This window comes from Natator depressus, chromosome 26 (genome assembly GCF_965152275.1).
Source record: "Natator depressus isolate rNatDep1 chromosome 26, rNatDep2.hap1, whole genome shotgun sequence".
Lineage (NCBI taxonomy): Eukaryota > Metazoa > Chordata > Testudines > Cheloniidae > Natator > Natator depressus.
Window position 1 is genome coordinate 13,457,239 of NC_134259.1, and position 137,090 is coordinate 13,594,328.

A 137,090-nucleotide genomic window follows, 5' to 3' on the forward strand; every position below is an offset into this window, starting at 1 on the left:
TTCAGGTCAATTTCCCCATGCAAACATTCCCTAAATTGGGAACGCTGAACACCTGGGGCAGAGTGGCCACTGGAGTCGGAGCATGATCTTTAATTGCATTAAGCTCATAGTGGATGAGGGGAGGCGACTGTGAGGTAGGAGGTTGGAGCAAACAGAGGATCAGCTGAGGACACAGATAGACCAGTCAAACCGTAGAAGATATTATTAGTGTCCATGCTCCTGCAATTGCCCTGCAGCTTCAATTTTTGGTTGGCTGGCTCCTCTGTGCTGAGGTCGGAAGAAATGCTGCAGGGGTTCCAGCACCTCCAGAGGAGGGGTCTCCCCCACACAGTTCTTCTGGGTAGGACGGGTGGCCCTGACTGGGCCCCATTTTACCCTCCAATGCAGTAGTACTTGCTTAAGCTGCTCTGACAGCTTCAGTTTCTGGCTGGCTCCTCCCTGCGGTTTATTTCTCCTAGCCCACGTGGCTGGGGAGAATGGAAGCCCTGCAGGGCTCCCGATACCCCCAGGAAGAGGGTCAATGAGATTCCTATGTCTACACCAAATCCTACACCAGACTGTGAATCTGACTCAGGTTTGAGCCCAAGTTCCCCTTCTGTCCGCACACAAATCAGTCTGACTCAGGTCAGCAAGCACTCAGGACCTGGGTCCTAGGATGCTGCTACGGGGCTGAGTCAGAGCCTGATTCCTGCTATGAGTTGGGTCCAAGCCCTGCCATTTTGCAGTCTGGACGCAGCTCAAGCTGCAGACTTGAGTCAGAGGGTCTGTGTAGTGCACTACGGTTGAGTTAACACGGCCGTGAGACATGGGTCCAGCAATTGTAAGCCCAGGTTTACAATGCAGCATGGACGCTCAAGCGTGAGCTTGGAAACACAGAGTCCCCAGACCCGGCTTTACAATGCAGTGTAGACATGCCCCAAGAAGCCAGGCCCAGGCAACAGTGACCCCACACCGTTTCCAAATAGCGATTTCAGAACCCAACACACAAAACCCTAAATAACAAAAGTGATTAAAACCAGACTTGCCAGCAGTTCTGATTTGGCCAGGACTTCCCCTTATGTCCGTCCAGGATTGTTTCATCCTGAGTGAACACCCCGGTGCTTCTACGGGAGTACACCGGGGTCTGAGAGGGCAGCTGGGGCAGTGTGGTAGGGTGGTAGGGGAGCTGGGGCTGACTGGTGTTAGCCAGGTGGGTGCGGGAGCCTGAAAGGAAGCTAACTGGGTGCGTGGTGGGTTACGGAAGGTGTTTGCTGGGAGGACACTGGTGCTACGGCTGCATCCCTTACCTGGGAAAGGTAGTGGTGTTCCTACTGCGGCTGCTCCTCCCAGCCTGGGATTCAGAGAAGTTGCCGGGCTTTCTTTTCAGCAGCCCCATGCAGACTGAAGGTGTGACTGTAGTCCTGTGCCCGCTGCCTTCCTGTGGCCCAGCTGATGCTAAAAGAAACCAGGCAAACGCAGGTAATAAATAACCACAGCTTCCAGCAGTCACAGGTGAGCTAGGGCAATGCAACCTAGTTTGGATCCCTTGGCTGGGGTCAATGCCCTGCTTTGGCGGCTCCGAGGTTCCTTGCTCTCCGCTCTCATTTCCCATCCAGAAAAGCAACTAATGGCTAAGGAAAGTCCAGCAGGGCTAGTCTGCAGGCATGTAGGCGCCAGGAGACAGCAAGCTGCTTATGAGCTAATTCTGCTTCCCTCTTCCCACCAGTCAAACAACGAGGAGTCCTGCCTAGATGGCCACATGCTAGTTCCCCAGCTGGAGCAGCAGGAGAGTCAGGGTGCCTCTGATCTCAGGGACTATGTGTCTGCCCGAGTCTGGGGCAAAGACGTGACTCCATGTAGCAGAATTGCCAGCCCGAGGAGTCAGCCCCCGAAAAACATAAGGGGTTTTTTTAAAGTTATATATTTTTTGGTTTGTTTTTTGATTTTTTTTTTAACTCTCCCCCCTGGCTCCCCACCTCACCCTGGTGTGTGGGACGAGCAATTTTGCCAACTCTCCCAAACATATTCAGTGTGGGGATACTGCCCCCCGGGGTGGGAGCTCTCCCAGCTGCCTGATAGCCTGGAGCTTCCAGCGGCTCACCAACCTCAACATGCTAATTCATCCCCCAGTACCCACATCAATTATGACCATCTCTCAGCCTCACCTCAGGTAGGGGTGTTGGGGGTGTCTGGGGGATGTTGTGGGGGTGTAGGAGTGAGGTGTCTGGAGATGCTGTAGAGGTATAGGGAGTGTGGTGTTGGGGAGTGTCTGCCGGGGGATGTTGCAGGGGTGTAGGAATGAGGTGTCTGGGGATGGTGTAGGCGGTGTGGTGTTTGGGGTGTCTGTGGGGTGTAGGGGGTGCCTGTGGGGATGTTGCAGGGGTGTCTGGGGACGTAGGAATGAGGTGTCTGGGGACATAGGGGCTGTGGTGTTGGGGGATGTTGTGGGGGTGTAGGGGGTGTCTGGGGAGATGTTACGGGGTGTCTGGGGGTGTAGGAATGAGGTGTCTGGGGACAGTTGGGGGTGTCTGTGGGGGGGCAGGGGGTGTTGGGGGGTGTCTGTGGGGAGCTGGGGGGGCCCAGGGGGAGGTTGCGGGGGGGGTCTCTGGGCGCTCGGGGCGGCCCCCCGGCTCTGCCCGCCCCCCGCAGCCCCGCCCCAGCGCGGCGCGGCCGGGAGGAGCCGGAAGGCGGCGGGGCGGAGGCGGCTCCATGGCGCTGAACCTGAGCAGGAACGGGCCGGCGCTGCAGGAGGCCTACGGCCGGGTGGTGGCCGCGGGCAGCCCGACCGACTGGTGAGGGGCCGGGCCCCACCGGGATCGGGTCCCCCCGCCCTGCCCCCCGCTGGGATCGGTCCCCCCTCCTCCCGCCGGCTCCCCCCTGCCGGGCCCCCCCTTCCTCCCGCCCCCTGCCGGGCCCCCCCTCCTCCCGCCGGCTCCCCCCTGCCGGGCCCCCCCTTCCCCCCGCCCCCCGCCGCCGGGCCCCTCCCGCCCCCTGCCGGGCCCCCCCTCCTCCCGCCGGCTCCCCCCTGCCGGGCCCCCCCTTCCCCCCGCCGTCGGGCCCCTCCCGCCCCCCGCCGGGCCCCCCTCCTCCCGCCGGCTCCCCCCTGCCGGGCCCCCCCTTCCTCCCGCCCCCTGCCGGGCCCCCCCTTCCTCCCGCCGGCTCCCCCCTGCCGGGCCCCCCCTTCCCCCCGCCCCCCGCCGCCGGGCCCCTCCCGCCCCCTGCCGGGCCCCCCCTCCTCCCGCCGGCTCCCCCCTGCCGGGCCCCCCCTTCCCCCCGCCGTCGGGCCCCTCCCGCCCCCCGCCGGGCCCCCCTCCTCCCGCCGGGTCCCCCTCCCCCTTCTCCTCCTCCCGCCCTCGCCGGGCCCCCCCTTTCCGGGACCGGCCCTGCCCCCCCCCCAGCCTGCCGGGTCCCCCCTCCCCCACCCACCCCCGCCGGGGACCGGCCCTGCCCCCCCATCCAGCCCGCCGCCCCCCCCCCCCCCCGGACTGGCTCTGTGCTGCCCTCTACCAGGCTCCCCCTCCCCAGGACCGGCCCTGCCCCCACCAGGCCCCCCACTCTCGGGGCTCGGGCCCACCCCCTTGTACCATCCCCCCACCCCGTGAGGACTGGGACCACTCCAGACCCCCGCCCCCAATGGTTCCCTTCCTCTTCCCTCGCAGTAGGGTAGGGCTGGAGGTGATGCAGATGTGGGGTGGACCTTCTGGGGGGCAGGGCATTGGCTGGGGGGCCTCAGGGCGGGGGGGGGCACGTGTGTTTCACATTAGCTTAGATGGCGCTGGGGCCATGCTGGTTGGGGCGGCGTGGCCCCGGCTGTGGAACCGGACACGGGGGTGGTTCGTGGTCGGAGAGGGTTGTGCGTGTGAGCGAGCAAGTGGGTGGGTGTGGGAGATGAGTGGTGGGGAAGTGGATGGCAGCCAGGATGACATAAGAAGGCGTGGGGTGGGGGCTGTGTGGAACCAGGGATGGCGTGTGAAGAAGGGAGGGAAACAGTCAGGATGGTGACGGGTTTCAGGGTGGCGGCCGTGTTTGTCTGTATCAGCAAAAACAACGTGGAGTCCTTGTGGCACCTTAGAGACGAACCAGTTTATTTGGGCGTAAGCTTTCGTGGGCTAGAACCCACTTCATCAGATGCATGGAGTGGAAAATACAGTGGCAGGTGTGTGTGTGTGTGTATATATATATATATATACACAAAGTACATGAAAAGATGGGAGTTGCCTTACCAAGTGGGGGGGTTAGTGCTAATGAGACAATTCAATTAACAGTAGGATACGAAGGGAAGAAGGATGGTGGTGAGGAGGAGGCTAGCATCCGTTCCGGGGAGATGGGGTGCAGCAGGAGGCTGGGCTGGTGAGGAATAATGGTGCATTGGTTGCTAAAATGTCACCCCTATGCTTTATTTCAGGGCTTTGTTTACCTACGAAGGCAACAGTAATGACCTGCGGGTGGCTGGCACTGGAGGTGAGTGCATCTGGGGAAGGCCACCTCCTATGTGGGGCAGCCGTCCCTGTCTGGGGTCAGGATGGGTCCTTGGTTGCTGAGTGTGTGCACAGAAGGTGGCATGGTTTAGCTTGACAGGGTCGTGATGTCTGTTCAGCTTCGTTACCCAGTGCTGGCTGTTGGTGTCCGTGTTTGTATGGAATAGCTCTGGAGATGGAGATTCTGCCTCCTCTTTCACCCCAGTTGCTTAACAAAGGACATTCCTTTCTGGGGCTGTGGTCTCAGCACCTTGCTGCTTGCTCAGACTCACGGAAGCCATTGTGAAGAGTCCTGGATTAGACCCGGGACACATACTGTGGGACGTAAGGCTTTTCCAGTGATCCAGTAACAGTGCCTGGCGGTGATGCTTTTCCAGTGAAGAGGTGCAGCGTAAAAGCAGAAAGAGGGCAGTTAGTAGGGGACTGTGAAGCCACATGTAATATGAAGGCAAGTTTCTCAATACAGCCTTGGCTCGTTTTCTTTTCCTTCCCCTTTTGTGGGGGTTTTTCTGTTGTTTTTGTTTTTTTTAAAGAAACTTGAAAAAAAATGCCGGTACCTCTTTTTAACTCTTCACAGTTCAGTTCATTCCTGTTGTATTTTAACACAAGTAGGGTTAATACAACAGAAAGCTAGCACAGCCATGCACTCTGAAGTCAAGGTGACTTGTGAACAATAATTCTGACTTACTCCTTTTCTTTTTGCGGATACAGACTAACACGGCTGCTACTCTGAAACCTGTCCCTATAGAGTATTTTCCGATTCGGGTTTCCCTGTTACATGTAACACTTAATATCTTGCTGATTTCCACATGAAAACCTACTAATTTACAGCTAAGAGTGCTAAACTGTAGGTCCCACCAACACCCAGCTTAAAAGCAAGGAAATAAGTATTTGTATCATTTTGTCTGTGTTCCATTCATCCGTTTCCTTTCCTGACCTCATATTTTCCTTTCACCTCCCCCGCGTCGCCACACGCATCAGCTAACAGGCACCTTGAATGCCAACCATGTTCGCAGGTTATACGTGTATGTGACTGACACTGGGTTAGTGTGACCTTGAGAAATTGTCTTGTATGTAGCTCTGTATGTGGTTTTGAATTTGGCGGAAAATGAAGGGCAGTGTCACTCTGAAAATGGTAGCTGAAGGATGGTTTTTTGGTCGTGTTCAGGAAACCCGTGAAGGGGTGATGTATGGCTGTTCGTGATGGTTCTCACACCGGCACGCCCCATGCAGCCCTGCTCCCTCTCATGCCACCTTACTTATCTACCATGGTCAGATTTTAAACATTGATATATTAGATGCATTCATGTCCCTGAGGCCCTAGGAAATCCGTGGCAGTCCAGTCAAGCAAGCCTCCTCCAGTCTGCCAAACTAGGACTCCCCTCTGGAGAAATGTCTGGGGGAGAAACTGCTCAGCTGGTAACTCTTGTCCCTGCCCTGTCGGTGATAGAAATAGGGGCAGGAAGAGAGGGATAATTGTAGCTGGAGTTCCCTCAGTAGAGGAGCTAAGAGCTTTTCCGTCCCACAGCTGAGCTCCTGAGTGAGAGAAATCTGTCAGACTGGGAATCTCCTCCCGAGGTTTAACTGCTAGGGAGGGGCATTGGTAAAGGAGGGAGCCAAGGAATTTGGCAGCAGGGCTGAGCTGCCAGCACGTTCCTAGACCCCACTTTTCCAAGCCCGATTTTCGGATGCCCTAATTTTAGGAGTCTCCCCATCCCATTAAATTGCCTTCCAGACAGAAGGATAATTACCTTCATTTCAGTGAGTGAAAATATTCGTAAGGCAAAGGACATAATGTTCTGTTTGGAATGGTGCTAAGGGAGTAGGGCCTCCGGAACAGAGAATCTGGAAGGTCACTTCTTAGCCCGGCTCTGCTCTACAGGCCCACTGCCAGCCTTTTTGCTTGGCTCCCCTCATGTCTCTGCCCCAACCCAACAGCTGAATTTTGGGCCTAGGCTGCACCCACATCTTCACTGATTCAGTTAGGCTCACAATTGATGAACCACAGGGTGCTTTCTGTAGCGCCGTCTTACTAACAGGGTTAAGATATGGTGGGAGAAGAGGAAAGCTGAAATCCAGACTCAAGATTGGAGCTCTCCTACAGAGGCAGCTTGACCCCTGTTGCTTTGAAAATGGAAGTTGCTGACAAAGCTGAGTGGCTCTTTTGGCTTTCCTTGCCTGATGACAAGGTGGTTACAACTTGTTACATTTTATTTTAAAAGTTCAGCGGTGTTCTGGATCTGAGATCTTATCAGAGCGTGTGCAGTTTGGTGGTTGTGGGGACGAGGGTTGTGTGTTGAGAGGAAACCCCCCAGAAGTGAGATTGTCAAGACAGCTGCAAAAGGGAAAATTTCTAAACTTTTCTTCTGCAAACGCTAGTGAGTATTTTTCTGAGAACATCACGTGGAAAATTTATTTGCCATCTGAAATGACTGGGCTAAATTTGGAGACTGAGTAGAACTATTTAATTGTGGGGAAAATAGGGATTTCAGTCCTGCTTCAAGTGCAAATCTAAATGCAGCCTTCGTTCTGGAATTGCTACCAATGCCTGATGATTAATATGCAACTCGTACATTTTGTGGTGGTTAAATGTAGTTGAGCCAACACTGCAGAAGGAACCTTCGATGGTGAAATTTTACTGATGTGTGAGCACTTGATTACTACTCCAGTGTTAATGTTGTACTCATGGTCGTTTTTAGCATTTAATTATAATGGGAGAGGTATCCTGGGTAATGTAGCGCTTTCTAGTCTAGTCCCTCTTTTCACACTCTCATCCCTTTCAACTTCCAGGTTGAGATATTCAAGGCTTGGCCACTGCCTAAGGGTGAATTTTCTTTTTCCTTTTAAAGTTTGAATATCAGCTGTTGGTGGGAGAGGGAATGCGCTTTCCCAATGATGTAACTTCTTGACAAGAATTTTTTTTGAGGAGCCATACCCACGCAACAGCTAGGGGCGGGGAAACTGAAGTTGAAATTTGGCAGGGAAGGCCTTTGCAAGTCCTGTGAAAATGAGCTTTGAAAACCTCGTGCTGCACAAACTCAGTTGAATTTCGCCCACTTTCCTGCTAACCTCATAAAATGAGAAGTTGAAGAAGACCAGCCTGACCCCACATGTGCGTCTAAGTCAGCCCTGCATGTGGTCCTTGTAAGGTGAATGGGGAACAAGGGAGAGTTCCAACGCATAGGAGGGTGCCCTGCTTTGATGCATCTTAGGAGCTTTGCTGCTGAGGGGCTTCTTCCTGGTGGCCTCCAGTAAGCGTGCTGCGGTCTAGGCCAGTAGTGCAGCTGCTCAAAATTCTCTTGAGGCTGGTGCCTGGTATTAAGGAGCCAGATATTAACTTGCACCGTTAATGAAGCACGAAGGCTGCACGCAAAAGCCAGAAAAGGACAAAGTTAATGTTGCCTACGTAGTTTTAACTCCACCTCTTCGTGCATAACCTGCATTCTGACACTCTTCAATTAGTCCAGACCATCTCTCAAATTATACCACAACATAGGCTTATCCCATCTTTTTCCTGCAGCCGTGGGTCCATGTGTAACATCCACAGCGCGGCTTTGTGTATGGCAGACTGGAGACATGGCAGTTTTTTATAGGAAAAGTACCTAACAAACTCTTCTTATGCAACAGAGTAACCACAGTAGTGGTGAAAATCTGAAGGTGTAGAGAAACCACCTACATTTGCAGCTAATTCAGCTGCATAGCTGAGTGTCTCGTGCCCTTTTACACCTACAAGTCACACTGCTGTGGGTAAAAAGAAAAGGAGGACTTGTGGCACCTTAGAGACTAACCAATTTATTTGAGCATAAGCTTTCGTGAGCCACAGCTCACTTCATCGGATGCATTCAGTGGAAAATACAGAGGGGAGATTTATATGCACAGAGAACATGAAACAATGGGTGTTACCATACACACTGTAACCAGAGTGATCACTTAAGGTGAGATATTACCAGCAGGAGAGCAGGGGTAGGGGGACGGGGGACCTTTTGTAGTGATAATCAAGGTGGGCCATTTCCAGCAGTTGACAAGACCGTCTGAGGAACAGTGGGGGGTGGAATAAATGTGGGGAAATAGTTTTACTTTGTGTAATGACCTATCCACTCCCGGTCTCTATTCAAGCCTAAGTTAATTGTATCCAGTTTGCAAATTAATTCCAATTCAGCAGTCTCTCGTTGAAGTCTGTTTTTGAAGTTTTTTTGTTGAAGAATTGCCACTTTTAGGTCTGTGATCGTGGGACTAAAGAGATTGAAGTGTTCTCCGACTGGTTTTTGAATGTTATAATTCTTGACATTTGATTTGTGTCCATTTATTCTTTTACGTAGAGACTGTCCAGTCTGGCCAATGTACATGGCAGAGGGGCATTGCTGGCACATGATGGCATATATCACATTGGTAGATGTGCAGGTGAACGAGCCTCTGATAGTGTGGCTGATGTGATTAGGCCCTATGATGGTGTCCCCTGAATAGAGATGTGGACACAGTTGGCAACGGGCTTTGTTGCAAGGATAGGTTCCTGGGTTAGTGGTTCTGTTGTGTGGTGTGTGGTTGCTGGTGAGTATTTGCTTCAGGTTGGGGGGCTGTCTGTAAGCAAGGACTGGCCTGTCTCCCAAGTTCTGTGAGAGTGATGGGTTGTCCTTCAGGATAGGTTGTAGATCCTTGATGATGCGCTGGAGAGGTTTTAGTTGCGGGCTGAAGGTGATGGCCAGTGGCGTTCTGTTGTTTTCTTTGTTGGGCCTGTCCTGTAGTAGGTGACTTGTGGGTGCTGCTGGCTGACAAGAAACCGGTTGTGCTGTCCAGACGCCTGTGCAGGGAGCTCGGGGGAAGCTGGCTTTCCTGTTTGTGTGTGTGCATGGTCTCTTATTTTGAGCTTGCTGCTAAAATGAAATGGGAGGAAGGAACACACAGCTGGAGACTTTGTCAAGCTGGTCTCGTTTTGGATTAAACAGGAGCCCCTTCGGTAAGCCACATCCAAAGAGGTGACCGGTATTCGTTCCTGAGCCTCTGTTCCTGCCACGTTCGCTTATGCGTATTACTTTAAGGAATCTGGATTCCACTGAAATCAGTGATAACTCCTATGGACTTTAATGGGACCAGGCTGTTTAGGGGGGAGGGATAGCTCAGTGGTTTGAGCTTTGGCTTGCTAAACCCAGGGTTGTGAGTTCAATCCTTGAGGGGGCCATTTAGGGATCTGGGGCAAAAATTGGGGATTGGTCCTGCTTTGAGCAGGGGGTTGGACTAGATGACCTCCTGAGGTCCCTTCCAACCCTAATATTCTATGATTATTGTTTCAATACAACTTCTTGTACAAACTTGTGCGTAGAGTTTAGAGCCATCTGCTACAGCTTTGAAAACAGACACTGTACTGAAATATTTAATTACAATGAAGTGCCTTGGAATATATGTCCATTTATGGTAAGAGTGGTTTTCATTTGATATACTTTTTATTTTAGATCCTGTAGGAATCTGGCCTCTTTCCAGATGAAATGTGAGGGTACATTTGTAAGGATGCCAGGGCTCTGAAGAGGTCCTACCTCTTCCATATGATCCATAAAATTGCAAACCATAGCAGAGCTGTGTGAATTTGTTGGTTTAGGTGGAGGCCTCTCACCGGGAGCTGAGTTTGTTCTCATGGCCAAGCAGTGGGAGAAAGCCACCAAGGGCTGAATCTCAGGAGTGGGGACTGTAACATCCACAGATAGGACTCTCATCGGGGGCTGTGCTTGTTCTGTGTGTCCATGTGCACTGATGGAGGACTCACGCCGGCTGGTGATCTGTTCTCTTCGAGAGACAGGAAGTCTTGCCATAGTGTCTAGTGGAGATTGGGGCATGAACAAGAGTGAGCTGGCTGAAGCTGGGCCTGGACAAGACTGAGGTGAGGATGGTGGGTTGGGGGAAGCAGCTGGAGAAGATGGTGGAAGTAATATTGGCCTCTTTGATTGGAGGAGTACTTCTGCCTTTCATTAATGGTGTTTGCAGCTTAGGGGTGACTCTCGACCCCTAGTTGCTGTTTGATGATTTCAGCAGTAATCCAGTCAGCTTTTTACCATTTTATGTTTGGCTAGGAGGTTGGACCTTTTCTTTCGGATGTTGTTCAGGCCTTTGTCATCTTGGTGAGACTATTGCCATGCACACTACACGGGGCTGCACCTTAGAGCCATTCAGAGACCGAAGCTGGTGCAGAGTGTAGTGACTTGGTTATCGAGTTGGGCATTCTGCTGGGAACAAGTGACAACAGTGCTGTAGGGTCAGCACTGGCTGCCCATTGGTCTTAGGGTGGAGTTCAAGGTGTTGGTGATGACCGCTAAAGCCCTAAGTGGCCTGGGACTGGCCTCCCTGAGGAATCTCCCCTCTCCTAGGCCATACTACCACAGCTGTGGTCAGCGGGGGTGCTCAAACTGGATCCCTCTCATTATAGAAGAGAGGGGTGGCTGGCAAGGTGTTCTCTGTGAGGGCTCCAGGACACTGGAACTTGCTTTCCTGCCTTGGTCTGAAAAAGCTCAACTCTGACTTTCAGGGCACACTGCAAGAGACACCTGCTTGGCAAGGCTCTTGAGAAGATGCTCAGGGTCTTCCTAGATGATGAAAGCTGGCTGCCCTCCCGAGTTCCTGTGGAACTGGTTTCAGCCTTGCTGAGGTTTAATTGTATTTCTTGCGTGGTTATGTTAGGGTGCCTGACGCCTTGGATAAATGTCTTTATTATTTTTTATAACATCATTATGACAGTAGGTAGGAATAAGCATCAGAAGCAGACAAACTCTCAGGTCCTGTTTTCATGGACACATCGCTGTTGATGAAGGCTGCTGACAGTTCAGTTTTATTTTCTCAACAGTTTGTTTCTTAGTTGGATGCTTTTCTGAGGGACGCTGACGGTAATTTTTCCTCTTCTCAAGACTGAGCTGATTGGATCAATCTCACTCGGCTCATCTCTCTCCCTTTCTCCCTCTGTGAAAATAACCGTATAGATGGTGGCCTGGAGGAGCTGGTGGAGGAGCTCAACAGTGGTAAGGTGATGTACGCTTTCTGTCGGGTAAAGGATCCCAACTCTGGCCTTCCCAAGTACGTCATCATCAATTGGGTAAGCAGAGATGGACTGTTTCTGTTAGCATGTGGAACCTTAGCTATATGTTTGATTCTCTCTCCAGGTGGAAAACCATACTCCCTTGAACCAGAGCTGCCAGCATCTAGAAAGCTAAGGCTGCAATTATGTCATGGAATCCGTGACTTCCATTGACCTCTGTGACATCTTCTGCCCTGGGGCTGGAGCTCCCAGCCAGCCCTCCTTTGCAGCCCCTGCCCTGCTGGGGGGACGCTGCAGCTGCCCAGCCACAGTGGGTGGCTGGGGAGACCCCACAGCAGCCAAGCCCCGCAGGCAGGGGGACCCCGGAGCTCCCACTCACCGCAGCGGTGGGGGACCCGGGAGCCCCAGCAGCAGTGGATGCTGAATCCAGCTCTGCATTTTGTCACAGATCTTTTTAGTAATAAGTTAGGGACAGGTCCTGGGCTTCTGTGAATTTTTGTTTATTGCCCGAGACCTGTCCTTGACTTATTACTAAAAATATCTGTGACAAAAACTTAGCCTTATAGATAGCTAATGCTTGGAGTGACTTTGGGGCCAGAGTGAGACTCCCCAAAAAACACATGCAAATCTCTAGTGCATTGCAAAATGCTAAGAATTCAGATGAACAAAATGGGGAGATGTTCCTAGGCCTTCTGAGGTGCTCTGTTCTTGTTAAGAGGATAAGAATTGACATACTAGGTCAGACCAAAGGTCCTTCTAGTCCATTATCATGTCTCCAACAGTGACCAGTACCAGAGCTTCAGTGGGAGTGTACAGAACAGGGCAGCTGGCATGATCCGCCCATCTTCCCCTCCCCGTTTCTGGCAGTCAGAGGTTTAGGGACATGGGCTGCATCTCTGACCATCTTGGCTAATAGTCATCGATGGACCTGTCCTCCATGAACTTATCCAGTTCTTTTTGGAACAGTTATACTTTGGCTGTCACGGCACAATTCCACAGGTTAATTGTATGTCGTGTGAAATAATATTTCCTCTTTATTGTATTAAACCTGCTGCCTGTTAATTTCATGGGGTGACCTTTGGTTTTTGTATTGTTAAATAACACTTCCCTATTCATTTTCTCACACACACCATTCAAGATTTGATAGACCTCCTGTCATCCTCGCCCCCACCCCCGTTTAATTATCTCTCTTTAAGCTAAACAGTCCTAATATTTTTAGTGTCTCCTCGTATGGAAGCCGTTTCATACCCTTGATCATCTTTCATCTTCTCTGAACCTTGTCCATTTCTACTACATCCTTTTGAGACGGGCTGACCAGAACTGGACACAGTATTCAAGGTGTGGGCGCACCATGGATTAGTATGGTAGTTAAACTAGCAGTAAATATTATCAGGTTATTTAGGTTAAGGTTATTGAGGCGATAAATATCTTGAAAATAACCCCTCTAAAGCGTTGTAGCTAGAATAAAATGTTTGAAAGTGAGGAAGACTTGGAGTTGAGATTCCACGAACAGAGCATGCACTGCGCTGTTCTTTATTCTGTATAGGTGGTTGTACTGTGCTCGTCACTGTAGTGTCTGAGTGCCTTCCAGCACTACAGTGGAAGCCATGTGACTACACATCTGCCGGGTGTTGTTTGTTCTCTCAATCCTCTCTCCGGGGGAGAAGCCTGTACAGTGGACTGTCTTGTTTTGGGAGGGTTTTAGGTTTTTTCAAATGTACATGTTGCTTCGTATTGATGTTAGAAGGCCGGTCAAAGACAGTGCCGGCGCTTGGAGCAGAAGGTGGTGAGTTTTGTGATGGTCCTTAGTGCAGATATACCCACCGATCCGTGTGTGTTACAGGTCCCACTCTGGGCCTGATCCGGGGGAAGATGCGCGTCTGTTGCAGCCCCACCTTTGGCACCTTGGCTGTTCAGCTCAAGCTGTAGCAACTCCTGCTTTCAGCCGTTGAGATTCTCAGTTCAATCCCTGGTGTGTCAGCTAAGATGGCAGCCAGGTTTACAGGCCCAGTGTCTGGGAGTAGGATCCTGTTCTCAAGGAACCAGGCACTGGTAGTGCTAGAGAGGGTTAGCAGAGAGGAAGGGGGAGGGATAGCTCAGTGGTTTGAGCATTGGCTTGCTAAACCCAGGGTTGTGAGTTCAATCCTTGAGGGGGCCATTTAGGGATCTGGGGCAAAAATTGGGGATTGGTCCTGCTTTGAGCAGGGGGTTGGACTAGATGACCTCCTGAGGTCCCTTCCAACCCTGATATTCTATGATTCTATGAGAGGGCGTCTGCCACTTGGATGCTTATTTTACATTCATCTTACATTCCTCTCCTTCGCGTTAAGTAATGCTGCCAGAGCTTTGCCTTGGGCACGCAGCATCTCTTCCCCCTCAATCTGGCCTCCACCTCACCTCATGGGTGAGAACTGTGATGTCCTGTTTCAAGGAGCCATGCCGGGGGGGGCCCGTGTCTCAGTTGAGTGCTACACCGTCCTTGAGATGAGGTTCTAGGTACTGATGATTTCTCTTTGCAGACTGGCGAAGGTGTGAACGATGTGAGAAAGGGAGCGTGTGCCAACCATGTCAGCACTGTAGGAAACTTCTTAAAGGTACAGGCATGTTTTTATGATGATCTCCCTGGACGCCCCCCCTTTGCTGCTATTTGCCCTCCCTATTATTCCAGATCTGCAGCCCTGGCTTTTTGTCCTTCCTGCTGGGAAAGGCCCGAGGGAGGTACAGCAAGTATTGCAAGGCTCTGGCCACTCCATATTTACAGCCTGGGATCTTCCCGGGTGAGCATGGAACAGAATCACAGCAGAAAGCCACAGCAGGGTGTGCGTTAAAATGCCGTTGGCACTCAGCTGAGTCCCCTTAACCACCTGTGAAGTGAACCCGTTGAGCATCCTGTGGGGGCTTGTTGCTGGTAGACATGTTCTTCTAAGTTTCTTTGAGAGCCAATATGTTTTAGGGGGTTTCCCTGATGAAAAATAGTTCCTGATAGAAAAAGAGACCACACGGAAGGGAAGAGCTACAAACACCCATTCTCTCTTACATTGTGGATATTTACCTCATTAGATTAACAGTTCTCCCTCATACCTGGCAGCCCTTTGAGCTGCAATTTGTGGGCAAATGGCTTCTTTAAACTCTGCTTTCAGTTGCAATAATTCAGGGGGGAGCTATGTAAAGTATCACTTTAAAAGGGGACTTGGAGTTGCCAGAGGCTACAGACTGCTGCAGAGGGGTGGGCATGTCATGTCTCCTTCTGCCCTCTCTCTTTCAGTCCCTTGACCTTGGGGTTCCTTCATCCTTGCTGTTTTAGATTCGGTATTGAGTCCAGAAACTTCAAGGAGCTTGTGGCTCAGGTCTGTAAAGTGGAAAGTTCAGGTCAGCCCAGTATCCTCTTCAGGAGCTGGAGGAGAATGGGTGACAGCAGCAGCCTTACCATGTCACTTCACATGCCATGAAGTGTGGGACCAAATTCCAATGGCTCTCTTTGCCTCTCCCTTCCTTCCCCTCTGTGGGGGTCGTACAAAAGGCAGACAGAGGGATTGGAGGCCTCTGTTCCCATAGGAAGTGTCTGCCCCACACGTGCAGTGGTGAAATCAGGCCAGTCTGCTCTCAGGTCACTCCGCAGCAGTGTGTGTCTTTGGGCAGAAGGGTGTCATCCTTTAGCCCTCGGAGTCAAGTTTCTCCTAACTGTGCTGCTCTTTTTCTCTGCCCAGGGCGCCCATGTGACGATAAATGCTCGGGCAGAGGAGGACGTGGAACCTGACTCCATCATGGAGAAAGTTGCCAAGGCTTCCGGCGCAAACTACAACTTCCATAAAGAAAGTAGCAGGTTCCAGGATTCAGGCCCTCAAGCACCAGTGGTGAGTTCCTGGGACCTTTCTAAGTAACCTTTGCACCCCTGGGCTGCAGGTTCAGCAGGAATCTAGCTGCCAGTGACTCAGCTGCGCAGCAAATAGGGCTGCTCAACTCTGATCCTGGTGTGACGACGCACTTGTTCTGAAGCTAGCCGTGGTATTCTTCATGGCCTCACCCTCTGTATCTCAGAACCTCTTTCTCTGGAGCTGATGGCTAGTGCTAGTGCGAAATGAGAGACCAGCCTCCGTGTATTCTCAAGTGTTGTCTTGTCTACAGTGACTCCGAAGCAACAACATTTGAATTTCTAAAGCACCCCTCTCAAGATGTTAGAGTTCACGTGTGTTAGCCCACAAGAATTAACGTCAGAGCACATTCTTTTCAGTTTCAGACATCAATTTTTGTGCTTTCGCTTTTCAAACACTGCACAAGCATCAGTTCATCTAAACACTAGAAAAGATCCACACATGCAATACGTCAGGGTCAGGTTGCTGACTGTCTCAGCTTGGTCGCTGAATGGTACTTAATCATCCGTGTCTTGGTGCTGTTTCTGTCTTCCTTTCTCTTGTTGTTGAAGATCCTTTGCTGATCCTGTGATGAGCTCTCAGCTCCTTAGCTTCTGCCACATAGCAGGGTGGGGCGGGGGACTTATTCTTCAAATATCTATATATTTACCACTGTCTTTTGGGTAATTTCCCCCCCTTCATCCTGCCAGTTTTGTCTGTCTCTAAAATGCAGCTCTCCAATTACAACTTCCTATCTCTCTCTGGGCCAGACTTCAGGGTCTGGCCCATGCGGAGTCATAAACAGGTTTTCAGCATTCCACTGGACTTTCCCTTTCCCGGGCCCTCTCCAAGGTTGGGGGAATGTGGAGACTGCTTGGCCTGTTGCACAGAATCAGGCACTTAATGGTCCTGTTGAACAGTTCTGGGCGCGCTATCCTGGGAGGGGAACCTGAAAGATGCTGGGGTGTGTTGCCAGGCTGCTGCAATTTTCTGACCACTAGATCCTGATTATATACAGACTGCCTCAGCTGTGTGTTTCTCTTGTCCACCTCTAGAGTTCTGTCTATCAGAAGACAAACGCCATGTCTGAAATCAAGAGGGTCGGTAAAGATAACTTCTGGGCCAAAGCAGAGGTGAGTCCCCAAGCATTGGATTGCTGAGGGAGGCTTGATTTGGGTAAGGTGCTCGGATTTAACCTGAGCTTTTTGGGTCACTAACTGCCTCTTCCTCCCCTTCCTAAGGCTGGGTTTTGCTGACTCCTGGGTATGGGAAGGGTTTGTTCTGCTTTCGTGGGGGTGACTGTTTCCAGCTGCTATAGAAGTGACTGGAGAAAGTATTGGGAGCAGTCCTGACTCCCGCGTGTCCTGCCGGGTTTGTAAGCAGAAGTCCTGATATTTCTACATGAACCCAAAATGCAGGAGCGAGGGCTGGAAGGAAATTTTGCTTCAGCTGAAAATTAAGTGGAGACGTGTAAGTTTTCTAGGCAGCTCATCTCCGTGGCACTGTCCCTCAGTGCCCATCGAGATTCTTATTTGGTCCTCATCTCATAGCACCTGAGAGCTTCCAGAATAACAATAAGCTCTGTTCTTCTTCCCCAGCCTTTTGAATCATTAGGTTGATGAGTTTGTGTGTGTGTGTGTGTGTGTGTGTAAAGATTCTGCATATACTGAGTTCTGAATGTACTGAGGTTTGTGGTCTCTTCTCTCTTGTAGCAGTGAGTTCCGTAGTCTGGTCTAGCTCTAGTGAGCGTCTTGGCTCCTGCCCTCTCGAGGCTCCCACTGACGGTCGGCAGGTTCATGGTTGAAGTGGGCTGTAGCTGTCGTGGGAGGTCATGGCTCTGGAGGGGAAGGGGTCTCTCGGGGAAAGAGGTCGGATCCCAAGAGGGCTGTGACTAGGGAACCAGTGTGCTGAGTGGAATGCTGCGGCAGGTTTGGTTAAGCAGTCAGGCCGCTGCAGTCCTTAACAGGTGTTTGACTCAGCCCTGGATCTAAATCCCTGTGACAGTGAAGCCTGCAGGTCCCGGATGTGAGCATTTGTGTGGCCAGGGCTGTGTCCGCTGGGACAGCGCAATCTCCCCGCCAGGCCCAGCTGGAAGTGGACATGTTTTGCCCAACTGCCTGTTGGGGCATGCGGTAGCAGAGAGAAGTCTGAAAAGGAGCCCTAGGTCGCAGACCAAGCTAACCCTCTGAGGGCGGGTGCCTTTGACGGTGGGCGATGTTACAAAGGAAGCAAGTTCGCCAAAGCGCGCCCTGCCGCCCAGTCTGGCCTGGGCTCAGCTTGGCCAGCTGCACTTTCGATTTTGACGAGGCACTGAGAGAGCAAGGCAGCGGTGCTGCTCTGTTTGACACGGCGGATGTCTGGAGCCGGGGGTCGTACTTGTCCTGCTGGCACTCAGGCCCATGCTGTCTCAGCAGCCCTCCAATGGCTTCCTGTACGTGGGGGAGAGGACGGAGCCTTGTGGGGCTCCACTGATGAGGGTGTTGGAGGAAGGGCTCCCCATAAGGACCCTCTGGGTTCAGTCTGAGGGGAAGGACCGTAACCACTTCAGGTCATTTCTGTTCCTTCCTGCAGCCTCTTGGATACGTGACAGGCGCATTTGGTGATGGATGCTCTGAGATGCTGTGGAGAGGGGCAGCAGGATGTGAGGCTGGCTATGGATAGGGGTCTATCTCTGGGTAGACAGCCGGTGCTGTCTCTGCGTCCTGGCCTGGAGGCATCCAGAGTACTGGCATGTAGGGTGGTGTTGCAAGTCTCTTGTGTATTAGCTGCTCAGGGCAGATTTAGAAACCAGGCTAGTCATTTCTGCATGCATACCATGTGTAAACCAGCCATGAGCCTGCCTAGGAGCCGGAGGTTAAACACTGGAGACAAGTGGTGGTTTCCTCAGTTCTGGCCAGACAGAGAAAGGATGGTCCAATGGTTAGGCAATTGCACTAGGTCTTGGAAGACCGCGCTTCCATTTCCTGCTCTGCTACAGACTTCCTTTGAGTGTCCCAAGGGAAATCACTTAGCCACTCTGTGCCTCTGTAGGATAGGGGACCGTAGCCCTGCCTTACCTCATGGGAGTGTGTGCGTGACCTTAAATGTATTGGAGGTTATCAGGTGTGCAGATACTGTGGTGATGGCGGCCGGATAAGTACCTGAGTGAGTTAACAGGGCTGCCAGAGCTGCGGCTGGCCCTGGGGCTTCCCCAGCTGCTGGGATCAGCCACACCAGTGCTGCAAAATTCACGGAGATCACGGGAAGTCATGGAAGCCATGATTTCCCTGACCTCCGTGAACGATTCGCAGCCTTACCGATAGGTTAACATATTAATTCTCATTATCATACCTGTGTTTTCATTCTCAAGCTGTTTTGTGGCTATCACTTCCATGTTACTGTGGTTACCAGTTACCATTAGGTTCCAACTCCTGCTATTCAGCCAGGTATTCCTAGTTCCCCAACAGCTAATGGTCGTTGTCAGGCCATTTATCTATGACCAGGGTAACAGGCCTACTTTACATGACTATACTTATGCTAACTTGCTTATGCTAATGTCTTACAGGGCACAGGCCTGTAGGTTCCTTGTGTTACAGTGACTACAATAAAAGCTAAGCTAGCCCTATGGGCTACAGGTCCCAGGTGTTCCGTTCTCTGTTCCCATCAGGAATGGGAGGGCTCGGTCTCAGGGCATGGCCCTGATCGCTGTCAGGGCTTCTGTGACTTGTGCTTACATGAACAAGCAAGGTCTTTGAGGGAAGATTCTGTGTTTCTGGGTCCGCCCTCCATGTGGAGGTTGAAGGAGCCCTCCCAGGAGTGTGTGGGGTGACGTTAGAGCAATCAGGGCTGCACACAGTCCAGCTGTAGTGGACAACACTGTAACCAGCTGTAAATCTCCCATGATGGTTGGTGATTAAACTACAAAGACATGGTGAGGAGAGAGCTGTGGGGATTTTTCTCCTGTGCTGGCAGCTTTAACCAGCCTTGGCACGCTCCTGTCCTTAGAAAGACGAGGAGAACCGCCGGCTGGAGGAGAAGAGGAGAGCGGACGAGGAGCGACAGCGGCTGGACAAAGAGCACCGGGAGCGGGAGCTGCAGGAAGCAGCCGGGCGTGAGCGAAGATTTAAAGAGAGATCCAGCGAGATTGATGCTCAGAAGTGAGACTCTTCTTTGCACTGAGACGCTCTAATGGCTTCCTTGCCTTATCCCAGGGGTCTGTCTGGTCTCCTTCTCTCTGACCCAGGGGCTGCTTTATTCTCCCCATCAGGCTAGCAATCCCACGCTGCAGAGTGTAGGACTCAGGGGCGAGGACCTATGTAGTGAATGCTCCACCCTCGCCTCAGAAGACAGTCCCAGTGCCCTTCCAGCCAGATCTCTGGCATCTCTCCTCAATGTCCCCTTCACTGTGCCAGTCTCCCCATTCCTGTCAGCAGAGGGGGGAAGTGTGTGGCCCGGTGGGTTTCAGGGAGTGGCCGACTCGCTCTGTCTGTCCGCACACAACAACGTGAGCGCTCAGTTAAAGTTCCTCCAGTGCATTTCCTATCCGTGCAATTGCTGAAAATCCAGGAAGTCACCATTCAGGCAACAGCCACTTTCAGAAGCACCCGGGCTGCTCGCCTCCGTAACACCCTCGCCTCCTGTACAAACAGCCAACCACCCACAGTACACACCCTCCCAATTGTGAGGAGAGACACACAGCTCCAGCCTCCGACTGGCTTGCCTGTTGCTAGGCAGTATGACAACGAGTCACTCGCTGATGTTTCACAGTCTTTGAGGTCAGAGTTAAGGCTATGCCCTGGAGTCCCGGTCCGAAGGGCCTAGTAAATCCTGTTGGATGGGCTCCTGTCTGGTAAATCACCCAGGCGGAGGAGATGCCTTCTCCCTCAAGCAGCCCCCTCGGACTCGAGAGAGGAGCCCCAGCTAACAGACCTTGCTCGGTCCATCGGACCAGGGCTCCGATTGGCGCAACCATAAGCCCAGCCTTAGAGGTGACACTCTCTCATCTTGATATCTAACCCTGTGGCCATCCATAGTATTGTACAGTACAACCACAGTGGCGTCCGTGCCCAGGCTGTTACTGTGTTGGTCGCTGGCAATACGCCTACTGCCCTGGCACGCACGCAGATCTCGGTTTTGTCGCTGCTACCTGAGAACAAATGCTGGGCGTTCAAACCATGGCTGGAAGCACAGCTCGCCCATTCACGGACGGTTCCCTGAATGCTACAGGACCACCTCTTGCATCCACTGTTTGCACTCTGACCCTGTCCCGCATTTAGGGACGTTCCCCTCCCCCCCCCCCCGGTACACACACCTACAGCTCTAGGACATTGCAATCTCTCAAGGCCACACAATATAAGCAGCCAATGTGGCCGGAGCTGAAGGGTGCCTGTTGGTTGCAGTGCAGGGCTGTTGAGGAATGTAACTGCTTATTTCCACGTTCTTTGGGAGTCTGTGTTGGTGGATTCTGCAGTCTGGCAACCTTGACTCTGTTAATCCTTTTGGTGTGAGACTGTAGTATGTTTTGGGGGTGTTTTATAGCTCCTCCTAACAAGAGTGAGCCTTGCCCCCGGCTTGGAGCCTGATAGGGCATCTCATTGGTCCTGTGTCCCCAGCGGCGGTATGAGTAGCCACCCCAGAGCCAGCAAGGAGCATGATAGACAGGCAGGGAGCAAGCCCATCCCCAAAGCCATGCACTGATAGGCGCAGGGGGTAGGATGGGTACCAGCACTGCCCCCTGCCAAAGGAACAGGCAGCAATGCCCCCCCCTTGCCCTCCTGAGCGGGGGCTGGATATAGCAACCCCTTTCCTCCCCCCAAAACATCTCTGCCACTAAGGACACGGGGCGGGGAGAGCGATGGCTGGTTTTACTGCCACTAGAAACTGTCCACGTGGGCTCTGACCTCCCTTCGTCCTTCCAGTGGGGCCAGGGATATCCTGGCTCCAGCATTCCTTTCACAGAGCCCGGGGTTGGGGGGAGGAACAGCCCCCCAGTCTCTGTCTGCCCAGGCCCCTCTGGGGAGGGAGTTCTTTCCCCCACCCCTGAAGGTGTTTTGGGGGGGGAAAGGGCCCTGTGGTGTTGCCTGAAAAGCGATCAGAGAAGCTGGAGTGGCCACGTCTCCTTGCTACTGCCCAGGGGCCCCACCTACATGACTCTGATAGTGGGGTGGGGGGTGGTCTCCTCTCGGGGCTGACACACCTATCCTCATCCCCCCGACCCTTCCATATTAAGCCCGAACCTTGGGGAATGCTTCACCCTCCCTCCCGCTCCTGGAGCTGGCCTGTTTGCCCCACAGGCTCGGCTGCCAGGTACTTGCTGCGGCGATGAGGAAGTCTGGGAATGGGGGGGTGGGGGTCCTTCCTTGTGAATGCTATGGCAAGGATGGGGATTGCTCATATGACAGAGGGGAGCCCCTAAATCGACAATTTTAGTGGAAGGAGTGAGGGCAGCACCCCGCTGTAAGGTTGTCTGTGCAGAGAGCCGGGGAGCTCCGCCCAGCTGGGCTGCTTGGCTCTAGGGGCAGAGCGGCCTGGTTATTATTTAACTCCAGTTTATTTACAACGGCAGGAAATTCCAGCAGCAGCAGGATACCCAGAGCAGGGACAAGGAGAAGAGGCAATGGGTGAGTTTTGACAGTCGCGTCCCTTTGACCTCTTATTCGGGACTCTTGCAGAAATCTGGGGAGGGGGCAGGATCCCCTAGAATAGCGCAGCGTGGACTGCGTCTGGGGGAGCTCCAGACAGGCTGAGCCAGTGTCAGGGCTTCCCATGCGGAACGTGTGTAGGGGGCAGGAATGACTCATCCATCACCTGCAGAACTGTCCATCTGGCCAGGTGCGTTGGACAGAGAGTGGCTTTGTCAGAGCATCAGCTGTCGGCCACTCTCATAGGCAGGTTCCAAAGCCTGGCACACTGGATGTGTCCAGCATTTGGCTGTCTGGCTCTGTAATGACCATCCTTCCGATGCTGCTCCTCGTTCCCGTCCCCCTGGAGCCAGGGGAAGCCACGTTTCAGGGCGGGATTTGACATGGGGGCTGGGTGAGAGATCCTTGTCTCTGTGGCTGTGAGAGCAAAGGGTTGTCTTGTGCTGCAGAAGGAGCAGGAAGAGGAGCATCAGGCCGCCCAGCGGAGGGGCCTCCGGAGGAGCGAGTCTGTGGAGAAAGCCCAGGTACGTGAGAGGAGGCGCTCCCATGATCTGCTGCCAGCACCGACAGCTACGGCTGCGCCAGCCGGGTCCACGGGCAGTCCATGGCAGGGCAGTGCCCTCCTTTTCCTGCCACTTCTAAGTGCACACGGAGTGAACCGACCCTCGCTGTAACCCTTCCTTTGCTCCCTTCCCCTCAGAGTGCTGGGGACACGGCGTGGACTGTTCAGTCACACCACACTGCCTGGTTCTTCAGTTGGGGGCTTGTCTCCTGGGGGCTCTGAGTTACTTTCTAAGGCCCGCACAGCCGGCTGTGGGTCTCCTGAGCGCTGGGTAGCCTGTTCCCCAACTTGTTGTGGGCTGTGGGTCTTCTGAGGGGCATGGACTCCTAACTGCCTCCTCATGCCCATGTTCTCTTGGTGGCACAGGTGCTTGTCCCTGACGCTCCTGGGAGCTGGGGAGCTTTCGCTGCCCTCCCCCAGCCAATCCTATGGGTGCAGGGGCTTGCTCCAGGCCTCCACTGATGGCTGCTGGTCTCCTGCCCTAGTGGCTGGGTCTTGTTCTTCCTACAACTTTCCTGTATTTCTGGGCGGGGGGGAGGTGAAATTTAGGCTTCCCAGTTGAGTTCCCAGTCAGAAGTGAGGCCTGTCTGCTGCTCCTGAGGAGCTCCCCAATAGAGGACTTTAACAGAACAAGCGAGAGCCTCCATGTGCCATACTGGTGACACCTTGTTTTCCAGCTGCCTGTTTCATGCAGGCCGAGGGCCAGTGCTGAGAAGGAATCACAGGGCAAGGTGGTAGCATAGGCCTTGGTGTCATCTGCGGGTTGTGACTACGTCCTGTGATACCACCATATCCATTCTACCAGAGGCCTTGTCGAGTCCAAGGCCAGAAAAGGACCATTGTGATCAAGTCTCATCTGTATCACACCGGCCAGAGAAAGTCCCCACAATAATTCCTAGAGGATTTAGAAAAACATCCCGTCTTGATTTAAAAACGTGCAGTGATGGAGACTCCACCACGACCCTGGGTAAATTGTTCCAGTGGTTAATTACTCAGTTGAAAACGTGCACAGCACAGTAACAGTGATGAAACCACGACCCCTCTAGGACTTGGAGCTGATGAATACAAGTGACCTCTCAGCACTGACTTGTACCTAGCTGGAGGAAGTGAACAGAACTGTTCTAAAGCTGTTCTAGGCAGGTGGGTAAACAATACCCAGGGAGCTAGGAAATGAGATTCGTTCTTACCTTGAAAACCAAACCATCTGCAGCATCGTGTATTGCAGAGCCAGGTGACAGAATCGATTATCCAGCCATGGGAATAATGCGCGTGTGCTCTTTTTTCCTCCCAGGAAGCAGCATCGCTGATAGCACAAAGATCAGTGAACCCACGGGATATCTTCAAACAGAAGGAGAGGTCTATGCCCTCAGAAACAGCAGCCTTCGGTTCCCAACCAGGTATAAAGCAAGAGTGGGACATCAGCAGAGAGAACTGATAGCCTGTTCAGGGGTTATAAAGCTCCTCAGGAAAGACACAGTCAATGCCATGGTAAGGTACAGCTTACAGGTAAATACATAGGGAGCGTGTGATATGAAGGTGTTATCAGCATGTGTTTGGGACAGGCATGCGACTCCTGAGTGCCAGAGGCAGCATGTGAGTTACAGTGGTCATTCCAGTTCCGATAAAACTCCTATCGCACCCCTGTGTGACCTGCAGTATAGATGGAGCAATGCCGAGAGACTTCCCATTATAAGCTTCTCTTTTTCAGCAGCTAATAACTTCACCTGGCTGTTGAGGCTGAGATTTTCCATGCTTGTCTCTGCTGTCTCCTGAATGTTTTTAATGCTTCAGCAAAAATAGGTTTGTGACTGTTAAGTCTAGAAGAGACCCTGACTTCCATGATTTTCACTAGCTTCACCACCCCAGTTTGAACCAGGGACCTTCAGCGCCACAAGTGAAGACCAGTTCAAAGGAGGGTTGGTGATGTAGCTGGGGTACTAGGATGGAAGAACTGGGTTCAATCCCTGCTTTGCCCCAGACTCCCTGTACTGCCATTGGTAAATAAGCAAGCAGTAGCTTAGTGGAGCAGTGGAAAATGTCTTACTTTGTGTTCCAAGGGGCTGTTGCTGCTGGTGTTTAGACGTTTTCCACCTGCTTCTTCGAACAACTCTGGCATCTCCAGGGTTTGCAGTAGGTACCTGAAATTTGACAGCAGATAGTCCTGATGTAAAAGAGGTGGCCTCCGCTGTCCTAAAAGTCAAGTTGGCCAAACCTGGTGATTAGTCCCAGGAAATTGTCATTTGCATATGCATCATAGTATTGGCTCAAGATTTAATTTACTGAACGTTCTGTCTGCCCCGGGCATGCTCCAAAGCCTCGCTCAGTTAAATAGCTACCCGCTTGCACCCTCCCAGCAAAACACTCTTTAGCCTGAGAGCACGCTGTGTTGGAAGCCAGGCGAGTGGTAATTCAAATCTCGCCTCTCCCGCTGACTGCTTTTAGTGTTACTTTGTGCTTCACAACCCTTATTGTGGCTCACATAGTCATATCTGGCAGAGAAGGGAACAGAACGCAGGTCTCTTAACATGAGCCCCGGGTCTTATTCACTTAGCCACCTTATTCACTTAGCCACCGCCTCCCTCAAGTAATACGGCTATATACTTGGCTAGGTTGTAACCTCCACCACTGCTGTAACAGACCCTTCCCAGAGCCAGGATTAGAGCCTAAGACCCTTGATACTCCACGCTCCACTGTTGTCTAGCAGAATTGTGCACCGTGCAGGGTAGGCAGAGCCTTACTGGGAAAGTGTGTGTAACATCCCCCTCTCATGGTGGACATAGACGATAACTGTTGCCTGGTGGCTAGCTGCTATTCCTTTAGCTCGGGGGGTAGAGGACTTTCCTACAGACCTGAGGGTCAAAGCCTGCTGGTGACCTATGGCTGCAGTCCGTGGCTCCCCATGAGGGCACTTTTGTTTTTGCAGTTTTCTCTTAAAACCTAGGAAATGTCATACGGAAAAGTAAGCTAAAAGAACGTTACTACCTTTTGCAAAGTCAAGCACGCAGACGTTAGGCAATGCCAGAATGGAGGTTCCCCTGCATCCTTAATTTGGCCTCCTTGTGCATATGCTTCCAAAGGGACACCTGCCTTGTTTAGTGCACAGGATGGAGAGCAACTGAAGTGGGTTTGGGTAGTGAATGAGGCTGTTGTCCATAGGTCCCCCTGCCTGGCATTCTGCCTTTTGTTGTAACAGTGTAGCAGGGGATATAGAAAGTGATAGGATGTTCTCGTGGTAGTCCCTGGGACTGGGACTCAGGAATACTAGGCAATAAGACTGTGTCTCGGACAGTAAATCCCACAGATCTCGGGGGCAGATCAGCTGAGTGAGAAGGTGCCGTTTCTCCCGAGTCACTTTTCAGAGCAGTGCTGCACCGGAACAGTTGGTTCCGACTGCGATAGCTGCTTCGAAAGGGGTAAGCGCAGAGATGGTGGAGCGAAGAGTAGGTATTTCCCAGGTGTACTTGTCTCTGAAAAGCTCGCTTGCTTGAAGTGCCTAGTGTGTTTCTTGCTTTCGTCCTTCCCAGGCAAGCTACGGAGCCCCTTCCTGCAGAAGGAGAGCAGCCCTGCCCACGCTCCGGCCTCCCCAGTCCACTCAGCTACCCAGGCCTTTCATCCACCCTCCCTTGTCTATCCCTCTGCTCAGGAGACACCTCCAGCCTCTCCAGTTCCTGGCTCAGGTGAGTTGCTTTACCTTCCCCACCAGGTCACTAGGCAGCGGTGCTGGAACAGTGTTTATCGTAGGGGTGCCGAGAGCCATTGATCCAAACTGTGAACCCTGTATATAATGAAAACCACTTCAAGCCAGGGGGTGCTGCAGCCCCCCTAGTTCCAGCACCTATGTCACCAGGGGAGAGCTTTCACTTTGGCTCTCGGAGCAGGTCTGCCAGCTATTGTGGCTTCTGCAGAAGTACAGGATATTTCTAGGGTTGTCATGGCTTAGTTTCATTCTGTCTTCACATGCCCATAACTTTCTGAAAAAATCTCCTTTGGGCCAGAAACTTTGCTTGCTGTATCTCAGACCAGGAATGACTTTGTTTGCTAAGTCTGAAGACGGTCCTTTCAGCTGCTGGCATTGTTGGAGAGTGGGGAATGATCCAGCTTCTCAGCATTGTGTCTTTTTTGCTCACCAACTCCAATGGCTGGACTCCAAACTGTGCATGTGAATGGTCTTTATGAGCCAGCAGGCTTTTGCTGTGGGGAAGAGATGCCTAAAAATCTAAAAGCAGGCAAACTTGAGAGCGCTTGTCTGAACGTGCTCAGTTAGCAGGGCCCAGTTTATGTATTTAAGTGTGTTAGGTGCTTTTCAAATGCATTAGAACTAAGTAAAAACACACAGATGGCTCCTATTCTCTCCTTTTCCTTTATTTTCTTTTAAAAACAAAACAAGGATACAATGTATTTTAAATTGACAGTAACACAACATTTGCGCTGCATGTTCAGATGCAAAATCCAGAGTGTGCAAAAGGGAAGGATCTCTCATAGTAACGCAAACTCCCCTGCATTGCAGATACGTAACATTATTATTTTTATTTCTAGTTAGGCTATTTATTATGACCTAAATGTCACAGTACATACAACATGGAGGAGTTCTGTGTTTGTACAGCACCTTGCACACCGGGGTCATGGGCTATGATTCTGCTTTGCCTAATCTTCCTGGGCTGTAGAGGTGCTGGTTGCAACTCCATACTTAAAGTGACACCCAGGCTTATTATGACTCCCCCTTTCCCCCACAAATTATTTTTACGGTGGAGTACAACATTCCTTTTATTTCCTTTGTGTACTGTTACAAGGTTATGCTTCCAGGAGGACAGAGTGCTAAAAGGTTGAAGTACTGAAATTCACCCATATTTAATTTACTCGTGGAGAACATCTTCTGTTTTTTTTAAAGCTGAAAAAGGATACTTCTGGGTTTTCTTTCGGATTGTCCCCAGAATGCTCTCTCTGGGACCCAACATAGAAAGGTTCCATCCCAAGAGGTTCAAGGGGACCTGGGGAACTTGGTACATCAATATAACCACCTTGTAAAATTCATAGGAACGTATTGGAAATGGAAAAGGTTCAGAAAAGAGCAACAAAAATGATTAGGGGTATGGAACAGCTTCCATTTGAGGAGAGATTAATAAGACTGGGGCTTTTCAGCTTGGAACAGAGACAACTAAGGGGGGATATGATAGAGGTCTATAAAATCATGACTGGTGCGGAGAAAATAAATAGGGAAGTGTTATTTACTCCTTCTCATAACACACGAACTAGGGTCACCAAATGAAATTAATAGGCAGCAGGTTTAAAACAAACAAAAGGAAGTATTTTTTCACACAACGCACAGTCAATCTGTGGAACTCCCTGCCAGAGGATGTTGTGAAGGCCAAGACTATAACAGGGTTCAAAAAAGAACTAGGTAAATTCATGGAGGATAGGTCCAACAATGGCTATTAGCTAGGATGCACAGGGATGGTGTCCCTAGCCTCTGTTTGCCAGAAGCTGGGAATGGGTGGCAAGGAATGGATCACTTGATGGTTACCTGTTCTGTTCATTCCCTCTGGGGCACCTGGCATTGGCCATTGTCGGAAGACAGGATAATGGGCTAGATGGACCTTTTTTCTGACCCATTGTGGCTGTTCTTATGTCCACTACTCCAAATGCTGTAATAAAATACAAGTCTCAGTGTGCTTGGCTCGTGTGGCCTGTTGAATAGTGCACTGGGCTGGGACTTGAAAGACCTGGGTTCTATTCCTATCTCACCCACGTTCACGCAGTAGACAAGTAGTAAAGTCACTGCCCTGTTATGTGCCTCAGTTTTCCCGTCTGTAAAATGGGGATAATGAGGTCTTTGAGCTGGAAGAGTTCAGGATTACTGTTGTTTTGGCTTTGGTGATAAGGAAGCTGACAGTGGGCCTGATTCCTGGGTTACAGCAAAGCTGCCAGAGGCTTAATTCTCTGATGTACATTCTGAGACATCACGTCTCTTTTATAACAGTGTCCTCAGGAGCCAAATGTTTTGACTGTTCAGAGTGGGAGGGAAGCCTGGCAGTGTCCCTGCTGCAGAGAGCTTCCTACCAGGGGCAGCGTGGACATATAGGACAAAGTTATCCATGGATCTAGCCTTCTCTGACCAGTCCTGCTTTGTTTCTGTGCATGCCTCGAGTTGCAGATGGCCTTTCCTCCAGCTAGCTGATGCTTTGCAGCACTGAAGCAGCCCCTTCCCTGTATGAGGGTCTATCTCCAGCGTACTGCCCTGTAGCTGCTTGGCTCTGCTAAATATTCATCAGCCACACTGCGGTGAAGTTCTCTTTGCTGCATCTCTTCCTCTTCCCGTACCTGGTCCTGGCACCTGCTACCTTCACCCCCGGTTTTCTCCCTTAGTGCTGAGAGGGTTGGTTCCTTCTCGCAGGCAGCCCTGCAGGGATTCAGCATGGAGAGGTGGTTTGGATGGTGCTGCTGGTCTGTGATTAGGGCTGGTGACCGACTCTCCTCTCCGCCTGCTTCTTTCCTTCAGAAACAAAAGTCAATGGACCCAGACACAAACCACCAGAGCCCCCGAAAGCTGCATGCGGGGGAGGCACTGCACAAAGCAGGTCTAACGTGGGTGGTTGGGTTTAGTGTGAGCGTGCTGGGCGGTGCTGGTGGCCTGTGCTAAACAGGAGGCCAGACTAGATGATCTGGTGGTCCCTTCTGGGCTTAAACACTATGACTGTAAAGCAACCAGCTTCTGTATTTCAAGGAACATGAGACCATGCAAGGCAGTGGGGAGCTGGAGCCGGTTCGCACCAGTTCGCGCAAACCGGTGGTTAAATTTTGAAGCAGTTTTAGAACCGGTGGTTAACCCGCTTCCCTGCAGGGGGCGCTGAGGCTTTGATGGGCTCCGGCCGGGAAGTGATGTAATTCCTCCTCCAGCCACCGGGGGCGCTGCGCTGCGGGAGCCACGTGGGCTGCCCCCTGGGCACGAGCCCTGGTGCTGCTGCTGCTCCCCCGACCCCTGGCCCTGGGGCTGCCGCTGCTGCCGGGTGGGTCCCTGGCTGCTCTGCTGGGCCTGGGCTGCTCCAAGCCGCTCTGCTTGCGAGCCCCGCACCCCCTGCCTGCAGCCACCCCCTGCCCTGCCCGCAGCCAGCCCCTGTCTCCAGCCACCCCCTGCCCTGCCTCCAGCCAACCCCGCACCCTCTTGTCTCCAGCCAGCCCCTGCCGCACCCCCTGCCCTGTATCCAGCCAGCCCCTGCCTCCAGCCACCCCCTGCACCCCCTGCCTGCAGCCAGCCCCTGCCTCCAGCCACCCCCTGCCCTGCCCGCAGCCAGCCCTGCACCCCCTTGCCTCCAGCCAACCCCGCACCCTCCTGTCTCCAGCCAGCCCTTGCCGCAGCCGCACCCCCTGCCCTGCCTCCAGCCAGCCCTGCACCCCCTTGCCTCCAGCCAACCCCGCACCCTCCTGTCTCCAACCAGCTCCGCACCCCCTGCCCTGCCCGCAGCCAGCCCCACACCCCCTGCCCTGCCCACAGCCAGCCCTGCACCCTCCTGTCTCCAGCCAACCCTGCACCCTCCTGTCTCCAGCCAGCTCTGCACCCCTGCCCTGCCCGCAGCCAGCCTCGCACCACCTGCCTCCAGCTAGCCCTGTCCCACACCCCTGTCTGCAGCTGGCCCCACGTCCACTGGTGCCCTGCAGTTCCCAGGGCAGTAACCCTGCACACCTGCTTCAATGAGGGGGGCAGGGAGCAGCTGGGACCCACACATGTGCACACCCTAGGATGACCAGACAGCAAGTGTGAAAAATCAGGACAGGGGATGGGGGGTAATAGCCTATGTAAGAAAAAGACCCCAAAATCGGGACTGTCCCTGTAAAATCGGGACATCTGGTCCCCTTAGCACACCCCCAGGGCGTGGCGGGGCCCCACACTTGTGAAACGGAGCTCGTTTCTAGCTCAGGCCCATCTTTTTAACCAAGAACTTTAGGCAGGGTTAACACACATGGGTGTTTTCCTGGACAGGTCAGGCTTCTTGGTTCTTAAATCACTGTCCGGGAGGAATTTTTAAAATTTAAAATTTAAAAATTCCTCCCGGGAAAATATGGACGTACAGTAACCCTGTGGGTACAAAAAAATACATACTGGGGCACAGCCCTTACATCAGAACTTTTTATAGGGAGTCGGTTAAGATTTTGGCAGCTCCTCACTGATAGCAGGTTCCATACTACCACCCGTGTTGCAGCTGGTACGTATTCATGCATTCCCCACTAGGGGTCGCTGTTGTGCTGAGGAGGAAGAACCTTAAACTTGGTCAGGCTTAGGGCTAACCTGCAGCATCCCGCTAGCGATCCGTCTCCTGGATTGTGTCGTTCCCATCGCCCTATGGGATCCTAAGGGGAAGCAGGCAGCTGCCGACATTCAGTGATCTGAAATGGCTTGTTCGCACATTGCCGAGCAGCTCTCAGGAGCCCCGTTGCCCTGGGCTCTGCACAGGAAAGGACAGTCCCTAACAAGCAGAGGGCATGGGAAGAAGATGGACAAGGGGAATGGTGACGAGCGCATGTGGCTACCTAGACTGGTTGTGTGCACAGTCGTCAGGGTCGAGTGTGGGGGCTGGGTTGGTAATAAGATGTCTGGCCTTAGCCTGGCCATTGTGCATTGGTGATGTCCTGTAGGCCCCAGGGGAGAAGTGCGTCTCGGGAGGGTTTTGAAGGAGGATACAGCTCTGCTTACAGATTAGTTTGGGGAGGGAAACCCAGTTAATGTCTCTGTGACCTCATGCTGTCCTTCCGCCAGAGGAGCTGTAACATCCGTCCTGTCCTTTATTGCCTGCATGGTTTCTCCGTGGCTGCTGACCCCTCTATCAGGTGTGTCTTCCTATCTGAGTGCTCCCCAGCCTGTCAGCTCCCAATCAGCCTTTAGTTTAAATAAACCTCCTTCCCTCTTCCAGTGCCTGATTTGGTTAAGATGCAGCTTGTCCCCTTTGAATAGGTTCCCCCCCGCCAGTTCTGTGTCTAATAAACTTAACCTCTCCTCTCAACATCATCATCTACCCCTTGAGATTCTGGAGCCCCCCCGTCTAAGTGGCTCTGCATATGGAACCAGAAGCATTTCGAGAAGATCACAGCAGAGCACTTGAACTTTAAGCTTCCTCTGTAATCATCTAAACGTAGCTTCCAGGAGTTTTTCTTTTTTATCATTCCTTACATTGACACAGCCATGGACACAGGTTTCTCCCTAGCACCCTCTAGTGCCTTGAAATGTCCCCCTAATGACCCTGTCTGCATGCAGTTTGGCTGTAGGAGCAGACAAGAACAAACCATGTTCAACAAACGCGATTGCTGACAACCCCGGTACACCACACCTGCATTTCATCAGGTAGACTTGGCCTAAAGGTTTAGATGTCTCCCGAGACCCACCACCCTTGTCCTGGTGAGGAAGTCCCACAGTGGCTCTGACAGTTTCCACTCTCAGCTCTCTGAGCAGACTGGATACAATAGTAGAAAATGCTGTGTAAGGTCCCACGCTTGTATAGCCCCGGGAGAGCGGCTGGAGGATCTGATAAAGCTTGTCCATTTCCAGTTTCTGTGGTTCTCTGAACCTTTTCTTCTTCCCACACCCCATTCTTTTGCCCATTCCCCTTCCTCATCTCCAATCTACCAAAAAAGCATTGCTAAAATCATTACTCTCCAGCTCCATCACCCCATCCTCTAACTCCTCCTGGGCTCTAACGCACGCTCCTTGTGTTCATCTCTGTGGCCCAATGTGATCTTACCCGCCTGTTCTCAGGTCTCCTCTCTTCCTCCTTGCTCCCTGTCTTCCTGTTACTGGGGCTGCTTCGGAGGTGCTTTTCCCCCCAGCCCTTTACAATTTTTTTTGAGACAGTGGGGGATGAAAACTGGAAAATTTTGACAAATGGATTTTTTGGCAACATTTTCCATTGGACGGGGAGCTATTTTCCGTACGAAATAAGTGTTAACCAGCCCAATCCCTCTCTCCGAAACTCAGAGGGATGGAAGGAGCTGTAAGCTGTCAACCCTGATGCACTGATCATTTCCTTCAGGTCCCCCCTTCTGCATACCCGCGTCTGATCGTCTGTCTACGGGTCAGAGCTTGGTTCAGAAAGCTGACCGGCACGTGGCTCTGACGGGAGGGAGGGGCCAGTGTGTGAGGGGATTGACACCACAAGGTGTTCTGCGTTTCGTTCCAGGTGACGCTGCTCTGCAGGACACCAGGTACAGTCCAGTCTCCCCGGTGTCCCAGCCGCAAGTGGAAGAGGACGCTCTGTATGAGGAACCCCCTGATGAGTCTGCTGTCTACGAAGAGCCCCCCGCTCAGGTGGGTTTCATCACGGAAACAGGGGTGTTTGGCTCAATCTGTTATACACGAAGAAGATTGAGATGACTAGATCACGGCCTAGAAATACGTACGGGGGGCTAAGTTCCCTGTAAGGTGTGTGCCTGCGTGGCCGTGCAGGAGGCCACCAAGGGCCACGCACCGAACTCCCCCCAGCCCCGGAGCTGCTGTGGCGGGGGAAGAGAGCTGGGGAGAGTCCTCTCTCCCCACTGCTGCTTCGGGGCAGCCTGCACCCCAGGCCCCTCATCCCTAGCCCCACCCCAGAGCCCACATCCCCAGCTGGAGCCCTCACTCCCCCACACCCCAACCCCCTGCCCCAGCCCTGAGCCCCTTCCCGCACCCTGAACCCCTCATCCCTGGCCCCACCCCAGAGCCCGCACCCCCAGCCAGTGCCCTCACCTCCTGCACCCCAGCTCTGAGCCCCCTCCCACACTCCGAACCCCTTGGCCCCACCCCCACCACACGTCACCTCCATACTGGTGCACATAGCAAAATTCATTCTGCACATGGATGGGAAAAATTGGAGGGAACATTGACAGAGGGAAAAGATATCTGTCTGCAGAGAGCTCTATTACCTAGCAGACAAAGGTAAAATCTAGCAAGATCCCAGGGATGGGAGTTAAAACTTCAGACAAATAACTGGAAATATGGCACAAATATTGTAATAATGGGGGTAACTGACCAGTGGAACAACCCACCTAGGGATGTGGTGGGTTCTCCATCACTTCTGATCATTCAATCAAGATTAAATCCCTTTTTCTTAACACTCTTAAAGCTCAGCCAGGAATCTCTTGGTGGTGGTCTCTGGTCTGTGATTTGCAAATCAAACTCGAGGATCATAATGGTACCTTCTGGCCTGTAGAGTTACAAAGTCACTTCTTAAAGGTTTTGTTACTTGTTTCTAAGCTTTTCTGGGTGGAGTCAAGTATAAAGATTTTGTTTTCTCTTGATTGCGGTTAAATTCTTTCCAGGCTTGGGTTTAGCAGAAGATGATTCCTAATTTGTGGCAGTTTTTCCACTCCCATACTGTGAATGTTTCAGTTTAAAGCATCAACCTGTAGTTGCATACGGTAGGTTGGTAAATGTTGCATAGATTAGTATCGACAAGCTTAGTGTGAAGCTGGAGAGCTCTCCTCCCTTGGGCAGTATCAGCCCAGATCAAACTTCCTTTTTCTTGTGTTGCAATCCCTCTTTGTGCAGTTAGAATGTCAGTGCTTCTGATACTGCCTTTTAAACTGCAAGTTTCATCTCATTTGCTATTTGGCACTAATGCTCGTTTAGAAACATTGAGAGGATTTTTCCATAGCTGGCATTTTTATGATTCCTGCATTATTTTTGGTGTCTGGTCCATATTTTCTTGAGGTTTTTACAGATTTTGTAGTTCAGTGTAACCTAGTTTGATTTCTCCAGGGTACTTCTCTGCCCCCCTGTGGGGTAGTATCTCAGCACCTCACAATCGCTACTGGATTTATCTATCCTGACAGCACCCCATGAGGTAGGGCAGTGCTATGATCCACATTGTCCAGGCCCAGAGAGAGACTCATGGTCCCTTCCAGCCCCGCATTTCTATAATTCTGTGACAAGTGGCTTGTCCAGGGTCATGCAGGGAGTCTGTTGGACCCCAGTCTCCGACGTCCCAGGCTAGTGCCCTAACCCCTGGGTCATGCTGCCTCTCTGATTTGTGTCAGGACGGGATAAAGTAGCTGTGGTCCAACGAGCAGAGCCATCTGTGCCTTTATGTTGTTGTCAGGTTTGCCATTGGACAGTGAGTTCCACTCCTGCCCTTTGGGAAGGTGAAAGATAATCTGCCTGTGGAGAACCCTCTTGTTCTTCTGTTGGGGGCAGAGACCAATATTTGAATGGTTGCGTGTGCTACAGGGGTGTTTGTTCGCATGGGGTGGTCTGGTGTGTGTCCCCGTAGCACAGTCCTTATAACATGACTGCAGTTCGCGAAGAGACTGCTACCTCCATTCCTCTCAAAGCCGGGAGCGGATGGTGGAAAGTGCCAGGGTAGAGGATCTGTGTGTGGCACTGGGTTGTTTGCCTTGTTTGGAGCAGTGGGAAAGAGCTAGGTTGCTCCACGTTGACACTGGTCTTGACAGCTGGGCTTCCGAGTTAGTGCTGCCCATGGCACTCCAATAGTAAATGCAAAATCATTCACGTTTAACATGGTCTGTTTCCGTTTGCCTTCAAAGGAACAGCTTGAAGATGCCAAATACGAGTATGCTGTGGAGTACCAGCAAAGGCCAGACTTGGAGGGGAAAGGCTTATGTGCCCGAGCGCTGTACGACTATCAGGCTGGTACGTGGCTTCCTTTATCTCTCTGTAATCCTGACTGACAGCCCTGTGGTCTCCGTGTCACACACGTTCCCACCCCAGTGCCTCTCAGTGTGCACGTACTCACCTGCACTCGGGGAGCCTGGGAAAGTCCCACCCGGATCCTGTGCAGTGATGCAGATCCAGACGGGTGATGGAGCCTGGCGTACTTCAAAGCACAGCAGTTCTGTGTAGTAACTTCCTTTGGTAATCAATTGCCACACACAGCTGTGAGTGCAATGCAGCCTTGCTGTGCAACAGTGACTTTCCTACAGCCTGTATCCAAAAACGATGCAGTTTTTGTTGCCATCCCTTCCACTCCTGAACTCCCTACCCCTCTTACCTTCCCGGTCTCTCTCCTCTGGCTCCTTTCCCTCGGCCTCCAAGAACACTGGACCAGATTCTCAACTTGTGTAAATCGTAGTAGCTTAGTGGATGTCAGTGAGCTTATGACATTTTGATGATCTAATCCATCATTTTCTGCTACCCTTAAAATATGGCTCAGCTCTGAAAAGTGACGGTCAGGCTGGCACCATAACAAAGAGGAAAGCACCCAAAGTGACGTAGGTCACCCTAAGCGAGTCAGGTGCTTTTGAAAATTTTACCCCCTAAGCCCTGCTTTAAATACAAATCACCACGCAACCATGACAGCTCCACAGATACGGGGCCTCCAGATTCATTGACCACAGAAAGCAATCCTCGATAACCTAGCAAGAGGGGGGAAAATGAGTCCACAGTGAGTCTGTGTTTTGACAGCGGATTCCAAACAAAACCTCTGACACGTTTCTTAAAACTTTCAAGACCCCTCACGACCTATCCCCACCCGACCTAGTGTCTCTTATTCAGTATCGAAAGGTTGGCTCCCACCTTCAATCCGCCCGTGATCCCAGCCTCCATCGCCCACTGGTTAAATTTTCAAACAAGCACTGTTTGTGCCTTCTCCTATGCTGCCCCTCAGGTTGGGAGAAGTGCCCCATAAACACAGGCAAAACTCCCTCATCCACCTTCAAATCTCTCCTTAAAATTCTGCTTTGCTGTTATGCCTGCAGAATACTTGACAATGGTTAAAGCTGCTGCCTAGCACGATAGGGTCCTGCTCCAGGACTAGGGCTCCTAGGAGTTACAATAATACAAATAACAGTGTTTCTCACAGACGGATTTTGTGCAGGGCACCAAAAATGCCATTAAAGGGGAAGAGCAACCTTAGGCAGCCAAGGGGTTTAGGGATGGAGAGCTTTTAGGGATGGTTAGGATTTCCATTTTTAATATTAGATTAAAACAAAAATAGGGAGCTTTTCACACTAAAAGGAGAGGGAAAGGAGTTGTGACCAGATGTCCCTGTATTTTCCCCAATAGTTTGTGGGACATCAGTTAGCTTCTGACCTTCCCCTGCTCTGTCTCTTTCCAGCCGATGACACGGAGATCTCTTTTGACCCTGAGAACATCATCACCAATATCGAGATGATCGATGAGGGCTGGTGGCGTGGCTATGGCCCAGACGGCCACTTCGGCATGTTCCCTGCCAACTACGTGGAACTGATAGAATAAGTGGCCCGTGGGGGAAGGAGGATGGGGAGCAGTTACCCCTAAAAGTGGCTTGATGAAATCTGATTCTTCAGCGTTTAAATTGTGTGGCTTTTAAGGCGTGACGTGCCATACCCTGCTCCCCTGGCACCAGGGCAGAACCCAGCAGTGCTCTGTTGCCCTCTTTCCCTTCAGCTTAGCTGGCACTTCTTGGTGAAGGTCTGAAATGAGCCTTGGCCACTTGCATAACTTACCTACACGTTTCACTCAAAAGCTGAAACCTTTTAAGGGGGAGGGACGGATGACTGCTCCCTACCTGGCGTTCAGGAAACAAGTGCCCCCACTTCAGAACAGGGGTCTCTCGTGGAGGGAAAGGGCCCCCCAGCCAGATCCGCGAGGGAATGGTAATCAGACGGGCTCCGCTTTAACATTCCGTATGGCTCCGTAACCAGCCTGGATCTGTCACTGCAGGGTTAATGCTGCAAAGAGCGACACCAAGCAGTCGGGCAATGCGCGAGTCAGCGTTCTGTTAGCAACACCGTCTCCCCTGCGCACGCTCTGTTCAATCATGCGTCCTACAGTCCCGCCAGTGCGGCTGCACGGGTGGCGCGAGGTCACGTTACCCTTGCTCGTAGAATCCTGATTTCTGCATTTCCTGCTGTCTGTGGGGCTTCAGCTCGCAAACTGCCCATTGTACTACGGCACGGTTTGCATTTCGTTTCCACTGCCTGTGAGGTGGGAATGGAAAGGATGAATCCCTGGCGCAACTCAACACTATGGAGCTGTGCAGCTGCTTGTCAGGCTGTTGCAGCATCTTGTACCATTCCTTTAGGGCAGTGGTCAGTTGCAGAACTCGGCTATTTGCCATGCATGCATAGGAACAATATTTCATTTACCAGTAAGTCCTCTCGGCCTCTCCCAGAGGGGTTCCTCGCCAGGGACCAGCAATGGGCGCACAGTAACCCTTTCTGTTAGCCATGGGGACCCGGGGGTGGCGTAGATTTCTCAAAGTGCACAAAGTCGTCTTTTCCCCAAAGGAAACTCTTCTGGGAAATTGAGCAAGGCAAACCTCGAGATTTGTAATGAATCCTACCTCCTTAATCACGGTGTTCCCTGCCTTATGTATAATCCAGTAACTATCACTGTGCCCTAGAAACAATGGGGATCCTAACTCAGCTATTCCTACCCTCCCTCTTTCCTACTACAAGTTTTCCTCCCTTATGTTGCTATAACAAACAAACAAACATGGTTTGAAAGATGCTGGAGCCTGTATTCCCCAGCTCTGACTTGCCCCCTCCCGGCTGCTCCCTCTCCCTGAAGCTGCAGAGAGAATGTCCTGGCTGCTCCAGCCCGGACTCCTCCCACCCCAGGACTCTCCAGCTGCAGGGAGAACTACTCCAAGCCGTTTCTGTGCCGTGTGGGCTCCGAACGCCTTGTGTTGCTTCCTTCCCGTCTGCTCATCCTGCCGCACCAGCCTCGTGGGCTTGTGTCCGTGTGGACTTTCTCTCTCATCTTTTCCCTTTGGAGTGCTGATGGAAACAATAAAGGGCTTTTCTGTGGTGATGGCTGCAGTCAATCGCTGGGGTGTCACTGACCTTTAGAGTTGTTGGTTACGGGGCTCATCAGTGTGTTGGGGCTTCGATTGCACCCTTCCTTCTGGTCAGAACCTCCTGCTGACGGTGGAGGCTTCACATTTGGATACAGGCTTGGGGCAGGCAAAGCCTGTGGTGTTTAATCAACAGTTTGAATCTTAAACAAGAACTTGTGGCCATATGAAATGCCTTACTCTGGTCCTGTAGCCTCCTGGGCTTGGCCCGTCCTTGGAAACGTTTCCGCTGTCTGCCTCAGTCCGTCCTGTTTAGGCTGGACTCTGTATAGCGTTTCCAGCAGTGGTGGGCCTGCATTTGTACCTCCTTAGATTGCCAGCTGCTTGATTCTCGGGCTCTCTCAGAGATGCCTGACCACAACCGTAACAGTGTGACCACCTGGGCCTATTGCAACACCTCGCTCTTGTCCAGTATTTCTCTTACCTGCATAGAATAGCTCTAGGGGAAGGTGTCTCCCCCATCCTCCTCTACAGGGAAGACTGATGGAAAGAAGTCATTCGGCAGCAGCGTGGCCTAGGGGGATGGAGCACTGGACTGGGACTCAGCAGCCCTGTGTTCTATTCCTGGCTCTGCAGTTAGCCTGCTGGGTGAATTTAGGCAAGTCACATCCCTGCTCCATGCCTCGGTTTCCCCATGAACAAGTCATCAAGATTGGCATCTTTGCTCCAGAGGTTGGGGGACTAAGATGAAACAAAAGCTGTCCTGCAAGCTAGGGTGGAGATGGATAGTGCTTTAGTGGGACAGGTGGTGCAGTGAGAGAAATGGCAAAGGAAGCAAAAGTGGAGGGAGTGAATCCGAGGATGGGAGGGGGAGGCTGCTGTGGGTGGGGTCCTTAAAGGCTGGGGACAGGGTGAGCAGTGTAAAAGGGAATGGAATGGCTACCAAAAAGGAGTTGAGTTTAGGAGAGGTCTGTTGGCCTAAATTTTCATTTCTGTGGTTTTGTGGCTTCAAGTCAGGGTTGGTACATACATAACATGCCAAGTTGCTTCACAATATATGGGGTGTGCATATGTTTGCATGCCTACACCTCCCCCCCCCCCCCACCACACTGCTTTAAAAGGGCCAATTTCCCAAAGCGGAAAACAACTTCTGAGCAAAATCAATTGAGAGGAAAATGTTTGAACAACAAAGTTGAACAAGAACTGGGAGTTAAAAAATACTTAGCTAGTTGCTCAGACGACCACAATTGTGTAATCCCAAAAGACGGTTTGTTTTGTTAAAAAGGCATCCTGGGTAAGCAGAGAAGTGAAAGCACCAGTAATAAACTACATCTAGCTAAACAAGTGGGGAAAAGGGGAAATGGATTGCCGTGAACATAAATTAGCAGTTATTCAATGTATAACCCAATTCGTATGAGACGCTGAAGCCACCTGTGGCTGGCAGGGGTGGCACAAGAACATGGGACGGTCAAACGAAAAGGTGGGAAGTTGAAAACTAGTAAGAGGAAATACTTTTTCAAGTGGCATGATTAGGCTGTGGAACTCACTGCCACAGGATGTTATGGGGGCCAAGAATGTAGCTGTATTTGGTAAGAGATTGGACATTTATATGGCTGATGAGAACACGTAGAGTTAATGCTAACTCGAGGAGTTCTTTGAGTAGTGTTCCCATGGGTGCTCCAGGGGCACATGTGCCTCAAGACCTCGACTGAAGACTTTCTGCTAGCAGTGTCCATTGGGCCTTCACATGCGCTCTGTACAGCCTCATGTGATGCACTGAAGGCAGAGGACTGCGGGTGAACCACCATCCTCCGTTCCTTCTCTCCTGCTTCGCCCTGGGACGGAGCCCTAGGGTGTCCCCCTTGTGCATGCCTCAGCTTGTTCTGCAGTCGTTTTCACTAGGTTCATGTTAGTTTTCACTATAGAATTAGGTAGTCGTGAGAGGATGGCGGAGCATGCCCTTGCACCCGCTTTGGAACTGTCTCAAGAGATCCCCTCGTACCTCGATCTCTGGACAGATCCAGCACCCCTTCGACTTCAGCCCAGGTCTCCTGTAAGAAGGGGGAGGCTGCGGAGGAAAAGGAGTTTGGTCTCCCACCCACAAGGAGCTGGCTCTCAAAAAGCCCCAATCTCCTGCTACGGAGTCAGAGGCGTTGACCTCTTGGGTTGGGCCTGTGGAGGCACAAGACCCTTCTTCCTCGGGTACCACAGTGTGACAAGGATCCTCCACAACAGGGATGGTGAGAGCAGCTCTGAGTGCCACCCCTTCTCCTATATGGCACCCCCCCCCACCAAAGGCCAGACTGATCCTTGGGCTGCAAAGCGGCAGCCATTTGTCAGACCTCTGGCCCCATTGCAGAGAGACACGGGTTGGGCAGTCCCCTCTACCAACCCCCCAGCGCGAGGAGACCTTTGAAGACTAGGGCGGCTAAAGACCCACTCGAAGAAGAAGAGGTTTCTCATGCTGGGCAGTCGCTGTACTTCAAAATGTCCCCTTCTGGGTGCTCCGCTCCCCATGCTCCTTCCCCCCTGCTTTGGACTGTTCTTCCCTGGACGTCCGGCTGCAGGAGGACCTGAGCAGAGGGCTGGTGCAGCCCTAGCTACCCGGGCTGAGGTCGCACGGAGCGCACGTGCTGGCTGAATGGACACGGCCAGTGGAAAATCTCCCAGCCAGGGCTCGAGAGGCACCTGCGCCCCAAACTGGAGACCCCCAGGGGGACCCATGGCGGAGACCTAGTTACTGCCCAGGGTGAGGAACCTCGTCATGTGGGGGGGGATTCCATTTTCATACTTCAGGGCTTCAACTAATTTCTATTAGGGATCTGGATGAGACTGAGGTGGGGGACAGATTATCCCCCATCTGCTATTCCGGCATTTCCTGCACTTCCCTGGGAGGCATCTGATGGGCCGTGGTCAGGACACGGGGCGGGGTGGCCCCTGGGCCACTCCAGGCTGGTAACTCCTGGTCGGGGGGGAGGCAATGCAAATAATGTTTTTAGAAGATATTGGGAGCAAAATAAGGGCTGGCGGTAGGCTAGGGCCATTGCTAGAGGGAGAGGATGGAAATGCCAGTGAACTGCCGGGAGAGACTGGGCAGAGGGGCTGGGGGACAGAGAGAACGGTGAAGCCAATGAGCAGGGAGAGAAAATGTTGCTTGGAGACACGGGGAAGAGCAGCCTCTGGCCTATACCCAGCTCTGGGCTCTGCCAGGCTTCCACGCCCGGCTCTGGCCCGGCTCACCTGCTGACCCAAGGTGAGTCTCAACCCCACCTAGTGCCTCAGTTTCCCCTTCTTACTGGGGCTAACACTGGGTGGGCTCCTGCGTGGGGGAGAGCAGGGTCAGGCCCTGGCAGGGGATGTGTTTGCAGGAATGGGGCTGAAGGGGGCAGAGACGCTCGCTTGGCATGTCTGACTCAGACCCCCATGGGGCTCATGCTCTTCATCACCTCCCTACCCAGTCACTTCCCCAGAGACCCACCAAGAAATGCCATTATCCTGGCATGACAGGACCCCCTGCCCTCAGCCCAGAGCCTTGTTATGGCCCCAGAGTGCCAGACTGCTGGGGGGGGGGGGTTCAGATCCACCACCCGGGGATGGAGGGAAAGGGGGTTGGGCAATTGCTCATTTATTCATTTCTACCCCCCACCCATTGCAGTAACTCCGCTGCCCCTTGCCCTGTGCTAGGCCCCAGCATGGCCTTGCTCCCCCCATGCTCCAGCCTGTGGCCGTGGGGTCGGAGGCAGGTTTGGAAGTCATTGGCCCCCCCAGGCCTTTCAGCTAGACTCAGCCAAGGATGCCCAGGCTGGAGCGGGTCAGTCCCTGCGAGCTGGTACGCGGGGGTGGCAGCAGCTGGCGTGGGATCGAGTTAACGGGGTCAGGTGACGCAGCAGAGAGAGCAAGAGAGATAATCGGATTGCGGCCTGGCCCTCCATTTCATTTCCTCCGCCCCAGCCCGGGGAGCCCTTCCCCGGGGACCCCCAGCCAGCTGCAGAGAGGCCATTAGGCTAATAGCAGCCCGGGGGCTCGGCACAGCCCCTCCTCCCCCTTTCATTACAGGGAGTGCAGCGCTGCTAGATGAGCCCAGGCCTTAGCCCCCGAGGCCAATGCCCCCCGTTTATCCCCAGGGGCACATGACAGGGCGGGAGCCCGGCTCCCGGCCGCCCTGAGAACGGGGCAATCACCGCACTGGGGTTACACAGCTCCCCAAGGCTGGGGACTGGCACGGCCCCACACAGCCCGAGGGCTGGCTCTCCCTGCTAGCTGGGAGGGTGGGGAGGTGGGGTCTCGGGGACTCAGGGGTAGGATCTGTGCAAAGGTGAAGGGGTGGCAGTGTGCCCCCTCCCAGGCCGGGCCTGCAGGGCCCGATACTGACTCCAGGGCTGGGTAGGATGGTCTGGCTCTGCTTCAGTGGGCTCTGTGGGGCTTTGCAGGGGCACGGTCTGCCCTGGCCATGCCCCCTCTCGGCCCTTCCTCCTGTCCCCCTCTGCTCCATGCCCGCTCCACCCCCTGTGCCCAGGGCTGCTGGAGCAGCAGCGGGGAGCTGGTGGGCTGGGCTCTGCCCTCCCCGTGGAGGGTGTTTGCGCCTCCTGCTGCCCCCTGGCACAAAGGCGCCCCAGTGCAGATGGCTCAGGCCCTCGGCCTGCAGAGGCCTCTGGGCCTGCACCCCCTCTTAGCGCTTCTCGGGCCGCCGGTGACCCTGCAGCCTGCACCCTGTGGCCCTGATATGGGATTCCCCTGCTGTCTGCAGGGTCCGTGTGGGGGGTGCCCGGGCTGCCTGGCTTGGCCTCCCCACAGGGAGGGGCCCCCCTCAACCAGGCGGCCCCTAATGCGTTTCCAGCCAATGTGGTTGTCAGCTCGCGTTGCTGCAGGGCTGGCCGGCGCCCACGCGGCCCCAATCCTCTTAAAGGGATGAAGTGGCATAATCCGGCGGGGGCAGGGCATCCCCCTTCCCCCTGCAGGGGCTCAAACATCTGGAAAGCCACGGCCCTCCCATTGCAAAGCCTGGGGGGATTCTCCCAGGCCGGGAGGGAGCTGGCAGCCTGGCTCCATCTCTCTGCTTCCCCTCCTGGCAAGCCGCATGGGGTGGGAGCTGAGGCCGGACGCAGCTCGTTGCAGCCATGGCCACTGCATCCTTGCAGGCACCCCCCTGGCCCAGTGTCTTTCTGACCAACAGCTGCTGGCTCTGCTGCTGGAGACCACGGCCCCCACGCACAGCTCCCCGCAGCATCCCCCAACCACCTACCAGAGATTTCTGGCCCCAAATCTCCTGCCCTGGGATGAACTCGGGGCTTGGAGCAGCTTTCTTCAGTGGCATGATTGTGTGTCCCCCGCCCCCACGGTAACCCCAGCCAGGATTTTCAATCTGGCTTTCCAAGTCCCAAACTGTCATAACCTCGCCTAATCGCCGTTACTCTTCAGCTCCCTGTCTGCCCACACTGCCGTCCAGCCTGGCCCCGGCCCTGCCACCCCCTCCCGTAGCCCAGTGCCCCCTCCTCTCCCTGCCGCCCCCTCATGTAGCCCTGCCCCCCCACGTATCCCTACAGCCCCCTGCTCTCCCTGCCACCCCCTCCTCTTCCTGCCGCCCCCTCATGTTACCCTGCTGCCCCCTCATGTAGCCCTACCACCCCCTGCTCGCCCTGCCGCCCCCTCACATAGCCCAGTGCCCCCTCCTCTTCCTGCCGCCCCTCAGGTATCCTTGCTGCCCCCATACATGTCTCTCCTTGACCCCCTTCTGCCTCCCCCCCCCTTGTCTCTCTGCCATACCTGCTGCCTTTGCTCTACCTCCCCTCCACCCCCGGCCATCCCACCTGCACCCCGGCCCCTTTCTCTCCCCTCTCCCAGGAGGCCATGGGGCCTGCTCCATCCCTTAGGTGCCACCTGCAACCATGCTAGCTAAACCACTCGTGCCTGTGTGTGTGGACGGTTTGAAGCTGGCTCGGCTCCGTCCGGTTCGCGTTGTAACCTCCGGCAGGAGCAAAGCAGGGTAAACCGTGAGCGGCTGCATTGCTCCAGCACCTGTGGGGTGGGGGCACCGTAGCAGGAGGGGGTGGATAGTAACTCGGAAGGGGGGGGTTCTACCAAGGGGCAGTGGGACCCCACGGGGATACGCCCGAGAGAAGGGGAAAAGGAGGAGAAGGAGACGCATAGAGCAGGGAAAGAAAAAAAAAAAAAGCAAGGAAAAGAAATGCCCGCTGGGAGATGCAGCCCAACAGCTGCCCTGTCCCGGGTCCAGGCTGCCGCCCCCGCAAGTTCCCCCCACCCCATCCCCTTCTTTGTTCCTGGTGGCCTGGACGTTTCGGATCAGTGCCGGCGCCAGGAGCAGCCTCGGAGCCAGATCGCTGACCTGCTGCATGTGGGGATCTTCCATGGGGCCCCCATTAGCTTCCTCCTGAGCCCCCTGTCTCGGGGAAACTCCCCCCACTCCTCTCCCATGCACACCCTGCCCATTGGCCCTGTTTGAGCCCCCTGACCTGGAGGGACAAAAGACCCCCTAGCCCCCTGCTCCCCCCTGCCCTGGGGAAAGCCCCTCACTGCCCCCCATGAGCCCCTGGCCCTGGGGAAAACCCCTCACTGCTCCCCCATTTGCCCCCTGCCTGGAGGGACCCCCCATTGCTCCCTGGTGGTGTCCTCCTCCCCGAAGGAACCCCCTATCCAGGGAAGAGCCTTTCCCGGTTTCCATGACGCTCAGTTGAGGTTGATATTTTGTTGGGTTGTTTTTTACGGAAATCCCCAGCGAGACACAATGCCCCCATAGTCCGCGTCACCGGGGGAACGACCTCCGGCCCAGCCGGGCAGAAGGCGCCTGGGAGCAGAGCAATGGCTGCATTGTTGGCTCCCTTTGTTCCTGCGCGGAAACTGCTGGGACTCCACTCGACCCCCTGCGCCCAATATAGCAGCCCCCGGGCCTGGGCTTCCTGAGTCACGGGACCCCCGTGCAACCTCTCGCAGGGTCCCCAAACGTTACAATGCCTGGGGTCCGCTCAACAGGGCCGGGAGAGGTGCCCCCCCCGGCATGTGGGAGAAGCTATAGACACTGTGCCTCATTTCATCCGGGAGCTGGCTAGGGAAGGGGAGGAGGAGGGCAGGGGACCGGGCAGCCTGACGGTGCCAAGAGGAGAGCCAAGGAATTGATCAGGCCTCTCCCAAGGGGGGAATCCGTTCCCATTAATGTAAGTAGCTGGGGGCTAGGGAATTGCCATCACTCACAGCGGGAATGTGCCCCCGAGCGCAGAGCGGGGCAGAGTCGTCCCCAGCCATCTCCCCCTCAGATCAGGATCTCCTGGCTCAGATGGGTTCACACTTGGATCTGATCGCTCTGCGTCCCAGCCAGCCCCAAGTCATGAGTCAGGTGGCAAAACAATCCCGGGATTGGCTCAAAACACATGCAATTTTTTAAAAATAATCACCAAGTGTCAGGGTCTTTCTATTGGCCGTTGGGTTACGTGCCTGTCGGGGTCAAACTTTCCTCTGCAATCCGGAGAGCTAGGAGCTTCTTTTAAAAAAGGAAAGCTGAGATTCCCATGTGACCACCTGACTCCAGGAGCTGGGGCTTTAAGAGAGTGAAACTGGCCATCACATCAGGCAAGGCAGGAGCACTGCCTCCTAGAGGGACAAGGGGATATTGTAGAGTTTCCCCAGCCCTCACTGGGATTCTCCCACCGCAACGTGCCCGGGCAGAGGTGGGCGAATGCTTTCCAACCCTCACAGCCATGTTTCTCCCCATTTCACAGATTTCCAGGCCAGCAGGGACCACTGAGATCAAACAGTTTGAGCTCCTGCATAACTCAGGCTGGAGACCCTCCCCGGTGGCTGCTGCATCCGACTCACTAACTCTTGGATGAGGGAGAGCGGATCTTTTAGAAAGAGACCTCCAGTCTTGATACAAGCTCTGGGTCTGAATAATGAGGCCAGACCTTCCTGGGGCCATGCCTCTCCTCACGGCTCAGAATCCGAGCCAGAGAAACCGAGACTCCTGCGGATGGGAAGGCACCCCCAGTGGGACATGGTGCGCCCCCCCCCACACACACACACTAGCACAGCATTGACTTTGTCGTCTCGTAACCCACCCCTGATCGACAAGCTCCAGTCAGAGCCTTGTGTTTCCCCAGCAAGGCCGGTTCCAGCCCCTCGCTCGGGAACTTGTCCCCTCGCCCAGCACTGTTAAGCTTTCTTCGGGCTCCAGCCAGATTTCCTCCACTTTGGCAAAGGCTGGTGTCTCGGGTGAGACGCACTGCGTCTCGCCAGGACACGGCCCCCACTCCTCCCCAGCAGGGACCCCTCGCTGTCTGCCCTACAGCCTTCTCCAGGCCGAACTGGGGCCCCAGGGATGCTGGAGCAATTTGTATCATGGGGGTGCTGACAGCCACTGAACCGCACTGTAAACCCTGCATATGATGGAAACCACTTCAAGCTGGGGGGGGCTGCAGGACCCCCCCCCCCGCACCCCTAGTCCCAGCACCAAGGCCAGGACCCCACCCAGGCCTCCAACCCAACAGAGATCCACTGATCACTGCCCCGGGTTTCTGGGCTGTCTTCATGTCCTCGCCCTCCTGGCTACTCTCCACACAGACCCACCCACCCCTGCGCACTCACCATCCTGCACACACATCCACCCCTGCGCCGGCTCCTCGCCCCGTGTCTGCGGAAAGCAGGTGACCCTCCCCGGCCGGGGTGAAGCGGGTTTGGGTTGGGGGGCAGCCCCAGGGCCGGGAGGGGTGGCACATGGAGAGAAGACAAGGGGGAGTGTCGCTTTAAGCCGCTCCCGGACACTCCCTTCCTCCCAGCCGGCCCTCGCCCTCCCCCGGCCCTGGCGAGCGGCTGGTGCGGGACGGAGGGTCCCGGGATCAGCCTCAGCCCCGGGGAAGGAGACGCGGCGCTGGGGCTGGGCTCGGCCCGGGGCAATCCCAGCCGGCGCGGAGCTGAGAAGGGGAAGCCGAGCCCCCGCCAGCAGGGCGCGGACCGGTTCCCAGCGCCGCCCGCGGGCGCAGGGCGCTTTGGCGAGCCGGGCGCTGGGGGCGCGGAGCCGGGGACGGCGCATGGGGGGCTCCTGCTGGCCGGCCGGCCCCAGGCTCGGGGAAGGGTAGCGAGCGGAGCGGGACCCTGCCCACGGGAGCGCCCCGGGGGAGCCCGGCTGCAGCCTCGGGACCAGGTGAGTGAGAGAGGGGAGGGCAGCGGGGCGAGGCCGCATGCCCAGCCACCCTCCAACCCCCTCCCCGCCCCGCCAGAGCGATACCCCCTGCGCCCCGCCTACGACCCTCCCTCCATAGGCTGCTCCCTATCTCTCGCTGCATGTCTGTACAGCGCCTGGCACAGCCCTTCGCTCAGTCCGGCCTACAACAGGACAGTCTGTCTCGAGATGTAGTAACTAAGAGTAAAGCCATCCCCACTAGCCGCAAGCCCCCAGCCGGAGACCCGCATTGTTAGGTAATGACCACACACCCACACGTCCTTTGTTCCTTAAATGCAGCTGTGTCTGGGGTGGAGCCTCACCACCCTTTTCAGGGGGGTTCAGGACTTCAGTTTTGGAAGCTGGGTCTGCCTGCAGCACCAGGAACTGGGGGTGCTGGAACTGGGGGTGCAGCCACGCCCCCTGGCTTGAAGTGGTTTTCATCGTATACAGAGTTTACAATTTGGTTCAATGGCTCTCAGCGTCCCCACTCTACAAATTGTTCCAGCCCCCCCTGCCCCTACTACCAGGCTGAAGGGCCTTCCTCACCACCCACAGGGCAGCACCGCCCCCATCACGGTGTGGGGGCCCCGGGGCCAGCGCTGACTCAGAGGGGAGAGCCCCCCCGCTATGGATTGTTCCTAATGAGTCACCCGTGCCCCCTAGCCCAGCACTGTGGCAGTGTGGTCAGCGCCAACTCAGAGGGCAGAGTGCTCCCTGGGTGTGGGGGACCAGCTCCCATTCCTGGACCAACACAGCCCAGCCCCGCTGCGTCTGGGATGCCCGGCACATCCCTCGGCCCACACTGCAGCGTGGGGTGGTGAGGCATGGCAGGAGCCGGGTACGCAGGCCTGGGGGGCGGGATGCAGGAAATGGGGCTGTCCCGGGATGACAAGCCAGCTTCCTGCCCAATTCCAAGCTTGGGGGTTCTTTCCTGTCAAAAGGGGGCAGGAAGCAAGGCCAGTTGTGGAGGTCTCCCAGCCTTGGAGCGGGGAGCAGCCTTGGACAGGGGTGTCCCCAGCTCAGGGACAGTGTCCTGGGGTTTGCAGAGGCGGGTGGCAGCAGGGCGGGCCCCTCATGTAATGTGGCACCTCAGCTAGTTACACCCTGTTCTCCCCCCCCCCCCCCGCACCAAGCTGGGGACGCTGGACGCGGGGTGTCCTGTGTGCTGGGCTGGGGAGCCTCCAGCGCCCTGCTGCAGGGGCAGCTGCCCCGGTGGGCCGGTGTCACGTACCTGGCATCTCCCAGGCCTGGCTGTCGATGTACAGCCTGGCCCCGGACTGGCGATTCTACCTGTGCCAGCTCGCTAGCTCCCCGCCGGGCTGCTGCTGGCACCGCTCGCTGTCGCGGTGCCTGGCTGCCTGGGGGCGCTCTCGGTTTGGGGTCCCAGTGCCCGGCTGCTTCCACGGGCTAGTCAGGTCTGGGCAAATCCCAGGCGGAGCAGGTCCCGACCCCTGCGATCCCCGGGGCTGGCTTTGCTGCCCGCTCAGTGTCACGTCACTGGAGCTCAGGAGTGGTCCCTGGAAGCTCCCCGGCCGAGCAGGGCTCCCAGCTGGGTCTCTCTGTGCCATCTCCGACGCAGGAGGCCAGGCTGTAGCTGCAGAGATGTCGGTGTCCCGGATCCCGGTGCCCACGCGGAGGCTCCAGGCAGCAGGGATTCCAGCTCCCCGGCCCAGAGGCGGCGCTCGCTGCAGGCTTGGCAGATAAAGCTGCCGAGATTGGGAGCTTCGAGGGCCCCCCGTTGCGGATCAGGGCCGTCTGCCGTGCAAACCAGGCCCGGTGCGGGAGGCGCGTGGAGGCTGGAGAAGTGCCTCTGCCCGGCAAACACCCCATGGAGCCGCAGCGCCGCCCGGAGCTCAGGCGAGAGACGACGGCGCCCCCCGTCTTGGCACTGGTGGTACTGCTGCTCCTGGGGCTAGCACTGCCCGCCAGTGCCCGTCCTGTGCCCACCCCGGTGGATGAGAGCGGGGAGGTTGTGGTGAGTCCCACACAGCCATGCGTACGGGGCTGGGAGGGGGGCCCCTGATCTGTCCTCTTGACAACGTTCACTGGGCCTCTGCTTCCTTCCCCAACCTCCAGCTACCCGAGCGGCTGGGGGGGGAAGGGGTGTGGGGGCCAGGATCTCTCGCAGCACTCCCACCCTGCCCCCACAGCTCTGCTGGTGCCCCTCAGTCCCGACCCGCAGCCCCCTGTTGTCCCAGCCCTGGGCACGCCACTTTGGTGTGGACGCGATGTGCGGACAAATGGGCATTGCTGTCTCGAGTCAAGGTTCGAACCCGGGCCGGGAAAGGGGTGGGGCCTTTGCTCTCCCCGGGGAGTTAGTCACTGAGGGGAGAAGTTTCTGGGGTGCCCAGCTGGGCCGGTCTGCGTCTCAGGCGGGGCCCCAGGGCCAGTGGCGCCGAGAAGCCGAGCAGGCCGGGTGCTTGCGACGATGTCACTCTCCCGTCTGTGTGTGTGCCCCTTGCCAGGCCTGGCTGACGCAGTACGGCTACCTCCCCCCCGCCGATCCCGTCACCGGCCAGCTCCAGACTTGGGAAGCCGTGACCAGCGCCATCCGCGTGATGCAGCGTTTTGCCGGGGTCTCCGAGACTGGGATCCCAGGTATGCAGAGCCTGCACCTGCCTGCAGCCCCCAGAGCCCCTCCATCGTCCCCCCCTGCAGCCCCCATCCCTGTCCCCGCCTGCAGCCCCCAGAGCCCCTCCATCGTCCCCGCCTGCAGCCCCCATCCCTGTCCCCGCCTGCAGCTCCCAGCCCCTTCATTGTCCCCGCCTGCAGCCCCCAGCCCCTCCATCGTCCCCCACTGCAGCCCCCAGCCCCTCCATCGTCCCCGCCTGCAGCCCCCATCCCTGTCCCCGCCTGCAGCTCCCAGCCCCTTCATTGTCCCCACCTGCAGCCCCCATCCCTGTCCCCGCCTGCAGCCCCCAGGCCCTCCATCGTCCCCGCCTGTAGCCCCCATCCCTGTCCCCGCCTGCAGCCCCCAGCCCCCTCATCGTCCCCGCCTGCAGCCCCCAGCCCCTCCATCGTCCCCCACTGCAGCCCCCTCCATCGTCCCCCACTGCAGCCCCCAGCCCCTCCATCGTCCCCCCTGCAGCCCCCATCCCTGTCCCCGCCTGCAGCCCCCATCCCCTCCATCGTCCCCTGCCTGCAGCCCCCATCCCTGTCCCTGCCTGCAGCCCCTCCATCGTCCCTGCCCCCAGCCCCTCTATCGTCCCCGCCTGCAGCCCCCAGCCCCTCCATCGTCCCCGCCTGCAGCCCCCATCCCTGTCCCCGCCTGCAGCCCCGCAGACGCCCATCACCTGTGACAACCTGCAGTGCTCCAGGCCAGCCTGCAGCCCCAGCCCAACCATCACCCCCACTACACCCTGCCTTGGCCCCCGCCTGCAGCACCTGGACCCCCATTTTCCCTCTACAGGCTCCCCTCCTGGTTCTCTCATATCCATCTTCTGGTCTCCACCAGCCTCGCCTGCATCTGCCAACCTGCTCCCGTCTGCCTGGCAACCCCTCTGCATCAGCCCATCCTTGCCCCCAGCGGCTACCCGCCCTGCTCTGTTAAGGGAACCTCCAAATTCTGTCTGTCTGGTCTGGGATCCAGCTCTCAGCTGGGAGACTCTGGCTCCTTTAACCCTCCCCTGCCACGCTGCCCTGTTGGCCCAGACGCTGCCCATGGGCCCCCTGGATAGGATTCATTGCTGGGTCCCCTGCCTGGAGGTTGAGGGAAAGCAGCAGGCTCACCAGGACCCCTGTGATCTAGCTCGTGAGCCAGCCAGTGCCCCCCTTCACGCCAGCCCAGGGCTCTGCCATAGCTACAGGGCGATCCTTCAGGGGCACTGGGGGCCCAGGCGGGTGCAGAGTGGGCTCTCCTCTAAGGCTGTTCTCCAAGAGGCAGTCTGCCTGCAGGGCTCGCTTCGCCCCCAGCTGAGAACTGACAGGTCTGTGCACTGCTGCGTCCCGGCGGCGCTCTGACCTGCCGGCCGGTGACATGCCTGTGTTTCCCGCTGCCTTGCCCAGACGATGCCACGCTGGCCCTGATCCGGACGCCGCGCTGCTCGCTGCCCGACGTGCTCCCGGGAAAGCTTTTCGAGAGGAAGAACGGGAGGCAGTGGCGGAAGAGGAGGAAAAGTCGGGGCAGGCGGAGCGCAGGCCTGGCTTGGACCAAGAGGAACATCTCCTGGAAGTAGGTACCGACCTGCCCTGGTGGCCATCAGATCCCTGCTCCCCAGCTGGCCTGGGACGTGAGGCCAACACAGACCCGTCAGAGCACCTTGGAGCAAACCTCATGGCTAGGCACCCAGGGCTTTCCAGTGCCACTGTGTCTCGTGGGGTGTAACTCGGCCAGGCTGCTCAGAGACACGCTCAGCAAAGTGTGTTAATCAGGGATTGGCTAAATAAACCCCTCCGGCTCTCCTAGCCCTAATCCGGCGCTGTCCAAACTCTCGCACTCCGGTAATGAAATTAACAAGGGCTCCAAAAGGCTGAGCTACTGAACGGGGTTTTTAAACCTGCCCTTAACAAAAGACCCACCCTCAGACACCCCACAGCCAGAGGAAAAGTGGACAGGTAGGAAGTAACAGATCTCCAAATAGCAGTAGCTAGAGAATGGGGAAAGGGGCATGGACAAAATGTGTATAAATCAACCGGGCTGAGTGGTGTTCTTGGGAGTTAAAGGAAATTGGCTAATCAATCCGCTGCATTCGTTAGCAATTAGTGTGGGGGAAGTTGGGAACGGGAAGGTGGGGGGGGGTACACGCCGGCTGGAACAAAGCAAACCTGGGGGCCGAGTCCTCTGAAAGGGGCAGGAACATCATCTGGCAGGTACAGAGACCGTCAGCTCTTTGGTGCAGGGGCTGCCTTGGCTTTTAGTTCTGTGTTTGTGCAGCGCCTGGCACAGGGGGGTCAGGTGATGCTGAAGTGGGAGCTGGGGGTTGGCGTCAGCTGGGGGAGCCGGGAGCCGACGCAAAGGGTCTCGGAGAGGTTAGACACGCAGGCAGGAGATGACAACCAGCACAGTATCGCACGGAGACGTGCAGATAGGCCTGCCCAGCAGTGCCCGTGGACGCGCTGAGTGGAAAACCAAGGGCTTTGATCCGCAAGAATCCACGCTGGTTTCCCCACAAGGCCCTGGGCTTTCCCTGTTAAATGCCAGAGACCCGAATGGACCCAGGAAAATGGAGACAGTGACACCAGGGCCTTCGCCCATATTAGGGGGTGCAAAACTGCCGGTCTCAGAGCCGCTAGCTCACCCCCGGTGCACAGGCTGCTTCGGGTTCACCCTGGTGCAGCCCCCCCCGTGACAGCGCCCCCCTCGCTCTCGCCACCTCGCTCACGTGGATTGTTGCTGCAGGAAGCAGAGGCACCTGCTGGGCTGCACTTTCGCCCCACGCCTGAGCAATGGGACACCGGCGGAGATGCAGGGGGGTGGGAGCCGAGGACTGGGCTGGCAGGGGATGCGGGTCGGGAGTGAGGGCCACTGGCGGAGCTTGGGGGGGTGCCCATTTCCTGACCGTGGGGCTGGCCCCGGTCCCCGTGGGCCCCTCTCTTGGCGCTCCGCCTGGCAGGGTGAAGACGTACCCGCGGGAGGCGCGGCTCAGCCGGGAGACCATCCGCGCGCTCACGCACTACGCGCTGAAGGTGTGGAGCGAGGCCGCCCCGCTCACCTTCCACGAGGTGGGTGGATCCGGCGCCGACGTCTCGGTGGAGTTCCTGCACCTGGACCACCAGGACGGCTACCCCTTCGATGGGCCGGGGGGCATGGTGGCCCACGCCTTCTTCCCCGGGGACCCGCAGCGCGCCGGCCACGTGCACTTCGACAGCGACGAGGACTGGACCTTCCGCTCGCCAGGTGGGCCCCGGGACAGGGAGGGGGCGCCCCGTCTGGGCAGGGCCTGCCCACCTCTCCCCCGCATTAGTGCCAGGCTCCTCACTCTCCTCCCCCCCCCCCCCCGTCCCCCTTGCAGATGACTACGGGACGGATCTCTTTGCTGTGGCCGTGCACGAGTTCGGTCACAGCCTGGGCCTGGCGCACTCGCCCTCCACGCGCTCCATCATGCGCCCGTATTACCAGGGCCCGGTGGGGGACCCGCTGCAGTACCAGCTGCAGGCCGATGACCGTGCGGACATCCAGAGGCTCTACGGTATGGCCCGGCGGGGCAGGACTGGGGTGGGAGCCCTCTCTGCGCGGCCCTAATGCCAGGCTGCGTCTCCAGGATGGTCTCCAAGCCAGAAGCCTGGATTTTGTTCCCAGCTGTTCCAAACAGGCCTCTGAAAGGGGACTAGCACCGGTGGGGTGGCCGATCCGGCAGGTCTGTGTCCCATGCACCGAGCGAGCCAGTGCTCAGTGTCAGCCAGCCAGCGCTGGATGAGCTGAACTCAGAGCTCGTTTTTGGGGTGCACTGCCATCTCCCAGGAGAGCAAGCAGTGTGGATAAAGCAGCTGTCGGGGTGGGGCTCGGAGAGGCTGCTGCCCGGCGAGGCTGCACTGACCCACAGCTCGTTGTGTGGGGCTGAGAACTAGCTCGGTGCAGGATGCGGCGGCTGGGCTGTGGGGAGGCTGATGGCCACGTGCTCTCACCCCGCATCCAGGAAGCCCTGTCCTGCATTCCACAGAGAAGCCGGAGGCATCGTCGCTGCTCCCGGACCCGCCGTCCCTGCCCCACGACTTCCCTGCCTTGAGGTGAGCCGAGACCATCCCTTTTCCCTCCCCACCCTGCACTCAGACCCACGGAGCATCACTGCCCCCTCACGTGGGTGTGGGCCTGGCCCGGCTGGGATCCCAGGGGTCAGCTAGCAGCTCCCGCTGTCCCCGGCGGGTTCCATGGGGTATCCAGTTCATTCAGAACCGGGGAACCCCTGGTTCTAGGCCTGTGTGCTGAGCGGCCCCTGGGCGAATCTAGAGCCAGATGAATGAGTAGCATGCTGGCAAATGAAAGTCGGTGACAACACGTGCCGCAGACACCTAGCAGGGTCCTGTGTTAGCAGCATCCACTCGGGAAAGAGACCTGGGCACCCATCTCAGAGGGGTTCAGAGAGGGGTGAGGAAAACTCTTTCACACAGCATGACGAGCCCGTGGAACTCCTTGCCACAAGATGTCAGTGAGGCCAAGAACTCCGCCGGAATTCAGCAGGGACTGGGTATTTCTGTGGATAAACTGGACTCTCCAGAGTTATCACAGTTAAGGATTATAACATTTTTTGGAAGGCCTCATAAACCTGCCCATCTCTAACGACTGGAGACCTAAAGTAGGGGACAGATTGTCCCCACCTGCGACTGCGGGATTCCTACACCTCAGGACACAGGGCTAGATGGACCTTGGATCTGACCCCGTCTGGCAAACCTAGGCCCCCGTGGGGTTTGCAGTTGGGCTGTCAGGTGGGAGTGGGGCTAGCGAGGTGCAGAGCACATGCGGGGCCCCATGGGGCGACCGGACGCAGGTACAGCCTCAGCCCCAGCCTCTCTGCCAGGCTGGGGGTATTTCCGTGGCTCTGCCTGCGGGCAGAGGTTCGTGGGCCCCGTGGGAGGGCCGGAGGGGAGCCGACCGCCTGCCGCTGACGCTCTCCCCGCTGCCGTGGCAGGTCGGAGAAGGAGTTCCCGGATCGCTGCTCCTCCACCATCGACGCCGTCGCCCAGATCCGCGGGGAAACCTTCTTTTTCAAAGGTCTGTCCCTGCGCGTGGGGGGTCGGCCCACTGAACTCCGTGGGGAGACCAGCCAGCTCCCTCTGCCCCACACGCGGGGGGACGGGGTGTCACGGAGTGTGGGGGAGTCCAGGCCCTGCACCCCTCTTCCTGGGATTCACTGAGACTCTCAGCCAGCCAGTAAAACCGAAGGTTTATTGGACAACAGGAACACGGTCCAAAACAGAGCTTGTGGGGACACCCAGGACCCCTCAGTGAAGTCCTTCTGGGGGAGCAGGGAGCTTAGACCCCAGCCCTGGGGTTCCCTGTGTTCCTCCACCCAGCCCCAAACTGAAACTAAACCCACCGAGCAGGTTCCCTGCTGCAGCCTCCGTCCACATTCCTGGGCAGAGGTGTTACCTCCCCCTCCCCCTCCTGGCTCAGGTGACAGGCTCTCAGGTCTCCCGTCCCCAGGGCACATTCCCAGGTCAACACTCCCCCCTCCCTGCTGCGTCACATCGTCACACGGGGACGCTGGTATTATGGTGTAGTGGGGTGACCCCGGCGCCGGTGGGACCAGCTGCCTCTTCGCCCTGTGGCGGGGGGCAGCTCCCCAGGGGAAAGCCGTGGGTCAGGCCTGTAGGGGCACGACCTCCGGCAGGGAGCATGCTCCCATGCCAGGGGGGTGGCGCTGCCGGGGGTGGGATGTGGATGGGGTGCTGTGGGGAGGGCATCCCGGCTAGCGAGGGGAGAGACAGTGTGGGGGTTCCCTTGTGCCCCTGCCCTCCTCCCCTCACCCGCCCGTGCTGCCAGACCCGCCTCCTCCCTGCCCCAGCTGCCCCTTCCCTCCCTGTTCTCTCGGGGGCCCCCAGCCCTCGCCCCATGGGGCCCCCGGCCTGGCTGCTGTGCCAATAGCCCCATCCGCCTGGCAGCCCTGGGCCGCCTCCGTGCCCCGGGCCTTCCCCAGCTCCCAGCAGGCAGGAAAAGGTCCCTTGTCCCTCCGCTCCAGGGGGCAGCCCCTCCTCCTCGTGCCCCTGGCTTGGGAGAGGCTTTTCCCGAGGGGCAGGGGAGCTGAGTCTGCCCCTGGCCGAGGGGCTCTGCTCAGAGCCACCCCAGCAGCCCTGCAGCTGCCCCCATGCAACACCCGGGCGCGAGGGGCTGCACCAGCTTCACCTCTGGGTGCTGGCCATGCCAGGCCAAACCATGCCCAGCGCGGGGCCCATCTCTCCCCTGGGCCCCTCAGCGCTGCACTGCCAGGGGCTTTCCGTGAATGGGGGCTCCGGCTGTGGCATCCGCTCTCCCTGGCCTGATGCCGCTGGGCACAGGGGGCAGCCGCTAACCTCCTGTCTCCCCCCCACTCCGAGCCAGGTCAGTACTTCTGGCGTCTGACCCACGAGCGACACCTCACCTCCCTGCGCCCCGCCCTGAGCGCGGCTTTCTGGCGAGGCCTGCCCCGCAGCCTGGGCAAAGTGGACGCCGTTTACGAGAGGCACACGGACCATCGGATCCTCTTCTTCAGCGGTGAGAGCGGGGGGCACGGGGCAGCAAAGTGATGGGCACCGCAGGGCCAGCCGGGGCATGGCGAGGAGCCGTCCTGCGCCCTGGGGGTGGAACGCACCCTCGTTCTGCCCAGCCACCCCCCAGCAGCCCACACCAGGCACCCTTGGGTGGGGCTGCAGGACAATCACAAACTATCCCCCTGCATCTCATCATCTCCTGGGGGTCGGAGCTGAGCGGAGAGGCCTCGGCAAGGGAATGGGGCCGGTCCCAAAGCTGTCTCCTGTGCCCCATCTGCTCCCTTCAGCACCAGGCTGCCTGGCGTTCGCTCACCGCCCCCCCTCTCCCCCAGGGCCCCTCTACTGGGTGTTTAGGGACAACGGCGTGGAGGAGGGGTACCCGCGCCCCGTCACGGACTTCGGCCTGCCCCAGGGGGGAGTGGATGCCGCCTTCTCGCGGCCGCACAACCGGAAAACCTACTTCTTCAAGGGTGGGCTGCAGTGGTCCTACGACGAGGCCCTGGGGCGCATGGACGAGGGGTCACCCACCCACACCGTGCTCGGGGGGCAGCTCCCCACCCCTGTGGACAACATGCTGAGTGGGAGTGATGGTGAGTCGCCCCCCTTGCTCCTGCCCCCTGCCTCGTGGTGATTCAGCCCCTCAGTTCCTGCGTGTTAAAGGGGACCCCCCCTGTGTCCCATGGAGACTCCCCAACCTGTCACTCCCCCCCGCCCCCGGGTAAAGGATACACCCCTGGGCCCTATAGAGACTCCCTGCTCTGTGTCTCCAGCCCCCAGTCCCTGCGTGTTACAAGGGACCCCTTGTGCCCTGCCCTGTCCCTCAGCCCCTCGCCCCCACCCTTTAGCGGTTCGCAGAGCCCTGACGCGCTCGTGACGCCTGTCTCCCCGCAGGAGAGGTCTACGCCTTCAAGGGCAGGCAGTACTGGAAGCTGGAGTGGCACGGTCTCAAGCTGGAGAAGGGCTACCCTCGCTCCATTGCCAGGGACTGGCTGGGCTGCACCGGGGAGCTCTCCCCGCCGCTGAGCGCCCCCACCGGCCCCCCCACGGGAGCCAAGCTGCAGCCGGACTGGCGGGGCCCCCCGCTGGAGGTGGAGCGCTGCGTGTGCCCCAGCTCGGCCCCCCGGGCCGCGCTCGCCTGGCCGCTGGCCGCCCTGCTGCTGCTGCGGGGCCTCGGCTAGGCTGGCAGCCGGGGCCGCCCCCGGCCTGCGGACTAACCCTGGAGGCAGCAGGCCAAGCCAGGGCGCTGCTGGGGAACCCTGGGGGCGGGGGGCGCGCCCCCGAAGGTCGGCGCTGCAGGCCGGGTTCCGGTGCAGGGGATCTGCAGGGGTCCGAGGCCTGGGCAGCGCGAATACCCACGAGTCAGGGCGTGCCCAGGGGCGGCCCGCGGCGCTCTGTCTGCGGGCAGTGGCATGGGACGGGTCCCCGGGTGAGCGACCCGCTAACCGCCCGCAGGGGTAGAGCCGGGGTGGGAGCACAGGCCACCTCCATTCGCTCTGGGAAAGTGCTTGTCCCTCTCCCCCGACGGCCTTCAGCCCCCCATGGCTGGGCGGGCGGGCGCCCAGATGGCCCAGCTGGGCCCGCGCCAGCCAGGGCCTGGCCTCAGCACCTCGGCCAGGGCCTGTCAGCTGGACCCAGTGAAGCGGGGCCGAGTGATGGGCCCTCCGTGATCCACTGACGATGATGCCAGCTCCTGCCACGGGGCACCAGCTCTCCATCGCCCTGACTTCACCCTCCATTACCCCAGCTCTCTGTCCCCTCAACTTCCGTGTCTCCATCTCCCTGACCCCCCCCAAGCTCCCATTGCCCCAGCTCCCCCCCTCCACGCCCCATCTTGCCTTAGGTGCCCTTGGCACTGACACGGGGGGCGGGGGTGGATGCTCCACTCCAGCTTAGCTTGCAGAGCAGGAAGCTAAATTATACACCAGGTGCCTGGGGGCCTGGGCCTGCCCCAAGCCCTGCCAGCTCCCAGCCGGCCTCTGTGCTCTGGTGGTGGTGCCCGGCGCCCAGGGGCTGTGTGTCCCCGGCAGCAAGAGAAAGTCCCTGCCCCACGAGCACTGCTAGCCCCCTCCGCCCTCCCCTCCCACTTCCTCTGGTTCCTTCTCCGAGTCCCGTGAAGCCGCTGGCCCCCCTGTGGCGCTGTGCAAACAGCCCCAATGTGCCCAAATGACCCAGGAGCCCTGAGCAGCCGCTACCGCCTGCCCCGGGATGGGACCCGGCCCTTCACCCTCCTGCCCAGAGGGGACTTCCTCCCTCTGGCCCTCCCGTGGGGTGGCAGGGTCGAAGGGGCCCCGGGGACTGCACCCTACTAGGGCAGAGCCTGTATCTGCTCAGTGCTTCTCTTGCCCAGCCCGAGCCCTGCTGGGCCAGTGCGTTCGCACCCCCGCCCATGTCCCCGGGGCTGCCCTCCGGCCTGGGGGCAGAGGCGAGGCCGGGCACAGGAGCATGAGGCCCAGAGCGGGAGCAGCCGAGAGCCAGCACTCCTGTTAGAACCATGCCAATGGCTTGGGGGCCATCTCCGGCCGGGGTCCCTGGCCCCATAGCAAGCCCCCCGCCCCCTTTGAAGCATCAGAGAGAGTTCAGAGACAGGCCCCCAGGCTGCAAGGGGCAGGTCTAGAGCAGAGAGCCCTATGGCCTCCGGTTGCCGGCTCCAGCCCCGGGCAGCCTCCCACAGGCACCCACAGCAACCGAATGTCGCTGGACTCTGCTAAACCCTGCCCCGCCTTCCCCATGAGCTCCCCAGTGCCCGGCCCCTCTCTCCGGCCCCTCTGCCTTAGCCCGCATCTGCTGAGCGGCCGTGGCCTCCCGCAGTCCTCCCCTCGCAGGATCTCTCCGGCATGTGGCGGCCAAACCCCGCTCAGCCTCTTCCCAGCCGGGAGATGCTACATTCGCTCCGGAGCTCCTTCTGCATCAGTGCCTGGGAGACGCCCTCCGATCCCTCGCTTGGGGACCCCTTGTTCTCCATGTCCCTCCCCATGGGCGGCTGTCGTCTCTCAGGCCTGGACTGGTGCGCACGCTCCCTGCGGCCAGGAGCTGCCGGGGCTGAGGGGGGAAATGGCACCGTGCCCCGTTCTGGTCGTTGCCTTTCCAAATCTCTCGCCACCCCCCCACGGCCGCCCCGCTCAAGGGAAGGAGGCGAGAGGAGGCAGAAGGGGCCCGTGCGGGTCCTTTAATGAGATGCCTGGTGGCTACAGAGCGGAGGGCAGGCCCGTAGATGAAGCAGCGCCGGGCGGCCTTGGGGCAGGCTCCGGGTTCACTTCCAGCTTGCGAAGAACTGCTTGAAGAGGGGACTCTCACGGCCCTGGGGCAGGATCTCCACCTGCAGCAGACAGAGGGATGGATGCCGGTGAGGCAGGGCGAGCCCTGTGCTCCTAGCATGAGGTGGGGGGCACGGTGGAGTCCCAGAGACCCCCCCATGCATAGGAGGAGAGATCTGCCTTGGGGTGAAGGGTCCTGGGCACCACCTCTGTGCTCTCTGTGGGGGGAAGCCAGGCCGGGGTGGAGAGCCTGGCCCAAAGGTGCCCTGATTTTATAGGGACAGTCCCGATATTCAGGGCTTTTTCTGATATAGGCACCTATTCCCCCCCCCCCACACACACACACACACTCTGTCCTGATTTTTCACACTTGCTGTCTGGTCACCCTACTGGCAGGGAGCCCCCCATCACCTCCCCATTTCCCTCCCGCCCCCCAGGAGCCCGCCGGGGCCCAGCGCTCACTCACCTGAGTCTTCGGGGAGTACTTCATATGGGAGATAAAATCCTCAGCCACTTTCAGGGCTGCCTCCCGTTCCTGCTGGTTGGCTTTGCGACCTGGGAGGGAGGCAGGGAAGGGTCAGGGCAGCCGATCCCCCGCACAGAGGGGACAAGTCTGGGGGGACAGGGCTGCATGCTCCGCTGAGCACCCCTGGCACTGGGGGAGGTGCCCAGGGTCCGGTGCTAACCCTGGGCAGACTGACCGTGGGGCAGACGCAGACGGCAGGGAGCCGGAAGGGCTTGGGATGGAGAAGAACAGGCCAGCTGGGAAGGAGCTCCTGGGGGAGGGAGCAGGGCCGGCAGGGTCCCTGTGTGCAGATCACCCTGGCTCCCTTGCTGGGGACTCAGCCGAGGGGCTCAAACCGCAGCTGGGCTGCTCAGCCGAAGCAGGAAGCCCAAGTGGGCGGAGGGAAACGCCCATGCAGGCAGAGGGCAGAGGAAGGGGGCAGGGTGGCCGGGCAGTGAGAACGCAGCCGCGGTGCCTCCATCTGTGGCCCCCGCGCCGGGCTGTGAGCTCTGGCCAGCAGGGGGATCAGCCCCGCCAGCCACGGGGGCAGAGCTCGGGGCACAGAGAGAGCGGGAAATGCCCTTGTGTGGCCGTTCCCGCAGCGCTGACTGTCGGGCGCCGGGCTGCCCCATGGCCCTATGCCGGGAGCGCCCGCCGAGAGCCGAAAGCTACGCAGTGATGCCCGAGACAGTGACCCTCCCGATGGGCCGGTGCCATGGCTGAATCGCGAGAACGGCCGCCGTTTTCCAGAGCAGCTAGGCCCAGATCCTGAACGGCATCCCAGCGCCTAACTCCCATTGACTTCAGTGAGATAGGTGCCTAAATCCCTTGGGGATCTAGGCTAGTGGGGGGCGGGGGCAGCTACACGTGGCTCCATACCCGCTCCACATGTTTAGGCTGACTGGAAACCCAGACCCCTTGAAAGGCAGCTCCAGATGGGACCCCAAGGAGGCTTTTGAAAGCCTGGGCTGTTGGCGGTGGGCGCGGGCTACACCTCTGAGGGGAAGGTGGCAGAGGGGCTACGCTGGCTCTGGGCGAGGGCTCAGTGGGCAGCTAATGGGCAGGACAGGAAGGGCGAGTGGCAGGGAAATCCCGGCCCAAGTCTTCCTAGAGACAGGGGAACCCGCAAGAAACTGACTCGTGAGGGGTTCGGCCACCTGGCTCCCTGCGGGTGGGCCGGGACGGCTGGGTAAGTTGACGCAGTGGCACCCGTGCTCTGCCCTGCAGGCAGCTGGGAGCTCCCCTGCCTGGTGCCAGCTGCCACAGTGCATTAAAGCCAGCTGGGTGTGCCCTGAAAGCTGCTTGGTACAGGGGTGTCCTGCAACGGGGAAGGGGGGTGGGGTGAACGGGAGGGGAGGTGGGCCTGCGGGCTAGGGGGTGGGAGTGGGGCTGGGGTGAACGGGAGGGGAGGTGGGGCTGGGGGTTAGGGGGGTGGGAGTGGAGGGTGGCGCGAATCGGAGGAAAGATGGGGCTGGGGGCATGGCAGGTGGGAAGGGGGGTGGGGTGAATCAGAGGGGAGGTGGGGCTGGGGGCACCCCCCACAGGAGGCTTGCTGGTACCGCCCGGGCCCTGGGCCGTGTGTCTCTGCCCCCCTGCAGAGCCAGCTGGCCCCTGGCGGGCCGGCCATGCCCGGTACCTTTCCACACGTAGATCTTGCCGCACTGGCCGTTGTCCAGGACGAAGCAGTCGTCGGTGCAGAGCAGGCCCTGGCTGAAGGGGCTGCTCCCGGACATCTTGGTTAGATTCATCTTCCCCGTCGCGTCCGACACCTGCCGGGGACAAGGAGAGGCGGATCCCTTCAGCGCCTTTCCCCCTACGCTGCCGAACCCACCCCGGGGAGCCCAGCCCCTCACCCAGCACTCAGCCCTGTTCCCCAGCCTGCCCCACAACCCCGCCAGCCTGCAGCCCCAGCCCTGCTCCCCAGCCTGCAGCCCCAGCCCCCCCCCCAACTTCAGCCCCAGCCCTGCTCCCCAGCGCCCCGCTGCGCCCAGGCCGTGGTGGGGTGCTCTGCCCATGGTGGGGCAGGAGCTCCGGAGATGGGGTGGGGAGCCCTTGCCTTATAGAGAGCAGCCGCCCCTGCATTCTTCTGATCCGCCGTGACGTCCTCCTCGGGGCTGCCCTGCCTCAGAGCGGGCTTGGGACCCAGCACCTAGGGAAAGGAGAAATCTGTCAGAGCCAGCGCTGCCCCAGTGTTTTTCCCAGGAATTGAAATGGGGGGGGTGTACAAATGCACAGGGTGGGGGTCAGGGCCGATGAGACCGTGAGGGTGAAGGTGGGCTGTGTGGCACCACAGTAAAAACTGAAAAATGTTTCATGACCATTTAATTTGTGTGATGATTTAAAAATCAAATAAAAGCTGGCTACTCAAGCCTCTGATGAAGCACGACGTCTACATCCTTCTTGGTTTCTTGTTATAATTTTGCACAACTCTGTTAATGAACTTCTTGAATGCACTGCGTCCATCTCTGGTGGCTTCTCATGTGTCGGGTACTTCCAGTCCTTTCACTGATACGCTCGTTAGTTCATTCCCAGGATCAGGCAGAAGGCGACGTCTTTCAGAGCACAAAATTCTAGTCGATGATGAAACAGGACGCTCAACTGTCGCTGTTGTGACTGGCAGGAGCAAGAGATGAATTCCTGCTTCTCTCAGCCCAGGAAACGGAGCACAACGATCGGGTCGAGCCACTTGTGATGGTAGAAAAGAAGTTGAAGTCAAATCTTCGTGTGTGATATTCCACTGTGTGTTCGAATTCTCTGTTCTGCCCTGAGCACACGGCAGCCCCATGGCTGGTAGAGCCTCACTCCACTCAACTGTCCGTGTTTTATAAGACAGGGATCTGTAAAAGCTACGGAGAGGGTGAGTAGAATCTCGAAGTCGCTGTTGTCGATTTTTAAGAATCAAGTCTGTGTACTTTTTCAGTTGTCTTAACAAACACTTCTTGTCCTCTTCACTTAAGGATTCAGTATAAATGCCTTCATTACTCAACTTCCGGACTGAAGTCTTTGCTTCTTCCAGGACTTTTCCAATGGGTAGCTCTCTGGTTGATCCAAATGTAGCTTCTCTTGCTGGACAAAGATCTACGACTGCTGTAGCAGATGCCTGGATGGCATTGTTTAATGACCCAAGTGGTTTCAACAGTAGACTTACAAGAGAGAGAATGGCGATAGTCTTCTGTGAATTTAGTAGCAAAAGTAATCCGCCAGCCTCACTACTTAGATCCGTCCCATCTTGGTAGATACTTTCCAAAGCCAGTAATAATGGCTGGAGTAATTTTAAGACAACAGCCAAGGATCGCTCATGAGAAAGCCAGCGGGTTTTCCCAGGTTGGACTAATTTGAACTTCAGTCCCAGTGTATCTTCTATATTTTCCAAGATATTCAGTCTTTTTGGACTCTTGCTGAAAAAAGAACATAATGAAGACATTAAATGTATAGCTTTTTAAATGTCTTTTGTAGAGTCTGCAGCTCGTCCTAGCACTAGTTGGCGTAGATGGCCTCTGCAGTGTGTATAGGAGAGACTAGGGTTACGCTTTTCTCTGAGCAAAGCTTGTGCTCCACCATGTCTTCCAGAGACGTTTGCAGCTCCATCAAATGCACAGCCAGCCATCTGTTTGGGGTCCAGTTGACAAGCATTTAACTCTTCTAAGATGTGGGTTGTCACAGATGCAGCCAATCTGTCTTCTATCACTTGAACATCTAGAAATGCATCTACTGGCCTACCCCTGACCTCAAGATAACGTACACAATGACTTAATACTTGATGCCCATTTGCATCGGTGCATTCATCAGCCAGGTATGCAATTTTTTTGAATGTGGTGAGAGAGTTCTTCACTTTTTCAACTGCTGAGTCTTTCACTGTTGCACCGCATGCTTCCAGCCAGTCCGTTGAGTTTCTTGCAGAAAGACAGTGAGCATTTGCTGGTCTCGTTTGGACCTAGGGTTCAACTGCAGGATGAAAAAGTGACAATGCACTTAACATTGTCACTCCAGTTTGCAGTGTGTGGTATCTCTTGCTTAATAGACAGTAGGATGCTGCAGCCGTGTTTGTCTGCATGAACTGTGTTGTGTCTCCAGCTTTCTTAACAGCCTCATTAACACTCACCGGTGTTGTCCTTGGTGGAGACCCAGTGGAGAGTCAGAGTTCAGAGCTGCTTTCACACGAGTTCACCTCCCAGGTGCGGGGCAAGAAGGCACCTTGCTCGTTCCTCCAGCTGCTCACTGCTCGCTCTGGCCACCGTTGTTCGTTGTGCCACCGTTCACTCCATCGCTCTGTTGCCAATGGCCCTGCGCCGTCACCTTCGGCTGCCACCTGCCACTGTGACCTCTGCGAGTTGGTCTCTTGAGGTTCCACCGGCTCCCCGTGATTTCAGCCGAGCTCTCAGTGGGGGGACCTCGCTGCGAGTGCAGACTGGGCCGTCTCTGCCACAGAAACACTGTCCCACAGCCGGTCTGAGCACTTCGACCTGATTCTCAGTGATTTCAGCTGCAGTGGTCGCTTAACAGAACAAAAGACTCTCTATGGAGCCTACTCAGCTCTGTCTTTAAACAGTGGAGGGGGGCAGGTCAAATCGTACTTGTGACTCAGACAGACCATCCAGCAAAATACCTGCCCCCACCCTCTCTCTCTCGATGCCCTCAGTCAGCACAGGCCAAGTACGGTTCTACTTTACTCAGACAATAAGAACAACAACATTTCATCTCCCCCCCACGTTCAAGTGATTTGTAACCCAACCCCAGCCAAAATCTATCACTTGGGCAACACAGCTCTGTTTGCTGGATACCTAGGTAGATGAGGTGTGACTGTAAATACAATCCGGTCCTGAAGCCTTGACCCCCAGCCCATCACGAGCTGTCAGGGAGAGCTCATTTCGACTTTGCTCACAAATCATCATTTGAAATTATTAGGTGGGCCCTGCAATTATGTACAGTGCAATTATGAAGGCCCTGACATGGTCATAAAAACAACAGCAGTACAAGGAAGCTCGTCGATGTTCCTACTTTTCTAATCTATGATACTTTTTCAGATATACGTCTTTTATCATACACTGGATATGCTTTTAAAGTGTGTATTAATGTTTCAATTTCAATTCACATTTCCAGACAATCACTAAATTGGCAACACTGCATGTAACTAGTTCACAAAACTGGGGGGGGGGTGTTAGGGAAATTCCGGGGGGGTAAACACCCCATAGTGGGGGTGTAGGGAAATCCTTGGCTGCCACCACATGTCTCCAGCCCACTCCCTCTGCCCCCAAGCTGGGCTTCACCCGGTGACCTGCCCCCCAAACCCCAGCTTCATCCCCTGCCCTCTCCCCAATCCGAGCCCTCCCTGGATCTGCCCTGGCAGGACCAGAGCAACAACAGTCCCGCTTCCAGCCCTTCACGGCCAGACCTGGATCATCTCGGGCGGCTCCTCCCCGTCGGACACGATCTCCACCCGGGCCTTGCCCTGCCGCTCGCTGTCCCGGATGGCCAGCGCCAGGTCCCGGGCCTTGTTGCGCTCCAGGATGTTGGATGTCTCACCGCACCACGTGTAGATCGTCTGACAGGAGAGAGGGGCACGCCTGGAAATCCACCTGCCGCCAGCACCCCGGCCTACCTACCTCACCCCCCGCCTGCAAACCTCCCTGCCTACCCACCTCGCAGTGCCAATGCCGTCACCTGCCAGCGCCTCTGCCCGCCTGCCCCATGCGCACCCAGCCCCCCACACCAGCCAGTCCTGGGGCTAATGCACCCGCTACGCGCCCTGGCTGATTCCCTCCACCTCCAGGTGCTAATGCACCCTCCACTCACCCTGGCCGATCCCCCTCCACCCCTGGGTGCTAATGCACCCACCACCCACCCTGGCTGACCCCCACCACCACCCCCAGGTGCCAATGCACCCTCCACTCACCCTGGCTGATCCCCCTCCACCCCTGGGTGCTAATGCACCCACCACCCACCCTGGCTGACCCCCCTTCCACCTCCAGGTGCCAATGCACCCTCCACTCACCCTGGCTGATCCCCCTCCACCCCTGCGTGCTAATGCACCCACCACCCACCCTGGCTGACCCCCCTTCCACCTCCAGGTGCTAATGCACCCTCCACTCGCCCTGGCTGATCCCCTTCCACCCCTGGGTGCTAACGCACTTGCTACTCGCCCTGGCTGATCCCCCCCTCCACCCCTGGGTGCTAATGCACCTGCCACCCACCCTAACCAATTCCCCTCCACCCCCAGGTGCTAATGCACCCGCCACCCACCCTGGCCGATTCCTCTCCACCCCCGGGTGCTAATGCACCCACCACCCACGCTGGCTGACCCCCCCCCTCCACCTCCAGGTGCTAATGCACCCTCCACTCGCCCTGGCTGATCCCCTTCCACCCCTGGGTGCTAACGCACTTGCTACTCGCCCTGGCTGATCCCCCCCTCCACCCCTGGGTGCTAATGCACCTGCCACCCACCCTAACCAATTCCCCTCCACCCCCAGGTGCTAATGCACCCGCCACCCACCCTGGCCGATTCCTCTCCACCCCCGGGTGCTAATGCACCCACCACCCACGCTGGCTGACCCCCCCCCTCCACCCCCAGGTGCTAATGCACCCTCCACTCACCCTGGCCGATCCCCTTCCACCCCTGGGTGCTAACGCACTTGCTACTTGCCCTGGCTGATCCCCCCCCCACCCCTGGGTGCTAATGCACCCACCACCCACCCTGGCTGAACCCCCTCCACCCCCGGGTGCTAATGCACCCACCACCCGCCCTGGCCAATACACCCGGCTGTGAATACAGACATATGCCTCCATTCACAGCCAGGCCTGTGTCTGCCCAGGCCCCTGCCCCCGGCGTGGTCTTACGTCGTCCAGGTCTAGGATGAAGCAGTCCCCGGTGTTGTAGCTGGCCCAGCTCAGCTCCCGCTCGGTGGCCCGGATGTTTTTCTTGCCCTTCACTTGGTAGAGTTTGCGGATGGGCCCGGAGCTCCGGCTGGACTGGGTTTTGTGAAAGGCGGACTCCACCCCGCCCTCCTGAGGGGCAGAGACAGAGAGGGGCCCTGAGCACCAGCCGGGCGGGGAGCACATGGACTAGCTGGGGAGGTGGGGGGCAGATGGAGCAGGCCAGATTCGGGGGTGAGGAGGGGAGGCAGGGGCTGACCCCTGGCAGAGCAGGTTGAGGGGTCAAGGTGGGGAAGTAGGGCAGGCCTGGGGTGATGGTGAGGGGTCAGATGGGGCAGGTTGGGGTTGGGGGGGTCAGATGGGGCAGGCCAGGGTTGGGGGGCAGTTGGAGACATGGGGCGGGCCCCTCCCCAGTACCTGGTACTTGATGCCGTGGGGGAAGTACTCCATGAAGACATCGGACTCGTTGCCCTGCACCTCGCGGTGCTGGATGGGCCGCTCGCCCAGCAGGGTGTTGAGGTGGGTGGAGAGCACGGCGCAGGCCCCCTGCTCATCCCGCGTGGAGCTCTGGCCTGGGCGCGGTGCGGGAGGAAGAGCAACAGCTGAGCTGCCACCCGGCTGGCAGGGGCCCCGGGCACGGCACTGAGGGTTGCCAGGGGTCCAGTTTTCGACCAGAACACCCCGTTGAAAAGGGACCCTGGCGGCTCCAGTCAGCACTGCCGACTGGGCTGTTAAAAGTCTGGTTGGCGAGGGGCTGGCAGGCTCCCTGCCTGGCTCCACGCAGCTCCTGGGAAGCAGTGACATGTCCCTTGGCTCCTAGGCGGAGGGGCGGCCAGGGGGGCTCCGTGCACTGTCCCTGCCCCGAGCACCAGCTCCACAGCTCCCACTGGCCGGGAACTGCGGCCAAAGGAAGCTGCAGGGCTGGGGGTAGCATGCAGAGCCCCCTGGCCGCCCCTCCACCTAGGAGCCAGAGCGACATGTTGCTGATTCCCGGGAGCCACCTGAGGTCAGCACCGCCTGGAGCCTGCATCCCGAACCTCCTCCCGCACCCCAACCCCCTGCCCAGCCTGGAGTCCCCTCCAGCACCCAAACTCCCTCCCAGAGTTTTCACCCCGCACCCCCTCGTGCACCCCAACCCCCTGCCCCAGCCTGGTGAAAATGAGGGAGCGAGTGAGGGTGGGTGAGAGCGAGCGACAGAGGGAGGGGGGACGGAGGGAGGGGGGTGGAGCCTCAGAAGGGGCGGGGCCTCGGGGTGGGGCCGGGGCGTTCGGTTTTCTGCGATTAGAACATTGGCAGCCCTGCCGGTGCCCCTTGGCACCAGGGCTGGCTGCGCCGTGGGCTGGGAGCCCTCCAGGGTGGCCAGGTGGCCTGGGCTGATGTGCTCAGCAGGGAGCCCGAGGAGCCTGAAGTCCCCTCACCCCATAACGGGAGCCCCTGGGGGGGGCAGGGGGGCTGGCACTGCCACGCCAGGGAGTGCAGCAAGGGCAGGGACCAGAGCCCGAGCACAGGGCCCCTCGCTTGGCCCTGGCTGGGCACTCACTCCCTTGCCAGCGCAGAAGGGCAGCTCCGGGCCCTGGCACCCTTGGCTGGGCCATGGCCCCAGCACCCCGCTTCTCCCCTCCAGGCTGCCTCACCCACAGGGCTGGCCGGGGGCCCGTGCCGCCATGCCGAGAGCCGGCCCTTACCGATCCAGATGTGCAGGTTGGCTTGCTCCTCCGGCCCGTTGTGCAGGACCAGGTAGGAGTCCCCCGAGTAGAAGACGCCCTTGGACTCTGCCGGCACCGGCACCGGCTTCATCTTCTCCACCCGCCAGATGTGCAGGCCAGGCTGGTTCACCGAGGCATCGAAGGGGGAGCCGCTGCCGGAGCGAAAAGGGGTGGGGTGAATCCGGAAGGGGGGGCTTAGGGGGGTAGGGGCAGGATGGGGGTAAATCCAGATTGGGATGGATACGGGGGAAGGGGATCAGGGTAACTCCAGGGTGTGGGGCAGGAGTTGGGGGTAAATCCAGGGGGTGGGGTTGGGGACACTCGGGGCAACTGGCTCGGTACCTTTTGGGGATCGCCGTGTACATGGTGTCAGGGCCCTGGGGAGAGAGAGGAGCTGGTTAGCATTAGGGCTGGGTGGACAGAGGGCCGGGCACAGCCTGGCTCCCTGGCCAGGAGGTGCCGGTCATGCCGGCGGGTGAGGGCTCCTGCCCCGTGGCGGGGCTGGGGGCTGCGGGCCCCTCCCGGCCTGCACACCGAGATGGTATCAGAACTGGTTTGGCTGCTGCTGAGTCATCCCCAGCCCGGCAGAGGAAGGAGGAGGTGGGGCTGGGCGTGTGGGTGCAGGGACCCCCACATCGGGGTGGGCGCTGGCCCAGAGAAAGCAGCCCCGCCCCCCCCAGCCCTGGCTCTGGCGAGGCAGGGCCGGGCGTGCTGGTTGTCATTCCCTGGGGGCTCTGACATCCTTCCACACGCCCACTCCCTGTTACTTCACAGCCCACTGCGGTCAATCATGTGTCGCGTTTCTCATCTGCCTCCCTGCCCGCCCCAGCCGCTGCCCAGCTCCGCTCCGAAGGCTTGTTCATCTCCCAGCCGTTTGCCATCCTGCCGAGAGGGGCCGGCTGCCAGCCCCAGAGTCGGCTCCTCACACCCGCTCCCACCAGCGCCCCTGCCTCCTGGTGCCCTCTGCCGGGCCCAGCCGATCCCCGCCCGCCCATTGCACAGAAGCTTTGGCTCCCTGCTGAGCTGGACTCGAACCCGGGGCCTTTGGCTTTATGCCCGTCCCCGAGCTGCACAGCCCGGGAGCCAGTGGCTGTCTGCAGCCACCCGAAGGGCACGGATGCCAGGCTCACCACGAAATCCCCGCTCATCTGCTGCGGCGGTGCAGCCTGGCCCGCGGTGCCAAGCGCTGCATTGCTGACCACGGGGCTGCCGAGCCCCAGAGCCCTGGCCGAGCCGCCCGCCTGGCAGTGCCCCCCGATAGTGGTGGAGCCTGCCCTCATTGCAAGCCAGGCCAACTGCCCCCAAACCCGGGCGTGCCCCCCTGGTCGGCAGCCTCAGCACAGGGTAGAGCTGTCCGGGGACCGACCTCCCGTCTCCGCCAGCCCTCCAGGATTATGTCATGGGATTAAATCTCCAGGAATACGGCCAACCCACACTGGCAACTCGAGTCCCTCCTGCCTGGGACAAGGCCCAGCGGGGGACGCTCGCCCTGATCCTGCCCGGCCTGGGGGAGTCGGGCTCCAGTGCTGAGCTCCCTGTAAGTGACAGGACGGGACACACCCCGGAGAGGCGTCTGCCCGGCGATTCAGCGAACAAGCCAGGCTGCCAGGAAACACTTTCTCGTGCCTCTGCCCGGATAAGCCAGCCCTGATCCCCTGCCCCGCACACAGCACTGGGCGAGAGGGGTCCACCCCCTCACGCTCCGTTACTGCCTAACGAGGCCTGCGACAAACAGGAACAGACAGCGGAGGAGCGAAGTTACTCACCGGACGACTCGTCAGCCTCTACAGCAAAACCTTTCGCTGCAGAGTTTAAAATCAGATTTCCTGGGAGGGGCCATCCCTCGCCCACACCCTATTCCTCTCCGGCGCTTCGCTTCTCGGTGGCTGCAGGGGAGAAGGAGGCACGGCTGGGCCAGGGACTCGTGCGACTCCTGACCTGCCCCCCAGCCCGCCAGGGCCCGCGCTGGGCATAAGGAGACCAAGGGATTGGCAGCTCAAGGGGGCCTCCGTTCGCTTTTCATTATTGTTGTTTTCATAAGCACTTGCCTGGTTTGGTATTTTACTCGTTACATGCTTCAGCCCCGGCAGCGGGGCCCTGGGCAATTGCAGGCCCCCCACTTGAGACCCCCCCCAAAGTGGTCCTGCGACCTCCCTGAGGGTCGCGACCCCCAAGTCGAGAAACGCGTCTTTAGAAAGGGAGCTGTTGTACCATGTCGTGACTGGCGACTTTGCAGCGAAAAAGGGCTGGCGACATGGCTTGTAATGAAGGTTTAATTGTTACTTCTTTCCAGTGCTGCCCATTTCACTGAATGTGGACTGGTTAACAAGTTTATTCGTGTGTGTTGGGGAGGGGGGATATTCCTGCTCCGGGCCCTCAATGGGGTAATACCGCCCCTGCATCCTGCTATTCCGGTCCTGAGCCCCACCCCCAGCGCTGCCTCACTCCTGACCCACAGCCCCCTGCCAGCCCAGCCCTTCCCCCCACAGCTCCGCCGGTGCCCCTCACTCCCGACCCGCAGCCCCCTGCTAGCCCAGCCCTGGGCCCCCCGCAGCTCCGCCGGTGCCCCTCACTCCCGACCCACAGCCCCCTGCTAGCCCAGCCCTTCCCCCCACAGCCCTGCCGGTGCCCCTCACTCCCAAACTGTAGCCCCCTGCCAGCCCAGCCCTGCCCCCCACAGCTCTGCCGGTGCCCCTCACTCATGACCCGCAGCCCCCTGCTAGCCCAGCCCTTCCCCCCACAGCTCTGCCGGTGCCCCTCACTCCCAACCCACAGCCCCCTGCCAGCCCAGCCCTGCCCCCCCACAGCTCCGCCGGTGCCCCTCACTCCCGAACCGTAGCCCCCTTCCAGCCCAGCCCTGCCCCCCCACAGCTCCGCCGGTGCCCCTCACTCCCGACCCGCAGCCCCCTGCTACCCCAACCCTGGGTCCCCCGCAGCTCCGCCGGTGCCCCTCACTCCCGACCCACAGCCCCCTGCCAGCCCAGCCCTGGCCTCCCCCCAGCTCCGCTGGTGCCCCTCACTCCTGACCTGCAGCCCCCTGCTATCCCAGCCCTGCCCCCGCCAGCTCTGCGGTGCCCCTCACTCCCGACCCGCAGCCCCCTGCTACTCCAGCCCTGCTGTTAGGATATAGACATTCAGGCCTGTCTGTAAAGGCCAAACTCTAAGAATGTAGGTGTATTCTTATCAGGAAGGTTGGGGGGGGGAATGGGAACAGGGAATGGGGGTGGGGAATTGGAATCATGTTTGGTTCAGGGCAGGAATGGCAACAGGCCACAGGTAAGGCTCTGTGGTGTCAGAGCTGGGAAGGGGGACACTGAGGAAAGAAACTGGAATCATGCTTGCTGGAAGTTCACCCCAATAAACATCGAATTGTTTGCACCTTTGGACTTCGCTCGTCCACCTTTGGACTTCGGGTATTGTTGCTCTCTATTCATGCAAGAAGGATTAGGGAAATAGGCGGGTGAAGGAATAAGCCCCCTAACACCTGCCCCCCGCCCCAGCGATGCCAGTGCCCCTCACTTCCGACCTGCAGCCCCCTGCTACCCCAGCCCTGTCACCACCCCCATCTCTGCTGCAGCACCTGGTAGGGCAGAAGATGGAGTTCTGCCGAAGCAGATGGAGCTGGAGGGGGGTGTCCGCGTGCTGGGCACACGTGCAAAGAGCAGGGAAACAAGCCACACGAGGAAGGAGGTTTAATAAATGAAGGAGACTGTGGCCTTGGGCACAGGACCACGATCCGGCGGGATGGTCAGCAGAGACGACAGAGGAGTTAAAAGGGGGCGGGGAGGGGAGGAGTGGGACTGGGTCTAAATGTCTGTGGTGGTGACCGTGCCAGGGAACTGGAACTGAATCCCAAAGAGCGAGAGGCTCCCTTCTCTGAGGGCAGGAGGATCCAAGGAGTGAACAGCAAAGCAGAGCAGGCCATGGGTGCTGGCCACCCAGCCCCCACTGGGGAGACGGGATGGAAATGACGCAGTTCTGAAACCAGAGGCTGCTGTGGTGGGGGAGGTTAACTCCCCAGATAAGTTATCTGCCGGGTAATCAGTCATGCATCAGGCTAGAGCTCCCAGAGTGCTGAGCAAAGTAGCTTTGTGATCCCGGCGATAAAGGCCCTGCGCAGAGCCCCGGCCCTGCTGGGTCTAAACAGAGAGGCTGTGACTATTAGGGCTTCACTTCAGAAAAGGTGTTTTTTACACCGAGATAATGGATGCAAAATCCTAGTGGAGACAAGGCTCCGGCGTGGAGCCCACCTTGACGGAGCTCGTGGAAGTGAACCCCAGCGGGGGGATTCAGGTCCATTATTTATCTCCCCACCAGTCTGTGCCATCTGCAAACGTCACCAGCAGTGACTGCATATTTCCTTGCAGATCACTGATAAAGATATGGAACTGCACTGGCCCAAGAACAGATCTCTGAAGATCCCCGCTAGAAACACCTTCTGGGGTGACGATTCCCCATTAACCGTTCTAGCAGTTCGCCAGTTTTCACCTCACTGATTAGGTCCCATGACGATTCGGCATTGTGCTACTTTTTGATCAGAACATTGTGCAGCATTAGGGGGACCAGATGTCCCAATTCTATAGGGACAGCCCCAATTTTGGAGGCTTTTTCTTATGTAGGCAACTGTTACCCCCCACCCCATCCCGATTTTTTACACTTGCTGTCTGGTCATCCTATGCAGCACTGATGCCGTACAGAAATCCAAGTACATTATTATTTACTGTTTACAGTATAGTAGCACCTTGGATCCCCCAGTCATGGACCAGGACCCCATTGTGTCAGGCGCTGTACAAACATAGACCAACAAGACCATCCTCGCCCCCAAAGAAACTAAGTAAGTCTAAGTAAAACTAACATATCTAAGTATTTATGTCAACACAGTTACCGTTATCAGCCCGTCTTGTGATCTCGTCAAAGAACGACGACATGTTGATTTAACATCCCCATTCGCCATAAAGCCATGCTCATTTGCCTTAGCGCCACTGCCTCCCTGCTGGTGGGCGAGGGGTGAATGGTGCATTGCAGAGAAAACTGGTCCATTAATGAGGGATGAGGGGACGCTGATCCAAGTGTAACCCTGTCCAGCTGGCCAAGACTACTCTGGCCACAGCCAGTTCTTTCATAGCCAAGGGCCTCGGTGTTTGAACTGTCTCCCTCCCAGAGTGCATAGGCCTTTGGCTGCCCCCCACCCCTTCCTCACAGCTGCCTTTCAAAAATACCTCCTCCATCTGGTCATCTCACTCAGCCCCTGCTGCAAGGAACGGGACAGTCTCACAGGGTTTAAGCCCCTAGGGGCCCATTAGAGCATCTCAGCTGAGCCTCTGCACAGCCCAGGTCCTTCAGCTACACCCGTACTGAGCCCAGAGTCTCTCGTTAGATGAAACCTTTTCAGTGCACTGGAGTTGCATACTGCAGGCAGAGACCAGCTGCCCCAGAGCTGGAGGAACTGCTCAGGGGAGACATGTCCGGACGATCCCGGCAGGCAAACCACGCCCATGCCACAGAGGAAGGCAAGCCTCCCCCCCCCCCCCAGCTCTTGTCTCAGGCTCTTTGCAGACTCCGGCAGGTGCCTCGTCATCAGCCTCACGCAGCCAAACCAGCTCCAGATGGAGGGTTTTGAAATGTAAGCTGAGATTCTGGAGAGCAATGGACGGGAATGTCTGTGCCCCCCCTGAGCTAGCGCTGAGCTCTCGCCCCGGGGCCGTGCCCCAGCTTTGGCAAACACTGGCTGGAGCGAGAGCTGAGTACACAGTTGGGGGGATACGGAAACTGTCTGTAAATACACTGTCACGGAGGCCCCGGGCGATGCTCTGGAACTGCTCCCTACGAAGCCAGGCAGGTCTCTGGGGGAGTCTCCTCTCTGGGAGCAGCCTGTCTGCAGGACACACAGCTCACCCAGCTCCACCTTCCTGGGTCTGACCTCGGAGCATTCAGCCTCCTCTGCCCCTCCGTGCGCTTCCCACAGCGAGTCCACCCAGGCGGGGTCCTGGGGAAGCCAGAGGGTCCTGCCCCCCAACTCCGCAGTCAGACGTGACTCTCAGCCAGCCAGTAAAACAGAAGGTTTATTAGACGACAGGAATATGGTCTAACACAGAGCTTGTAGGTGCAGAGAACAGGGCCCCTCAGCAGGGTCCATTTTGGGGGGCTGTGAGCCAGACAACCCCATCTGCCCTTCACTCCATGTCCCAGCCAGCCCCAAACTGAAACTCCCTCCACCCCCTCCTCCTCTGGCTTTCCCCTTTCCCGGGCCAGGAGGTCACCGGATTCCTTTGTTCTCCAACCCTTTAGCTCCCACCTTGCAGGGGGGAAGGGCCCAGGCCATCAGTTGCCAGGAAACAGAGTGTCGGCCATTTATGTACCCTGGCCCTTTGCTCTCCAACAATTACACCCCCTTATCCCACCACCTAGAGACTTAAGAACTGCACAGGGGAAACTGAGGCACCCCTACAGTATTCAGAGGAAACATTAAGAACAGTCCCACTTCGTCACATCCATGAAGGGCTGAATCAGCTTGGAGGGAGGGGGACTCTATAGGGCAGCAAAAGGGAGAGGGAAGCAGCGCTAAAGCAAGTGAGCAGAACACCACGTCCGACTCGTCACACAGCGATCGCCTTACACCTGGCCACTTGGCCCCCGGCCTCAAGGGAAACCCGCACAAGGCGTTCGCAAGGCAAACCTGGGAGCTGCCATTCATAACTTTGCTCGGTGCTCAAACTCAGGGCCTGAGCAGAGACACCGGAGTACAACGATCTGCAACCCACTAACGACCCACCCCAGCTGTCTCCCCCCCCCCAGTCTCAAGCCTCGCATGCCAGCACCCCCTGCGCCCACGGCCCCAGACTGGAACATCCTTCCTGCCCCTAGCAGGCCTCCCAGCTGGACGGAGGCACCGGCCCATGAGCGCCCCTGCAAAAGGGAGCCCAGAGCAATGAGGCCGACGCTTCCCCGCCAGGACCACAGGGTGTCGCCCTCCCCCCACGGACAGCTGTGGGGCAGAGCCAGGGAGCTGGGATCAGGGGACAGACTGCAAGTGGGCTGGGGGTGGGCGGGGGCGGGCTGGGGGAGGGTTAGGGGGATCAGGGAGTGTTGGGGGTGAGATAGGAGGGGGATGGGGAGGCTCTGGGGGGGACAGAGTGGGGATCAGGGAGTCTCTGGGGTGGGATAGGAGGGGGAGGCTCTGCGGGGACGGTGGGGGGATCAGGGAGTCTCTGGGGGGGATGGAGAGGCTCTGGGGATGATGGTTGGGGGGATCAGGGTGTCTCTGGTGTGGGATAGGAGGGGGATGGGGAGGCTCTGGGGGAAGTTCTGAGGGAAGGTGGGGGGATCAGGGAGTCTCTGGGAGGATGGGGGGAGGGATGGGGAATGGGGAGTCTCTGGGAGGTTGGGGGAGGCTTTGGGAGGGAGGGTTGCGGGGACCAGGGAGTCTGTGCGGTGGGATAGGAGGGGGACGGGGAGGCTCTGGGGGGGAAAAGTTGGAGGGGCTCCGGGGATGCGTTGTTGGTTTCTCCTTTGTGGCTCAGCGTTCATGGTCGGTTGGTTTCCTCGTGACTCCGTCTGCATTTGCAGAGGGAGTTTCCCTGTCTGTAACACTGCAGCTGACAGGTCTCCCACGCTTGTTCCGTTCCTTGTCCCAGAGCCCAGGGCGGGGCACTGGGAGGCTGCTCACACCCAGCCCCCTCTGTGCACACCGCCGGGTCCCATGGGGCACTGAGAAATCACGGCCGGGGAAAGATTCCTCAGCAAGAGCGGGGCGAGCAGCAAGGCCCGTGGTCCCTGGCCCACGTTCGGGCTCAGCGCGGGAACGTTCTCTGGCCCTTCCTCACTTCCATTGCAAATTCAGAGCCAGCTGGACGGCAGGACGGCCCGAGCCTGGGGTGTTGTTTGTGCAGCAGGATGCAGGGGACACAGGACGCAGGAGAACCCTACTGCAAAAAGGACAGAGACAGAAAGAGCTCTCCATTGAGTTCAATGGACATGAGGAGGGTCTGGGCCTACATTCACGTTGCCAAGGCTTGTGTCCAGAGGATGGAGCTGTCACAGTTCCACGGCTTCCAAGCCCAGAAAGGACCATTGTGATCAACTAGTCTGACCTCCTGCAGAGCACAGGCCGGAGAACCTTGCTCAGTGATTCCTGCAGCCTGAGCCTGAGCCATTCAAGCTGACTCCTCGCAACGGAGAAATCCGCCATGTCCCTGGGCGAGTGGTTCCAATGGTTAATTAGCCTCACTGTGAAAATTCTCCACACAAAAGCGTGCTGGGTCCGGTGGCCTGGCTGCGGAACAGAACCCTGATCTTTGACCCAAACATCGTATTATGGAAAAAGACGAGCGAGCTCCTTCGTTGGATTAAATTCTGTAATTCTGCCAAATAAATACGAGTAACAACAATGGAAAAGAAACTTGACGTGCTGGAGCCTGGAGGATGCGAACGGGAGCGAGAAACAGGTTTTGTGAGACTGATGCAAAGTACAGCTGCTGAAATTAAACAAGTACAATTCAGAGCTCTCTCCTCATACACATCTAATCTACTCTATCTATCCCCATCCACTCCAAATATCTATCTATCTATCTATCTATCTATCTATCCATCCCCAGCCACTCTATCTATCTATCTATCTATCTATCTATCTATCTATCTATCTATCTATCTATCCATCCCCAGCCACTCTATCTATCTATCTATCTATCTATCTATCTATCTATCTATCTATCTATCTATCTATCCCCAGCCACTCTATCTATCTATCTATCTATCTATCTATCTATCTAAGGCACCTACGGGTGTCCTGCCTAGCCCCACTTAGTGCGTAGGTGCTTGTTGGAGTGTCTGGGGTCTCTTAGCTTTAATGCCCTAGTCATGAGTGACCCAACCCCTTACCCACAGAATATCCGCGACAGCGATCACCCCAGGATCAGATCACCCCAGGATCAGACCTTAGAATCTTCAGTCTCTAGCTCAGACCTCTCCATGGGAAGGAGGAGCGATGGGCTTGGCATGAGAACGTCCCACCTGCATCCAGCAGAGCCCCCACACCCAGTGTGGACTGATGTTTGCCTAGCTCTGTGTCAACAACAGACCAGTCGCCCTTCAGGAGCTGTTTTTCCAAAGGATGGTGCCTGCGGCAGAATAAACCTGCCATGTAAATTTCCTGGGCACAGTGGTAGACGGCTAAGGGGTGACTTGATCCCAGTCTGTCAGTACCTACATAGGGAACACATATTTAATAATGGCCTCTTCAATCTACCAGAGGAAGGTCGAACACGATCCAACGGCTGGAAATTGAAGCTAGACAAATTCAGAACGGAAATAAGGCATGCATTTTTAACAGTGAGCGTAATTAACCATTTGAAACAATTTAGGAAGGGTCGTGGTGGATTCTCCATCACTGAACTTTTAAATCAAAATTGGATGCTCTGGGAATTTTGTTCAAGAAGTTCTCTGGCCTGTGTTGTACAGGAGGTCAGACTAGGTGATCACAATCGGTGGTTGGACTAGATACCTCCTGAGGTCCCTTCCAACCCTGATATTCTATGATTCTATGATTCTTCTGGCCTTAGACCATATGAATCCGTGATACAAGCCACGGACGCAGATCGAGAAGACAATGTTGTTTAACACATCCCCATGATACCCCAGAGAATGATACAATTATGCAGCTGCATAATATGTTTCACTGTGCATAGGTTTGTAATATTGCATAATATGACCATTAACCAAAAGGATACAGTAAAATGACAGATCATGTGCAGGATAAATCAACAAAAATGATTAGGGGGCCGGGGCATATGACTTACAAGGAGAGGCTGAGGGAACTGGAGTTATTTAGTCTGCAGAAGAGAAGAGTGAGGGGGGATTTGATAGCAGCCTTCAACGACCTGAAGGGAGGTTCCAAAGAGGATGGAGCTCGGCTGTTCTCAGTGGTGGCAGATGACAGAACAAGGAGTAATGGTCTCAAGTTGCAGTGGGAGGGGTTTCGGTTGGATATTAGGAAAAACTTTTTCACTAGGAGAGTGGTGAAACACTGGAATGGGTTACCTAGGGTGGGGGTGGAATCTCCATCCTTAGAGGTTTTTAAGGTCAGGCTTGACAAAGCCCTGGCTGGGATGATTTAGTTGGGGATTGGTCCTGCTTTGAGCAGGGGGTTGGACTAGATGACCTCCTGAGGTCCCTTCCAACCCTGATATTCTATGATTCTATGATAGAAGTAGCATTAAACAGTTTTGACAAAAAATGCCACAAGAAAGTTCTCATTTTGCAAATATATCAGCAAAGGACAGAGCAAAAAATTTTCCTGGAGAAGTATTTGAAGACGGAGGAAAACACTTTTGCAAAATGTGTAACATTGTTCTTGACCATGAGTGGAGATTGGCTGTTGCAAACCATCTGAACAAATCACAGAAGCCTTTAACAAGAAAGTAAGTTTTGCAAGGAGAACCTCATAAAACACAGCACACAATTTCATCCTGTTTCAACACAACTATTGCGCAACAAGAGTGGTTGGATGTTATCTGTAATTGGATCGGAACTTGGGTCAGTGAAAATAGACCACCGTCTAAAATAGACTGTCCTTTGTTATGACAGTTTCTTAACACGCGAGTCAAGAATGGTGGTGCAATTCCAGGAAGTTACCAGCCACAGATGTCTGCAGCAGTGTGCAAAATAAACTTAAGGACAAAATGGAGGAGGTCTTCATTTTGATGAAGGCTGTTACACACTTCACAATCGCATTGCATGGCTTGCACCATTGGTGAAAGACAGCCCCGGAAGGGTGTGCTTTTATCTTGCTCACATGCACGTCATCCAGCAAAGAAATCACAGCGCTGCATCTCAAGCTGTCATTCAAACGGTGCACAATTGCTTACGACAATGCGGTAACATACAATATACGTGAAAAAAGCTTTCAATTCTGGACTGTCTGGACTGTTTCCCTGTAGCATCCATGTTACATGCCTTGCCCACATAATCAACATGGTGGGAGAAAGTTTTGAGGATGTCAATGCATTGTCACACATGTTCTGTGCTTCAGAGGGCAAGAAAACGAGGTACTTAAATTATCTCAGGAAAAAAGTTCCCAGGACAATGGCCCCAGAGCCAGTCGCAGTTAAACCGCACACCTCTCTTTTTTGCTGCTCATTACCATGCAAAACGACTCTGAATATTATCACAGCGTTGTTGAAGAAGAAATATGTGTTTATGGCCACTCAAGGCCCCACAGGTTGCAGGAGCTTAAAAGAACGTTGTCATAGAATCATAGAAGATCAGGGTTGGAAGGGACCTCAGGAGGTCATCTAGTCCAACCCCCTGCTCAAAGCAGGACCGATCCCCAACTAAATCATCCCAGCCAGGGCTTTGTCAAGCCTGACCTTAAAAACTTTTAAGGAAGGAGATTCCACCACCTCCCTAGGTAACGCATTCCAGTGTTTCACCACCCTCCTAGTGAAAAAGTTTTTCCTAATATCCAACCTAAATCTCCCCCACTGCAAGTTGAGACAATTACTCCTTGTTCTGTCATCTGCCACCACTGAGAACAGTCTAGATCCATCCTCTTTGGAACCCCCTTTCAGGTAGTTGAAAGCAGCTATCAAATCCCCCCTCACTCTTCTCTTCCGCAGACTAATCTTCTCTTCCGCAGACTAATAACGTCAGATGAGGCCCGGTGTTTAATGCTGAAGATTGTGGTGCTGGTGTTTCCATCTCTGGTATGAAAGAAAGACTCGCTATAACTGTGCAATTACCTTGCATATATTTGTACCGCACAAGAACTTACAATGGTCCTTTGTTTCATTTTCTTTTTTTTATTTCAATCTTGGATTTTGAAGAGACCAGCTTCGTGGTCGAAGAAGTATGTTTTGGGGCCCTAATTCGTTATAAAAAGCAGCCTGAATTTCAGTCGTCATTATTTAAAGCCTATTCTTTAGGTTTACAAACCCCACATGCTGGGTCAGTTTGGTGTCCAGTTTTTCGTTAACTGATGATAAAGCGCGTTGATAAAATACGAATACAAAATTCATGGAAGCTGGCCTCCATGTCTCTCTAGCGAGGTTACATTCTGTATTTAAACCGTAAATGAATACGCGTGTGATGTTGCATAATTTTCATTAATTCCCTGGGGTGTAACCAACCCTGTGCACCAGTGTGGGAAGGGTGTTTCTGGCTGGAGAAACCTCCAGGGCAGGGGACAACTTTTGTAGAACTCATGCACCGGTTCCCTCGGCTGTGTCACGGAGAACCACAAGGCAGCGGGTTAGACGCGGTGAGTTCTAAGATGAGTTCTCTTCTCTCCAACGCCCGCAAAGCGTGATGCACGACGGATGGCTCTCCAGGTGCAGAGGCCCACTGCCAGAGACGGGAGGGTTTAGAGAGCACAGAGCTTGTTGCGTTAGGTGCAAGCCCCCCTGGCAATTCACAGAGGGATTTATCTGTTGTCTCTAGATGTACCTGAGACAAGGTGGGGGAGATTATAGCTTTCATTGGACCGACTTCTGCTGGTGAGAGAGACGAGCTTTTGAGCCACAAAGAACTCTTCCGCAGAGCTGGCGTTCCCAGATGCTGAGGTTGATTCGTCTCCTCCTCTGCCCTCATTCCTGTGCCAAGCGGGCCCGGCTCTGCTAGCTCCCTGAGCACGTGGCTGCAGGGAGCCCGGCGTGTGACCTCGGGAGCGTGGCGTTCCGGCCCCCACACTCACCCCTGATCCGTGCCTCGTGGCACCCTATGCTCAGCGCTGGCACCACAAAGCTGGTGCCATAGTGTGATAAGGGAAGGACAGACGGGGAGGGCGGGTCAGCCTTTGCCACGCTGGATGTGACATCGGTGGTCGGTGTGGCACATCCCAGCCGGACACCTGGCATAGGACATTGGCACAGACACCCAGGGTCAGTGCATCACTGATCCCTGGGGTGAGGGCAGCAGCTTTCGCTCCCTCCCCCTTTTCATGGGTGTCGGGTAGAATCCCCCGGACTCAGGGGTCATCCTTGGGGCTCACGCTGCCCCCCCCCATTTTATTGCCTGAGAGTGACCGTCACAGGGTGTCTGGCCCCTTTCTGGGGAGATGGCCCCAGCCCCACCTGTGGCACGATTAGCTCACCCCCCCCAGGTGGGGAGAATTAAGGTCATGTGACTGGTGGGTCATGTGACCCAGCCCACTCCCTTATCTAGCCCAGAGGCCAGGGGAGAAAGCAGATGGGTGGTGGCAGATGGCTGCAGAAGGGAGCAAGCAGGGATCCTGTGCTAGCCCGGGAGGAGAGGACTCAAGAGTGGTGGGGCTGAGACAGGAGGCCAGACCCCAGGAAAAGCCCTGGGGGTTGCTGCTGGAGAGGAGCAGGAAGAGGGAAGGTGCTCAGGGAGGAGGTTTCTGGACCCAGCTGCAGACTGGGGTGAGGACTCCTTGGTTTCTGTTGGACTTGGGCTCGCCGCTGGTGGGGAGAGCTGCGGGTAGAGCCCAGCGGGGGCCGGAAGGGGGCTGAATTCTGAGAATGACCGGGACCAAGGGTTGACCCATGCAAATCTCCGGGAGCAATGGGGAAAACCCAGGTGAGGGGAAACCGAGGCAGGGCTGCTGCGGGGCCTCCCCCGGCCGCTCTGGAGGAGACGACCCTGCTACAGCGACTGTGATGCTTGGGGAACACGTCTGTGCAGCTCATGACTCCTGGTGGAGGCTGTGAAGGGGTGGCTGTGAAAATTACTGTATCACGAGGTCCCAAAGTCACCGTGTATTCGTCATGGCTGGCAGGAGCTCAGGGTGCAGCACCTTGGGGCAAGGGGAGAAGCTGTGTCCTCCTGCTGTGGAAAGGACTGGGGAGGTGGAGTGAGTGGAAAGGCCCTGAGCAGCAGCCCGGAGGGTACATCTGCGCCACGCGGCTGCCCTGGCTGTGCCAACGTAGCCCTCGAGCGTGGAGGCAACCACGGAAGGGGGTTTCCCCCGGTGGAGGAACACCGCTGCCCAGGACCAAGGTAGCTCCGGCCGTGGAAGCATTCTTGTGCTGACGCAGCTGTTGCTACGCCGAGGGTGTAGCTCCGGGGCTGTTCACGCCGACTGACAGAGCTGCGTCGGACCAACTTTAAGGAGACACCATGGTGTTGACAGTGGGCTTGAAAACCCCGTTGGCTGGGGGGGGGTCTGGGGAAATGCACAGTCACCGGGGTGGGTGGGAAGTGGTGGGCCAAGGTCGTGGAAGGAAAGCCGGGGGAGAAGGCTCCGTGTTCCAGGACCCGAGCCACAGGCTGAGTCCTGGATGGCCCCAGAGGACCCTGACCCCCAGCCCAAAGTGCGCCCTGGAGTGGGAGGGAAACCGAGGCAGGGAAATGCAAGTAGGGGTGGCTGTTCTTGTACAGATCCGTGTATTCAAGTAAATAAAGTGAGTGACCGAAGCCTGTGTAAGGTGTTTGCTGTGATGCACCATGCGGCCCCTTGAAGAGAGAACCCCAAACGTTTCCCCCTTCGGGTGGCGTGTGGGAGAGGCCGTGCTTATGCTCTGGGGTAGCTTGCGGGGAGGTCAGTGCTGGCCCAGGGGACTGAAGGCAGGGGGGGCTGCAGGGTCCCATTGCCGGGCAGGGGTAACAGGCTGGGAGTCGGTGTCCCGGGAGATGTGCCAGGCAGGCCACACCCGGGGCAGACAGTGTCCTGCTCCCGTCACAGCCATCCGGCTCGGTGACAGCGGGGTCCATGCCCTGTGCCCGGGGCAGGGCGCGTGAACAGAACTGATTGTATCCAAGCCACGCCTCACCCCACTGCACTGGCCTGATCTGGGTGTCGGAGAGACCCTGGGGAGAGGCCTGTGACCAGGGCTGGAGGGACTGGGTTGCTGGCCAAGCGGCAGGGGTGCACGGGGGGGCAGAGCAGCCGTGGGGAGACTAGTCAGGTGCGCAGCCTGTGGGGAAATCCAGGTTATGGAGTGGCCTGTGGGGAGGATGTGGGGCACAGAGCAACCCATGGTGGATCCAGAAAGTGGAGCAGCCTGGGGTGGCGGGGTCTGAAGTGCAGAGTGATCCAGGGTGCAGTGACGCTTGTGGGGATTTGGCGTGTGGATCAGCCCACGGAGATTTGGGGTGCAGAGCAGCCCCTGGAGGATCCGGGGTGTGGAAGGGCCCGGTGGGGGGGATCCAGGGTGCAGAGTCAGCCATGCAGGGAGCCGGGGTGCAGAAGGCCTCCAGAGACATTGGCATGGCTTATGGCACAGGGGCGTCCTCTCCTGCGAAAGCCAAGTTGAGACCTGGTCCCGTTAGCCACACCCAGTCACTGGGCTCTGACCTGCCTCTGACCAGTGGGCTGGAGCGAGCTGCAGGTGGGCTGGGGCCACCCCACTGAGTGAGCCCCAGAGAAATGCCCCTCCCTGCACCCCCCCCCCACGAGGCTCTGGCATGAGCTCCCGGAATGGTGTCATCCTTGAGCAGATGGCGGGCAAGGAGGGCCTCTGTTCTCAGTGCTCGAGCCCAGCCTCAGGCAGGACGTGAGAGACAAGGGACGCAGGAGCTGGGGTGAATCTCGCTGCCTGCCTACCGAGGCTCCCCACGCTGGAAGCAGAGGCAGCCCGTGCACTGTGGCCCCCTGGCCCCAGCAGGACCAGTGCTTCCACTCTGCTTTCTGAGCTGCGCCAGCTCCGCCCCGCGGCCCTCCCAGAGCCAGCTGGGCACTTGGCACGGAGTCCAGGCTGCCGCAGCCCCTGCAGAGACCTGGTTCCACTCCTGACATTTTCCATTCCCTGATGAGAACCATGTTTGGACGTGACCCCAGCTCCTCTCCGGGGCCAGCGGGGTCCATGGAGCAATGAGCTTGCACGCAGCATGGCCCGGGCACGGCTCCCACCGGGACTGCAAAGCAGGCGGGGAGGGGAGCCAGCTCGCTAATTGCTGTTTGTGCAGGCAGGGCCAGCGTCCCCATGGAGCAGCCGGAGAAACTGGCACCTGGTTATTAACACTTTCCTTCCCTCCAAAAACCATTCCTCTTTCTCACATCTCCCAGGATGGCCCCTCTCTTGGGGCACCTGGCTCCTCCCCCAGCACACCTGGCTCCTCCCTGGTGCTCATAGCTCCTCCCCCAGGGCACCTGGCTCCTCCCCTTGGTTCAACATGCAGTTCAGATCAGGTGCCCACCTGCCACCCCTTGAACCCGGCTTGTTTCCCACTTCTCCCCTGCCTCTTGGGACCGTCACGCGGAGTCGTTCTCGGGCCAGGAACCTGCCAATCCTCAAACCCAGCAGCAGGAGTGTGACGATGTGACGCAGCAGGGAGGGGGGAGTGTTGACCTGGGAATGTGCCCTGGGGACGGGAGACCTGAGAGCCTGTCACCTGAGCCAGGAGGGGGAGGGGGAGGTGACACCTCTGCCCAGGAATGTGGAGGGAGGCTGCAGCAGGGAACCTGCTCGGTGGGTTTAGTTTCAGTTTGGGGCTGGGTGGAGGAACACAGGGAACCCCAGGGCTGGGGTCTAAGCTCCCTGCTCCCCCAGAAGGACTTCACTGAGGGGTCCTGGGTGTCCCCACAAGCTCTGTTTTGGACTGTGTTCCTGTTGTCCAATAAACCTTCGGTTTTACTGGCTGGCTGAGAGTCTCAGTGAATCCCAGGAAGAGGGGTGCAGGGCCTGGACTCCCCCACACTCCGTGACAAGGAGGCGCTCAGGTTTAGGTTAAAGCTAGCTCAGGTGTGTCTACGTAAGCTGCCATCACCCCTTCTGATTGCAGCATGGGCACATCCTCGGTGTCCCTCGGAACGCACATGAGTCTGAAGCCAAGTTCAGGGCCAAGTCCCCATGACAGCTGACCCCTAGGTGAAGGCTGTCGCTTGAACTCTCCCCTTTCCTCCCTGCCCCGCCCCCCGGCTCAAACCGGTGATGACCAAGGAAACGCAGAAGCTGGTATTTCAAGTGATTGTGAGGCCAAAAGTTACATCACTGTCTGCAGAAATGTGGTTTTAATCAGAGCCCCTTGTTTACTCAGATCTCCGTTAGGAGCAGCTGTGAGCAAAGCACAGGATGGCTGGGCTTGCTGGCTCTGCCATGGGCCTGCTGGATGACTCTGGCCAGGTCAAGTCCCCGATATGTGCCTCAGTTTCCCCACCTGTCCATAGCTATAACACCACCTTGCTCCTCTCATCAGGAGATCTCAAAGCCCTCTACAAAGGAGGACACTATCATTATCCCCATTGTACAGATGGGGAAATTGAGGCACAGGGAGGCGAAATGGCTTGCCCAAGGTCACCCAGCAGCAGAGTCAGGAATAGAACCCAGGCCGGTGCTCTATCCACTAGGCCATGCTGCCTCCCACGTAACTCCTAACAGCCCCCATGGGAGCCGGGAGGCTAAATTCAGAGAAGAAGGAACTGGATGCTGGTCTCCTGGGCCTTAGACCAGTTCCATGGCCACAGACCCGCTCAGAGGCAGAGGTTGAGGGTTTCCGATCTCCACCTGCGGCTAGCTTTTAAACCTGAATACACCCATGTCAGGAGGTGAGCGGTTGGCCTGTCATTCCCAGTGTCTTTCCAGGATCATTCATGGGCTTTGCCCCCAGTTCAGCTCTGGGTGAAGCCACTGGGTGAAGTTTCAGAGTGGAAGCCGTGTTAGTCTGTGTAGCGGGGTGGTTACCCGCTCCTGCCCTGTGGGGCTTAAAAGCCAGCCCAGGGAGAGAGCCAGGGCTGAGGGCAAGAGAAGCTGGGCTGATTGGGGAAACGGCCGCAGCTGGGCCTGTAAAGGGGCTGCTCGGCTGAAGCTTACCCAGTCTCTCTCTGCGTTCAGAGAGGGAAGGGCCTGGCTGCAGGGACCTGAGGGGATACCTAGATTGGAGCAGGGCTGGGGGGAAAGGCCAGGGGAGCAGGGGAGCTGCGAGGCCTAGATTAGGGCCTATCAGGTCCTGGGAGGGATTGAGGCCAGTGGTAAGGCGGATCACCAGATGGCAGAGGGCGCTCTAGAGGCTGACGTGCTAATTCCTGCAGCCGACCAGCAGGAGGCGCCACCGGGTGAGTCCGGGCCCCGTAATAGTCTGTATCAGCAAAAACAATGAGCAGTCCTTGTGGCATCTTAGAGACTAACAGATGTATTTGGGCGTAAGCTTTCATGGGCTAGAACCCACTTCATCAGATGCATGGAGTGGAATGCATACCGTTGAGTGAATACCCCGTTGCCAACTCTGTCCGCATATCTATTCAAGGACACCATCATAGGACCTAACCACATCAGCCACACCATCAGGGGCTTGTTCACCTGCACATCTACCAATGTGATATATGCCATCATGTGCCAGCAATGCCCCTCTGCCATGTGCACTGGCCAAACCGGACAGTCTCTATGCAAAAGAATAAATGGACACAAATCAGACATCAAGAATTATAACATTCAAAAACCAGACGGAGAACACTTCAATCTCCCTGGTCACTCAGTAACAGACTTAAAAGTGGCAATTCTTCAACACAAAAACTTCAAAAACAGACTCCAACGAGAAACTGCAGAACTGGAATTAATTTGCAAACTGGTCACCATCAAATTAGGCCTGAATAAAGACTGGGAGTGGCTGGGTCACTACAAAAACTAATTTCCCTCTGCTGATACTCACACCTTCTTGTCAACTGTTTGAAATGGGCCACCTTGGTTGCATTGGCCTCATTAGCACTACAAACGTGATCTTCCCTCCCTTGGTATTCTCCCCTTCTTGTCAACTGTTGAGAATAGGCCACTTCCACCTTAATTGAATTTGCTCGTTAGCACTGACCTCCTACTTGGTAAGGCAACTCCCATCTTTTCACGTGCTGTGTATTTATACCTCCCTACTGTGTATTCCACTCCATGCATCTGATGAAGTGGGTTCTAGCCCTCGACAGCTTATGCCCCAAAAAATTGGTTAGTCTCTAAGGTGCCACAAGGACTCCGCGTTGTTTTTTCATGGAATGTTTGTGAATGAAAATCCATGTGACAGTGACGATGAGATGATGTATTTATTTGCTGGCTGGTTTTGCAAAGTTTTTCACTCCCCAGGATTTGGACTTTCCCTGAAATTCCAGGATGATGGAAAGGTCGACACAGCGAGGGCTATCAACAAAAATTGGAAAAGCATCTTTCTGGGACAGCGCTGACTGGGAGCACGCTTCTGGACCTGCTGCTTGACAGATGAAGCTCAGAGATGGGATTCAAGAGCTGCTGAATTCTTTCCCGACCTCTTCCACTGATGGGCCTGACCAGCAACTTACAATCACACCGGCCACCACTCTGTACAACGAGCCCGGAGCCTGAAGCCAGGAAAAATCACTGTCTTTGATTCACAGCAGAGGTAGCAGACAGGTCTGGCTCTTGCTTCTGAGGTCACGGGTTCAAATCCCCGGGGGGTTGGGAAAGAATGCTGTACCTATTGTCTTCAAGAGCTGGGCTGGCAGCTCAATTCCTGTGGCAATCCGTACAGTGCTGGTTTGATTCTGGCTCGACGGTTACCCAGCCAAGCAAGGCTGATCCCAGAGTAGACCCCACCGCTCCTTAGCCGGGGGGGGGGGGGGGGGAAGCAGCATTCACAAATGTGTGTGGCTGACCTCTCCAAACGCTGATCGATATCTGGGGTGAAATTTCATCCACACTTTTGGACATTCAGAAAAGAATAATAATAACACTAGCACCATGATCTCAGCCGGGGCCAAATGTCCTGCGAACGCCCCCAGTGGGGAGTCACTGTGACAGATTGGGGATTTGCTGTAATATCTTGTAATATCTGTGCCTCAGTTTCCCCTAGGTGGCAATGCAGCCCGTAGGGGAAACTGAGGCAGTTGCCATTCAAAACATTACAGAAAATTCCCACTCTGTTACAATTGCGTTTCCCTTTCTTCTTACATTGCAAACCAACTCAACAAAGCGGTGCGTGTGTCAGCCAGGGAGGCTTGGGGCTGGCGGCTGTGAGCACGCTCTTCCAAAGGAACCGTGCCAAATCCTCCTTATGCAGCGAGTTCACCAGCGGGTCTCGGCCATAGGAACAAGACTCGCTCCTCTGGAACTGTGCAAATCCTTCCATGCGGCTGTCCAAATGCAGATGTGCGGCGAGGGCTGAGTGCCACCAACACCCTCGGTAGTCACACGGCCGAGGTCGTGGTACCTTGCTGGATCAGGCCCAGTGCCCACAGCAGGTGGCCGTAACCCCAGACTCACCTGCTTCTTTCTGTTCCAGCTGGGCAGGCAACGAAGCCGAGGGCCACCTGTTGAAAGCACGTGGCCTCCTTTCCCCCTGCAGCATCTGGATGGTCCAGCCCCCCACTGGGCCTCTTCCAGCTCAGAGTATCCTTTGCGCCCGGAGGAGATAAACCCGGGGCTCTGGCTGCTCCCCAGAGAGCACGGAGTGACTCCAAACAGACCCTGCGCTGAGCCTCCACCAGGCCCCGGTCCTCCGTGGGCTTCTTCTTAAGGATTCAAACAGTCAGAGCCAGGACGTCCTCTCCCCTCCCTCCCCTTCCCCATGACTCCCTGACAGAAGAATGCCTGAGGCTGGAGCCAAAGCCTTCTCCAGCCTGGGGCTCCGGGCAGGCCGGGGAACGGGGCTGCCAGCCGCACCCAGAGAGCCTTCTGGACTCTGCCTCAAGCCGCTCGTTCTGCACGGAGGAGGCCCTGACTCCTGGCGACGCTGCTGATTGCTTTAGCCGCCGCTTGCACTTGGCGCTGGGGTCCCCCCCTGGGGTGGGAAGGGACCGGTTTTTTCGATATGCTGCCGACATCAGCCAGGCCCAGCCTGCTCCCTGGCAGGGGCCCAGGGAGGGATTCTCCGGCCGGAGCGTGGAGCCCTAGGAAACGGGTCATTTTTCTTCCCGGCGGAGCCGGCGGCCTGCTCTGTGCAGCCAGGTGCTCGGAGAGGGGTGAGGCAGCACCGCCGCTCCCCCGAGCCAGCCGCAGCTGGTGTGCGCTGCTCGGCGCTCTCCCGCTCTCCAGGGCACGGGCAGCTGTGCCCCGCTCGGGGGGTCTCAGCAGCACCACTGTTGCGCCCGGCTAGTCCCAGCAGGGGGCAGCGCCCCCACAAGAACCTCTGCTGTTCGCAGGCGGCCCCCCACGTCAGCCCCGAGACGTGCTGCAGGAGGAGGGAGCTGGGGTCTGCCCCTTGCAACGGCGCTAAGCCCACAGTGCTGCTCTCGCCGACCGGCCCCAGCAGCATCCGGCCCCATCCCGCCCCAGTGTGGTCACTGGGAGAGGGAGTCCAGACCCCTCTCTATGGAGGAGAGGGGGTTCCCCATTGTCACAGGACGGGAGGGGGAGCAGAAAGAGCCCAGCAATTCGGGTGGTTGCGCCCCTCCTTCCTTCACCCCTCCACACAGGTGCTGGAGCTGGGGGTGCTGGGGGCTGCCCCACCCCCTGGCCTGATGTAGTTGCCATTATAGCCAGGGTTTACAGTTTGGTTCAATGGCTCTCAGCACCCCCACTATAAACATTGTTCTAGCACCCCTGGCCCGCCATGAACAATGGGTCAATCCGCTCCCCCCTTTCTCCCTCCCCTCTGTGTGCAATGGGCGAGTCCGTTCCCTGAACCACTCCCTGCTCCCCCTCCATAATGGGTCAGTCCGCTCCCTGCTCCCCCTCTGCAATGGGTCAGTCTGCTCCTTGTCCCCCCTCCCCTCCTGTGAGCCATGGGTCAGTCTGCTCCCTGCTCCCCCCTCAATGGATCAGTCCACTCCCTGCTCCCCCTCTGCAATGGGTTGGTCTGCTCCCTGTTTCCCCCTCCCCAGCCATAGGTCAGTCTACTCCCTCTCCGCAATGGATCAGTCCACTCCCTGCTAGTGCTCCCCCACCCCTCCTGTGAGCCATAGGTGGGATGGGTCAGTCAGCACTGCTCCCCCTCCCCCAGTGAGCCATGGGTCAGTCCACTCCCTGCTCCCCCTTTGCAATGGGTCAGTCTGCTCCGCCTCCCCTCCTGTCCTGTGAGCCATGGGGTCAGACCATTCCCTGCTCCCCCTTTGCAATGGGTCAGTCTGCTCTGCCTCCCCTCCCCTCCTGTGAGCCATGGGTCAGTCCACTCCCTGCTCCCCCTTTGCAATGGGTCAGTCTGCTCCGCCTCCCCTCCCCTCCTGTGAGCCATGGGTCAGTCCACTCCCTGCTCCCCCTTTGCAATGGGTCAGTCTGCTCTGCCTCCCCTCCCCTCCTGTGAGCCATGGGTCAGTCCACTCCCTGCTCCCCCTTTGCACTGGGTCAGTCTGCTCCGCCTCCCCTCCCCTCCTGTGAGCCATGGGTCAGTCCACTCCCTGCTCCCCCTTTGCAATGGGTCAGTCTGCTCCCTGCTCCCCCTCCCGTCCTGTGAGCCATGGGTCAGTTTGCTGTGGGTGGCCTCCCTGTGGTCAGCTCCCACCTGTGCCATGGGGCTGACAGCCCTGCCCAGGGCTGGCCCTACAGCAAACGGTGCCCCCGGCGAGGAGCATCTTTGGTGCCCCTGCGCTTGTGAAACCTTCGGCTGCCTTCTCTTGTCCGGCGTTCGTAGCCCATTTCACGACTTCGTTGCACGACTGGCACGTGTGCTTTAGAAGACGACAGCCTTGCACGCTGGGCTGTGTCAATCTGGGCGGCGGGAGGAAAACGCCGCTCTCAGGAAGTCGGGGAGGTGCCGCGGGATTCTCCAAAGGCCCAGGACGTTCTAGGGGATGAGTGACCAACGCAGCCACGCAGGGAATGCCCGACACATGGGACTTCAAACGTTGCACTGCCCCTTCTGCCGCTAACCACGAGAACGGCCCCCCGGGCCCGGCACGCCGGAGAGCAGGCTGCCCGGATACTGCGGCCACGTAAGTACCTTTGCCCGTGCAAACCCAGAGAGCACAGCAGGGCCCTGCGGCCGTGGGCGGGTTCTGCGGCTCGCTCCGCACGCGGATGGGCCTGGCACGTGCCCGAAAGCAAGGGCGGCTCTCCCGCGTGCCGGAGGCGGCCGTGGCCCGGCTGTAACCGCCTGCCGCCAGCCTCCAAATCAGAGCCTGTCCCCGCAGGTCAGGCAGGGCGGAAAGAGGGGAGCCGTCGGCCTGCTGCAGGGTAACCTGCCCGGGGTGGGTTATGTGCCTGCCTGGCAGATCGCCTTTTTGCAGAAGCGAGCCATCTCCCATATGGTGCTGTGGAGTAGGGAACGCGGAGCGGAGTGCGCTCCCTGCTGCGGGCTGGCTGCCCGTGGTTGGCGCAGGACCCGTGCTGCACCAGCAGGCCCAGGCTCACCGGGACGTGGCTCTGCGACCAACGCGCGGGAAAGTTCCAGCTGCCGCGGATCGCAGCGGGGCGCGTGGGCTGCAGCGGCGCCTTTCCGGAGGAGGCCGCGCCCGGCTCCCTCCAGCTCTCCGCAGAGCCTGGCATCCTGCCGCAGGGTTGTTTTAAAGCCAGTGGAGAAATACAAGGGAATTTCTGCTGCCACCATGTGTCCCCACGAACCTCCCCCAGCTCGGCCGGCTGGGGAGGGTCCCTTTTCGACCCGGGGGGTGGTTCTGGCTGAAAAGCAGACACCTGGCAGCCTGAGCCTGGTCTCTGGAAGCGTTGCTCTGCCCGGTGCCTTGCTCGGCAGTTATCCCCATCCCACTGCAGCCTTTCCGCTCCTTTATCGCCAGGCTCTGTCCGCCCGGGCACGGCCCGAAGCAGGCTGGCCCCCTGCGAATGTTTGTCTCCACCCAGTCCCTGGGTCTGTGCATGGAGGAGCCGTGAGCCTGGGGCAGTGCCAGCGTCGCCCCTTCTCCTGCGGCGTGGCTGGAGCAGCAGTGTCTGTCCCGCACGGAGCGTCTGCCTCGGGCCTGGTGCTTTGCAGGGTGTTTAGTTCTCTGGCTGTTGGGGTTTGTTGAGCCCTCCAATTGCCTGGTGTTTCTCAAGCCCCTGGTGCCTGCGCCCTCCAGCCCCCCTGGCTCTCTGAGACGTCCAGCATCGTGCTCCTGGGCCAGGGCGAGACGGGAACGGCTGGGCCAGTCACACGCCACAAGGTGGCGCTGGGCCCTGCCAAAGGCTGCCACTCACGGCAGCCCCTGGTTTTGGAGCCCCTCACGCGCTTGATGCTCTGGTTCCTGGGGGTGCACAGGGGACGACCCGGCAGCCAAAGCTTCTGCATGGACGGGGGTCGGGGGTTGTGCTGCTCCACCTCTCAGGGAGCCTGTAAGGTCAGCGGTTTCCTGGCATGCCCGGAGACGCCGCGGGGCTCTCGGCGGCTCCCTTGTGCCAGGGTAGGTGCTGCTGGAGTCCATTGCACTTTAGCTCCCAAGTCGAGACCAGAGGGTGCCAGTAAAGCCCTGGCGCCTGTGATGTTTCCTGGAGCTCCCCAGCTCACAGGGAGGATACCCCTGCTGCCCTGCCCAGCGCAAGGGGCACCCAGCCCCCTTTGCGGGAGCCAGCTCTGTCCCCCCAGCCTGCAGCAGACTGCAGAGCCAGCGCTGGCAGGGTGTGGATGCTGCCACACGTTTCCCGCCGGGCTTTTGTGTGCCAGTCTGCGATTCCGAGCTGAATGTGCAGCCCCCAGATTCTGGCTCAGACCCCGGCATTCGCGACAGCTGGACAGGCCGCCCGCTCTCTCCAGCCAGAGCACAGAGCCTGCCGCAGACCCAGGGCACTCGCCGGCTGAGGGCGAGAGCTCCAGTTTCAGGCTGTGGGTAGCATTCCCAGCCCTGGTTCCCAGCAGCCCCCCTCTGGTTCTGGCCAACCTAAACTTCCCAAGTGCTTATGTAAGGTTTAGTCTGGCAGGAGTTCAGGATACGGCCCCGGCCGCGCGGCAGCCAAGAACGAGAGAGCTGTGGAGGGGGAATGCAGCCGGGCTAGGCAGTACCCCGAGCCCTCTCTTCAAAGAGCTGCAGTCTGTGCCCCTCCTGGACCCCCTCTGACAAACCCCAGTGCTGCAGCCCAGACCGTGCTGCCCAGGGCGGGACACGGCAATACCTTTGAGCCCCGGAGCATGGCCCCTTATTGGGCTGCTTCCAGAATCCTGAGCAGATTTGTTCTGATCCGATGCCGCCCCTCCCCACGTGGCACGATCCGGTCCAACCGCTGCATGGCTGAGCCTCCCTGGCCTGCAGCTTTTGGCAAGCCAGAGCCTTCCCTCGCAGAATGCCCTCTGGCCTAGGGAAGGTGCACGGGCTGGGAGCCAGGAGACCAGGAATTTTCAGCTTGCCTCCTTATGATTAGAGTTCCCGGCCCTTCACAGCCTGGAGTGCTGGGCGAGGCCTTGTGCCCTTCTCCTGGGAGGGAGGCGACTAGCACTCACCCCCCCAGCATGACCCAGCGCCGCTGTGGGGAGGGAGGAGGTGGGCCTGGACCCGGACCCAGAAGGAAAGCCCAAGGCCCGCTTTGAAATCCTCCTAGGAACCAATCTACCCCTTCTCCAGCACTGCAGCAGTGATGGCGTGATCCCCCCAAAGCCCTGGGGGGGCGGAGAGGGTGGGTCCCTTCCCACAAACTAGGCCCATTGAAATACCAGCCCGGGCTGCTGGCGGGTGCTGGGCAGGGAGCGAAAGGGGCAGGGCCCACCTGTGAGTAATGATCCGCCACATTCCATGCTCCTGGCGAGCGGCTGGCGGCTGGACGCGTTACCCTCGCTGAAGGGTCTGACAGCTGCACCCGGGGCAGAGCTGAGATCGGCTTTGTCCCCCCGAAGTGCGGGGCGGGGTTCCGGTCACAGACACGCCCTGGCGGCTGGCAGAGGATACGCTGGGGAAACGGAGATACCGTTGTCCGGACGTAGCCCAATGCGCTGGGGCGTGATCGGGGACTAACCCGCCGGCCTGCCAAGTGAAGGGGAAGCCCAGAACGGCCTGTGGATCCCCATACTGACGGCTGTGCAGCCCCTGAGAGCATCCACATAGGGATCCTAGCAATGCTGGACCAGGCCTGTACTCCGTGCAGACAGATCCTGATTCGCCTCTCCCGCGGGGACACGCTGATCTAAAACTAGCATAAGCAGAGACCCAGGCTTCTGATTTCAAAGCGGGGGGCGGGACGGAGTCTGACCTCTCACCCTCCCGTTTCACGCCATGGCAATTGTTTCCTCCCAGCGAAGTTACTCCTGATTTGCACCGGGGTAAGAGCCCAGCGAGGCAGGCAAGTCACCATGCAACGTCGCATCTCGTAGCAGCACCAAGTCCCTCCCCGGGCTCCTGGGCCTGGTCCGCACCAGAGATCAATCAGCTGGGAGAGCGCCCAGCTATATGCAAACTGCTACCGCTGAGTCTCCACCAGGCAACAGGTGATGGCTGCTAGCCCAGGCTACGGCCCCGACTGGAGGAAGCGCAGTCGCTCAAAGGGACCCCGGTGACTGTGTGTGTGTGTTCCAGGGGCTCAGCTGGTGAGTTTTCAACTGCCAGCCCCCTCCCTCCCCTTATCCCTGCCCAGCTCTCCCCCGAAATGCCTCCTGCCGTAGCCCCAACATCGCTAGCTCCTGGCTGATTGCCGGAGCCAGACCACAGCACATGGTGTTGGGGGGGTTTGGAGCTCTCCTCCCCGTTCCCCACAACGCTACAGTGGGAAAAGAGGCCCAGGTCAGACTGGGGTTAGTAACATGGCTGCTTCCCGCCCCCCCGCCCACCCATTGTTGACCTTAACCTGTGAAATGGAGGTGAAAGGCAATAGATAATCTGCGTCCACACTATAGAAGAGAGAGTGGTTAGGTCTGGGTTAGCTAACATGTTAGTTGGGTGTCTATGCAGCACCAAACACAAGGGGTCCAGGTCCATGGCGGGGCTCCTGGGCGTTACCGCAATACACATGACAAATAACAAAGAGAAAACCCCCTTTACCTACTCTAGACACCATCAGAGAGCTCCGGGTTGGCTCGGGCGCAGCTGTGGTGCACTGGGTCAGCCGGTACCGTCCATGGACGGTGCGTTGGGTCGGCTGCCCCATGGCATTCACCGAGTCACGCCGGGCACGGCGTTTTCTTGCAGGGCTTTCTTTTTGCACAAAGGCGGAGGGGAAAGAAGGGGAAACAAACCCACGAATGCCTCAAGTCTCCGCGGATGGGAAGGTGCCGCTCCCCGCCGCCCCCTCACAACTGGTGCCACTTTCTCCACTGGCCACCATCCCCGTGGGAACGGAGGGGGGCGGCTTTTTGCATTTTCAAGGCCTAAGATCAACAACATCTGCTTTGCATCTGGTGCTGACTAATGTCCGCTGGCTAGCATACGTAGGTATTAAGTACACACATTAAGTATTAATATAGCAATTATATAGTTATATAAAGCCTGTACCTCTGTTGTAAAACCTGTTCACTTATGCTAAGTATCCCATAACGCTTTGCATCAGCTGACATAAGCTTTGGCTTAAGTAGATAGGAAAACCAGAACATGTAATTGGTTCCTTATAACCACAGAACGCTAGTTACCCTCCCAAGCCTGTTTATCCAGGTATCTCCAAGCCCCTTAGTACTTGCAAGGCATCTACCCAGATCAAAGATAAGGGTGTTGGATGCATTATGGGCCGGAATGAATGGTGGGTACAGAACAAAGGGAACAGTACCTCATGGGATCAGAAAACACTATAGAAGCTAATTAGTTGAATCTCGTTTCAAATGCCATATCTGGTACCTTTTCCTGGTAAACAAGCAGGGTGTAGAAGGGCGGCTGTAGACGTGTAACCTTAGGAGCACACCTTCTGTGTGAGGTGAACGAAGCATCGCTTCCTCGGAGACTGGTATCCCACAGAACCTTTCTCCTGTGCCGGATTTGTAAACCTGACGGACGCTGGTTATTTGGGCTCTTGCACGTATTTCCTAATGAACCAAAGCGTGGCCAAGCACTTGACGGTACCACTCACCAACGCTGGTGAGCCTCTGACTCACTGGTGACCCCGTGCCGCTTTCTCACCGGTTCCCGTGATGCCAGAGCATTATTGATCGCGCGGAGACCCCGGTAACAAGCCTCTTTCTGGGCATTCCCAAGGGAGCTCGGCTCCACGGTTAACACGATCGCTGTTGGCCAAACGTCTGTCTTCCTTTGTGGCTAGATATTTCCTTACGCCCTTTGTCTCGGGCCCAATTCTGCCACCCTTAGCAGCACGGCGGGAAGGGGATTTTTGCGTAGAAGCACTTTTGGGCCAGAGACCCCCTTTACCTTGTGTATCCTGAGCCTGGCACTGTGTGGCTGAGATCCCACCCAGGGCTGCCTAAGCAATAATGGCCTTACTGCCTTGGGTCCCAGGGCACTGCTCGGAGAAGAAGGGCAGCAGAGCCCATGGTTATTCCAGAGGGTATCATGGCCAGAGAAGGAGATGGAAAGGGAACAGGGTGAGAGGTCCGCTTGCCTTTATCCTCTTCCACTGGGTTCTGGGGCTTAAACCTCACTGTCGAAGGTATTTTTCTGTCTCCTGTTACTGTAGTAACTGAGCACCTCCTTTTTCCCTACAACACCACTGTGAGGCAAGGCAGGGCTGTTAGATGGGGAAACTGAGGCACAGAGAGGCTAAGTGACTTGCCCAAGGTGTCACAGGCAGCTGTGGTGGAGCAGGGACTGGACCCCAGGTCTCCTCAGTCCTAGATTTGTCCTCTACCCACTGTGCCACCCTTCCTCTGCGAGAAGAGGCTGTCCTGCGCTCGGCCGCTCCTCTGGCTTGTTCGTATTGACCCACGAGAAACGCCTTTTCCAAATAGAGCAGTCTGCCCATCCACCACCCCTTGGGGGGCTGGACCCTGCCACAGGGTGGGCAGAGCCTGGAAGAGTGGGGTGGCAGGCCCCTGCAGAACAGACCAGTCCCCGGGGGGCTCAGCTAGTGAAGAGATCTGAGAGGGAGACTTGCAAAGGTGGGGAGAGAGCAGCATGAGGCTGGAACGGGTGTAGCAGAGGTTCTGTGCTTCCCCAGGTGAGAGGCTGCTACCCCTCTCCCAAGGAGCGGCAGGTCACTGGTTTGCTGTCTGGGTGAGAATTAGACAATCGGAGGCCAGAAGGGACCATGATGCTCATCTAGTCTGGCCTCCAGGGTCGCCCAGACCAAAGAACTGTCCCAAGGGATTCCTGCATACAGCCCATAGCTTGTGGTTGAGCTAGTGCGGCACTAGAAAGAGCCCCCCCCAACTGAAAATGCCCAGGCACTGGAAATCCCCCCGCCCCGGTCTGGGAGCGAGTGGTTCTGACGGTTCTTCGCCCCTCCCCGTTAAACATTTGTTCCTCACTTTTGTTCTTTCTGGCTAACTCACTCTCCTGACAACAAGGCTAAATAATGAACCCCAGAAGGAGCTCGGGGCCCTTGCAGGGGGGCGAGGGGAGGAGCTGTATCGTTGAAATGGCCCATCTGCTTCCAACTTCTACCCATTAATCATGAGACTCTGCAGACCACCCTGGCTAGCAGAGGATTCCTATCTTCAGCCCTTGGCCTCTCGCTTGGTTTGCTTCCCCAGATAGGGTCAGTAAGTGGTAAACAGGAAACGAACGTGCGCTCGCGAGCCTGTGACGGACGGGGGGTGGCCCTGAGAGACATGGGTTCACTGGCACCCCGGCCAGCTGCAGCCATCAATGGCCTCTCGTTCACGCCGTGTAAGGAACGGCTGCTCCTTTGGCATGGCCCTTGAGTCCAGATTGGCCCAGCCGAGGGACGTGTCCTCGGATCCAAAGCTGTGTCAGACCCAACAACCCTCCAGAGACTCAGACTCGCCGGCAGCCACGACACAGAGAGGCCTTGGCCAAGTGGGCCTTCAGAGCCAAAGTATTCAGGACTTGCAGCTTCCTTGGAGCCAGACGCCTCCTCCGATCCCACAGTCACTGAGAACTCTGCCTGGCCCCTAGGACTCCGGCACTTTGCCAGGTGCCTGCCCCGGGACCCCTATTCCGTTTTCTCTAGCCCAGCAGCTGCTATTAATTTCCTCCCTCTGTCATGGCTCCCGTGGGACAGCCTCTGGGGCTGGCCTCAGAGATGGGTCATCTGCCGGTTTTCTGGATCCCTCGATCTGCCCTTATGTCCCGGGCAGCCTCCTCACCTGGGGCCTCTGATACAGGCCTGGGAGGACTCATTCTTTCCATGGGTCTTTCCCCCATTTTCCGTGGGGGGAGAGAAAAGGCACTGGGTTCTGGGGCTGGGTTCCCCGTGTGACCCCGCCAACGCCTCGCTCCCTCCCAGGGTCAGGCCTGCGAGCATGTGACAGAGCAGCCCAGATCACGCTCTCCTCCGGAGAACACGTGGCCTCCTCTGCTCTAGCATCTGGTGCTGTGGTAGGTTGGTGTTGACCAGGCTGATCAAGGGGTCTGAGATCCTGCTGCTGGCCATGGAATCTCTCTGGCCTCCAGTGTCTCCCGCTGATGATGGGCCGACAGCCCAGTACTTCACCCCAGATCCCATCTCTGCTGTGAGCCAAGCATCTCCCTCCAGTGCCCCTTGACCCTGGATGGCCAATTACCTGGTAGCAATGGCCAGGGTCCCTTCCCTTGCCTGTCGAATGATCTGCTGAAAGAGGCCAGGCCTGTCCCGGAGGGGCCGTGAGCAGAGTGCTGGAGGCGGGAGCTCGCTCCGGCTGGCTGGTTTCCTTCTATTCTCCCCAGTCGCTAGCCAGCCGGGCTGCGAGCAAAGTTTGTGGGTGTAGCCCGGCACCCTGCGGTGCTGCGCAGTGACCACGCTGCCCAGCGACGGGTTGGGTTTGCAGACGGGGGTGGGTTTGGGATCACAGCCGGGCTCTGATTCTGCCTCGGAGGAGACGGGCTGGATTACGCAGACCTCTGAATAATGGGCGTCCAACCAACTCCCATTAGGGTCCGTGGAAAGAGGCCCAGATGTCTGTAGTGGGGAGCCGGGCCAGGCCAAGTCCAACCACCTTGGAAGAGAGACATCCCCGTATCCCAGCAGACGTGGGTGCCGGGGGCACATTCCCGAGCACTGCCGGAGTTCACAAGGTGGAGGGAGAGGTGGGCCCAGTATCGGCGCGGTACAGAGTGGGCCTGGGAAATGCTACCCAGCGCCAGGGAACAATCTCACCCTAGGGAAACTCCAGGGGGACAGTGGGTGGGTGCCAGCTGCTGGCAGCCGGGACAAGAGGGAGGTTTGTCACTTGGCAGGGTGGGCCTGGGTACAGATCTATGTCTCCCAAAGGCTGGGATGTTTGGAACTGGGGGTGGGCATCTGGTCCGTGGGGTCAGTGGGCGCCAGCAGCTCTGCAGCTGTGGGAGGAGTCTGGGGGCAGCTCCCCCGGCTCTGCTGGGGCCATTGGCAGCAGACTTTGCTGGCTCTGGTCTCCAAACAGCGATTAGGACATCCCTGGGGAAGACATCTGGGGGTGTGTTGAAGGGTGCGGCAGGACGGACTCCTCCCAGTGCCCAGGAGCCCTGCGTGAGTGATCCCAGAGTGCCTGGCTGGGGCAGATACCTGATTGGCCAAGGAGCTCTGGGGAACACCCCTTGAAGGCCCCCCATTGATGGGTGGCTGCTGGGGCAGCCTGGCAGCCAGCTCCTGGTTTGACCAGGGCACACCCCACTGAAACTCTTCTCTGTTTCCCAGGGGCCACGAGGAGCACAGCGGGGCCGGTGTAGCTGACACAGGAGGCTGGGCAGAACCTGAACGCAAAGGGAGCTTAAAGGTGGCTGTGCCACATCCTTCGGTCCTGCACTCTGCGTAGGGACGGCCTGGCTGAGAACAGGCCCGTCAGAGTCCACAGTCAGGGAATGTGCGGCAGAATTCTCCTCTGGGTGCAGATTTGGTTCCCAGGATCTCCCCGTTGGTGTGTGACTGCTCTTTGACGAAAACCTGCCCTGTGTGACCTGGCAGAGATGCCAGAGCATGTTAACTCTGAACCTTACTGATGACACATGTGCAGATTTACTTATGCCCTAAGGTGGGTCACCAAGTCTTTGTGGAGGGAGTAGTAAGGAGCTTTACCACATTTGGGGATCAAATGGTGCCATGAGGGGGCAACAAACTGTTGATTGCTTTAGCAGAAGGAGCCAGCTACTGTCTTCTCCCACAATCTCCCGATGCCTTCGTAGGTGCCAGACCCCTGCTGTCCCTCCCCAGCTGCCACGCCCTGCAGGCTCTCCCTGACAGCTCCCGTGGTGCAATCACGCAGCATCCAGCAGCTTACGGCGAGCGTGGAAAGAGTGCACGGCAAACGGAGCTGGCTATCCAACTGGGGGCCCGCTGCACAGAGGGGACTCCGTCTATCGTCATTAAGGCACAGAATTTCCCATCTGCTGCACCAGAGGCCGCTGAGTTCAGCGGGGGGCCTGGCCACCGAGTCCAGTAGACCTGGCATGGAAATCAGTGGGCCACAAAATCCAGGGGTCCAGCTGCAGAACCGACAAGAGTCCTGGGAGAAGAAGGTGACTCTGCTGTTGGCTGTACAGTCATGCCCCCCTGGGTGCCTGCCTGGGCTTTGGGCCCCCAATCCCACCTCTGCTCGGTATATTTGGGGAGAGCCTGCTCCTTCCTCTGAAGGGATCTGGAGCCGTCTGGCCCCTGGGTGGTTTGGATCGGATCCTCCCAGGGCCTCCTGCATTCGGCAGTGGGCTGGCATCCCGGGCACCTCGGCTTGAAACTCTGCTGTCCCGTCCCAGCGCTGGCTGGGAATGGATCTCCTACACCGCTGGAAGTCTCTGCTGAACCCGTGGTGCCTGAACATCTCCCCTTCCCCAGGCAGGGTGGGGTTACAGCAGAGGGTGCTGCCTTCTCTGATCCACCCTCCCCTGGAAAAGGGAAGGGGAGGCTGGCCTTGGTTTCCTCCGCAGAGCTAGACGGCTCCTCTGGCTGCCTGGCGTTCACTCCGACTGCTGTAGGGGAGAGGGGAAGGCGCCCGCTGCTGCGCTCCGGGACTGGATCAACCCCCCCACCCCCACCCTGCAGATTGGAGTCTCGGCGACCAGCCGCAGCAAGGGGAACTGCGTTGCTGAAGCCCCCTCTGCGTGGGGGGAGCTGGAGACCCTAGTGGGGGCAGCCGGGCGACAGCGAGGCGTCTCGGAGCTCTCGGGCGCCGTTTGCTGGCTGCAGCGATCGCTGGGCGTATTGGACCGGTCCGTACGGCCCAGCCTGGACCCCCCACTTTTGGATGTGGGCGGGGGGGCAACCGCTCCAGGGCGTCGGGGGGGGGGCCTGCTGGCTCCCAGCCCTTGGCCTGCTGCCTCTGACTTCAAAGCTGACTCAGCCACAACCTTCTGGTCTGAATTAAGCCCAGCTGTGCGGAGCTGCATTCTTCGGGGCTGGCTCCGGCTCCCCCTCCGCCCCCCGTCGGCAGCGCATTCCACCGCCCGCTCCGGAAGCCCCGGAGCTGCCCCGTCCTGACAGCTGCGCCGCATCTGCCTGCTGCAGAGCCCGGTGACCCGGCTGCCCCGAAGGAAGCTTGAGCGACAAACAGCCCCCCCCCCCCCCCCCCCACCGGGCCCTGTCCCCACACGCCCGGGCCGTGTCCCCACACGCCCAGCCCCTGCGTGGCCACCCAGCCCGTAGGCCAGGTGAGGCCAGGGTCTGTGCCCTCTGGGGCTGGGGGGTTTCTAACTCTACCCTAGCCCCCTCCCCCCCGGGGGGCGCGAGGCTGCCATGGGGCTCGGCGGAGCCTGCCGGCTGCTGCTGCTGCTCTGCCTGCTCGTGGGGCTGCTGACCCCCAGCCCAGGGCAGCTCCCGACGGAGCTGACGGACGACGAGATCGAGGAGTTCCTGCAGGGCTTCCTGCGGGAGGTCAGCCCCCAGGGCGAGGAGGAAGCCGGGGGGCGGGGGCTGGAGGAGCCCCCCGAGCCGCAAGGGAGGCTGAAGCCTGCAGGGAAGGGCAAGGCAGCCAAGGCCCCCACGGAGGTGGAAGAAGGTAAGTGTTTTGAGCGCAACCTGGGTACAGAGGGCCTGATCCTGCCCTACCCCGCCCCCTTGGGTCCAATTCTGCCTGGCTACCTTGGCACCCGATCCTGCCCTACCCATCCCCTTGGGCCCAACTCTGCCTGGGCCCAATCCTGCCCAGCCCCCTCGAGACCTGATTTCCTACGTCCACTCTGCATAGGTGTGACTGGCACCCAGGGGCTGGGCAGGGGCAACTGGGCCTAGGGCGACTTGCCGGCAGCAACCTAGGGCCAGCAGAGGGGCTGGGCTGGCTGCAACTTGCAGCTCAGGATGTGGGGGTCCCGCTGACTGGCTTTGTGCTGGGTGCCCCTGGGGAGAGGGGGAGCAGGAGAGCAGAGCAGCCAGCGCCCCTGGCCATGCTGGGCTTCCCAAAACGCCTTGGGAGCCACTGCCCCTTCCCCCCGCCCCAGGCCGGTTGGCGGTACCGGGGGTTCCCAGCTGTGGGCGACAGGCTGGAGACTGGAACACAGGGCTCGCCAGCCTGGGTCAGAGCCGGGGTCCACCCAGCCCAGGCTCCGGTCTCTGACGGCGGCAGCCCTGGATGCTGCAGGAACCCTGCTGCGATGGGGCACCCCTGGCCGTCAGAGGTGGGTGTGGACTGTCCCTTCCCAAGGAGTGACGGGCTGGTATTTGGCTCCTGCCCAACGGAGATGTCTGGAGATCAGCACCTGATCGGTTGTGTCCTCCTAGCAAACTGGGCTGTTAGTGCCTGGGGGCAAAGCCGGGGGGCAGCCATGGTGGAGTCTGTGCCCCCTGGGGCAGATCTCCCCCCCTCATAGATCCCAGGGCACACTCACCCCCTCCCCCATCTGTCATAGCTACAAGAGAGCAAACCCCTATATGGACAGTCTCTATTATCACACACACACACACACACACACCCCCGCAATCCCAGCCCGCCCCTCCTGCACTGCACGAGCTCAGCTGCACCCTCCTCTCCCCTGTGCTGATGGCCCAGGGCTGCAGGGGGGCTAGTCCGTGCTGTCCCTGTTAGAGGGGTCGATTGAGAATCCAGCCCCACCTCCCCACAAGTGTTAGCGCAGAGGGTGATGTGGGGAGCTGATGTCCCAGTGTCCCCTCCGGACAGCCACAGGGGGGCACAGGTGGGGCGGTTACCCTCGCACCAGGGCTGTCTCTGGGACCAGCTCACAGGTGGGCCAGTCAGATGGTCACAAGAGCGATCCCAGGCCAGGCTCCAAAATGTCCCCACTGAGCTGCTTAGGCCAGGAGGGGAACCAGGCCCACACCCCCAAAAATCAGGAGCCCAGAGAGCATGGGCTTGGCAGAACAATAAATGTGCCCCGTATGTGTGTGTGTTCACATGGATCCGTGCATCCGCGTGTGTGTTTGTGTGCCTGCCTGCTTCCACTCTCAGCCTTAACACAGATCTGTCGTGCAGCTTTCCTGGTGGCTGGCAGGAGGCGCCGTTAGCCATCCCCAACCCCCGGCCGTCCTGCCCCTTGGCATCCCCCTCCATGCTGACTCACAGCAGTAGCTCACCGGGGGACAGCAGTGTGAACCCCGCCGCATGGGGCGTGTGACTGAGAACTAGAACATTTAGCGTTTTCAGTGAAAAAAATCAACCCCCCCAAATATTTCGATTGGGAAATGGGAGCCCCACCCATTCCCCTGCACCCCCTCCTGCTCATGGGACTTGTAGTTTGGGTGCTGCGTCCTCCCATTGGCTGCTGTGGGCCCGGCTCCCTGGTCCGGCTGCATCTCCCGTGATGCACAATGGGCTCCCCTTTTGGGGAGGGGCATGGAAGGCCTATGGCTGCAGAGCATCATGGGAGATGAAGTCCCCTGGGGAGCTTGGCCCATGGAGCAGAAGAGGGGAGCGAGACAACTGAACTGCATCTCCCATGGGGCACCGCAGCGGCATTTCAGGGTCTGAATATTGCAGGTTCCCGGCACTAGGTTTTCCCACTGAAATCTCCCCCACAGGAAAGAGAAGCTTTTTGCAACAACAAAAAACTGGTTTAGCGGAAAAGCCAAATTTCTATATGGTCATGATGGAAAACTTTCAGCTGGCCCCTAGCTCCATCCTCTCTCCCTCCTGCGTCCTGAGGAGGCTGCGTCCATGGGGTCCGTGGGGGCTGGTGCCTTTGCCAGGGCTTCTCCCAGGCTGTGAGCAGGCCCCAGAGCATGGAGGCAGCTGGGTTCGCTTCCGCCTGCTCCCAGCCCCCATGGCGGGGTGGAAGCGCCATATGGATCGGGTGTCGAGGGATGGGGCAGGAAGGGGAATCCGGCACGGGAGAGCTTTGTGCTGCTGTCCTTACCAGTGCCGGACGCTGGGTCTGAGCTGACGGGCATCGCAGGGCTGGGAGAGCCGGGGGTGGGTCAGGGTTGAAGAGCTGGGTGGGGGAAAGGGATAGCCTTGCACACGCTGTCTCTCGCCAGGGCTCCTGATTGCACAAGCCCCTGGCAGCATGGCCCCTCTGGGCTTTGGAAATGGGCCGCCCTCTCCATCCTGTCAGCTTTTCCAGGCTGAGGCCTGCAGAGCGGGGTTTGGCTGCCGGCCCAGCTCTCAGGGGTGAGGTTTCCCTTCTCGGCGGCTGCCGGTGAGCAGCCTGGACCCTGGCGGGGGCTCGCTCTGTTCTGCTCAGCCTGTGGGGCTGTGCCAGCTTCTCCAGGGAGGGGGCCGTGCTCCCTGCTCAGGGCCCCGAGCGGGACAGGAAGGCTTGTCTGAGACAGCCCTAATGGCCTGTCACCCAGGGGCAGGGCCCTGGGTTAGGGTAGGTGGCTGGAGAGGTGTGAGCTGAGGGCCGTTCATCGCAGGGAGCGGCGATGAACGGTTCGTCTCCTCATGATGGCCGCGTCACGGCTCTCCTGGCGGATCGGTTTGTCAGAAACCTGCAGCTCGTTTGCTCCGCCGCGGCCGCTGGGCGTGTCCGCACCGACCGGGTGGGACGTGGGAGCGTCTGGTTGCTGCCGAGGTTGGGCAAGGAGTGAGGAAATACAACTCCGCCTGTGCCCAGAATGGGGCTTCCCCCAGGCGACGAGGGAGCAAGGAGGAGGAGGGGGCCCTGGTTGTTGTATACGCTGCCCAGGGGACTCGTTCCTCCCTGCAGTCTGCTCTGGGCACGTCAGTTCAGCGGGGCCAGGTGAGGGTCACCCTCCTGGGGGGCACTGGGCAAACAGCGGGCACTCAGGGCAGTGGGGAAGTTCTGCTCTGTTCCCCCAGGCACAGGGGGGGCTCCAAATCCCAGCCCAGGATTGGGCCCTCTCTGCTCACGCACCAGAGGACGTGGGAACGCTGCCGCTCAGAGCTTTGGAATGAGCCTGCGGCTGCTCTGGAGCAACGGGGCCGTTACTCAGCAGCCTCCTCGCCTTCCTGTCAGCCACTGAGTCATGGTGCGAGGCCTCCCTGTCTGGCTGGAGCTCGCTGGAGCCCTGGGCCGGGGTGATCTCAGAGCCCCCACCCTGACAATATGCCCAAAGAGCACCTGCCTCCTGGAGTGTCCTCTGCATCCCTCGCCAGTCCGCAAGGGGCATCCGGGCAAGGGCACTAACAGAGCCCAGATACCCATGCTGCCCACCTGTGCCACTCCCCCTTCAGCTGTTCCCTGTTCCCCTGCCTCTGTGTCCAGCTGATGGTGCAGCAAGGTGCTCGCTTCTGTCCTGGGGCCCATCCTGGGGTCAGATCAGTGGGGCGGGAGCTGGACAATTATGCCAAGGTATTTCCTGCTCATCTTCCCCCCGTCCCTTTGATGCTGGCTTCCTGACTGTCCTGGGGAGGGCGGATTGTTCCCAGAACAGGGGGTGGGGGTGGGGGGCAGAGGAGATGATCCGTGACTGCTGGAGAACATTCCCAGAAAGCAAACCTCATATTCATAACCGTGGGTATTCGCTGGGGCAGCTGATTGCTCTCGCCCCATCAGGGACTAGAAACAATTCTCAGGATCATGGTGTCCAATCAGTAGAACAGGAGGTTTGAACCCCCCCGATACCCCTCCCGCCAAGTTGCTTGCTGAGTAAGCGAGTGGCCGGGAGTGACGCATGCAAAGAACCTGGCTAATCGTTCCAATGGGCGCCCTCTTGGTTTGCAGACATGCCGCGGCCGGATTCGGTGGCTGAATGACCAGTGCGATAGGGCTGGCGCACTGCAAGGTTGGCATTACCAACGCTGACCATTCACATCTTATAAGCCAGGCTCCAAATAGCAGAAGACTTAAAATTTCTAAGTGCTGGGCTGCTTCTGCGTGGAAGTGGTGGAGAATGCGGGCAGCCTAGGTCATTGTGTGGGAAATAGAAGGAATCCCAGGAAGCTGCCCGGACACAGAGGCTATGGCCTAAGGTGCTGGCAAGGCTGCGTGCCCAATGGGCCGTGGGCATCAGAAATCCCCAGTGGGTATTGTTTAATGTCCTGCTGAAAGGCAGGGGAAGAGCCAGGACCCAACAGAGTGGGGCTGGCTTCATGTGTGGAGTGACAATGACTCCCTGGGGCCCAGCTGGGTGGAGGAAGGTGGCCCCATAGGCCTGATGGGCAGAGACCCGGAGCCCAGCTGGTTGCGTGGGGCCCAGAGACTGGCCTGGGACTGACTCTTTCCTTTTATACAGGGACAACTGTGAAAGTTAAAGAGAAACCCAAGAAAGGGAAAAAGGAGCGGCCCCCCAAGCCCACCAAGAAGCCCAAGGAGAAGCACCCAAAGGCCACCAAGAAGCCCAAGGAGAAGAACCCAAAGGCCACCAAGAAGCCCAAGGAGAAGCGCCCAAAGGCCACCAAGAAGCCCAAGGAGAAGCCTCCCAAAGCCACCAAGAAGCCATCTGGCGGGAGGAGGCCCAAGATACCACCCCCCACCCAGCCCTACGAGGAAGAGGAGAGGTACCGGCAACCCGAGAGACCTCTGATCCCCCCACCAGCCGAAAAGGATTACAGCCTGCCCGAGACTCCCAGAATCGCCTCACCCTATGATGAGGAAGAGGAGAGATCCCGGACATATGGGGAACGGGACAAAGGTAAGTGCTACTGATTGACTGATCGGGTTGCCAGTCACTCAGCACATGGCACCCGCCCACCCCGCACTCCTCCTCGCCTTGCCCCATCGCCCGCCACCTCCCCAGAGCCCCCCGACCGCAAGGGCAACCCCCCAGTTCCTACACACGACAGTCTCCTCCCCCTTTAGCGTGAAAGGACATGACCAAGGAGTTACCAATCCGTGAGTGTCACTAAACACGCAACATTCTGCACGGCCCAGTCTGAGCGGTGGCTTCTCCCTGGAGAACGCCTCATGGGCATCGGAACGGTGTCTGGGGCGCCGTCTGCTCTTTGTGGGGTTGCTGCGTCAGGGACATCTCTCTGCTTTGTAGTGTCAGGGTCCCTGGTAGTAGAAACAGGGCCAGGAGGCTCCTCTCGCTGTATCGCGGCTCGGGATTTCCAGGAGGCGGCAGCGTTGTGGAACTTGTGCTTCAAGGCTGGGTTATGAGTCTTTTCTGGGGCGTGTTCGGTGCCGTTTCTCTCCACTGAGGCAGAGGCCCAGACGCAGTCACTCCAAGGCTCCCCCAGTCAGCTTGATCGTCCCTCATTAAGATTTTCTCACCCAGCCTGACCGCCCTGCCACAAATAGTCACATCCACCTGATTCTTACGAACTTTCAGTTTAACCAATCCAGGTGAGACCCTAAATTACCTCCCATAAACAACATTGCTGGCATCTGATTTGCAATCGCATGGGCTGCATTGCTATAGGCCGAGAGAAAAATTGCAATATTTTGTGGGCTTTATCGGGGGTCAGAGTCTAGATCGCTTGCTTGAATGTCTGCAGGAACATTTCTGCCGGGACGGTGAGGAGCTGAGGTGCTGTGTTTGATTCCATTTCTCTCGACAAACAATGGGACATCTTCGGATGTGAATTGGGTTCCGTTGTCACCATCTGCTCGGAAACTCCCAGTCCTGAAAAGCCGAGTCTTAACCCTCTTCGCTGAACTAGTGGAATGCACGCAGAATACTGCAAGCCGGTTAGATTGGGCACCTACGGCAGTATATGGCCCCAGAAGCGGTCCACCATTGTCCATGCAACGGAGCACGTTTAGGGATGTGTTACGTTCGCTGACGATCTTGACGCTTGTTCTGCCATTTCCTCCGTTGTGTATCAATCCCTGCCCAACCACCCAGGACTCTTGGCCAGACTTTGCCTTTTTGAAATTCCCAAATAGTCTTCATCTAATTTTTGGACTACGTGGGCCCTGAGCCCCAAAGGAATAACCACGTTTGCAACCGTGATATACACGTAAGGGTTCTTTGTGAGCAAAGAAAGATGGACACAGCTGTCTGTGCACATCCACTCCTCGAAATGTCCTGCTCTTTCACCGGCACTGGGTCATTGTTAGGGTTTCGTTGTCCATGGCAAGGGTTCAGTTTGTGCCACATGGATCATACCTACCTGGCTCTGGTGCCAATTCCGTAGGCCAGCTTACCCGCCACTTCCCAATGGGCCAGCATGTCAAGCAATCTGCATTGCATGTCGGCTGGCCCTTTTGAACTCACTATCAGGACAGTGCGTGTGCACGAACATCACCCCTCTCTGTAACCATGCTGGAGTCAGTGCCGGGACTCCTTTCATTAAAACCGAAAGCAGCGGTTGGTGAATCGTTGCCCACCAGGGATCGGTGACACTTTTGAACTCCACTCTGAGCTTCTCACTCAATTCAGGTACAGCTCCCTTCCCTTCTGCCAAGAGATCTCAAGCAGTGTGATCTTCCACCCCTTGTGAAATGACTGCACCAACTCCATAACGTGAGGTGGCACAAGCTATCTTCATAAGCAGAGGTGTGCTGTAGTTGGTAAGGACCCTTCTTGATCCTGGAAGCTTCTTGACTTCATCAAGAACCGTGGCTGACTGTAGACCAGTGGTTTTCCAAACTTTTTTTCTGGTGACCCAGTTGAAGAAAATTGTTGATACCCACGACCCAACAGAGCTGGGGATGAGGGGTTTGGGGTGTGGGAGGGGCTCAGGGCTGGGGCAGAGGGTTAGGGTTTGGGGGTTGAGCGCTGCAGGGTGATGCCAGGAATGAGGAGTTCAGGGTGTGGGAGGGGGCTCTGGGATGGGGCAAGGGGTTGGGGTGCAGGAGGGGGTCAGGGCTCTGGGCTAGGGATGCAGGCTCTGGGGTGGGGCCAGGGATGAGGAGTTTGGGGTGCAGGAGCGGGCTCCGGGTTTGGGGAGGCTCAGGACTGGGGCATGGGCTTACCTCCAGTGGCTCCCGGTCAGCTGCGCAGCTGGGGTGCAGAGACAGGCTTCCTGTCTGTCCTGGCACCATGGACTGTGCTGTGCCCCGGAAGTGGCCAGCAGGTTCAGTGCCTAAGAGGAGGTGCGCAAGCAGCTCTGTGTGACTCTTGCCTGAAGGCACCACCCCCCCAGCTCCTACTGGCCAGTTCCCAGCCAATGGGAGTGCAGAGCCAGTGCTCAGAGTGGGGGCAGCGCGCAGAGTGTCGTGGCCCCCCTGCCTAGGAGCTGGACCTGCTGATGGTGTCAGAGCAGATAGGGACTACTCATTTTTACTGGCCAGCCGCCAGGGTTCCTGGGTGCTGAGCAAGGCGACCCAGTGCCTTGCATTCTGCGACTCAGTACTGGGTCGCGACCCGAAGTTTGAAAACCACTGCTGTAGATGGACAAAGTGGGTGAAGTCTTTTATTGGACCAACTTCAATTGGTGAGAGAGACGAGTTATAGACCAACCCCACTTCTGTCCATTGTGCAACAGTTTGCAATACGGCCTCTGTGTTAAGTAGAATCATAGAATATCAGGGTTGGAAGGGACCTCAGGAGGTCATCTAGTCCAACCCCCTGCTCAAAGCAGGACCAATCCCGAACTAAATCATCCCAGCCAGGGCTTTGTCAAGCCTGACCTTAAAAATATCTAAGGAAGGAGATTCCACCACCTCCCTAGGTAACCCATTCCAGTGCTTCACCACCCTCCTAGTAAAAAATTTTTTCCTAATATCCAACCTAAACCTCCCCCATTGCAACTTTTGAGACCATTACTCCTTGTTCTGTCATCTGCCACCACTGAGAACAGTCTAGATCCATCCTTTTTGAAACCCCCTTTCAGGTACTTGAAAGCAGCTATCAAATCCCCCCTCACTCTTCTCTTCCGCAGACTAAACAATCCCAGTTCCTTCAGCCTCTCCTCATAAGTCATGTGTTCCAGTCCCCTAATCATTTTTATTGCCCTCCGCTGGACGCATTCCAATTTTTCCACATCCTTCGTGTAGTGTGGGGCCCAAAACTGGACAGTACTCCAGATGAGGCCTCACCAATGCTGAATAGAGGGGAACGATCACGTCCCTCGATCTGCTGGCAATGCCCCTACGTATACAGCCCAAAATGCCATTGGCCTTCTTGGCAACAAGGGCACACTGTTGACTCATATCCAGCTTCTCGTCCACTGTAACCCCTAGGTCCTTTTCTGCAGAACTGCTGCCGAGCCATTCAGTCCCTAGTCTGTAGCGGTGCATGGGATTCTTCCATCCTAAGTGCAGGACTCTTAGTAAGATCGGTCAGTAGTAACCGAGCGTGCTGTAACGATGCTGGTTCTGGCGGGACCCAACGGAGCGTGCCAATTCAGGACAAACTGGTTCAAGCAGGGCAGTCACAGCCCGCGGCTGGGGTTTCTGTGCACACCAAGGCAAACCAAACCAGCCAGACAGAGAAGACTTTGGTTTTCCCTGTGGATTTAGATTTTAGATTCTAAAGGATTGGCAGCAGCTTGATTTGTGGGTAAGATCTGATTTGTATATTGACCTGGGTCTGGGGCTTGGTCCTTTGGGATCGAGAGAACCTTTTTTCTTTTACTGGGGTATTGGTTTTCCTAACCATTTGTCCCCATAACGGTGGGGTGATACTGGGAAACTGGAGTGTCTAGGGGAATTGCTTGTGTGACTTGTGGACATCCTTGGTTCTGTCTTACTGAAGCAAGTATTGGTGTATAACAGAAATGGTTTATCAAAGTCATGTTCACTAACAGGATTGAATCTCCTTAAAAAGAAAAGGAGGACTTGTGGCACCTTAGAGACTAACAAATTTATTTGAGCATAAACTTTCATGAGCTACAGCTCACTTCATCGGATGCTGTAACTCACGAAAGCTTATGCTCAAATAAATTTGTTAGTCTCTAAGGTGCCACAAGTCCTCCTGTTCTTTTTGCGGATACAGACTAACACAGCTGCTACTCTGAATCTCCTTACAAACTCAAGGTAAAACTTGTTTAGAACAATAGTGGATTGGATCTGCTTTTGCAGCATGGGTCCTGTATGTCTCATGTGATCTTGCCAAGAGCGAAAGAACATAGCTACAAACTCTGGCAAATGTTTGAAACCCAATTAACATCAACTTAATGTAGATATTGCTGTTGTTTATAGGACAGGAATCTTGGCATTTAGCCATGAAAGCAATATGGTAGTGTGCCTCAGTTTCCCTTTTCATACAGCACATCAGGTCTGGAACGTCTTTTCCCCTGTGAAAAGTTCCAGTACTGTTCACAGGCATTAACTGAAACATCACTATAACAAGGCCTTTTAACACAAAGTGGGTTCTCATGTATTCCTTTTAACGTGTTCAAGGGATTTTCCAAAAGATTAGGCACATTGGACATTTTTACAGTTTTTGGTAGTAGCAACACATTAGTTACAAAAATTACCATGAGCAATAACAACAAATTCATTGCAAGTGTCCATCTACATTCATGTTTGTTATTCCACACCTTTGGCTCAATACCATTGGGGTTTGGGCCTTTTAGGGTCAGCCTGTGGCTTCCCTTTGCAGAATTAAGGTCTCTCTTTCCCCCTTGTCCTGAAGGATCAAACCCTGATTTCTCTTGCTTAACAGAATTCACTGGCTGGTTGGGCGTGTTCTCTGTGCTAACAGCTATTAGCAAGTCCTTCTTCTCCCTGCCAGCCAAGTAATTTGCATTACCACAGACAGGAGCCAGTTCGCCAGTTTTCAGATCCTTAACTGCTACCAATTCCACGGCTGGACTCTGTCTTCGAGAGATACCATCCATTTTCACTCATCAGCTAGGCTCCAGGTTCTGTTGTCCTTTCCTTACCAACCTCTGCTTCCACATGGAATTAGATGTTAAGTTCACTGAGAGACTACAGGTCATATCCAAAGTGTCTGGAGATGAGAGTAGACCTGCATTCTCGAGAGATTAACTGCCCAGCTGTTCTGCTCTGGCGACTCAGCTACCCAGTCTTCCCTCCGAACCTGAGACACCGGCTGTTCACTCACAGAATCAGCATGGAGACATTCCTCTCTCAACAACCTTGTCTCCCCAACAAGCTGGCCCAACACAGCCACTTGGTTAGAGGACTGTTCAACTTTCTTAACAGCTTTCACTTCATCTGAGCCCTTCTCAAAGCTCTCCACACTGGATGCTTCAATAGGAAAGTGAGTGGATCCATTCACAACCGAAAATTTCTGCCTGTTAGGACCTGAAATGTTCTTGATTAAATGACTTTCACACTCTTCAGTTGCAGTAAACTGCTTGCAAAGACTCCATGAGGATTCCTTTCCCGAGGAGCTTTTCTAAGCAGCAATTCACCCCACACAGAAATTCTTCAATCTCCATTTGTAGATAGGCTTGGGCTTGGTCGATCTCAGAGAAATGCCTCCCACCAGCTAATGAGGCAATTACAGCCTGACTTCTAGGCCAGGGATGCTGATCTTCATGCAGCCTTGAAATCACCACAAATGTGGCCAACCCTGTTCTTTTTCACTCCATTCGCTCCAGTTGACCTTGGGTATAGTTCTGGAGTCCTGTAAGCACCCTATGGCAAAATGCACTGGACCAGCTTTGCAAAATGTAGGAATTGCTCCCCCTTCAGGCACAAGTTTTGCTTGCAGGTGTTTTTAAGGTTTTGGTGCCCTCCTGAAAGACGTCCTCTGCCTTGTCTAAGAGGTTTGTTTTGGGCCAGAGTCCATACAGTTTTGTAAATCTGCTGGGATTTTGAAATCAACGGGAATTAGGTGCCTAAATAACATGGGAGGATCTGAACCTTTTATGCTCTGCTGTCCACCTGAATCTCTCTCAGCCACTCTCCGTCAAATAATACCTGACCCTCTCGCCTCACATCCGAGAGGTTTAACAGAACACATTTGTATGTTGCGTTCAGTGTAATAACCGCCAGGGGGGTGAGGATTTCCCCTGTGTATGTTTTTAGTAGCATCGAGTATTCTGCAACTTCCCCTCTTTAAAGAGCCTTGGATTATCCGACACAGACATGGCAGACCCGGTTTCCAGATCCATTTGATGTCTTGTTCCGTCCATGTGAAAAGACCTTTATTGTTACACAAACTGTTGGAGAGATAGAGATGGAATTGGAAAAGGTTCAGCAAAGGGCAACAAAAATGATTAGGGGTATGGAACGACTTCCGTATGAGGAGAGATTATTAAGACGGGGACTTTTCAGCTTGGAAAAGAGGCGACTAAGGGGGATATGATAGAGGTCTATAAAATCATGACTGGTGTGGAGAAAGTAAATAAGGAAGTGTTATTTACTCCTTCTCATAACACAAGAACTAGGGTCACCCAATGAAATTAATAGGCGGCAGGTTTAAAAGAAACAAAAGGAAGTATTTCTTCATATAACGCACAGTCAACCTGTGGAACTCCTTGCCAGAGGATGCCAAGATTATAACAGGGTTCAAAAAAGAACTAGATAAGTTCATGGAGGATAGGTCCATCAATGGCTATTAGCCAGGATGGGCAGGGATGGTGTCCCTAGCCTCTGTTTGCCGGAAGCTGGGAATGGGCAACGGCATGAATCACTTGATGATTCCCTGTCCTGTTCATTCCTTTGGGGCACCTGGCCCTGGCCACTGTTGGAAGACAGGACACTGGGCTAGTTGGACCTTTGGTCTGACCCAGTCTGGCCGCTCTTATGTTCTTATGCCCCAGCATTTTCTGCGGACTCCATGCTGTCACCGGCAAGCTGACGAAAATCCCCGGGCTTCTCCTTGTGAGATGGTGGTTGTGCGTTTTGCACATCACCCTGTCTGCGCCCCAGTTTGTTGCAGCCCTTTGCACGGAGGAACTGCTTGCCACAGCAAGAGCATGCAGCCAGAGTGCTGTCCATTTTGGGCTGACCTCCCATTTATTTGGTGCCTGGGTGCTGTTGCAGCTCCCTGGCATTTTTAGCAGCTCTCTCCATCGATCACACAATTTCTAGTGCACAGCTGAGGGTTAAACCAACCTCAGTCAATTGCTCCATCTTGCAAACCGCACAGTAACTGAACACCCCATTGAAACGCTCTCCAAACTGACAATGCTCCGTTAATTTCCTCAACGCAGCCGCAAATTTGGGAATGGCTGTTTGGTTCTATTTATAAAAGCGGAAACACTCCGTGGTGCCCAGGGGCCTAGGGGGGAGGCGATTTGGGAGAATTTCCACAACCTCAGCAAACATCTGCTGAGTAAGAGAAGCCTGGAGGGTTGTGTTCCAGCTTGTAAGATTTAGCCCCCCCCCCCTTCCACGCAGTAAAACCACCACTTTAGTCATCTCAGTTGTACCATTAGCTATTTCGTGCTGTTCCACTCAGGCATAGAGCTGGTCCAGTCCCCTCCAGGGCTGCATTTTCCCCAAACAGCCAGATGTTTTAAAACCCTTTCCCTGCAGGACCAGTTTCCATCTCTCTCTGTTGCTGGATTAGGGTCCCCTCCACATTGCCAGTTGTTGGGTCTGTTGCCCATTACCCAGCATACAGCAAGAGTCCGAAGGAACAATACGGGCCTAGAGGGTTCTGGATAAACTCGTCTGCTAATTGCACACATCACGCCCAGCCCAGCTACACGCGTGCCATGGGCCTGGTTCCTGGAGCAGAGAAGACAGGGAGTGTCCCTAGCTAATTCCGCGGCGCTCCAGGCCCCACCCGCCCCTACTGGGAGCGCGGGCGGCTCCGGAGAGAGTTCTAGGAGAATCTGGAGCTCTGGGTTCCGTCCATCGACCTGCATGGCGGGGGAAACATGACGAGCATACGGTCCCTGGGTGCTGAGCAACCCCCCTCTGGCACCAGCCACTGAGCCCCACGCTGGGTACCAAGCACTTAGCCCCTCAGGGACTGTCCCGGCCGGGTACCGAGCGCCTACTCCCCCCCCCCCCGGGACTGTCCCGGCCGGGTGTCGAGCGCCTACTCCCCCCCGGGACTGTCCCCACCGGATACTGAGTCTCTCCCTGCAGGGATAAGGACCATGTGCCTTCCCCAGGCCCTGAGAGGTCCTCCTCCTCCCGGCAGGGTGGCGCTGAGCCCTTTGCCCAGCCTGGTCCATGTGCAGCCTGAACCCCTGCCATGCGACTCTCCCCACAGTGATCAAGAGAGCTGTTCGGTCCCAGCCCCATGCCCTCCCGCCCCTCCCCAGCCCCCAGCCCAGCGCTCTGAACTCCTGCCCTGTGTTTTCCAGATGGATTTCCTGAGGAGACGGCTGAGCCGCACTGGGCTGAAGAACAGGAGCCGGGGAGCCGCCGGAGTAAGAGCGATTCCGGGAGGGGGGGTGGAGGTTGCGGGGGGATCCCCCCATTGCAGCTAGTGCCCTGGCACTTCTCCCAGGCTTGGCCCCATCTCCCTAGGACACAGGAGCCTGGACCCCGGCCAGAGCTGGAGCAGCTTGGCGAGCGTTGGGGGGAACAGCATGTGAGGGTGGCACATGGGCAGGGCCTCCCCTGGGATAGCTCTTGGGGTGTGCTATAGACCGCCGGCATCTAATTTGGATATGGATAGAGCCCTTTTTAATGTTTTTAATAAAGTAAAGACTAATGGAAACTGCGTGATCATGGGAGACTTTAACTTCCCAGCTATAGACTGGAGGACGAGTGCTAGTTATAATAATAGGGCTCAGATTTTCCTAGATGCGATAGCTGATGGATTTAGTTGGGGATCGGTCCTGCTTTGAGCAGGGGGTTGCACTAGATGACCGCCTGAGGTCCCTTCCAACCCTGATATTCTATGATTCTATGATTCCCTCACCAAGTAGTTGCTGAACCGACTAGAGGGGATGCCATTCTAGATTTGGTTTTGGTGAGTAGTGAGGACCTCATAGAAGAAATGGTTGTAGGGGACAATCTTGGTTCAAGTTATCATGAGCTAATTCAGTTCAAACTGAATGGAAGGATCAACAAAAATAAATCTGCGACTAGGGTTTTTGATTTCGAAAGGGCTGACTTTCAAAAATTAAGGAAATTAGTTAGGGAAGTGGATTGGACTGAAGAACTTATGGATCTAAAGGCGGAGGAGGCCTAGAATTACTTTAAGTCAAAGCTGCAGAAGCTATCGGAAGCCTGCATCCCAAGAAAGGGGAAAAAATTCACAGGCAGGAGTTGCAGACCAAGCTGGATGAGCAAGCATCTCGTAGAGGTGATTAAGAAAAAGCGGAAAGCATACGGGGAGTGGAAGATGGGAGGGATCAGCAAGGAAAGCTACCTTATTGAGGGCAGAGCATGTAGGGATAAAGTGAGACAGGCTAAAAGTCAAGTAGAGTTGGACCTTGCAAAGGGAATTAAAGCCAATAGTAAAAGGTTCTATAGCCATATAAATAATAATAAGAAAACCAAGAAAGAAGAAGCGGGACCGCTCAGCACTGAGGATGGGGTGGAGGTCAAGGATAATCTAGGCATGGCCCAATATCTAAACAAATACTTTGCCTCAGTCTTTAATAAGACTAAAGAGGATCTTAGGGATAATGGTACATGACAAATGGGAATGAGGATATGGAGGTAGACATTACCATATTTGAGGTAGAAGCGAAACTCAAACAGCTTAATGGGACTAAAGCAGGGGGCCCCGATAATCTTCGTCCAAGAATATTAAAGGAACTGGCGCATGAAATTGCAAGCCCATTAGCAAGAATTTGTAATGAATCTGTCAACTCAGGGGTTGTACCGTATGACTGGAGAATTGCTAACATAGTTCCTGTTTTTAAGAAAGAGGAAGAAAAGTGATCCGGGTAACTATAGGCCTGTTAGTTTGACATCTGTAGCATGCAAGGTCTTGGAAAAAATTTTGAAGGAGAAGGTAGTTAAGGACATTGAAGTCAATGGTAAATGGGACAAAATACAATATGGTTTTACGAAAGGTAGATCGTGCCAAACCAACCTGATCTCCTTCTTTGAGAAAGTAACAGATTTTTTAGACAAAGGAAACGCAGTGGATCTAATTGACCTAGATTTCAGTGAGGCGTTTGATACCGTGCCACATGGGGAATTATTAGTTAAAGTGGATAAGATGGGGATCAATAGGAAAATTGAAAGGTGGATAAGGAATTGGTTAAAGGGGAGACTACAGCGGGTCCTACTGGAAGGTGAACTGTCAGGCTGGAGGGAGGTTACCAGTGGAGTTCCTCAAGGATCGGTTTTGGGACCAATCTTATTTAATCTTTTTATTACTGACCTTGGCACAAAAAGCGGGATAAAGTGCTAATAAAGTTTGCAGATGATACAAAGCTGGGAGGTATTGCCAATTTAGAGAAGGACCGGGATATCATACAGGAGGATCTGGATGACCTTGTAAACTGGAGTAATAGTGATAGGATGAAATTTAATAGTGAGAAGTGTAAGGTTATGCATTTAGGGATTAATAACAAGAATTTGAGTTATAAGCTGGGGATGCATCAATTAGAAGGAACGGAGGAGGAGAAGGACCTTGGAGTATTGGTTGATCATAGTATGACTTTGAGCCTCCAGTGTGATATGGCTGTGAAAAAAGCTAATGCGGTCTTGGGATGCGTCAGGCGAGGTATTTCCAGTCGAGATAAGGAGGTTTTAGTACCATTCTACAAGGCACTGGTGAGACCTCACCTGGAATACTGTGTGCAGTTCTGGTCTCCCATGTTTACAAAGGATGAATTCAAACTGGAACAGGTACAGAGAAGGGCTACTCGGATGATCCGGGGAATGGAAAACTTGTCTTATGAAAGGAGACTCAAGGAGCTTGGCTTATTTAGCCTAACCAAAAGAAGGTTGAGGGGAGATACGATTGCTCTCTATAAATATATCAGAGGGATAAATACCGGAGAGGGAGAGGAATTATTTAAGCTCAGTACCAATGTGGACACAAGAACAAATGGATATAAACTGGCCACCGGGAAATTTAGACTTGAAATTAGACGAAGGTTTCTAACCATCAGAGGAGTGAAGTTTTGGAAGAGCCTTCCAAGGGAAGCAGTGGGGGCAAAAGATCTGTCTGGCTTTAAGATTAAACTCGATAAGTTTATGGAGGAGATGATATGATGGGATAACATGATTTTGGTAATTAATTGATCTTTAAATATTCATGGTAAATAGGCCCAATGGCCTGTGATGGGATATTAGATGGGGTGGGATCTGAGTTACTACAGAGAATTCTTTCCTGGATATCTGGCTGGTGAATCTTGCCCATATGCTCAGGGTTCAGCTGATCGCCATATTTGGGTTCGGGAAGGAATTTTCCTCCAGGGCAGATTCGAGGAGGCCCTGGAGGTTTTTCGCCTTCCTCTGTAGCACGGGTCACAGGTCACTTGCTGGAGGATTCTCTGCTCCTTGAAGTCTTTAAACCACGATTTGAGGACTTCAATAGCTCATACATAGGTGAGAGGTTTTTCGCAGGAGTGGGTGGGTGAGATTCTGTGGCCTGCGTTGTGCAGGAGGTCGGACTAGAGGATCATAATGGTCCCTTCTGACCTAAATATCTATGAATCTATGTGGGCCATGCAGCGAGCGGGCAGCTGGATGCGGGCAGGGGTGGCTGCAGAGGCTCTGGTGCAGCGGGAAGGTGCCCGGCCCAGAGGACCCCTCCCAGCCAACGGGTTTTGTTCCTAGATGAGTTCCAGGAGCCCCCGACAGAGCCGTGGGAGCCCGGCAGGGAGGACCGGAGACCGGCGCCCGACTCCGGTGAGTGCTCGTCAGCTGCGTGGGGCCTGCCCCCTGGCCGTGTGCCCCTCAGTTCCTTGTCCTGAAGCCAGAGCCCTTTCCAGGGCGCCCCGCTGCATCCCCTTGGCCTCGGGGAGCCAGGAGAGTCTCCAGGAGCCCCCAGCTCTGGCACATCCCATGGGAGCCTGGGGGGGGCTCCCCTAGGGCCCACAGTCCTGGTGCAGCCTCCCAGATGGGGCTGTAGCAATGACTGCGCTGCCCTCTCCTGCCCGCTGTTTGGCTCCAGCCTGGCACAGCAGAGAGCAGCCCCTGCCGTGTCCTGCCCCAGCCTGGCCCCTTGCCCTCGCGGGCAGCAGCTGCTGACTGTGTCTGTCTCTCCCCGCAGTGATGACGGAAGAGCCCGAGCCGCCCACGCTGGACTATAATGAGCAGATCGAGCGGGAGGATTACGAGGACTGTACGGGGCTGCTGCTGCCTCCCCGCGGCCCCTCCGCCCAGACCCTCGCTCCCCGGCTGGGCCCTGGCCCCCCGGGGACAGCCCTGCCCTAGAGCAAGTGCAACCCTGGGACCCCCCCACACCAAGGAGAAGGGGCCTGCCTGCGACCCCCAATGCTCCCCTGGGATGGGGCAGCCTCACCCCCTAAGCCCCTGACCCCCAGTGCTGCACAGCCCCATCCCCTGTGCCCCAGGCCCCCCAGCACTCCCCTGGGGCTGCAGTGAGGGGCCTGGGCCACAGAACGGCCCCTGCCCAACAGCCGGGGACGGAGCAGAGCCCGGAGCCCCAGCACTGGGATCCTGTAAGATGGCTCTTAAACACCTGACACCCCTCGGGCCAAAGTCCCACGGGGCCTGAGCTCCTGTGCCCGGCATCAGGGCTGAGCAGGGGCAAAAGGGTCCCTTTGGACTTGGGACAGGGGTCAGTGATGCCCACGGAGCCAGGCAGGGAGGATTGGGCCCACAGTCCCTGTGTGGGGAGGACGATGACGAGGGGTGCTTCCTCTTGCCAGCCCTTTCCGCCCACTCTGGACACATCAGCCACTTGTCCCCTCATGCCACGTGAGAGCCCCCTGCTGCATCCCCAGGAGAAACCCCCTGGTTGGAGCCCCCTCTCCCTCCTGCAGCAGGACAGTGACAAACCTACGTTCCTTCCCCCCAGTCGAATACGTCCGGCGGCAGAAGAAACCCAAGAAACCTCTGAGCAGGAAGACACCCGAGAGGCCGCCGTTGGAGGTGGAGGAGAAGCCAAGTCCAAGTATGTTTCCTACGGCCCAGAGTCTTCCCCAGCCAGGGAGAAAGGGGGCTGGGGAACAGGCAGGGAAGAAAACCCCCTGAGTGAGCCACCCCCGGAAAGGCCTAAGGCTGCATCGGTGCAGAGGCTGTTGTGTTCACCAGCACCAAACCGGAGGGACCAGGGAGCCATCCCCCCTCCCTCCACTTTTTAACAAAAGACACATTAGTGCAGAATTCATGTCCTCTGCAGATTGTTTTTCCCCCGCAGAATAATAGTCTGCTGCGGAGGCGCTGCAATTACACCTTTCGCCCACCAGGGGCTGCTGTGGCACCAGAAGAAAGGGCAGCTGGCTCAGCCAGCCGCGGGGAGGGAGGGGGCACTTTGGCCTTGGGCCCCTCCCCCTTCTACAAAGGTTCCGGTGCCCTGGGCCATGTGCCCGCTAGTCGGAGAGGTGCCCGCTCCTCGTGCCCAGCCCCCCCCCATGCAAAGAAGCACCTCCCCGCTGCTTGGGTGTCAGGGCCCTTCCCACGGGACCCCCAGGCTCTGCTGCACGGGGAGCCGCAGGGGTGGTGCCCTTGGGGCGACTTGCCCAGGCTCAACGAGACCCTTGGACTCTGCTTCTGCCCCTTAGCCACCCATCTGTGACCCACATAGCCTGGGAGAAGGACCTGCTCAGTGCGGGAGGGGCTGGGGTGCTCCCACACCGGGGTTATTCTGGCCCCCCTGCAAAGTCCCCCAGGGACCAGTGAAGCAGAGGTGCAATTTAGGGCAGCCCTCAGGTCTGCTCCAGCCACTGTCCCTGAATTCGCCTCAGAGTACCTCATACCCAGGCCTAGCGCCCTATAATGTCACAGACCATTGGGCAGGGTTGGACCATGATCTGTCCTCTGAACAGCCCCCTGCCTGCCCTGTCGGAGGGTCTTTCCTGGGCTAAGTCCCCCCAGCCCTGGCAGCTCTCCTCCAGGGGGGCCTGGCTGTACCCGCCTCCCTGGGTCTCACGCAGCCTCTCTTCTCCCCCTGCAGAGCCGCCCATGGAGCCCCCCACCCTGCCCCCCGAGCGGGACTACGATGAGGAGCTGCCCCTGGCACCACTGCCGGACTATGACGACAGTGAGTGTCGGCTGCCTCAGGATGGGCCCCCGGCCCCCAAAACCCAGCCTCCTCCCCCGCCAGCACTCAGCCCCTGCCCTCCCCGCAGCACCCTGCCTCTCCCCACCCCTGCAGCTCTCTGTCCCCCTCTCCCCTGCTCCAGACCCCACAGCTCTCTGCCCCCTCCCGTCTCCCTGCCCTACACTCAGGTGCCATTGGCCCCCCTCCACAGCCCTGGCCCGCATACGAACCTGCTCCCACCCCCACCATGGCCTGGCCTGCCACCCAGCCAGTGCATGCAGGCCCAGTCAGCATGGCGGGGCTTAGGCCAGCCGGAGGAGATCTGGCCTCCCCAGGAGCTAACAGAGGCTCCAGCCCCTGTTAGAACCAGCAGCCAGGGAGTCCCAGCTGGGGGGGCCGTGACTCTGGGCAGGGCTGAGGTCCTGCGGGGAGGGATGCCCCGTGCCCACACGGCCCAGCCTGGGTGCACGCCGGCCCAGTGCCACGCCCTGTGGCATCCCCGGCAGGGCCGATCCCTGGCGTGTTCTCCCCCACTTCCCGCTGCGTTCGGAGGCAGCATCCCTGTGTGCATCCCCCCAGGGTGCTGTCACCCAGCCGGCCCCTCAGTGCGCCCCGCTCTCGCCCACAGTGGAATACGGCCTGCCCCAGCCCAAGAAGTTCCCCAGCAAGAAAGAGGGTGAAGGCGAGATGGAAACGGATGAGGAGCGACTCAAGCCAGGTAAGGAGAGGGCTGCCCACGATGGGGTGGGGCAGGGCACACAGGGGGAGGGTCCAGGCACATGGGGCAGAGCCAGATTCATTGTGGAAGAGTCTGGACACATGGGGCAGGGCCAGGTGAATTGTGGGAGGGGCCAGGGACATGGGGCGGGGCCAGGTGAATTGTGGGTGGGGCCAGGGACATGGGGCGGGGCCAGGTGAATTGTGGACGGGACTAGATATGCTGACCATGCATGCATTCCCCAGTAGAGCAAACCCCTGGCCATGTGGGCTCCCTTCTCCCAGCTGGCCAGTGCTGCTGGCTGCCCCCGGGGATCCCCCGGGACACAGTGTTCAAGCGGCCGGGGCAGAAGGAACCCACCAGCCTGGTCTAACCCTCCCTCCCTCCTCGGCCACACTGACCTTGACCCTGCCCCTCTCCCCTCCTGGAGCAGGGAAGCCCAAGAAAGGCGGCAGCAGCAAGGAGGAGGAGGAGGTGGACACGGAGGATGACAAGTGGGCGGAGGAGAAGACCAAGGAGCGGAAAGGTGAGTGCGGAGCTGCCTCCCCAAACCACGTCTCTCCTGGCTGGGGCCCAGCTCCGGGGCACCGCACCCAGAATCCCGCCCAGCTCCGGGGCACCATACCCAGAATCCCGCCCAGCTCCGGGGCACCGCACCCAGAATCCCGCCCAGCTCCGGGGCACCGCACCCAGAATCCCGCCCAGCTCCAGGGCACCGTACTCAGGACTTTCAGCGGGAGCCGACCCTGGAGCACTGTACTCAGGACCCACAGTTGGGCCCGGCCCTGGAGCACTGTGCCCAGGACCCACAGTGGGGCCCGCTCTCCAGCCTGGCCCTGCCTAGGTAATTCCAGGTGCTCTTGCCAGGCTGGCTTGAGTTAGAGAAACGCGCACACGGTTCCCCCCACCCCCACCCCCTCTGCCCTTCCCAGCCCCTTCCCCCTCGGCTGCTCTGGCCCTGCTCCGCTGCCAAGGGGTGCGGGGCAATGGGCCCCTGTCCCACCTCTTCTCCGTGCCCCTTCCTGGCACCCTCAGTGCCTGCCCAGAGCAGGGGGCGCAGCCCCAGCCACGGCATCCTCCCGCTGCCTCTCACTAACCCCCCACCCCAACCACCTGCAGGGAAGCCGAAGAAGCCGGGAGGGAAGAAGTGGGAGACAGATGAGGACGAATGGACGCCCCCGGAGGAGAAAACAAGTGAGTGACCCTGTGCCAGGGGCCCAGCCCGCCAGCCAGGCATGCAGGGGCGGGGGTCAGAGCCACGTGCCCCCTTTGGAGAGAAGGGGCAGGAATGATGAAGGGGCAGGAGGGTGAGTGAGGCCAGTTTGCCCAGGGCTGGGAGATGCAGAAACTGGGCACGGCCCCTGGCAGCCAAGCTGCCCGAGCCTCAGCACCTCTGCTGGGTTGGTGCCCACACTGGGCCCGAGGGCCTGACTGGCACCTGCTGCCCGGCAGGGGCCACGCCAGCTGCAAGGGGCAGAGAGCAGGGAGAACTCCGCCACCAGCCGCGGGCACAGCAGGGTTGCTCCCGGGCCGGGGGCAGCTGGGTGTGCGGGCGTGGCACTGAGCCGGGGAACCCGGGGGCCGGCAGGGAGCTGGGCTAGCGAGTCCCCTCCCCGTCCCCCCACCCGGGTCACGCGGCCGCTGCCCTCCCTGCCTTGCAGCGTGCCCCCCCATCGGGATGGAGTCCCACCGCATCGAGGACGACCAGATTCTGGCCTCGTCCATGCTCCGGCACGGCCTGGGCGCCCAGCGCGGGCGGCTCAACATGCAGGTAGGAGCAGCCCCACCCCCAGCCCCGGGGTGCCCCCACCTGCCATTGGCCTCAGGGCAGACCCTGCCCTCTCCCCTCTCCCTCTGCCCCCTCCCAGGCCGGCTCCAACGAGGACGATTTCTTCGACGGTGCCTGGTGCGCCGAGGACGACACCCGGGCTCACTGGATTGAGGTGGACACCAGGAGAACCACGAAATTCACAGGGGTCATCACACAGGGCCGGGACTCCCAGATCCAGTACGTACGGGCCGGGCCCTGGGGGGCTCCCAGATCCAGTACATATGGGCTGGGGGGTGTTCCAGATCCAGTACGTACGGGCCGGGCCCTTGGGGGCTCCCAGATCCAGTACATATGGGCTGGGGGGCTCCCAGATCCAGTATGTACGGGCCGGGCCCTTGGGGGGGCTCCCAGATCCAGTACGTATGGGCCAGGCTAGGGTTGCCAACTGTCTAATCACACAAACCCAAACACCCTTGCCCCGCCCCCTGCCCTGAGGCCCTGCCCCTTCTGCAAGGCCTCGCCCCACTCACTCCATTTCCCCTCTCTCCATCGCTCGCTCTCCCCTACCCTCACTCACTTTCACCTGGCTGGGGCAGGGCGTTAGGGTGCAGGAGGGGTTGCGGGCTCTGGGCTGGGGCTGAGGGGTTCGGCGTGAGGGAGGGGGCTGAGCCTGGGGCAGGGAGTTTGGGTGCAGGAGGAGGCTCAGGGGTGGGGTAGGGGGTTGGGGTGCAGGAGGGCTGAGGGGTTTGGGCTCTGGGAGGGAGTTTGGGTGCAGGAGGGGGCTCAGGGCTGGGGTTGGGGTGCGGGAGAGGTGAGGGGTGCGGGCTCTGGGAGGGAGTTTGGGTGCAGGAGGGGGCTCAGGGCTGGGGTTGGGGTGCGGGAGGGGTGAGAGGTGCAGGCTCTGGGAGGGAGTTTGGGTGCAGGAGGGGGCTCAGGGCTGGGGTAGGGGGCGCGGGAGGGGGTGTGGGCTCTGATGCTGCGATTCTGCCCTGCCTCCTGCTGCCTGGCTGTGTCCTGAGGCCAAGATCCCTGTCCTTGCCCCTGCCCTGCCCAGAGATTCCCTGCCCCGGCTGTGGCTGCCCCCAGCTGCCCCGGGGTGCTGAGTCCCCCCCCCGCGCTCTTGTCTCCCCAGCGATGATTTTGTCACCGCCTTCTACGTGGGCTTCAGCAACGACAGCCAGAACTGGGTGATGTACTCCAACGGCTATGAGGAGATGGTACGGACCCCCCCGCCCCTGCCGGGGGCTCCTGTCTGCCCCCCCAGCCCTGCCCCCACCCCGCCCAGGTGGCCTCCACCATCTCTGGGGCACAGCGGCTGTAACTCCGGCATGTGTCTGGGGCTGGGGGTCGGGTCTGTGGGGCACTGGCAGAGCTGGGGGGAGCTCAGGCCTGGGGGTTGGGATTGAGGGGCACTGGCAGGGCTAGGGGGAGAATCCCAGGCCTGGGGCTGGGGGTCGGGATTGAGGGGCACTGGCAGAGCTGGGGGGAGCTCAGGCCTGGGGGTCGGGATTGAGGGGCACTGGCAGGGCTAGGGGGAGAATCCCAGGCCTGGGGCTGTGGGTCGGGATTGTGGGGCACTGGCAGAGCATGGGGGGGCGGGGTTGCCCGGCACCCGCCTCCTTTGCCTGACCCCAGGGTCCGTGTGTCCTGGTGCCACCCCTGACGAGCCTATCGGGCCTCTCCCTGCAGCTCTTCCACGGCAACGTGGACAAGGACACGCCGGTGCTGACCGAGTTCCCGGAGCCCGTGGTCGCGCGCTTCATCCGGGTGTACCCGCAGATCTGGAACGGGAGCCTGTGCATGCGGCTGGAGGTGCTGGGCTGCCCCCTCTCCAGTAAGAGCCGGCCGCGGGCGGGAGGCGGCTCTGGGGAGCTGCGCGGGGCCTGGGCGCTGGGGCAGGAGGGACCCGATGGCGGGGGCAGAACAGACCTGAGAGCCCTGCATGGCCAGGCTGCTGCTGGGGGGCTCTAGGTCCTGCAGCCCCCAGCTCAACCCCCCACCCCCTGGTTGCAGGGACTCTGGGGACCCGGACTAGCACTGGGAGGGTCCTGCCCAGGAGGGAGCCCTGCCCTGGCTGAGCCCACCTGGACAGGGGGCTGGTCCCACACCAGAGCCCTTGGCAATGCCAGCGTGCTGAGCTCTCCAGCTGGCTGGGGCAGCTTGCTGCGAGGGGCTCTCCACTGCACCACCTGCCCGAGAGCCTCCATCACAGCACGGCCCCTCCCGGGCGCCAGGGTCCCCGCCTCGTGGCCCGTGCAGCGCTGAGTCCCCTCTGCCCCCAGCCCGCGCCGAGCCCCTCGCTCCCAGGCTCTGGGCGGGCGGGTCACGGCTGCGGGTCTGACCAGCGGCTCTGCCCCTTCCCCAGCCGTCAGCAGCTATTACAGCCAGCAGAACGAGGTGACGTCCACCGACAACCTGGACTTCCGCCACCACAGCTACAAGGACATGAGGCAGGTGTGTGTGCGACCCCCCCTGGGGACGGGGGCGCGGGTTCACCCCCCGGCGCGGCATTCACAGCCATTCCATGCGCACTGCACTGGCTCGGAGTCTCTGCCCGCTGCTGGTCCCGCAGGACAGCACCCAGCTCCTGGGGTGTTTCCAGGGAACCCCCTGCCCCCTCTGGGGGGGTTAGTGCTGCCCTGGCCTCCTGCCGCATTAGGCCCCGGCCCCTTGGCCAGGGCAAGTGCCCCCTCTCTGCAGCATTTCCCAGTGCTACAGCCGGCCCCGTGTCCCCAGCATCTTGGCCCCTCCCGGCAGAGTCATTGCCAGGGACTGGCCCCCCCCCGGCGTTCGGCTGACAGCGGGGATCGACCCTGGCTCCTCTCCCGCCCCAGCTCTGCTCACAGCCAGCAGCCGGGGGCCAGAGCTGCCTGGCGCCAGCCTGGGTAACATCAGCTGATTCCACGAGCCTCTTGGGGCGTCCGCTGCCGGCCCCGCTGTGCGTCCCAACAGCAGCGGCTCCCTGGCCTTTATTCCCCTCATGGGAGGGCAATTCAGCCCCCGCCCCCGCACCCCCTTGCCTTGTTGGCAGCATGGACTCCCCACCAAGGGCCCCTCCGTCCCCTCCCTGGAGCCACCCGGGGTTGGCAGGCGGGGCGGGCAGGCCTGGCCCCTCTAATGCCTCCCTGCTCCCTGCAGCTCATGAAGGTGGTGAACGAAGAGTGCCCCAGCATCACACGCATCTACAACATCGGCAAGAGTTCCCGCGGCCTGAAGATCTACGCCATGGAGATCTCGGACAAGCCGGGGGAGCATGAGCAGGGTGAGGCGGGGCCTGGGCTGGGGTTGGCCCGCCGGGGCATGGGCAACGGGGCAGGCAGACCTCTCCTACGTTAGCCACCGCCAGCCTGGGGATTTCCATGCAGCAAAGCAGCAGGCCAGCGAGGGGCCAGGAGCTGGTGGCACCAGGCTCCTGGGCATCTTGCCCTGCCAGCCCCCAGCGTGCCCCACCCCCAGGGATCGGAGGGCGTCTCTCCCTGCGCGGGGCGGAGGGACGCGGCGTCTCTCCGGCCTGCGGCTCCCCTGGACCTGGTGCGCTCTGGCGGGCATCGCCCTGACCCCGCGCCCTCTCCCCGCAGGGGAGCCCGAGTTCCGCTACACGGCCGGGCTGCACGGCAACGAGGTGCTAGGCCGCGAGCTGCTCTTGCTGCTGATGCAGTTCCTGTGCAAGGAGTACCAGGACGGGAACCCGCGTGTGCGCAGCCTGGTGACCGAGACCCGCATCCACCTCGTGCCCTCCCTCAACCCCGACGGCTACGAGATCGCCAGCCAGGCGGTGAGAGACCCCCCGTGGCATGACCCAGTTAGCAGGGACCTCAGCCTGGCGGTGTGCCTTGGGGCGATGCAGTGGGGTGGCTGGGTGCTGGGCATGGGGGCGGACCCTGCTGGGGGTTGGGCATTGGGGGCAGGGGTGATCCGGCATGGGGGAGGGTCCTGCTGATGCCGTGAGGGAATGGGGCAGGGGAAGCCGCGTTCAGCCCTTGGGGCATGGCAGTGTGTGGGGGGTGGGGCTGATGCCAGCTGCTGGGGGGGGCGTGCTGCTGAGCGGATCGTGCCCCTCCCCGCAGGGCTCGGAGCTGGGCAATTGGGCGCTGGGCCACTGGAACGAGGAAGGCTACGACATCTTCGAGAACTTCCCGGACCTGGCCAGCGTGCTGTGGGCGGCCGAGGAGCGGAAGTGGGTCCCGCACCGGGTCCCCAACCACCACATCCCCATCCCCGAGCACTACCTGGCCGAGGATGCCCACGTGAGTGCCTGTGGGGGCCCTGGCTCCCAGGAGGGTGGGGCGGCTGGGAACCCTGCCCGCAGGGCTAGGGGGGAAGGCGATGGCAGGGAGCGCTGTGATGGCATTTATGGGGAAACTAGTGGGCAGGGTGCCAGCCAATGCCCGGCCGTCTCATGGGGTGGGGATTAGCCACAGGGAGCAGGCAGGCGTGGCTGCTGGGCAGAGCGGGGCTCTGCCAGGGGCAGGAGGTGCCCACATGCCCTGGCTCTGTGCCCCCCCCCCCACAGGTGGCCGTGGAGGTGCGTGCCATCCTCGCCTGGATGGAGAAGACCCCCTTCGTGCTGGGAGCCAACTTCCACGGCGGGGAGAAGCTGGTGTCGTACCCCTACGACATGGCGCGGCCGCCCCCCGAGGGAGAGGGGGCGGTGGCACGCACGCTGGACGACTACGAGGACGAGAACCTGGAGGCACAGGAGACCCCCGACCACGCCATCTTCCGCTGGCTGGCCATCTCCTACGCCTCGGCTCACCTCAGCATGACCGAGACCTTCCGCGGGGGCTGCCACACCCAGGACATGACCAACGGCATGGGCATCGTCAGCGGCGCCAAGTGGCACCCCCGAGTCGGGAGTGAGTGGGGGTGTGTGGGGGGGTAATGCCACAGCAAACACCTGCCTGTCAGAGGTGCCGGGGCTGGGGAAACTAGGACAGACAGGGCTCCCTTTGGGAAGGGTGCCAACATCGCCCTCAGCCGGGCACACCCCCCCAGCCTCCATTGTGCTGGCCCTTCAGCTGGGTGCCCCCCACCCCACTCTAGCCTCACCCCCTCCAGAGCTTTGTCTGCAATGCCCCCCCGCCCCAGAACTCTCCGGGGATCCAGCCCCACCAGTGCTGGCAGGCGGGGATTGCTGAGCTGGTCTTTCTCACCGCCGTTCCCACCGCTCTGGCCTGCTTCACCCAGGCCAGGCACTCCCTCGGCTCAAGGGGGCACGCCCCAGAGGCTGGCATCACTGCGGCCATGCTGCCTGCCCCAGGGCCCCTGCCGGCCCCTCAGGAGGGGAATGATCCCCCTCACGGGCAGCACAGGAGGGCTCCAGCCCTTCCCCGGCCAGTGCTGACAGCCCGTCCCCCCTTCTCTGCCGGGCCAGGCCTGAACGACTTCAGCTACCTGCACACCAACTGCCTGGAGCTCTCCGTGTACCTGGGCTGCGACAAGTTCCCCCACGCCGGCGAGCTGCAGCAGGAGTGGGAGAACAACAAGGAGTCGCTGCTCACCTTCATGGAGCAGGTGGGCCGGGGGGGCCGAAGCGGGGGGTCTTGAGTGGGGGGGGGCCCTGCAGCAGCCCTGGGCTAACAGCCTTTCCCCCGGCAGGTGCATCGGGGCATTAAGGGGGTGGTGACGGACCAGCAGGGGGACCCCATTGCCAACGCCACCATCGCCGTGGGAGGAATCAACCACAACATGAAAACAGGTACGGCCACGTCCCCCGCTCCCCGCGGCGGGTCCCTGGGTGCCCCGACCTCTCCCCCACCTGCAACAGGTGCTGTTCCCTCCCCCCCAGGCACCCAGCCTCCCCACCCCCATGGTGAGCCCCCGGGTGTCCCCAACCTCCCCACCCCCACGCTGGGTGCTGTTCCCTCCCCCCCATCACCCAGCCGGCAATGGTGCTGTTCTCCCCTTCCCCCAAAGGGCACCCAGCCTGTGCCCTGACCCCGTAGCACACACCCGGCAGGGATCCTGCAGCAGCCGTAAGTGTCCCCGAGCTGGCCAGCCCCCCTCCAGCAGCCAAGGCTGGAGGTGCCCGGCTCTCAGTGGCAGGAGGGCCCTGACCCATGGGCACGCCTCTGAAAGGGCCCAGGGCAAGCAGGGGGCGTCCAGGCTAAGCCTCTTTCCAGAAGGGTGCTGACAACCCTGTGAGGTGCTGGGCAAACCCCCCCTGCCCCACGCGCTCCACTCACCCCCCTCCCCTCATGCCCTCGCAGCCAGCGGCGGGGATTACTGGCGCATCCTGAACCCGGGCGAGTACCGCGTGGTGGCCAGGGCCGAGGGCTACAACCCCAGCGTCAAAACCTGCAACGTCCTGTACGACATCGGCGCCACGCAGTGCAACTTCGTCCTCTCGCGCTCCAACTGGAAACGCATCCGGGAGATCATGGCCATGAACGGGAACCGGCCCATCCGGCGCATCCCGCCCGGCCGGCCCCTGACGCCCCGCGAGCGCATGCGGATGCGCCAGCGGATGCGCCAGCGGATGCGGCTCCGCCAACAGATGCGCCAGCGCATGCTGAATGCCGCCACCACCCCCGGCGCCCCCCCCACCACAGCCCCCCCCACCTCCCTCCCCTTCGCCTTCAGCAGCACCACCTTCACGCCCTGGAGCCAGCCGCCGCCCACCGCCACCACCTGGGAGACTGAGACCTACACCGAGCTGGAGACGGTGACGGAGACGGAGACGGAGCTGGAGACGGAGGCCAGGGCCTGGGAGGTGGGCACAGGGACCCTGCAGCCCCTGACCACGGCGGAGACCTACACCGTGAACTTTGGCGATTAGGAGGCGCTCCAGTCGCTGCTGCCTAAGGCCCAACCCAGATGCTAGCGCCCGGTGGCCAGCTCTCTGCCCGCGGCCAGCCGCCCTTTCCGCAGCTGCAGGCACCGTCATCGGCTTCTAGAGACCCGCGGCTCCGGGCAGCCGGCTGTCGCCCCAGCACTCACCCCCACCGGCCTCCTGCTTCCATGCCAGGCTCACCATGCTGCTTTCTAGGAGTCCAGGGATACGTAGCTGCCCGCAAGGGGCTGGGCATGTGGATGCTTGACCCTCCTGGGCAGGAAACGACGGGATCCCCTTGAGACCGGGCAGCCCCAGCAGCTGGCCAGGCTCAGGGAGGGTTGGTGTGGGACCCACCCTGTACCTCTGCACCGCCCAGCAGGGGGAGCTGGGACCCTCTCCAGGGCAGGGCCCAGGAGGCAGGGGCAATACAGCCCCACGGGCAGCTGGGTTCCTCCACGCGGTTCCTGTTACACGAATAAATCCAGCTACGTTGGTAAAGGTGCCAGCTTTGTCTTCTCTTGCCTTGCAGGGGGCGGCTTGGGGCCAAGGGGGTGCCCTGCATCAGGGAAGGAGGAGGATGGCTTGGCTGAGCCACGGGGAGAGAGCTGAGTGTGCCCGCAGCAAGAGCCCCGTCAGTGAGGCTGCAGACACCTCACCTGCCCCAGGCCCACTGGTGGTGGGGCGCAGCAGACCCACCCTGCCAGGGACCCAGACTCGTGCCTGTGTCCCATGGTGGTGAAGCTGGAACGGCCAGGCCCTGGCAGCCACAGTGCATGGGCAGCAGTGCCAGCTCCCCATGGCGTGGCAGGCTCATGCCCGCGCCCTTATCCGAAGGGCTAGTGCCGGTGCTCTGTGGTGTAGACCAGCCAGAGCCCCACTGACAGGGGCGGCTGGTCACTCAGCCAGGCCAGGCCCAGCCACGGCTTCCCAGGGAGGGCCTCCACCACCCCTTGCCAGCCCAGAGCTGGCGGGCGGCAGCGGAGCACCCTTGGGTGGATGTAGCAGGGCCAGCGCAGGTACCTCCATCCCTGCAGATTCGAGGGGGGGTGCATGCAGGCCCCCAGAACTGGGCAGTCTGCAGAGGCAGGGCGCTCAGAGATGCCCCCTTGGCCACCAGAACACCGCAGGCAGAGGGAGGTATTTTTATTTGGGTCCATTTGCGCCTCCCCCGGCCGCCCAGCGGGCAGCTCTGCCCCGCCCCGGCTCAGTGGCTGATCTCCATCTCGCCCTCGCCCTCGTCCTCGTCGGCGCTGAAGCCGGAGAAGCTGACTGGCTGGCAGGTCAGGTTGCGCAGGTTGATGAGGCAGGCCGTCTGGGTGGCGCTGAAGTCGGGAATGGTCACCAGCAGCACCTGCTGCCCATCCACCCCTGAGAGGCAAACAGAGGGGGGGCTGAGCCGCTCCCGCACCTAGATACCAGCGCCGGGGGGTCGCCTGGGCTGGGCTCCTGGCTCAACCCCTGCCACGGAGCCGCCACATTTCCCACTCGCTGCGTCACTCATGCACCCGGACCCTACTGCTAGGCCAGGAGCTCTCTCCCTCGCCCACCCTGCGGGGGCTGGTGCAGGCTCAGCAGCCATCCTGGAAACTGGGTAGCCACGGGGTCACCTCCAACTGTGGTTCATGCTGCTCGGGACCAGCGCAGTGGCCCGGCTCCTGGCTCTACGGGAGTGGGCCGCGTGCCCAGCCCGGCCTCCTCCTGCATGCACTGCCTGGGTGCAGACGCTGCTGAGGCATGCCGGGACAGCTGGCTGGGTCTTGCCAGCATGCACTGGTGCACATCCATCCAGCAGTGACACGCATGGTAACCATCTCAATACCAGAGCGGCAGGACCCCACAATCTCCGAGGACACTGAGGAACCGGCTGCTGGGGCCTCCTTTCCCGCCCAGCACTGTCGTGGCGAGGTACACGGAGCAGCCCCCTCCAGGGGCAAGCCCAGGGCCCAGTCAGCAGGCCTGTGGGCCCCTCACCTTTGAGCTCCTTGGATCGGAAGCGTGGTGCGTTCCCGCAGAAGTAGACGTGAGGGCAGTCGGTGAAGATGAAGGGGTCGGTCTTGTAGAAAGGGTAGCAGCCTGGAAGGCGATGGAGGGCGTAGCTAGAAAGCAGGAACTCCTCCACCCGCAGGAGCACCCTACCGAACGGCAGGACGGCCACCTGCCCACCAATGCCAACTAGTGCCTCTTGCCGACTCACAGCCCCATCCCTGCTGGGCACTCCCAGCTCTAGGGGCAATGCAGAGAAACAGGGTGTCGTGCTGCCCCGGGGAGCCCCTGGGCCAGACCCCTCCACACCCTCCAGAGTCGGGGGTTTGTTCTGCTGCTGTTCTCAGAGCCAGCAGGGCTGGGACCTGATGCTCAGAGTCCAGGCCCACAAGCGCCCTCCCGGGACACCTGCCCCTGCTGCATGGCAGCTCCTGGCCACCTCTTCCCAGCCTGGGCGTGAGCGCCATCTCCAGACCCACTCCCCTCAGCGCCATCACGGCTCACACGCTCAGAGCGCCTCCTGCCCGCCCAGGCCCACTGGGGGGGGTTCCTGCCCAGCCCCTTACCAAGGGTGTCTGGGGCCGTGGGGCTGAGGTGCCCGACATGCAGCGTCCACTCCAGGATCTCCAGGTGGTCCTCCATGCTGCTGTACTTGAAGATGTCGTTGATGTTCTGGCCAGACGTGCCCAGGAACCTGGAGAGCAAGGGGAGTCGGACCGCTTGTTGTTCCCAGTGCCGGCCCCACCGCCCAGCTCTGAGCCCCACACTGCTACCCACCACACCCAGACCTTTTGCTAAGCCATTGCCAGCTCCTGCCCTGTGCTGCCCAGCAGGTGGAGGGGCAGGGTTTTCCCTGCCCAGCAGCGGGGGCACAAAGTGCTGCCCGTTTGTGTTTGCCATGCCGCCCCCCCGGTGCTGAGGAAAGGGCTTTACCGGACCCCGTCGATGTCGGCCTGGTAGGGGTTGGTGACCAGCTGCAGTGTGGAGTAGGCGCCCGCCAGGGGGAACATACAGTGATGCAGTGGCTGCTGGGGCAGTGTGTAGTTCGTGGGGTCAAACTCGCCGGGCATCACGTCCACTGGCACTGAGGTCTGCAAGCAAAGAGGGGGCAATCAGAGCTGGGCTCCAGCGCAAACCTGCTGACTGCCCCCACCCTCCAGGAGCAGCGATCCCCGGCCCTGGCCCCCTCACACTGAGCTGCAGCAGGATCTCATCCAGCATCTTCACCGCCTCCACGCTGGCAGCTTGGGTCTTCTTGGTCAGGTACTTTGCCTGCAAGAACAAGGGGGAGAAGCGTCAGAGGAGCAGCCTCCGCAGCCAGCATGGTACCTGCTGAGCCACCCGTGGGAAGCAGGAGTCCTCCCAGCCATGCCCCAGGTGGGCACGTGCCAGGACAGGCTGGGCGGCCGCAATTGAGGGAGCCCCAGCCCATGCGGCAGCTACATGGGTGAGGAAGTGGAGCCAGGCATTGTGTCAGCTCCCCCTCGCCCTGGTAGGATGCCCACTGCAGGCCCAGAGGGTGGCTGCGGTCTGGCAATGCTCCGTCCCCCAGGAGCCCCTGGCTTCTCCCCCTTGTTCTTGCCCAAGGGGGGTGGGCAGCACTCTCCCACTGTACGGCTGTTCAGACCCCTCCCCGCTGCAGGCCATCTGTGAGCACTGGCTCCTCCACCCAGCAGTGCCCTCTGCCGGCTGAGGCTGGGCTCTCGGGCGCTGACCATTTGACCCCCCTGGAAGTTCCCCCTTCCCCCCACATCATTACCGGGCAGAGGAGATCATGCAGACCCCAGCACAGCTCCCCATGGGTGGCCCCTCCCTTCACTAGCCCGTTTCTAACCCACCCTCGGGGCTGTTTGCTCGCTGGGTACCACAGGGGGGAGAGGCAGCTGGCGACGACTAGCGGTGCCTGGCACGCACAGCTTCCTGGGGCTGGCCACGTGGCACCACCTCTGAGTCCCTTGTCAGCCCGGGCAGCTCCCTAGCTAATTCCTCTGCCCCAAGTCAAGGGCATGGCCCTGCCAGCCTCTCCCAGCACCCAGATCCCACGGGGGCATCTCCAGCGAGTCCCTCTGCTAGTTCGCCCAGAACCTTGGCACATTCCAGAGATCCAGCATGGCGGCCTGTGCCCAGCCTGGCGCCCGCTTCCCCTGCCCATGCAAGTATCACTCTGAGCAGACAGACCCCAGGCAAATGCATTCAGTGCTGGGGAAAAGCTCCGGACTGAGACCCCTCCATTTACCCACACAACCAATGCACTGGGGGGCGAGTCTCCGTGGCCTGTGCTGGGGCTGCCAGCTGGTGCCAGCAGGCTGACGGGGCGCCCCGGGGGCCCTCACCTTGTTGATGGTGTCTTTGTTCTGCGTGTTCTGGCTGAGCAGGTTGCCTGCCAGAATGACCCGGGAGATCTGCGCCGCGCAGCTCTGCTCGCCTTCAGCCCCCAGCTGCCCCGTCACCACGTCCACCAGCAGCTGCATGCCCAGGAAACTCTCGCCGCTCCCACCACCGAGGCCCAGGCCAGACACCAGCAAGACAAACCTGTGGCCCAAAGCAACAGGTGGGTGCCCTGCCGTCCGGCACACATGGGCAGTGGGCGGGTTACCGAGGCACGTGTGGTGCCTCGCCATGGTAGTCAGGCCATCGTTACCAAGCGGGAGACCACACAAGGGAGACGAAGCGGCAGAGCTGAAGGCCAATTTCAGGCCAAGTAGACCCAGCAAAGGGCTGAGAGCTGGAAGGCTGCAGGGTTTGAACGCTGGCGGTGCCGACCCTTGCAGGGTGTCTGGGACCGTCCCGTCACGTGGCAGCAGGTGATGGCAGGGCTGGCATCAGCAGCAGGCACCTGGGGAAGGGGACTGGAGCCCCAGCTCCATCAGCCGTTCACTGGCCCTGAGACCGGGGAGGGGGGGAAAGCGCCACTCCGCACTGGGAGACGGGGCAGCAATGGACTTCAGGCCACGTTGCCCACCCCTGCCTGGGCCTTCCCCTCCCGACACAGGGAACAGGCGCAGCAGGCCGGGCGCAGAGGGGTGGGATGGAAGAGCCTCTGCAAAGCCCTGGGCAATGGGCACCCTCAGCTGCTTCACCAACCCCTGGCCTAGAGGCCTGGTACCTACTGCCATCCCTGCACTACAGGGAAGGGGAGTCAGGCCAGACACGCCCCCCATGGCGGGCACTGCCCCATGTCCACCCTCCTGGCAGGGTGCCTCGAGGGAGGCTGCCTCACCTGTCGGTGCTGGGCCCTCTCCGGGGCAGCTGCCGGGGGAGGTCGGCAAAGCAGTGATCTTCCACCACGAACTTGCCGTCCTCCCTCTCCGAGCCGTAGATGGCGAGGATGGTACCTGAGCAGCAGCACGAGGGAGAAACAACGTTAGGCAGGTCCATCCCAGCCTGCACGCCGGCCCGCAGGAAGCCAGGGCCACGCACAGCGCCCGCTGCGCCCCACCCAGGGCTCTGCTCTCATCACTCAGGGTGCCAGGAAGGGAGAAGAGCCCGTCCTGGATCCAAGTGAGTCACCCCCACTCCACTCCTCCCACCCCCCTGAATGGGAGGCTGCCAGCCATGGACAGGGAGCTCTGCTGATGTTGCCAGGGCGTTTAGTACTTGGCACACACCCGTCTAGTCTATGCCCATTGTGGAGGAGGAAAGGGCCGACAGCCTAGCCCAGGAGCAGCTTGGTCCCAGTGCATTGGCACCCCAGCCTGGCTGGCTGCATGGGACCGCGGCAGCTCCGTCGCTCCATACCTGTCACCAGCTTCTGAATGTCGACAGCTCCCTCCAGCTTGATCCGCTGCAGCTCATCCTCCAGGATCAACTCGTCCGACTGGTGGATGTACTTGGTGCGGGAAGGCTGCGGCAGCAGGTTGTGCTGTGGAGACAGGCCAGGCCATTGGCACGTTCTAGTAACATAGCATGAACGGCGCCAAAGGCTCCCTCGCCATCAAGCAGAGCAGACGCATGACCGGGGGTCCAGGAGCGAATGGAGCCTCCCGCACACGGAACATGGGCCCCAGCAACTCAAGTGCAGTGGCCTGTTTTTTAAAGCCACGCTCTTCTCGGAAGGCAGAGCTTTGGTACCGACCCCCCTGTCCCTGCTTTGCTGGAGCTGCAGGAACTTTCCAGGGTCTTGGCAAAAGAGACTTTGCTACCCAGGTGCAAATGATCATTGACACATTTTCTCC

At 58.2% G+C, this 137,090-nt stretch overlaps 5 protein-coding genes and 1 long non-coding RNA gene across 7 annotated transcripts in view; 4 read left to right on the plus strand and 2 right to left on the minus strand.

The window, feature by feature from the left end:
- The first annotated feature begins 2,638 nt into the window (after positions 1-2,638).
- DBNL (drebrin like) lies at positions 2,639-38,217 on the plus strand. Its single transcript, XM_074939946.1, has 14 exons — positions 2,639-2,771; positions 4,385-4,440; positions 11,417-11,529; positions 13,992-14,066; positions 15,180-15,326; positions 16,379-16,456; positions 19,308-19,459; positions 21,868-21,922; positions 22,393-22,467; positions 23,797-23,902; positions 26,030-26,182; positions 32,669-32,796; positions 35,010-35,115; positions 36,539-38,217. Exons 1-14 carry the CDS (start codon positions 2,689-2,691, stop codon positions 36,676-36,678), a joined length of 1,467 nt encoding a protein of 488 aa, XP_074796047.1. The 5' UTR covers positions 2,639-2,688; the 3' UTR covers positions 36,679-38,217.
- Positions 38,218-48,976: 10,759 nt separating this feature from the next.
- LOC141978160 (matrix metalloproteinase-17-like) lies at positions 48,977-57,670 on the plus strand. Its single transcript, XM_074940039.1, has 10 exons — positions 48,977-49,344; positions 49,835-49,967; positions 51,375-51,540; positions 52,922-53,205; positions 53,321-53,497; positions 53,945-54,035; positions 54,935-55,017; positions 56,344-56,496; positions 56,825-57,082; positions 57,384-57,670. Exons 1-10 carry the CDS (start codon positions 49,198-49,200, stop codon positions 57,668-57,670), a joined length of 1,779 nt encoding a protein of 592 aa, XP_074796140.1. The 5' UTR covers positions 48,977-49,197.
- A 1,971-nt stretch (positions 57,671-59,641) lies between these two features.
- CAPG (capping actin protein, gelsolin like) lies at positions 59,642-70,697 on the minus strand. The gene is made up of 10 exons (XM_074939959.1): positions 70,594-70,697; positions 69,170-69,204; positions 68,807-68,979; positions 67,539-67,693; positions 67,086-67,253; positions 65,644-65,793; positions 62,308-62,400; positions 61,888-62,020; positions 60,213-60,301; positions 59,642-59,808 (listed from the first exon to the last, which is right to left on the minus strand). Exons 2-10 carry the CDS (start codon positions 69,190-69,192, stop codon positions 59,743-59,745), a joined length of 1,050 nt encoding a protein of 349 aa, XP_074796060.1. The 5' UTR covers positions 69,193-69,204; positions 70,594-70,697; the 3' UTR covers positions 59,642-59,742.
- A 20,318-nt stretch (positions 70,698-91,015) lies between these two features.
- Positions 91,016-95,872, plus strand: LOC141978076 (uncharacterized). The gene is made up of 3 exons (XR_012636329.1): positions 91,016-91,541; positions 94,761-95,050; positions 95,649-95,872. It is a non-coding gene; the product is annotated as an uncharacterized LOC141978076 (long non-coding RNA).
- A 6,168-nt stretch (positions 95,873-102,040) lies between these two features.
- On the plus strand, positions 102,041-131,415 carry AEBP1 (AE binding protein 1). 2 transcript variants are annotated; one of them, XM_074939920.1, is made up of 22 exons: positions 102,041-102,466; positions 107,056-107,454; positions 115,889-115,954; positions 119,277-119,348; positions 119,713-119,784; positions 120,484-120,579; positions 121,582-121,668; positions 122,297-122,386; positions 122,820-122,912; positions 123,506-123,580; positions 124,048-124,157; positions 124,255-124,394; positions 125,290-125,374; positions 125,847-125,991; positions 126,523-126,611; positions 127,296-127,419; positions 127,736-127,932; positions 128,225-128,404; positions 128,671-129,013; positions 129,532-129,671; positions 129,756-129,855; positions 130,367-131,415. In XM_074939920.1, exons 1-22 carry the CDS (start codon positions 102,205-102,207, stop codon positions 130,933-130,935), a joined length of 3,534 nt encoding a protein of 1,177 aa, XP_074796021.1. In that variant the 5' UTR covers positions 102,041-102,204; the 3' UTR covers positions 130,936-131,415. The 2 variants fall into 2 exon arrangements, with proteins under 2 accessions (XP_074796021.1, XP_074796022.1); XM_074939921.1 differs by lacking the exons at positions 102,041-102,466; positions 107,056-107,454 and adding an exon at positions 108,715-109,277.
- Positions 131,416-132,121: 706 nt separating this feature from the next.
- POLD2 (DNA polymerase delta 2, accessory subunit) overlaps positions 132,122-137,090 on the minus strand; it is a 15,725-nt gene continuing 10,756 nt past the window's right edge. The window contains exons 4-11 of the mRNA XM_074940306.1: positions 136,654-136,777; positions 136,136-136,250; positions 135,249-135,447; positions 134,107-134,187; positions 133,849-134,006; positions 133,482-133,609; positions 132,904-133,005; positions 132,122-132,300 (exon numbers count right to left, since the gene is read on the minus strand). Coding sequence (XP_074796407.1) covers positions 132,137-132,300; positions 132,904-133,005; positions 133,482-133,609; positions 133,849-134,006; positions 134,107-134,187; positions 135,249-135,447; positions 136,136-136,250; positions 136,654-136,777 — 1,071 coding nt within the window. The 3' untranslated portion in view covers positions 132,122-132,136. The remainder of the gene's footprint in view (positions 132,301-132,903; positions 133,006-133,481; positions 133,610-133,848; positions 134,007-134,106; positions 134,188-135,248; positions 135,448-136,135; positions 136,251-136,653; positions 136,778-137,090) is intronic.

Coding starts and splice junctions, on each gene's coding strand:
- DBNL (XM_074939946.1), top strand. CDS start 2,689: ATGGCGCTGAACCTGAGCAGGAACGGGCCGGCGCTGCAGGAGGCCTAC. Junction 32,797..35,009: donor ACGAAGAGCCCCCCGCTCAG/GTGGGTTTCATC, acceptor TTGCCTTCAAAG/GAACAGCTTGAAGATGCCAA. Junction 35,116..36,538: donor GCTGTACGACTATCAGGCTG/GTACGTGGCTTC, acceptor GTCTCTTTCCAG/CCGATGACACGGAGATCTCT.
- LOC141978160 (XM_074940039.1), top strand. CDS start 49,198: ATGGAGCCGCAGCGCCGCCCGGAGCTCAGGCGAGAGACGACGGCGCCC. Junction 51,541..52,921: donor AAGAGGAACATCTCCTGGAA/GTAGGTACCGAC, acceptor TCCGCCTGGCAG/GGTGAAGACGTACCCGCGGG. Junction 55,018..56,343: donor GGAAACCTTCTTTTTCAAAG/GTCTGTCCCTGC, acceptor ACTCCGAGCCAG/GTCAGTACTTCTGGCGTCTG.
- CAPG (XM_074939959.1), bottom strand. CDS start 69,192: ATGTACACGGCGATCCCCAAAAG. Junction 67,694..68,806: donor CAACCTGCACATCTGGATCG/GTAAGGGCCGGC, acceptor CACCGCGCCCAG/GCCAGAGCTCCACGCGGGAT. Junction 59,809..60,212: donor AGTACTCCCCGAAGACTCAG/GTGAGTGAGCGC, acceptor TGTCTGCTGCAG/GTGGAGATCCTGCCCCAGGG.
- AEBP1 (XM_074939920.1), top strand. CDS start 102,205: ATGGGGCTCGGCGGAGCCTGCCGGCTGCTGCTGCTGCTCTGCCTGCTC. Junction 121,669..122,296: donor ACTGCCGGACTATGACGACA/GTGAGTGTCGGC, acceptor TCTCGCCCACAG/TGGAATACGGCCTGCCCCAG. Junction 123,581..124,047: donor GCCCCCGGAGGAGAAAACAA/GTGAGTGACCCT, acceptor CCTGCCTTGCAG/CGTGCCCCCCCATCGGGATG.